At 43.9% G+C, this 144,179-nt stretch overlaps 4 protein-coding genes across 7 annotated transcripts; 2 read left to right on the top strand and 2 right to left on the bottom strand.

Annotated features, from left to right (window-relative positions):
- Positions 1-28,091: 28,091 nt before the first annotated feature.
- KMT2A (lysine methyltransferase 2A) lies at positions 28,092-78,448 on the top strand. Of its 2 annotated transcripts, none has more exons than XM_072155677.1 (36): positions 28,092-28,506; positions 46,722-46,791; positions 47,239-49,808; positions 50,860-51,037; positions 52,250-52,484; positions 53,448-53,512; positions 53,606-54,013; positions 54,650-54,723; positions 55,566-55,691; positions 55,833-55,946; positions 56,128-56,274; positions 57,077-57,172; positions 57,902-58,022; positions 58,582-58,695; positions 60,499-60,683; positions 61,283-61,456; positions 61,646-61,756; positions 62,012-62,085; positions 63,156-63,343; positions 63,529-63,629; positions 64,290-64,427; positions 64,550-64,708; positions 65,142-65,259; positions 66,482-66,560; positions 66,911-67,077; positions 67,545-67,721; positions 68,362-72,295; positions 72,884-72,961; positions 73,733-73,795; positions 73,919-74,085; positions 74,269-74,343; positions 74,557-74,731; positions 75,044-75,151; positions 75,236-75,319; positions 75,826-75,955; positions 76,777-78,448. In XM_072155677.1, exons 1-36 carry the CDS (start codon positions 28,093-28,095, stop codon positions 77,050-77,052), a joined length of 11,493 nt encoding a protein of 3,830 aa, XP_072011778.1. In that variant the 5' UTR covers position 28,092; the 3' UTR covers positions 77,053-78,448. The 2 variants fall into 2 exon arrangements, with proteins under 2 accessions (XP_072011778.1, XP_072011777.1); XM_072155676.1 differs by having other exon boundaries at positions 28,094-28,506; positions 73,733-73,803; positions 73,918-74,085.
- An 8,647-nt stretch (positions 78,449-87,095) lies between these two features.
- Positions 87,096-97,501, bottom strand: VPS11 (VPS11 core subunit of CORVET and HOPS complexes). Its single transcript, XM_072155674.1, has 16 exons — positions 97,340-97,501; positions 95,304-95,454; positions 94,926-95,061; positions 94,659-94,822; positions 93,464-93,696; positions 93,152-93,359; positions 92,679-92,830; positions 92,276-92,462; positions 92,017-92,160; positions 91,769-91,933; positions 90,836-90,997; positions 90,562-90,701; positions 90,276-90,478; positions 89,985-90,156; positions 88,065-88,287; positions 87,096-87,512 (listed from the first exon to the last, which is right to left on the bottom strand). The coding sequence occupies exons 1-16, from the start codon at positions 97,477-97,479 to the stop codon at positions 87,348-87,350; spliced, it is 2,745 nt and encodes a 914-aa protein (XP_072011775.1). The 5' UTR covers positions 97,480-97,501; the 3' UTR covers positions 87,096-87,347.
- Positions 97,502-101,916: 4,415 nt separating this feature from the next.
- Positions 101,917-107,546, bottom strand: RBM7 (RNA binding motif protein 7). The gene is made up of 5 exons (XM_072155673.1): positions 107,363-107,546; positions 106,062-106,224; positions 104,897-104,993; positions 104,119-104,218; positions 101,917-103,774 (listed from the first exon to the last, which is right to left on the bottom strand). The coding sequence occupies exons 1-5, from the start codon at positions 107,450-107,452 to the stop codon at positions 103,463-103,465; spliced, it is 762 nt and encodes a 253-aa protein (XP_072011774.1). The 5' UTR covers positions 107,453-107,546; the 3' UTR covers positions 101,917-103,462.
- Positions 107,547-118,568: 11,022 nt separating this feature from the next.
- Positions 118,569-142,465, top strand: HYOU1 (hypoxia up-regulated 1). 3 transcript variants are annotated; one of them, XM_072155671.1, is made up of 25 exons: positions 118,569-118,690; positions 119,834-119,932; positions 125,026-125,119; positions 125,349-125,427; positions 125,526-125,680; positions 126,931-127,007; positions 127,180-127,361; positions 127,955-128,070; positions 128,934-129,120; positions 129,210-129,344; positions 129,438-129,520; positions 129,802-129,934; positions 130,028-130,212; positions 130,689-130,827; positions 132,172-132,232; positions 132,751-132,830; positions 133,699-133,842; positions 134,017-134,195; positions 134,355-134,442; positions 134,824-134,946; positions 135,293-135,426; positions 136,036-136,120; positions 136,630-136,876; positions 137,046-137,123; positions 138,747-142,465. In XM_072155671.1, exons 2-25 carry the CDS (start codon positions 119,860-119,862, stop codon positions 138,794-138,796), a joined length of 2,907 nt encoding a protein of 968 aa, XP_072011772.1. In that variant the 5' UTR covers positions 118,569-118,690; positions 119,834-119,859; the 3' UTR covers positions 138,797-142,465. The 3 variants fall into 3 exon arrangements, with proteins under 3 accessions (XP_072011772.1, XP_072011771.1, XP_072011773.1); XM_072155670.1 differs by having other exon boundaries at positions 118,602-118,758; XM_072155672.1 differs by having other exon boundaries at positions 118,602-118,758; positions 137,046-137,175.
- Positions 142,466-144,179: the final 1,714 nt, after the last annotated feature.

Here is a 144,179-nt window from a genome sequence, read left to right as displayed (position 1 = left end):
GTGCCCCTTTCCGATAAAAACTTCTCCGAAACCAAGTCGTTGGTAAGGACCCTGGCCATCGGGTTTTTATATAACAGCTTGACCCAAGACATAAATCCATCCCCGAAACCAAACCTTCTCATAGCGGCCCATAGGAAGGGCCATTCCACCCTGTCAAACGCTTTGGCTGCGTCAAGAGACAGGATGGAGCGGCCCCCCACATCCGCCCCGAGCTGCATACCCAGAAACAACCTATCCAAGTTATCTCTGATGTTGCGGCCCGGTATAAATCCCACCTGATCTGGGTGAATAAGAGCTTGAACAACCCCCCGTAATCTCAATGATAGTGTTTTAGCCAGGATTTTCATGTCCGTGTTTAACAGAGAAATCGGCCGGTATGATTCTCTTTCCAAAATATTTTTTCCTTTTTTGGGAATAAGGACAATTAATGCCTCCATCATTGAGTCCGAAAGGTTTCCTTTCGCAAAGCTGGCGTTAAAGACTTCCAATAACAGAGGGAGCAAAGTTTTGCCATACCTTCTGTAAACTTCGAACGGTAATCCGTCAGACCCTGGGCTCGTGTTCCCTGAAATGGTAGTAAGGGTTGTTGTGAGTTCTTCCAGAGTCAAGGGTTGGTTTAACAACCCTCTCTGGGAGACCGATAGCTGGGGGAGAGTGACTCTAGATAAGTACTAATCCAGCTCAGGACGGTCGATTTTTAAGTCTGAGGAATATAGGGTCGAAAAAAACTCCACGAAGGCTTTGTTGATTTCCTGCGGGGACTCCACTACCTCCCGCCTCTGGTCCAATATTTGATGGATATATTGACTGTCTTTTTGGTTACGAACTACTGTGGCCAAGAGTCTTCCTGGCCTACCCGACTCACAAAAATATTTCTGACCTTGAAAAAAAGCCTTCTGTTGTACTTTTTCCCTTATGTACTCCTCGTACTCTACTTTGGACGTTTGTAGTCTCTTAAGTTGGGTTTCTAGAGGGGATCTATTGTATTCTACTTGGGCTTTTTCCAATGTATTCTTCAATGACTCCTCTTTGTGCTGATAGGCTTTTTTTTTCCTCCGAATTTGATATTGCCACCATGCTCTCATATGGACTTTCAATGAGTCCCAAACAACTCCGATGTGGGTGGAACCAATATTATCTCTCCAAAAAGTATTGATTTCCTCCTGTACTTCCTCGTCTTTAGAGAGGAGAGAAAACCAATATGGGTTGATTTTTGGTGGTTTCCCTCTCCGACTATCGCCCATTTCTACTTCCAGTGCTACCAGAGCGTGGTCCGAATGACTCGCCCTCCATATTTCATTTTTTTCGTACAGAGAAGGGCCTTTTCAGAGGCCAAAATAAGGTCAATTCGAGACATCACTCTGGAGGAACTGAAAAAACAAGAAAAAGCTTTGTGATCCCCGTATTTCATTTGCCATACATCTATTAACCCTGCTTCTAAACAAAACTTGGAGAGGGGTGAAACAATAACCTTTGGGCCACCTTCCCTGCTACTACTAATTCTATCTATAGATGGGTTCATGACACAATTGAAATCCCCGCAGATCCACAGAGGACAGTTATCTTTTTGATCCATAAAGGTCAGCAGAGACTTCAAAACCTGAGAAGAGAAGGGGGGGGGGGTATGTACACAAAGGCTAAGACACATTTCAATCCATTCATTTTCCCATACAAAAAAACAAATCTACCCCCGGAGTCCACTTTGTGGGCGATTGTTTGAAAATTTACAGCACTATGAATGAAGACACTGACGCCCCTAGCATATGTGGAAAACACAGATTGGTATTCTTTAGTAGCCCATTTTCTACCAATTCTTCTCACTGTGTCAGAGCTAAGATGGGTCTCAAGTAAGCACACAATCGCTGGGAGGTGTCTTTGAATAACATCAAAGACAATACAACGTTTGATCCTCTCCCCCAAACCTCTAACATTCCATGTGATAATGGATATCATTGCCTATATATGGGAAGGGAAGGGGAGATGGGAGAAGAAAGAAGAGGGAAAAAAAAAAACACACAAAAGCCCCAGGCAGAGGCCCAACTACCCAGCCCACCCTAATTCCAACCCAGCCCTGCCCCCCCCCCCCCCACTCTACGTGTACCCAGCATTAGCTGTGGTACTCTTCTTCCCTAGCAAAACCCCTGGAGCCTATCCATCCCCCCACTCATGACCATTTAATTCTGTCTGATGTCAAGGAAACAACCATGTCAGTCGCCTTATAAGCCCTTTAACTCAAGCCATTTAAAGTTTTTTCTTAAGTTCCTTAAATTCCTTCCTTTTCATCATAGTAGCCCTAGAATAGTCAGGGTATGCAGAAATTTTTGACCCATCGTAGAATGTTTCCCCAAGTTTACGTAGCACCCTAAATACCGTGTCTCTATCCTTAGAGCATAACATCTTGACAAATATAGGTCTTGGGGGTGCACCAGGAATTGGTCTGCGGCCCGGGACCCGGTAAGCCCTTTCCACTATGAATGTTGGGGGAATACTTTCTGAGCCCATAACACCGACCAGCCAGTCCTGGATAAACTGTCCGGTGTCTCTTTGTTCGACCCCTTCAGGAAACCCTACAAAATGGATATTACCCCTCCTGGACCTATCTTCAAGGTCAATTATTTTAGCTTGTAGCTCTTTATTCTCAACCTCCATTTTGGATATTGTTTTTTGGAGTTTTCGTGACGCCCCTTCAATTTTGAATAGTCACTCTCTGTTTTTGCGGATTTCCCTGGTGGAGATTTCAAGTATTTATCTAATTTAGTGGTTACTGACTTCTCACGAGGGGAGCTGACTCCAGTTGACTTACGGGGGCCTTTGGGGGGCATTTTGGCTACAAATAGTACAAGAAGGGTACGTGCCTTGAACTGAGAAAGGCTGAGAATTAGTTAACTGATGGTGTTACTCTTCACCTATTGACTCCTTTAAAGAAACAGTGTACATAAGACTGCCTGCATATCCTTTCCCCAAAACCCAGATAGGCCCACCCAAATGTCCCCTTTTGACTCAGCCAAAAAAGACCACACAGACACGTTTTAACCTTAAACTTTGTGGTATGACGACTAGAGAGTCGGCCACAGCTTTATTAAACTTATAACAAGTAACTCCTACTCGTAGAGTAGCATTGTAACATATAACAAATAAACCCGGGCACCCGTGAGCCCGCCTTCTAGAGGGCATGTAGGTCACATATCCGATATAAAAACCACCAGCTGTGACATTGGATATGATTACAAATAGGGGAGGGAGGGTGGGAAGATCCGCAGGAAAGAGGGTGAGCTCAGGCTTGCAGCCTGCTTCATCACTTTTGCCCACCCCTAGATACCACCCACACCTGTAGCCCACCCCCAGTTACGTAGCCCATGTACCCGGGGTATAAACAAACTTTTCTTAAAGGGGCCATGCTGCACCTGCTGAAAAACCTTGCAAATTTTTCACGCCTGAACCTGCAGGCAGTCATTAGCCCCACGGCTAAGCGCCTGCGGGCTATCAAGTAAATACATTACATTGGAGACAAAACGGCAATATGTAAATTAAAGCTGGAAACATGCAATAGATGACCCGGGTTGCACTGTACCCCAAAGGAACCCACTCTCCAATTGACGAAAGTCTAGATAGTAAAGGGAGAAAAATCAAGTTCCAGGTCTATCAGGGGCCTCTCCACCTGCAGACACTAGCGGTGTCACACAACTAAGTCGATGTAGTCCGATGATGGAGAAAGAGTCTCTGACTCGTAGCCAACCTCGGCCTCCAGACCAGGCTGGAAAAACAATAACCCGAGCGTCCACCAGCAACTTCAACGGGCCGGGTTTTAACAAGCCAGTGGCATAAAGTGATATCTAATCATCAAATGCAAGTCCAAGGGCACAGGACCGCGAAACGCTTATTTAGTAGCTGGGCTATACACTAAGGAGTGTAGACATAAGTGCAAGATGAAGGCAAAGAGATTGTTTTACGTTACCAAGCACCTCTCCGTCCGGGTCTACGGTGTTGGCTCACGTTCCTGTCCTCTCCTATGTACAAGGGAGCTGTTGTTTTCGGAAACACATTTCACTCCTTGGATCCAAGTGCCTCTCTGTTGCGATCCTCCTGCAACTTTCCTTTACCCCAACAGAGGCTGATAGTCGGTCTTGTCACCCCAGTGGTTTGGTATCGGCAGCACTGACAGCATACAGCTACGGGCGGCGACCAGTGGACGGCAGTGAAGAGTCGGCGTCTCATTCCTCCGTGCGTCGGACGGCGCCAATTGTGTCGCCCCGATGTTTCGTGGAAGCGGCCTCCAGTGACAGGCAGCAACCAGTGTGCGGCAGCGAGGAGTCAACGTCACTTTCCTCCGTGCGCCATACGGAGACGGTCCCAGGTAACCTAGAGGGAGCCTAATCGCGGCGGCTGGCAGTCATCGGCATGATGGGGGGCGGGACAGCTCCACGGAAGCGGCGTGTTACGTCATGCCGCACCTGCACCTCCACAGATCTCTGCTAGGGCTATGAAATCTTAAAAGGAATGATAAAATCAGGTATTCCACAAGGTAAAGTGGAACGGATGGTAGGACTTAAAACCTCAAACATCCTAACATTTACTCCCTGCATGTGGTCATCAGGTATTTGGCTACATATATTTTTATTTTTGGCCACTTAGCGCCCACATGAAAATTAGACTAATAGACAGTAAAAATGTTTGATTTTTGTAAAGGATTGTATATTGATATACATGGTTAAATGGTTCACTTATATGTTTGGTGTATATATGCTTTATGAGTATATTTTTGGTGTTTATATACTGCATATGTTTATTTGGTGGCTATATGCTGTATGTTCTGGATATTTGTATATATAGCATCCTGTGGCTATTTTGCTTTCCATCTTAGCAAAATGGTTTAAGGTCATTTCTACCAAAGAGTGTAGACACCTTGCCTACATTTGAGAGGATAAGACAGCTAAAGGGTAATAGAGGCAGTTTTTTTTTCTTTTTGAAGGCACACTTTGACCAGCTAATAAAAAAAATCAAAATTAGTTCAGGAATGCATTTGACTAGAAAGCAAAATAATGATATTGACTATGTGCTGACATTATAATATTACACAAGGCTGATAATATAGTATTGCATCATTTTTGTTAGTATTCTTTTTTTACAACAGAATTATTTACCTCACCTTCTTTTCAGGTGCATAGCAATAAGTCGATGTGCATTAATTCCTTGGGTAGGAAGACAACCAAGAATGCTACATTTGTCCTAACAGTTAAGATCACATCCATATTAGCCATACGTTCAGCTATACAGGGTGTTGTTAGTTACAATGTAGATAAAAAATTTTGTGCTGGTGGCATATCTAACTTCTATTTGAGATAATACTCTTTGGCACAGAGGCCTTTATCATGGGGAATATTTGAATATAATGCTGTTAAATCTGCTATGAGTAAGAGTATGTGAGTTGTGTTGTGGTCTGGTAGTTTGAGTTGTTTTATTTCTTTGATGAGTTGAATCTTTTAAGAAGAGGGGAGGGTGATGACTCGTCTTTGTAGATGAACAATAAAGATTAGGACCATATCACATAATCATAAAGCCTAATTATAAGCTACACACATGAAGACAAATTCATGAAAAATACACAAAAAGCATGTGTCAAGTAGCAGAGAAACAAATCTTTATTAATGTACAAATTAAGTACACAAATTGGACAAACAGAAATTAAAAGAAATTATAAAGGGAATACAGGTAGGTGTGTGAGCAATTGAGAAGATGTATGTATATGAATAGCATTATGTATAAAACTGGGAGAACACTGGTACTAAGCAACAATGATATTGTCACGGGTGACCCCGCAATCCATGCATCGGATCGTGGGTGCACCTGTGTTCCCCCCTGTGGCGTGGCCCTGGTCCAGTCCTTGTTACAGGGGTCCCCGCGATCCATGTTGCGGATCGCGGGTACACCAGTGCCCCGTTGCGTGCTGCCCCGTCCCCTACTTACCTCTCCAGGCTCCAGGCTGTGGTTACATCCAGGCCGCACACCTTCTCTGACTAGGCCGAGCATTCACGCTGCTAGGGCACACGCACGCGCGCCGACTCTTCAAGAATTTAAAGGGCCACTGTCCTCCTAATTGGCGCTGGCATTCCCCGCTCTGCTATATAGCCCAGCGGCTCCCAGCATCCCCTACCAGATCTTCAGGTCATTCTGCTGAAGAGAAAGCCCCCTGTGCTTCCTGAGCGTTTCCAGACGCCTCCGTGTTCCCGTGCTCCTGTGGCATTCCCGTGATCCTGTGGCATTCCCATGTTCCTGTGGCATTCCCGAATTCCTGTGTTCCTGTGGCAGTCCTGTGTTCCTGTGGCGGTCCTGTGTTCCTGTGGTGGTTCGTTGTTCCTGTGGCAATCCGGTGTTCCTGTGGCAGTCCTGAGGTCCTGCCATCCATCCGAGGTCCTGCCGTCCATCCGAGGTCCTGCCGTCCATCCGAGGTCCTGCCGTAAATCTGAGGTCCTGCCAGCCATCCGTGGTCCTGCCTGCCATCCGTGGTCCTTGTTTCCCTACCTTGGCTGCCACCGCGGGCCTAGTCACACCCGTGGAGCGACCTTGTGGCTCCCCGCCACAGCAAGACCATCCCGCTTTGCGGCAGGCTCTGGCGAAGACCAGAAGTCCACTCACACTCAGCTCCCGGGTTGAGGCTAATATCGTTATCCCTGCGGTGGTCCAGGGAGTCCACAGACTTTAGCCTCAAAGACTCTTCCCGGACCCCAGTGCGTGACAGATATCTATAGGACCTATGCACACAAGTGCCCACAAAGGAAATACTGGTAATGAAACCTAAATCGGGATGAAAATAAACCTGCCATGCAGAAATTATATTCCCTTGGATCCTGGACAGTGTAGGAAACAAGGGTTCACTGTGCCCCAGACGTATCGCTGTGAACCGCGGCTTCCTCAGGGGTGCCTGATAAGTGCAGTGCCTGCATATAAATACCTGTTTTTCTATTCATTCAGTGGATGCAGGCAAAAATAGAGAGCAGGACAAAGGAATGGCACTGACCATCTGGAGTCTTCTTAGTGTTGCATTTTTTTGTGAATACTTACAAAAACTTTATACAGGCATGGCACAAGCCATAACAGGGAGGGAGGAGAAAACAAAGGTGGAAGGCTGATTTTTAGTAAAACGTAAGAAAAAATATTCATGTATGGTATCCCCGTAATTGTATTGACCCATAGAATAAAGATAACATGATTATTGGGCTATACGGTGAACACCAAAAAAAAAAATCCAGAACCCTCAAAAAAAAAGTTCCTAAATTTTCAACAATGGGGGATACCAACCCCAAAATGGTAACACTGGAAAAAGCATCTCATCCCACAAAAAATGCCGTCACAAGGCATTTCTTACAGGCAGAGTTCTTTCAGGCAACTCTGGGGTCCAGATCAGACCCCAGACATGCCATAGCAACGATCGCGCCCCCCCCCCAATTGGCTTGGGGGGGTGGGATCGTGGGGGAAAGTGCCCACAAAGGCAAGTTAAATGCCGCGGTTGCGCTGACCGTGGCATTTAACTGCTTGAACACCCACGATCAGAGCACACTCCGACCACGGGTGTTACACTGGAGTGTCGGCTATTAGTTTTAGCCGGCACCCCGTGTTTTCCGATGCAGGTTCGGCTCAGATCTTGAGCTGAATCGGCATCAGCTCTGCATCCAATTAATCGGGTGCTGAGCACTAAGTCACTACACTCAGCATCCAATATATCGGACGCAGAGCGGGAACGGGTTAATTGTACATGTAGAAATGCTTCTTTAACAATAAAAAAAAACTGTTTTTAGTTCTAAAACTCTGTGACCATTGATTGGTGCGACCTTAGGTGCACTATTGAACAATGCTTTTTGGAGTGACCTAGGAGATATCAGGTCCCCAGGGCTGCAGAATGCATATGCTGAGTATGTAATATGCTGCAATACATTATTATTGCAGTATATTACAATGAACAAGTGATCAAATGATCACTAGTTCAAGTCCCACCATGGGACAAAATAAAACAGTAAAAAAAAGTTTAAAAAAAAGTGCAACTAAAAAAATTATTAAAAAAGAATAAAAGTCCCCTGAAGTCCCATCCCACGCAGTAATCAAATAAAACATGGAAAAAAATGAAAATCACCAAAAAAAACACAACATATTGGGTATCACAACGTCCGTAAGGTGAGCGCCATAAAGAAAACACAAAAAAAACCTTACAAAAATTATTAAATTTTAACATCTGACCGCATAAAAAGCGCATAAAAAGTGATCAAAAAGTAAAATTTATCCCAACATGATACCAAGAAAAAGTACAGCTTGTCCCACAAAAAATAAGCTCTAAACCAGCTCTGTAAACAAAAAAATATAAATGTTCTGCCCATTGTTACATGGCAATACAAAAACAAACACATTTCTCACAAAATGAGTTCTATATTCTGCAAAACAAGTTTAACATAAAAAAGCCATATAAATGGGGTATCACCGTAATCGTGATGACCCATAGAATAAAGAGAACACATTATTTTTATGGTATGGTGAACGTCCGGTGAAAAAAATGCTAAAAACCATAAACAAGAATTAATGATTTTTTTTAACCACCACCAATCTGATTATTAGCTATTGAGCCCCCCATAAATGATGTACCTGAAAAGTGGATTTCATCCACCAAAAGATAATCTCCCATATGTCCAAATTACAAAAAAATAAACATTTTATAGCCTGTAAAATGTGACATTGCAGATCTGCTCTGAATGGCGCTGCTTCCGTCCTATGCCTGGCCGTGTGCCCATACAGCAGTTTAGCACCACCTATGGGGCATCCTCATACTCAGGAGAAATTGGGTATCAAACTTTGTAGAGTTTTTTGTCATTGAATACTTTGTGACGGTTTATTTTTTGGCCAATATTAATATCTTGTGTAAAAAAATGTACAGCTTGTAAATTACACCTCCATTTTGTTTTAACCCCTGTGAAGCATCTAAAGGGTTAACACACTTCTTAAAGTAGATTTTTTTACACATTGATGGGTGTAGTTTCTAAAATGGCATGATTTATGGGGTTTTACTGCTGTTTAGGCCTCTCAAAGTCAATTAGACCTGAGCATGTGTCTCTAAATAAGGGTTTTGGCGATTTTCATAAAAATGAGAAAAATTGCACCCAAAATTCTGAAACTCCTAACAACCTGGAAAAGAGAGAGGATGCATAAAACCCTGTGCCGATATGAAGCAGACATTTGGGAAATGTTAGTTATAAAGTTACTTGGCTGATATGACCATCTGCCTGAAAAGCCGAAAATTTAGAACTTTGAAAATGAATAATTTTTAGAAATTTTTATGAAATTTCAATTTTTTTCATAACTAAAAACAAAAGATATCATCAAAATTTTTCTATTACTTTGAAGTACAATGTGTGACGGTAAAACAATCTCAAAATCCCCTGGATATGTTAAAGCGTCACTAAGTTATAACCTCCTATAATGATACAGGGCAAATTTTACAAATCAGGCCTGGTCCTAATGGTCTAAAATGGCATAGACACAAAGGGGTTAATAATAAATACATAAAACCCAATTCATCACAGAACCAAACGATGATGACTGAGGCTGTAATATGAGATCCTCCATGTCGGACAAGTCAAGGTCAAGGTGCCTTTTGTGTACTTTTGGGAGATAGTATATAACAGGTATGCGGGGATATTTAATGGAAAGGTAGTTATATTCCTTTTGATAAAAGTGACTGCAGCTCTTTCTTCAGGTCAGAGTGTAGAGTACTATTAGGCTAAACAGCGTTATACAGTTATGTTAGGGATTTATAACAGTGGCTGGTCTATGCGCTACAATCTTCCTCTATTTAGTATTTTTGAACCTGTGTGCTAATAACCATTTCCATAGGTTTAGTAAGATCTTAGAAGAAAGTGGTGGCAGGAGGAAATGGAGGGAACTTACTGTACTTACCTGTCCGAGTCACAATCTCCGAGGTGCGATCCCCGACGATCCTGCACTGTGCTGCGATCCACGTAGATCCTGCGGCCGATATTCTGCATGTGTCGCTCCCAGCTCAGGCCCGCCGGAGTTCACCTTTTTCTTCCCGGTGCATGTAAATGCCTGGCTTGCGACACAAATTTGAAGGTTAAATCCCGCGCTTAGTCCAAATCCGTCAGATCGTCCAATGGCACGCCCCCCCCTCCCAATTTCTGTCGTATGAAAGCCGGCACGGATGTGCCAAAATCCGATCACGTGCGCCAAAAAAACCCTTCTAAATGCGGCGCACATCGGAAATCGTAGGATATCCCAACGATCGTGCAATCCACGGACCCTTAGTAAATGAGCCCCACTATGTTACCTGTACACATTGGGGCACATTTACTTACCCGGTCCTGTCGCGATCCAACGGCGCGTTCTCCAACGGGGATTCGGTTCTTCCAGCGATTCATTATGGTCGTGCGCCCGATGTCCCCCAGGTGTCGCTGCTGCGCCGAAGTCCGCCCAAGTCCACCTTCCTATTCCTGGTGCATATAAGTGTGTGTCAAGCGACACTTTTTTTTTTATAAATAGCGCAATTTTTCCGAATCCGTCGAGTTTTCCGACGGGCACACCTCCGGACCCTTAGTAAATGTGCCCCATTGTCCGGCACAAGAAGCTCTCGAGCTGGAGCGGTTTTGACAGCGAGGATCATGCATTGCAGTTTTTTGATAGGAGTCTTGTGACTGGATAGAAGAGAGGGGTGGTATGTGGGTGTGTGTCGGGCTTGATCTCTGATAGGTCTTTTGAACTGGAACCTGCAATTGGTTGAGACTATGGGGCAGATTTATCAAGCTGTCTGAAAGTCAGAATATTTCCAGTTGCCCATGGCAACCAATCACAGCTCAGCTTTCATTTTACCAGTGCTCATGAATATTTTAAAGGGGAGCTGTGATTGGTTGCCAGGGGCAACTAGAAATATTCTGACTTTCAGACACTTGATAAATCTACCCCTATGAGTTAAATAGTTATTGCGGTCAGTGAAATATTCTATTTTAAATAGTTACCTATAAATCCTAAGACAAACTGATATTGAGTATTACATCAATAAAAAAAATCCTGTAAAAAACATCACATTAGCTTTCAGATTGAAAAATGTAGAGCTCTATGATATAAAGATTGTAAATACATAGGGGCACATTTACTTACCCGTCCCGTCGAGATCCTCGCTTTGCGTTGTCCAACGAGGATTCGGGTCTTCCGCGATTCACTAAGATCATGCGTCCAATTTCCTGCATCTGTCGCTTCTGAGGTCCGCCAGAGTTCAAATTCTTCTTCCCGGCGCATGTGAGTGTTGATCTTGTGACACAAATTGCTTTTTAAATTCCGCGGTTTGTCCGAATCAGTCGGGTTGTCCGACGTCCACACCCCCCGATTTGTGTTGCATGCAAGCCGGCGCTGATGCGACACAATCCGATCACGTGCGCCAAAAACCTGGGGCAATTCAGCGCAAAACGGGAAAAAAATTGCTGATTTTTTATGTTTTCTGAGGAACTTTGTATTTATGCAAATTTTGTATTTAAACACCTGGGTTTGACGTTTTATGCTTTTGATATGCGCATTTTAACCATATACTTGTGAGTATACACAATAAAAAATTCTTCCTTATCCTTGGAAATCTGCACTATCTATCCGCTAATTTCCCTACATAGGACCAGCATTCGGATCTTGTGGAGGGGAACGGAGAGAGAAGCAAAGAACCTAGGGGATCTTCCATTTTTGACCTGAGGAAAGGTGGTGAGATTACTCATTGAAGCTGAACAGTTGTTTTAAGGAGTAGAGCACTGACACTTGTTGACAGAGCTGTTGGAGAGGCTGTCAGCCATTACAGGAGAGGCACCGTAGGCAGCCATTGGTGGTTTGGCGCTGCAGTCTAGAGCCAAGAAGGTTACAGTGCTGAACCCAGGCAGCGGGACCTGGTGGCACCGCCAAAGAAAATATGATAGAGGGAGTGGCAAGGTGAATAATGATTCACCTGTATGCTACCCCCTCAAGGGATGGGATTTTCATCTCACCTCATGGCAAATGCGGCCCTGTACATACCATACCTTATTTCTTATAAAAACAGAAAATAGCATATCCTCATTAATCCCCTGAGGAGCCTGTGATGCAAGATCAAAGATGCATTTGGCTTTAAGGCGTAGCAGCGCTAGTGTGACATCGCCTCATGTATGTTAGATTTTTTTAGTCCCACGATCCTAAGACCTGAGGGATTGCCATGATGAACAATACGAAAAGGTTTTGCCACTGTTGACATTTGTTTCCCATTTGCAAAATCTTGTTCCCATTGTAAATTGTAGAAACATGCTCTTCGGACATAGACACACTGGATCATATATGACATTTTGTGTCCGACAGTTGATGTAAGAACGAAGTGGGATGTTTTTCAAACGCACTGAAAGTTTTGAAAGTTTTTTCCCCTCAAGATTATCAGTGTCACGGGTACTCCTGCGACCCACCTCCCAGATCGCAGGCGCACCCATGCCCCTTTTCGCTACCCCAGTCCCCCGCTGGATCACTTACTTTGCCGCAATCCAGTGCTGACTCGGGAGGTACGGCTTCCTGAGATTTAAAGGGATAGTGTGCTGCTAATTGCCACTGCCCGGCTGCAAATTCTGATAAATTCCCAACCCCTTCCTGTGTTCCCTGCCGAACCTTTGTGCTTCCATGCCTGAGAGAAAGCTGTGTTCCAAGTCCTCTGCGATTTTTCTAATTTACTGTTATTACCTCGATTTCATTCCTGACTTGGGTGCTCTTGTGGCTCCTGTCCTGACCTACCGCTACATCTTTGTGCTATGCTTTGGACGCGACCATGGACAAAGTTGCGCCTGCGGGAGGACCGGTACCACGTCACAGCAAGTCCAACTCGATTTGCGGCGGGCTCTGGTAAAAACCGGGTGCCACTTAGACTCCACTCCCAGGTGTCGACGTCATCGTCCGCGGTGGTCCAGTGGGTCCACTACCCGTGGTGCCTGACAAGCATACCGTACAATAAAACAGGTAAGAGCCGAGCAGTCTGTGTCCCTTTCCCAAAGTCCAAGTAGGGCGCTGGAATTGGCTTCTAGTTAAACAATCACATAAGTTCTTAGACCCTCCGGAAATCATCCTCGGCTTCGCTGAGACGTGTATTTCAAGTCTTGGGTCTTAAAATGGGACAGAATGAGAGACCTCTAGATAGTAGACTAGTTTCTTTTAGGGTGAGGACATGTTTAGATGGGTTGAATATTTTGACAGGAATGTTCTTTGTCATCGGATTGTTTGAGAGTGTAGCTGGGAATGTGTCATGGCCGCACCCGCCTCCCTGTTAGTACTGCAGGAAAGGAGAACCCAGAGGTCAATCATTACTCATTACATTTATCCACCATTCCTTCAGTACTAATCCACATTCTACCCTTGCTTTATTTCCCTTTAGAACCCAATACCCTGTTTTTTCAAGTTTTAACACACTCAACATCCTATTTCCACTATCTTCTACTATTCTTGATGCACAGGGCAAACTGCGCATCTGAGCACAGCCAGTTACTTTTCTTCTTTTTAAAATCAGCTAGATTTTTATTTGATTTTTAAACATAAATAAACAGGTGGTCATGCATTACAGCTCAGTCGACAAAGTATGTTACATGTGGAAAGTTGCACAAGTATTACACAGTATTTTAACAGCATTAATCAGTCACAATAAAACCGTACAAACAATATATGACAGTATTTGGATCTATGTTTTAAAGCAGATCGCAATGACCAAGAACATTCCCCCCCCCTCCCACCCCAGAGTCAGCTCCCGAGGACTGGGCTAATATGCCCAGAGGCACTTCATTCCAATTATCCACTTAGATGGCTAAGGACAGTTGGTATTTCAGGCTTGCTCTGAGTTGGAGCAATGATCGTGATGGGAGTCATGGTACATCCATCCATTTCCCGCATATTTTCTTGAATTTAGCTATGAGTTTCTTTTCAAATACGCTCCATATTCAAGTCTAATAGCATTGTTTTCCTATCTATATATTCCCTTATCGCCGGAGGCCTTGGCTTAATCCAATGGGCAGCAATTAGCTTTCTAACCTGATATAGAGACCCTTGAATTCCTTTAATGTTGGAGGTCAAAACATTATTTATATCTAGGATCCCTAACAAACAAGTGAGGGGCATTGCTGGTATGGTAACTGAATACACTCTACCCAGAAGTTGTAGCACAACCTTCCAGAGTTCTTCTAGTTCCCCACATTCCCACATTATGTGCAGAATACCTACCTCTTCAATCCCGCACCTGGGACAGGATAAATCCCCATGGACGCCTATTTTAAATAATAGTTGAGGCGACCTATATGCTCTATGTAACATGAGTAGATGTGACATCCTGTAAGCCTCACTTGGAGACAGTGTTGGTCCAACCTCCAATCAGTCAGACCACTGCTCATCTGGAATAGGTCCAATATCTCTTTACCACTTAGCCCGACATTTCACTGGCATATTTTCAAATGCTTTGTTTAATAATACTGTGTTATGAAAGGAAATTAACCCTTTAGCTGTAGTAGACAAAAATGCCCTATTCAGAGCGCCACGGGCCCTAACGTAATTGGCGTCAATCTAGGAATGCCTCAGTTGTAAATATTGGAAAAACCAGGAGCGTGGGAGTTGATCAGTGGCGCTAAGGTCTTCAAATGTTTTACATACACCATTGGTGCATAGGTCCTTTATGGTAAGGATCCCCTTTTCCTCCCAGGGCGAAAAGCCCTCCAGCCGAAAAATCTCTGGCAATGCCCGGTTCCTTCATAAAAGGCTATAAGGAGTGAATTTAGCAGTACCCAAAATATCTTTCACCTTATGCCATACCTTCCCCATTAGTATCAATGTTGGTTTCCTATGAAGTAGTCCTCCTCCAAACTCGGCTTCCAGAGCATGTACAGGAGTAGGAAACCCTGTCCATGCTTTAATCAGACTGCCCACTGCGTTAACCTCCTCTATCTTACCCCATCCCACAAAATACTCAACCTGGGAGGCTAGGAAGTATAACCAAGGATTAGGGATAGCTAGGCCCCCTCCGCTTTGATTATCTGAAGCATATCCAGAATGATATGTGCCTGTTGGCCTTTCCAAATCAATTTACGGAACAAACCTTGTATCCTATGAAAATAGGACTGCATTACCCATACCGGAGAGTTATGTAGGATGGGAGTTTGCACCATTTCTTAATTCTGGTTAATGAGCAGGAGAGTAAAGGTTCTAAGATATCTTTTATGTAATCCTTCGGTTGGCCAGTTACCATCACTCCCAGATATTTAATTTTGGACGGCACCTGTATGGGACCCAAGGTTTGGGGATCACCCGGAATAGGATCCAGGGGAAGTAAAACTGACTTATCCCAGTTAATATTAAATCCCGAGTACCATCCAAAAGCTCTAAGAATATTCATGACCCCAGTTAGGCATCTATCTGTATCTTGAGATATTAGGAGATCGTCAGAATAAAGAGAAATCCTTTCCTCCCTTTCTCCTCCACTAAAACCCTGCTAGTCTGGGGTAACCCTAAGTAAAGCTGTCAGCGGCTCTATTACTAATGCAAATAGGAAGGGGAAGAGAAGGCAGCCTTGCTGTGTCCCCCTTTCCAGTTGAAATGCGTTAACCTTTATTCTCGCTTTCGGATTGGTGTAGAGCAGCTTGACCCACTCTATATATTGTGGTCCAAAACCCAGTTTTTGCAGTATGGCCAATAAGGATTCGAGGGCTTTGGCAACAGCATGCAAACCCCTCTCTGAACATATCACTCACGGTAACTCACATCTGCGTGTGCCCAGCCTCAATCTCAATACAGGTGCACTTTATATCCCTGTTAAATTGCCGGTCTCTTCTTGTGTTCCCTGCCAGATCTTTGAACCTGGTGCCATTGAAAAAGATTGTCTCTTGTTTCCCTGTGCATTTATAGTAATTTCCTATTGTGACCTTGATTTTATTCCTGACTTCGCTACTCTACAGCCAGCCCTGACCTTCTGCCTGTTTCCTGACTTTAATTTTTTGCCGCACCTCCAGGCTGTCCACGCAAAGTCATGCCTGTGGAGCGACCTGATGGCATTCCGCAACAGCGAGTACAACCTGCTTGGCGGCGGGCTCTGGTGCCACTTAGACTCTGCTGCCAGGGGTCAGCTTACGTCATTGCTCATGGTGGTTCCCCCTGATCCTGATAGTAAGATCCGGCCATGGATTCCACTACCTGAACTGGCTGATCTCAGCACAATTGTGACCCAGCAATCCCAGCAGATTGCCGCGAAAGGCCAGCAACTTGGTCAGCTCACTACCATCCTGAAGCAATTGTTGGTTACCCAGCACCAGCGTACAGTGCCTTCGGCTACTACGGCTACACTGTCTACTGCTGAACCCAGGCTGCGACTTTCTATGCCAACCAATTATAATGGAGATGCCAAGCATTCCTTCCTGAATTCCGGCCCATCTTCAAGGAACCAGCTCGGGCGTCATCTGCTGAAGCCGTACTACTGAACTTGCCCCAAGAGTACTTGTCTGTTGGTGGCTACGTGGTTCAGTTCCGCACCATAACTTCTGCGCTTGCTTGGAATGAAGCGGCCTTGGTCACCACCCTTAACAAAGGACTTTCTGTACATATTAAAGACGCCCTGTCTGCACAAGACCTGCCGTCCTCCCTGAGTGGTCTCATGTCCATAGTAGAGAAAGGAAAAATATTTGTACAGCTCACCAATTCCTTGTCTTTCATGTGCTGGAGATGCCCACAAGCATTTTGTGTTTTACTGCAATTAGACGGAAGAGAAAACATGAATCTCCATATCAGCGTAGATAAAAAAAATTCTGTCTTCGTTATGAATCTTTATTTAATTTCAAAAATCCATTCAAAGTCCATAAAAATAAGCAGGCATTTTCTTATGATACACACACGAGGAACAGGAAGCCTTCACGTTTCTGGTGCGCTATACACCCTTAGTCATGGCTAACCTCCATAACCAGAGTGCAAGGATAAATACCACTCCCGTGCAATCACCCCGTGCTTTGGCCAGGTGAGGCAAGGGAGCGGAACTGACCCAAGCACTCTGTATTTCTAAAATAACAATTAAAATAAAGACAAAAAAGGATTCCATCATGTTTATGAGTATAACATACCTAATCATATAATGTTAATATTACTCTGCACGTATATACTTTCCTTAACTCAAAAAGGAGCTGGAGGCAAACTTCCCACATTGTCCAGTTCATGGTTTGAAACTTCAACTCAGCATTTCACTTATCGGGACACGATACTATACACAATACTATTAGTATAATACATTAATCATAGTAGTAAGGTAAATACCAAAAAAACCCACCTCTACAGGTTTTTCCACAATATTACTTATATTGTATATTTATAGTTCCCATTTTCTTGTACAGAAACACTTGCCTAGAGGAAATTTGTGTATTTTATTTGTGTTACAATTTCGACATATGGAAAAAGATTGTTCTTAACTAGTTCATATGTGATTTTTAATTTTATATTACTGAACTTCTATAGATTAAATTAGCGAGACCATGATACTCCAATACAAATGGGAGAGCTCGCGATGCTCCAGTACGGGGCTTGTCACTCCGGCTGGAAACATATCACATAGGTAACACATTACAAATCAATGAAGTGTTCCAGATTGGAGCTTGTCACTCCGTCTGAGAACATATCCCATACTTAGCACAATGCACTTGAGTTGGAGGAATCGCGATATTCCAGTCCGGGGTTTGTAACTCCGGCCAAAGTATCGCCACATGGGGGGCACTGCCCCCTCCCAAAACCGGAGACCCACCATGACAGCAGGAATGCATGAACAAGAATAGAGGTGAGTACTCCAGAATACAATAATGTTAACACTAACACTTTTGTGTATCATGGGGAAGGTTTAATGTACACCTATGGGACCTAGTCTGTTCAAAATATTGTAACTTTTCAAAAAATTATGTTGTATCTCAGAACTAATAATGAAACATCATTTCATGTCTATAATTTATGCCTTTGGGGTATCCAAGCGAAAAATCCAAAAGGCCTCATGATCACGTAAGACCTTGGTTCTGTCCCCACTACTTGCTAGGGGTTCTATCTGTTCTATTGCCATGGCATATAGAGAAACTATTTTCCCTAGGTGTATCTCTATGAAATGATGTACTGCTCTAAATATATTTCTTTTTTTTATCTCTGGTTTCAGTTGTATCCCTGTTGGATCACTTCACAATGTCCCTTATGGGTAAAGGGCCACTATCAGTCACCACAAAAAGGACAAAAATATGACTCAGTGGGGAAGATTTACTTACCTGGTCCTGTCGCGATCCAGCGGCGCGTTCTCCGATGAGGATTCAGGTCTTCCGGCGATTTACTAAGGTCGTGCGACCGATGTCCACTAGGTGTCGGCCACGCCCCCCGATTTCTGTCACGTGAAAGCCGGTGCGATTGCGCCAAAATCCGATCGTGTGCGCCAAAATCTCGGTGGAATTCGGCGCAAAACGGAAAAAGTCGGGAAACCCAACGAAAGTGCGGCCGCGGAGCCCTTAGTAAATGAGCTCCAGTATGTACACAGGAATTGAAAAATCGAATGTACAGGTACAAATAATTTTTATTAGTAAAAATACACACAAAAATTAATTTCCCCAAAAAGGGACATAAAAGTAAGGCAAGCAAGGAAAGACAAACAGGCTAAAACACACACACAAATATGTGTAAGTAAATACAAAAGAATAGTTATCCCAGGCACAAAAAAGTCACTAAGTTTAGGTGAAGACTGTAATGATTCCAAACACACATACATTAGACATAGCAAAATAACCCATGGTAAGGTATAAACATATAAGCAGACACCCCTATAATAAATATGGGCAACAAGTGTAACCCCACAGGTGTGGGAAAAAATGCAGGACAACCTGTCACAAATACAGATCAAAAGGTATGCACAAACCTTTTTTTTTAAATGTTTAGATGGCAACACGAAATTACAGGTTTTACACGGGTATGTGCCACATTTGAAGAAGCCCTTCTGTCGTAGCCATGTAAACATGCTTGATGATGCACAATTGCCTATGGTTTTAGTTTTTCGTCCCACTACTCTACATCAATTGTGGAATATTTTTGACAAAGTCTCGTCTTCAAATAAGATGGGTATATGCTTCTGTATTATCTGTCTAATTTGATGTACAGTTTCTTTTGGCTCTCGTCATTTCCCCTACCGGGATGGCTCTGATTGTGTGTTTAGGGTGTGAACTGTCAGCATGAAGAATGATGTTACCTTCTGTTTCTTTTCTTTGAGGTGATAATCTTATTTGTGTTTGTGCTTTGTAGTATCAAGTCAAGAAACACATTTTCTCCAATCCCATGTTCATAGTGAATTTTAAATTAAATCTGTTGTTATTAATGTAGTCCAGAAATGCTGGTACGGCAGATATATCACCTCCCCATATCATCAACACATCGTCGATGTACCTGCCGTATCAGCGTATAACAGGAACAAAAGGAGTGTCAGAAGTATAAATGAATTGTTCCTCCCAAAATGCCATGACCAAATTTGCCAATGAGGGCGAAAACTCCGCCCCCATTGACACCCCCCTGGTCTGGAGGTAAAATAGTTGGTCAAATACAAAAAAAATTGTGGGTCATGAGGTACCATGTAGTTTATTTTATGAATAATTTGCAATCCGGATCATAGTTACTGTACTTATCAAGGTAAGTGCATTCATGGCTAACGAATGAGGAATGGATGTGTACAAAGACACTACATCACAGCTAACCCACATTGAGTCCACTGTCCCTTCCATATTTCCCATACTAAGGAGCACATCAGATAAGTCTTTGAGGTAGCCAGGGATGCGTTTTACAAGATGCTGCAAATGTATGTCAAGCCATTGGCATAAACGTTCATTCAAAGACCCTATTCCTGAGACTATAGGTTTCATTTGAGGCGGGATTATGCGCTTGTGGATCTTTGGAAGGGCGTGTAGTATAGGCGTGATGGGGTTTTTAGTTTTTATAAATTCCCCCTGACTCTAGGTGAGAACGCCTAACGCAATACCATCATCTACAAGAGTATTTAAAGGGAACCTGTCACCAGGAGACCCATTTTTAGCACTCCCCCAATCCCCACAGAGCATAGTACATACACTGCCAAAGTGTTTTTGTATAAAAAATTGGTTTTACAGAAAATATTACACAATATTTACACAAATATTGTACCTTTCATTAGCATCTGCTGTGTGACTAGGCAGTTGCCAAAAGGGAGGGTTTGGAAAGGAGCAGTTCCCCCCCACCCTTGGGGAACAGCTACTACATGTGACCTTTTCAAATATATGAAAACACGGGTTTCCCGATGATTTGAGTTTTGCGCAGAATTGCCCCAGTATTTTTGAGCACGTGATCGGATTTTTGCGCATTAGCGCCGGCTTGCAGGAACTCGGGCACACAATCTTAGTGAATCGCGGCAGACCCGAATCCTCATCGGACAACGCACCGCGGGATCGTGACAGGACCGGGTAAGTAAATCTGCCCATTTGTGTCTATTGTGCCATCCTGGAGCACTTTATCGCGACTTGTCCTTAGGTGAGAATAAAGCATTAGGTGAAGAGGATCGAATGTTCATTGTATCAGTCAATTTCACCCAAAAAAAAAAAAACTATCACGAAATAACAGACAATAAGAGAGAAAGTGCGTTATTAGATAGTTCTGGAAAGAGAAGGGTTAAAAACATGAATATTAGTTGATATTATTCCTTATCAGAATGTGGTAACATATAAAGTGAATATTTCCATTATCTGTGAGGTGCAGCAGCTCCTCTGTGCAGCAAATTCTCTCTCTAGCCTGATGGCTAAGAATCTGGAGGGCTGTATCTCTGGCTCTGTGACACAAGAAGAGAGTCTCCTCTTTTATATGAATGAAGATTAATGGAGCAGAACGATCATTTGCGGCCGTCTGCTCCATTAGTCTAATGGAGCGGAGAGGGGTCCGACCCCTGAGACCCCATCGTACCCTTCGTTTTCATTATCTGTGGAGGTCTCATCACTGAGATAGGGCCTAACTTTTGTTTGTGGGAAAACCCCTTTAAGTAAAGAATGCATTTGATTAAAATGCATTTTCCCACAGCCATGTTTAATAGTCAAAATGAAGACATTGACCATCTGCTACCTTATAATACAGTATCTTGTTTTTTAATTTTTTTAAAAAAATTTCCACAGTGATGTATGCCTGACCTTTTTAAATGGATAGCAATATGTGAAAGTTCATTGATTCCTTAGGTAAGAACACAGCAAAATGGTCCCCCAAATGGTACATGGTTCAAAAGGTGAATATTACATCCATATTAGCTTGTGGACAGCTTCTACACACTTTCTAGATTTATTTTCTGTTATTCTCTAAAAATAGTAGCATTGCTGTTAACTGGACCTTAGACCAGACCACACAAAATACTTATCTTCCTCTCTCATAGGTGTTAGAGGAAGCGATGCGATGCTGCTGGCTTCTCGTTCAATGTGTCCACTGGCAGGGGCATGCTGGGGGTGTGTCGACACGCCCCCTAATGGATAACGCCGACTGCTAGCACGCCAGATACACAATCCAACCTCTTATTTGGTAAGAGTTCGGATCGTTTTAAATCAATTTATTGCACATAAATTAAAAAAAAAAAAACGGCTAGGGAGAAACAGGCTGGGGGGAGGATTATGGGGGTCACATTTGGTCTGTGGGTTTTCCGCGGTGACAGGTCCTCTTTAAATAAAGTGAGGGAGGAAACAACGAGATGTCCCCAAGAACTGATACAGAATAATAAAATTGTCAAAAATACCTCGAAAAATAGTGGCAAATACTGCAAAGTAGCTGAAGCAATAGAAAACTGTATCCGCATCAGTAACATCCAAAGTGATTGTAGCTCATCTTGAAAGATCATTCTCATTTATCTCTCTGTGATACTTACTAAATTGCACCTCTCTCAGGTCTGGTTTAGAGAAAATTTTAGTGGCTCTGAGCCTCCATGAATAAAACAACTTGCTTTTACTGTGCGTAACACTGCAATTTAGGTGGTGTTGCTAAATCTTTCACCTTTATGGTTAATATGAGAAAATTGTCTTGGATAGAGGGATCCAGTTTTTCTTCCTAAGTGCCCTTTGTTAACTTGAAGCTAGACTTTATATGTACTTATTACCCGCAAAACAATTGGCCAACTAGATCTTTAGAGATTTCCTCCGGAAACCTATCCCCAACACTAACAGAAATATCTTTTTCCATCTCTAGTAAGAGAAATTAGAAGATGACTCTAGCTCTTCCTCTTTCTTAAGAAATTTATGGCAAATAATAAGTGATTATTTATCTCATCATTGTAACACTAAGCTGATGTAGGCTCACTGAAGGGGTTGTAAAGGCCCTGCTACCTGATTCCTCTGACCTGATAGAGAGGACCCGTCAGGGTGATTCAGGACACTAAACCAGCCACAAGTCCTTATTAGCCAGTAGTTGAGTGTCCCAAATCACCTTTAAGCTAAAAGAATCCATTATTCTTATCTATGGATAGGCCCGATGAGGGTAATTAGACCCATCTCGGGTGCTTCCCACGCCTGAAACCTCAGGACTGTACTAGAAAATAACAAGAATAAATCTCCCATCTCTTCATACAGGCCTATTATATTCCATAACCTCTTCTCTTTAGTTTAGTTTCTCTTTCACTCTTTGAAACTACCACCTACTGTTTACCCCTCCCATCTATGTTATCCCTTAGTCAGGGCTGGATTAAGGCCCCTAGGCGCAAAGTCTGGTGAGGCCCCCACTGAATTTAGCCAAGACAGTGGTACACATTACTATTCTTAATTATCATGAATGTGCTAAACTTACTCCTACTTACATGTTAATCTTTGAGCGGACTGTTGGACATTGCTGGTAATGGTCCCCTTTTAAGTAAAGTGGTTCTGTAAAAATGCCTGAACCATATCATGCCCATATGGGAACTGCATATTATTATTACTTGTATGGACAAAGCACAGTACTACAGTTGTTATCCTTCACTTAAGGCCACCAGACTGTACTAATGCTCATATCCTGCATATATAGGCAATGTTAAATACTACTACTCTCACATGTGGACACTGCACAGTACTACTACTCTTATCCCGAATATTGGGACACTATGTACTTAAGAAAATTGGGGTAACAGTGTACTTAAGAAAATTGGGGACACTCAACCATATTACTACTCTTAGCCAAAATAAATATGAAATTTGCACTGTATTATTTTTAAAGGAAACCTACCACTTGAAATGGCAGGTTTAAGAAGAAAACACCGAGCACCAGCTCAGGGTGAGCTGGTGCCGGAGGTTATTTTTGTTAGTGTTTTAAACCGCTGTATCGCGGTTTAAAACACTTTTTAAACTTTATAGCCAGCGCAACCATGCGCGCGACCGTGCGCGCGGCTACATAGGAAGTGAAGGAGAGCCGCGCACATGGTAAGCACCGAGCGCGTACCTCCCTGCGCCGGCTATAAAGTTTAAAAAGTGTTTTAAACCGTGATACAACGGTTTAAAACACTAACAAAAATAAGCTCCGGCACCAGCTCACCCTGAGCTGGTGCTCGGTGTTTTCTTCTTAAACCTGCCATTTCAAGTGGTAGGTTTCCTTTAAGTAATTAATTTGTATTTTATTCCATGAAATAAGTGCAGGCGGTCCCCTACTTAAGAACAACCAACTTACAGACGACCCCTAGTTACAAAAACGAACCTCTGGATATTGGTAATTTACTGTACTTTAGCCTTAGGCTACAATAAATAGCTGTAACAGTTATCACAGGTGTCTGTAATTAAGCTTTATTGTTAATTCTGGGTCATGACAACCCAACATTTTTAAAACTGTCACAGAGACCAAAAAAAATTCTGGCTGGGGGTTACAATTATAAACTATACAGTTCCGACTTACATACAAATTCAACTTAAGAACATACCTACGGAACCTATCTTGTATGTAACCTGGGGACTGCCTGTACATGAAAACTGCATAATACAGTTGTTCATGGGGTGGTTGCACACAATCTTAAAGGAAATCTACCATCAAAACCAAGCATGATAAACAAGGGACACTTACTTACCACTTACCACATGACTGTGGTAATCTTCTTATATTTATTATCCATGGCCTCCTCCCTTTTAAAATCAAGTTTCATAATTATGTTATTGAGCCAGAAGGTCTCTTGGGATGTTACCAAAGCCTTTCAGTGCTGCAGCTTCACAGGCTCTTACACTGTTCAGGAGCACTTCCCCTCTTCTCTTTTGCTCCCTCAGCTCCTGGTTCCTTATCATAATTTTAAAGTTAATTTTAGAAGGAGGGAGACCATATATAACAAATATAAGATGATTACCACAGTCACGGTGCCTGGATCTATGACTAGTTTATCATGATTTTGATGATAGATTTCCTTTAAGGCCTGATATTCTAATCTGTAAGAGGACCCAAATAAAAGAAATTAAAAATGCCAGACTGACAGATTCATGTATATCCATCATCATGCCCTGCAATAAATAAAATAAAACTAAAATTACAAAAAAAAAAATCCTACTTTCATTTTATTTGTAAGATATTTGCTTGTACCATATACCACATATAAGCAATACGCGTCAAACCATAAAAAAATGACTGGGCCATGGCCGTTTTAAGCCACCCCTTACTTCTTAGACATCCCTTATATGTTGGTATTGCACAATACTACTACTCTTATCCTTGTTTAGTACTACTTTTGTATCCTGTATATATGGCCACTGCAATGTACAGCATTTTATGGCATTTACATGTACAAAACACTTCTATACTACAGCACTTTTACAACCTGCATATATGAACAAAGAGCCACTTTTTATCCTATATATACATTATGGGCACAAAATAGTTCTATTCCATTCTATATGAAAGAAATACCACATTTCAACAATTCAGGTCTCACCATTTACCTTTGTATTCTGCTCTTGAAAACTAAAAATATATTTGCTATAATCACTGGATATTGCTTATTGAAAGAGCTGAAAAGGTTTTGGATATTTAGTACAAAAATGCATAAGGCTTTGTTCACACACAATATTTTTTGCAGTCGATTTAAACACTTGTCTAAAATTCCAATTCTAAAATTTTGAAATGTAATTTGATTTGTGAAAAGTATGAGATAATATACTGGATTCTAGTAATGAATACTTAAAAAAATTTTGAATCCCATATCCCTGTTTGCAGTCTTTAAGTAAAAATAGGATATAATAATCTGTATTGATAGGATTTTTTTTTGGCACATGTTGTTATGACTGCTGTTTATTTTAGATTTTTTTTTTTGTCTCACAGTTTTTCATGTTTTGATTACACAAAAGTAGTAATAGTTTACATATTGAGACCCTTTGATCAACCCCCTGTAATATTCTGGCAGCATTGTTGTGGTATAGCTTTATTCTAGCTATATCCTTCTTGCTCAATAAAGTTGGCATTTTTATTTAATTTTTAAAATGTGTCATCTGTTTTTGTGTTGCATTGGGTTGCTTTTGCGGTTTTCATTTTTTAAAACTTCTTTTAACAGAAAACCTGCACTAAAAAAATGCAACAAAAAGCTGCGTGTGAAGCCGAGCTATTTCTGTGGATCATATTTGCAGCGTTTTCTAAAATGTGCGCTTTCCTTGAAAAATGAATACCTATGGAGAAACATATGAGGAAGAATGAGGAATTTTTTTAATGTTTTTTTTTTTTTTTAGGGAAATACTGGGGACCCAAAAATATCAACAAACAAATAAGCTTAGTATGTAATGTTTTGTAATTTACTACAGACCTCAAATAATATCTGACACCACAAAAAAAAAAAAAATAAAAATGATTTAAAATTTTTCAAAAATTCTACTAGCTTTGGAAAATTTTTTTTATTTTTTCAGATTTTCTTTTTGTCCTTTAGCTCAGTCCTATTCACACAGCGCTGTGTTATTGCAGTTCTCTTGCAAAAATCCTGTCGCATAGCACATACAAACAAGCTGAGGTGACCTGCTGCGCCCTGACAGCATGTAGTTTGCTGTAAACATTGGACTGAGTTCTATTTCCTGGTCCACTACCTAAAGTGCAGGGAATTTGATATTATTCTGCAACCCTGAAGCCTGAGGCAACCTCTACAAGGACCCTGCACCCAGGGGCATAATTAGAGGGGTGCACTGGTGCCAGTGAGTGGCCTTCTCCCATGTGAAGAGACCATTATATTATAGAATATATTAGTTAAAGGGCCTGGAACAGATTTCACCTCTGCCTGCAGGCATTTGTACTGTAGTAGTAACATCACATGTTGATATTAAGCAGGTGAGCTGTCTATCACAAATGGGTTCACTACAGGTAAGTTAAAGTGACAGCACAAATGAGTTTACTACAGGTAAGTTTCTGTGACACGACAAATGGGTTTACTACAGGTAAGTTCCTGGGTCACGAAAAATGGGTTTACTACAGGTAAGTTACTGAGACATCACAAATGGGTTTACTACAGGTAAGTTACTGTGACATAACAAATGGGTTTACTACAGGTAAGTTACTGAGACATCACAAATGGGTTTACTACAGGTAAGTTAATGTGACATCACAAATGGGTTTTACCACAGGTAAGTGACTGTGACATGACAAATACGTTGGTAAGGTACTGTGACATCACAAATGTATTTTTTGGTCCACTACGCAAAATGCAGGGAATTTGATATTATTCTGCAGCCCTGTAATGTAGTAATGGCATCACAGTGTCGATTTTAAGTAGGGGACATCACAAATGGGTCAAAGTTATTGTGACATGACAAATAGGTTTACTACAGGTAGGTTACTTTAACAGCTAAGTTACTGTGACTTCACAAATGGGTCTTCTACAGCTAAGTCACTGTGACGCCACAAATAAATTTACTTTAGTTGAGCTGCTATGACATAAAAAATCAAAGACAAATGGGTTTATTACAGGTAAGTTACTGTGACATCACAAATAGGTTTACTACCGGTAAGTTACTGTGACATCACAAATGGGTTTACTACAGGTAAGTTACTGTGACATGACAAATGGGTTTACTACAGGTAAGTTACTGTGACATCACAAATGGGTTTACTACCGGTAAGTTACTGTGACATCACAAATGGGTTTTACTACAGGTAAGTTACTGTGACATCACAAATGGGTTTACTACAGGTAAGTTACTGTGACATCACAAATGGGTTTACTACCGGTAAGTTACTGTGACATCACAAATGGGTTTACTACTGGTAAGTTACTGTGACATCACAAATGGGTTTACTACAGGTAAGTTACTGTGATACGACAAGTGGGTTTACCACTGTTTAGTCGCTATGACATCACAAATATGTTTACTAGGTGAGCTACTATGACATCAGGCAGGAAACTGCCTTAAATTTATGACTATGACATCACATAGGATTTTTGGTTAGACAACGTTCATACTACATATTTGGCATATGGCGGACGATAATGTCACCGGAAAACTTGCCAGGACTATTCTGGTGGCAAATTATGCATGAAAGTGGAGGGGGGGGGGGGGCTTGTGTCAAGTGGGTGGTCTTAGATGAAGAAGGGGCCCAACTTAAGATATAATGGGGGTATCTGTCAGTTTTCGACACAGTTTCCATAGTTTTGATGGAAAGAATAGCCCCGGTAGTCTGACTGCCTAAAATTTTAGCAGTGTGAACAGATACAAAGAAATATATCAGATATAAACCGGCTTTCCCAGGCTCCTGAATGTCAAATTGCTGTAGTTATGAAGTAGTTGAGCCCTGACTTAGGTGGAAATCTATGGCACCTTTATGGCTAGCTGTCAGATATATCTACACAAAGAGAAAACTGGATAGATTTGTATTGACATGTTGTTATTGGGTGTTTAGGGTGGTGGGTGCCTTCTTGGAGCATCACTCGGGTCCCCTGGTACAAGTCACAGGATGATCTCACTAATGTGCTAGTATACAAGTAACCGCATCCATGTCCCGGGCAGCCGCTCCGCCCCGGCCCCGGCCTGTGTATAGGTCAGAGCGCGGCGCTGCGGCTGGAGCGGCGGTTATGTATGAAGTCATGTTCCGGGGCTCCTCCCCTCAGGCCGCCCTGGAATGTGCGTGCGCGATGTTGCCACCCAGCGGCCGCGGGCGCCAGTGATAGGCCGTGCAGGTTCCGGGGCCGCTATCTCCTCCCCCGGCCCCGCTCAGTGCTGTTGCTCTCCAGCCCGCGGTGATAATAAGATCCCAGGACACAAAATGGCGCACAGCTGTCGGTGGCGGTTCCCGGGTCGGCCCGGGACCGGCCGAAGACTGGGAGCTAAACACAGACTGGCAGCCGTGCTGAGGGGGGATGTCAGCAGCACCGGATGCAGTACGGGCACTGCGCATGGAGCCTCTGTGGCCCCCGGGGGCCCCGGGAACTGTGGGGTGGTTGGACCTGGATTTGATGCGGCGCTGCAAGTATCTGTGGCGATTGGGAGTAACCTGAGACGGTTCAGAGACGTGTCCGGGGGCAGCAGCTCCGAGGTGAGGAGGGAACGGGGGAGGAAGAGGCTGCGGGGGGACATGTTGTGTGGGGGGCGGGGTGCGCTGGGTGTCATTGTGTCTTATGTGGGGTGCAGGGCTCCTATGTGATGCCAGGGGGTGTGTGCCCTCATGTGGGGGCAGGGCAGTGACTGAGGGGTGCAGGGGGTGTGTGACTGAGGGGTGCAGGGCTCCTATGTGATGCCAGGGGGTGTGTGCCCTCATGTAAGGGCATAGGGCTGGGCAGGGGGATGACTGAGGGGTGCAGGGAGCAGAGGGGGGGGGGGTGTGACTGAGGGGTGCAGGGAGCAGAGGGGGGGGGTGTGACTGAGGGGTGCAGGGAGCAGAGGGGGGGGTGTGACTGAGGGGTGCAGGGAGCAGAGAGGGGGGTGTGACTGAGGGGTGCAGGGAGCAGAGGGGGGGTGTGACTGAGGGGTGCAGGGAGCAGAGGGGGGGGTGTGACTGAGGGGTGCAGGGAGCAGAGGGGGGGGTGTGACTGAGGGGTGCAGGGAGCAGAGGGGGGGGGTGACTGAGGGGGGGGTGTGACTGAGGGGTGCAGGGAGCAGAGGGGGGGGTGTGACTGAGGGGTGCAGGGAGCAGAGGGGGGGGTGTGACTGAGGGGGGGGTGTGACTGAGGGGTGCAGGGAGCAGAGGGGGGGGGTGTGACTGAGGGGTGCAGGGAGCAGAGGGGGGGGGTGTGACTGAGGGGTGCAGGGAGCAGAGGGGGGGGGTGTGACTGAGGGGTGCAGGGAGCAGAGGGGGGGGTGTGACTGAGGGGTGCAGGGAGCAGAGGGGGGGGTGTGACTGAGGGGTGCAGGGAGCAGAGGGGGGGGTGTGACTGAGGGGTGCAGGGAGCAGAGGGGGGGGTGTGACTGAGGGGTGCAGGGAGCAGAGGGGGGGGTGTGACTGAGGGGTGCAGGGAGCAGAGGGGGGGGTGTGACTGAGGGGTGCAGGGAGCAGAGGGGGGGGTGTGACTGAGGGGTGCAGGGAGCAGAGGGGGGGGTGTGACTGAGGGGTGCAGGGAGCAGAGGGGGGGGTGTGACTGAGGGGTGCAGGGAGCAGAGGGGGGGGTGTGACTGAGGGGTGCAGGGAGCAGAGGGGGGGGTGTGACTGAGGGGTGCAGGGAGCAGAGGGGGGGGTGTGACTGAGGGGTGCAGGGAGCAGAGGGGGGGGTGTGACTGAGGGGTGCAGGGAGCAGAGGGGGGGGTGTGACTGAGGGGTGCAGGGAGCAGAGGGGGGGGTGTGACTGAGGGGTGCAGGGAGCAGAGGGGGGGGTGTGACTGAGGGGTGCAGGGAGCAGAGGGGGGGGTGTGACTGAGGGGTGCAGGGAGCAGAGGGGGGGGTGTGACTGAGGGGTGCAGGGAGCAGAGGGGGGGGTGTGACTGAGGGGTGCAGGGAGCAGAGGGGGGGGTGTGACTGAGGGGTGCAGGGAGCAGAGGGGGGGGTGTGACTGAGGGGTGCAGGGAGCAGAGGGGGGGGTGTGACTGAGGGGTGCAGGGAGCAGAGGGGGGGGTGTGACTGAGGGGTGCAGGGAGCAGAGGGGGGGGTGTGACTGAGGGGTGCAGGGAGCAGAGGGGGGGGTGTGACTGAGGGGTGCAGGGAGCAGAGGGGGGGGTGTGACTGAGGGGTGCAGGGAGCAGAGGGGGGGGTGTGACTGAGGGGTGCAGGGAGCAGAGGGGGGGGTGTGACTGAGGGGTGCAGGGAGCAGAGGGGGGGGTGTGACTGAGGGGTGCAGGGAGCAGAGGGGGGGGTGTGACTGAGGGGTGCAGGGAGCAGAGGGGGGGGTGTGACTGAGGGGTGCAGGGAGCAGAGGGGGGGGTGTGACTGAGGGGTGCAGGGAGCAGAGGGGGGGGTGTGACTGAGGGGTGCAGGGAGCAGAGGGGGGGGTGTGACTGAGGGGTGCAGGGAGCAGAGGGGGCGTGTCTGGGGATGCAGGAAGCGAGCAGGATGGTGGCTGTGATGTGAGTTCTTGCCTCTTGAGTATCTGACACAGGGTGCAGGGAGTGAGCATGGGGCGTGTGACTGGGAGTTGCAGGGGGGGGTGTAACTGGGGGGTGCAGGGAGCACGTAGGGGCATGAGACTGGGTGAGGAGAGCAGGGAGCTGTGTGACTGATGGCCCGCAGGGAGAGAGCAGGGGGCTGTGTGACTGATGGCCCGCAGGGAGAGAGCAGGGGGCGTGTAACTAAAGGGGCAACGGATAGAGCAGGGAGAGAGCAGAGGCTGTGTGACTGACGGGCGCAGGGAGAGAGCAGGGGTCGCGTGACTGACGGGCGCAGGGAGAGAGCAGGGGGCGTGTGACTGACGGGCCACAGGGAGAGAGCAGGGGGCGTGTGACTGACGGGCCACAGGGAGAGAGCAGGGGGCGTGTGACTGACGGGCCACAGGGAGAGAGCAGGGGGCGTGTGACTGACGGGCCACAGGGAGAGAGCAGGGGGCGTGTGACTGACGGGCCACAGGGAGAGAGCAGGGGGCGTGTGACTGACGGGCCACAGGGAGAGAGCAGGGGGCGTGTGACTGACGGGCCACAGGGAGAGAGCAGGGGGCGTGTGACTGACGGGCCACAGGGAGAGAGCAGGGGGCGTGTGACTGACGGGCCACAGGGAGAGAGCAGGGGGCGTGTGACTGACGGGCCACAGGGAGAGAGCAGGGGGCGTGTGACTGACGGGCCACAGGGAGAGAGCAGGGGGCGTGTGACTGACGGGCCACAGGGAGAGAGCAGGGGGCGTGTGACTGACGGGCCACAGGGAGAGAGCAGGGGGCGTGTGACTGACGGGCCACAGGGAGAGAGCAGGGGGCGTGTGACTGACGGGCCACAGGGAGAGAGCAGGGGCTGTGTGACTGACGGGCCACAGGGAGAGAGCAGGGGCTGTGTAACTCGGGATGCACATGAGATCTGAATACATCCATGTAGGATGAAAGCTTCTTGTAGCTCCTGTGCTTTGTGTTGACCACCTGTCTGTGCGCAGGAATGTGGGGGTGCAGTGTGGGTGGCAGTGCCACAGCTGCTATGCTGTGAGTGTATATAGTATATTTGGTGATCTAGGATGGTGGCAGTGATGTAAGTACTTGTCACTTGAGTCCTGACCTGGGGTCACATCTTATTACCTTGTGTATATTCTTGTGACATGCAGTTGTTTGGCATCAGGCGGGCACACAGTACTAGATCACTGCAAAGGGCAGGTTAACTGGGTTGCATTGATGAGCCAAATGCAGCGTGCTTGTAATGTATGCCCGGTGCCAAGTGGCACAGGTGGCTTTATATCCCTGCAGTGAAGGTACATACTGGATTTTCTGTGTGTAAGCGCTAATACAAGCTGATGTATTTCTTGCCATTATTACTATGATAAGGTGGTGGCATCCATGTGCTGGGATACCCGGGTATGTGTGGCATCATGCAGATTGATTTTGCCACTGGGTTAATTTCCCCTGTGCTAATGCCATCTAGACATGGCATTGTGCCAGCGGGGGGTGTGTATGTGCTATCTATCAGCATATGCCTGTAATGTATGTGTTATATGTCCTAGGTGGAAGCATGTGCTGCAGCAGAGCCCTGGGCGTACGGCTGTGCTGCTGCTCGGCCTCGTAAGGGGGTGTGTCGGGCTCTGTAAATACTCGCTTATGTCATATCCTATACTGCTCGCTGCTTATATAATGGCTGCACCGTGATATAATGAGCCGTGTCACCACATGTGCCCTCCAGTCACCTCCATGCCATTGGCATTAGATGCCCTCTTACCATTGAATGTGATGCACAATGATGGTGCCGGGGTGTATAATTTGTTGCACTCTAGGAGGATGTTGTTGGAAGGATTGTGTCTGGGATGCAGGGGGTTTGGTTTTGTGTTTCTTGTGTGTCGCACTTTGAGGAAGTGTACGGAGGGGGCGTCTGTCACCGTGTGCGCGAGCCTATGCGTCTTTGTTGATCTCTTGTTGCTGGGGAAGAGGGGGGGGTGGGTGTTTGGAAACCGTCTGTTTACATTGTGCTCTGCGGCTCCTGTGGGGCGAGGGGGGGTGTCTGGTATTTTCAGGGTACCGTGTCATTGTACATGGTGTAGTGCACATGTGTTTTGGCGCTGCTGTAGGGTTATTCCTTTCATGTTGCCTGTTGTAAATACAGGAGGAGTGGTGTGTGTGGGCTGGGCACCGCTTATTGTGCTTGGGACATGAGGGGGGCTTTGTTTTGGCGGCAGAAGAGCAGCTGCTGTCTGAGTCCTAGAGCTGCGAGAAGGGGGGGGTCTTCATTCTATATGGATATGGGGGGAGAGGATTGTGTCAGACTTATCACTTGTATGCTAATCTGTCCGTCTACCGCCATTATTCACCACTTATAGCCTCATGTCATCCTCAGTGTAGTAACTTCTCCGTGGTGGGAGAATATGGCTTATTTACCCCTGTGTAGCTTCATACAGATGAGCACACGTATGTGGTGGGCGACTAAGCTATATGATGAGAAGCTGCGTGACTCTCTACCCCTGCTTTATGCTTTTTTATCTTACCTTTTGTCTTAATCTATTCTCCCCTCTCCCTCTCTTTATTTCTCCTTAGTTTAGGTCTCCTCTTCTGTTTTTTGCTTATTTTAGTCTTTAATCATCTTCTTTTTTGTCTTTGACTTTTCTCTTCGTTTCTCTTCTCTTCTCTTGCTTCTCTTCATCTTACTATTACTTTCTTTCCTTTTTTTCTATTTCCTTAGCGTATTTCATCCCTCATCTCATTCTAATCCTTGTCTCTTCTTTTTTTTTTTTTTTTCTCTACTCCCATCTTCTTCAATCAGTCTTTCCTTCTGTTGAGTTTGTCTTCCACTCGCTCCAGTTTTTGTTTTTCTCCCATCTCTGCTTCTTAGTCTTATCGATCTTTTCTTAAGTTTTTTTTTCCCCTTACCACTTCTTCCTTCTCTGCTCTCCTTTTTTAGTCCTTCTTCTCTTGCTCAGTTCCGTTCTGTTCTTTTCTTCCCTTTTTTTCTTCTCCTCTTGCTCTTTTATCTTCCTCTTCTTTCCCTGTCTCCCATTTTCTTGAGTTTGTCTTCAGTTATCACCCTCTTTTCGCACTTGTCCCCTCTTTACTCTGCTCCCCCATCATCTCATCTGTTTACTCCCTTCTTGATCCTTCATCCGTTCTTTTTGTTTTGCTTTCAATCATCTGGTTGCCTTCCCCTTTCCTATGTATCATTTTCCCCACCTTTCTTGGCTTTCCTTATGCCTTTTTCCACTTCTGCATTTCTCTGCTACATCTTTATATGACTATTTTCCTTTTATTATTGTGTTACCCACTAGTACTTACTACTTTAACTGCTGTTTGCATGTTTAGTAACATTCACTCCCTCTGCTCTTTTGTGGCTTGAGAATTCAGTAGACATCAGTCTAGTGTTTTTGCGCTTTTCCATTCTCTTTAATGCCCACTTCTATTCCTCCTTCACCCCTTTTGTCCCCTCTCACTATTACCTCTGTCAGTTCCCACCCTGGTACTTTCTGCTAGTTCTATTTTCACTCTGCCTGCCGAATGCTCCCCATGATTTCCAGGAAATTAGGAGCCATACAGTAAATCGAAGTATGACTCACATCACTTGTCTGGGTTAGCAGCACAATAACTCCCTTTAATAGCTGCATTTTTATGTAAACCAACACTTTACTGGGACGATTTATGTGATTTCCTATGTCAACGTACGGTTATGGAATACCATAATTATTTCATCAGTAACTATGGCCCAGTACCTTAGGGGCACCATGTTCTTTACCTGACAAACTTCTAAGTTATCTTATGTAGCTGCAGAAAATACTGCACATGGAGAAGAGCAAATCATGAATGTCCTATTATGCCTTAAAGGAAACCTACCAGTTAGAATGGCAGGGGTAAGCAGTAAGTACCGAGCGCCAGCACAGGGTGAGCTGGTGCCGGTACTTACTTTCGTTAGTGTTATGAACCGCTGTATCGCGGTTTTAACACTTTTTAAACTTTGGAGCAGAAGAGGCTTCGACCGTGCGCGTGCAACATCTTCGGCATTTCCTATGTAGGCGCGCGCCGAAGCCTCTTCTGCTCCAAAGTTTAAAAAGTGTTAAAACCGCAATACAGCGGTTCATAACACTAACGAAAGTAAGTACCGGCACCAGCTCACCCTGTGCTGGCGCTCGGTACTTACTGCTTACCCCTGCCATTCTAAGTGGTAGGTTTCCTTTAAATAGTTAAAGGATAAAAATCAGCTTTCAAATAGTAAACTGTGTCAAAAGACATTAGTGTAGCGTGAGATCAGCCTTTGATTTATAGATTACAGGCGGTCCCCTACTTAAGGACACCCGACTTACAGACAACCCCTAGTTACAGAGGGACTCCTCTGCCCTCTGTGAACTCTGGTGAAGTCTCTGGGTGCTTTACTATAGTCCCAGGCTGCAATGATCAGCTATAAGGTGTTTGTAATGAAGCTTTATTGATAATCCTTGGTCCCATTACAGCAAAAAAGTCTAATTGTCACTGGGGCAAGAAATAATTTTGTCTGGGGTTACAATTATAAAGTATACAATTTCGACTTGCATACAAATTAACCTTAAGAACAAACCTATGGAACCTATCTTGTACGTAACCTGGGGACTGCCTGTATACAGCCTGTATAATCATCTAACCAAGGAGAAGTACAATTGTACATTGTGATTGAAGGACCCAGGATTGGTGAAAGTGGTGACTGAAGGACCTATGATAAGTCGCATGACAGCACAGAGCTCAGCAGTGGAGAGAAAGTGGTGACTGAAGGACCTTTTACGAGTCATTTGTCAGCACAGAGCCCATAAATGGAGCTCTACGGAATAGGATGGTGCTATATAAATAATTATGATTGTAAATGGAGAAAAAGTGGTTAACTCAAGGACCTGTGACTAGTCACATGACAGCACAGAAGTAAAATTTAAAGGGAACCTGTCACCACATTTTCACAAATACAGCTAGTGCAAGGTTCCTATAGAGATTAACTAACTGACCCTTTAGCTAAAAATTGTTTACTTTACATCCCCATTAATCAACATTGTTATATTGCCTTTCATCAGAGGAGGCGTGTCCTGTTCACGCCAGCCTCTCCTATCTACACCTTACCACGTTCCATGCCTCATCTCAGCATGTTATGTGACATCATAGAAGATCCTGTCACGTATGCAACGTCTACCCCATGTATTTATGTGATCATGTCACAGCAGCCTCCATTGACCTCTACTCCTCCCCATCCTACATGGAGGTTGCTGTGATTTCATGTGATCTGATAAATACATTTGGTAGACATTGCTAATGCAGCAGGACCTTAGATGAGGTCATCATGCTCACATGACTTTAAGTGCCCAATCATGTCAAAGATCGTTCTCAATGTTCCCCACGGCAGAATATGATAGCAATGAGACCTGTCACTCAGGAACAAGGAGGCGGAGCAATACCAGTAAAATATAATATGTAGGACCCCGAACAGGGCCCTCACTTCTATTGTTCCATATGACTGTTTGTACTCTCTAATGTAGTTTTTTATTTGTACATGTCCCATATGATTTTAAAGTGCTACAGAATATGATGGCGCTATAAGAATAAAGATTATTAGTGCGAATGACTTGCATTAGGTGATTTGCATGTAAGTTTACAAACTGATTTTTGTAACATTGCAGCCAAGTAAAAGAACCATTAAGGGATAAGGGCAATGCTTTATACTCATGGTTTTTAATGAAGTCTTTATATTGGGTGACAGGTTCTCTTTAAGTGGTGACCAAAGAACCTGCGTTTTGGTCACATGAAAAAAAGAGACGGACACGGATAGAGGAGATTGCTGACACTATAACATGCGTACATTAAGAGTGTGATGAACATGGTGTTATTGCTGGGAGTTGTAGTACTTTCTCATGGGAGGGAATTGTAATCTACTTCCCATGTTATATCCTCCTCTTTATTCTCCCCTAGAATCTCATAATATGAGGAATATGAGCCGCACAGAAACTAACAATTGGTCCCCCTTTTTGGAAAGTTATCCCTATTGAATATTTGTCAGATTGGTCCATTCTTTTTATACACCTTGACCTCCTCCTTGTATATAGTGTCCTCATTTACTATATACTGCCGTGTTTTCTGTGCTGTAGGTAAGCAGATGGGGGGGCAGTGACTGTGTGTTTGGGTATGACCGGGGCAGAGGGTTACGATTACCTTGAATCTGCCCTGTAATCCCTGGCACAGTCTCGGGCTGCCAGCCGTGTCCCTCACAGTGACTGCAGCGGTTTATAGCAAGTCCCATTAGTCTCGGATACCAGATATTGTGGTTAGTCATTCGGAGTTACACATCTTGGCTCGGGGTCACGGCTCGGCCCCTGACATCAGTGCGGTGGCTCTGGATGAATAGGTCTACAGTGTGGAGCATTTTGGGCATTTGTGGTATGTGAGCAATGTCCCTACAACTGGCAGACCAGAGCAGGGCTGGGCGTGCGGATATCGGTTGTGTCTCAGAGGTTGTACGCTCGGATCGATAGTCCCAGGCGTTGTACAGATTGCTGTGTCACTGTTTGGAAACACGTGAGAGGCTGAAGGAGGAGCAGCGCTTATTGCAGCACATGTTCTCTCTTGCTGCTGCTTTTCTTTCCAGCTTATATTAGAAAGCATAAGAACATGTGACACATACCGTACATACATCATAGAATTGGAAACTCGTTAACCCCAAAACGAAGTCCTGGATAGATATTTCTTTCTCGCGCTAAAGCAGAATTTCCGTAACTGGCGTGAACAGCTGGGTCTGCTTTTCAGTAATTAAACAACCCCCTTTAGAGGGTTTGTCTAGGCTTTAGTATTGATCAGTGCCCAGCCACATGCAACAATCCTCTGTTTGTAGCCCTATAAACCTATTGAAGCCGCCTCCGTGTCCCCGTTGTGGCCAGCGCCTTCCCCGAGGACCAGCTATGATTGTGTCCCTGTGTTTACAAGGCTACGAACAGCTGACTGATCAGGGGTGATGGGTATCGCGGGGAAAGGCAATCTGTAGTAAATCCTGGCTGTCCCCTTTAATTGGGTATTCTGGGATTTAAATATTGATTGTCTAGAATAGGTGATCAATATCGGGTGAGGGAAGGGGTCGGGATTCCCAGATAGTCCCAGAGCTCCTGTTAGTTCCGCCATTACTGCACAGACCAGTGATGTAGTGTCTATCGTTCACCTAGCATCTGTAGCCAAGTATAGTAAGTAGGACTGCCCATTGGACTACAAAACTACTAAAATTCAGGGAAAATTAAGGCAGTAAAGGCACATTGGCAATTTGTTAGTGGCCAACCCCTTTAACCCTCTCATCAGACATTTATCCTATATCCTGTAAGGTCTTAAGTTAGAAGAACACCCTAAATGCATGTTGGTAACAATCAGACCTCCCTTAGGACTACTGAACGTATGGGTGCTTTATAAGGCAGAAATTTGGCTGCTATGTATATCTTCCCCTTAAAGGAAATCTACCATAAAAATCTATGATAAATCATGGACATTTGTACAGCTCTACTGAAAGTGTGGGTGCTGTAAGACACACGGGAAATAAATACGGGAGCTCAGGGCTTCAGGTCCTTTGAGTTTTACTTTGTGTTATATAGATTTTTTTTTTCACACTTGCTGTAAGGGGATTACCCACTATCAGCCACAAGCCAGGATGAGCATAGACCTGATACTTTGTATGTGCTAATAGTGTAAAGAGTGTAATATTCATAGCGCTGCGTGTTTCCTGCACAGTAAGAACAGGACAGGGTGTGATCCTCGCTGACGTGCATGAGAAGTGGCTATTGTATAATATTCAGGCCGCCATCGTCACTTATACATTGTTTGTATGTTTGTTGGATACAACGATGGGAAATGTAGCCTTTTATTAAACTGTATGAATAAAAAAAGATGACTGACTGCAGGGGGCGCTATGGGTTACACAACAGCATAGGCTCAGCTACAAGTTATGTAACGATAACTGGACACCGGACCCTGGGCACACGTTGCTCTGTAGTAATGTGGGTTGCCTCCTTTGACTGAACTTTCGTCATCCCAATGTGGGTCACGCAGCGAGAGGTTGACTTCTTGTTGGACCAGGTTTTTTTTTGTTTTTTTTTGTAATTAAAATAAGTAGAAAAAAAATGTTGTTTTCTGGGTTATCTGTTAATATTTGTGGGAGGCAGCCACCCACCTGAGCTCTACTGTGACAGCATTTAGTGATGTGCTTTACTGCAGCTTTACGACAATAGTGCAATTAATGATGCGTACATTTAACTCTAATCCGCAGGTTTCATTGCTTCTCTTTCTATGACAATGAAACTGTGCAATGGTCCCCAATGATCAGTGCTGAACAGTATCAGTTCTGTTTAGCATCCACACCAGGTTATGGTTTGTATTTAGGACTTAAGGGCACGCCCTAGAATATTACAATAGTAACCCGCATCATCTTCCTGGTCGGTAGTTGTTCATCCATTCAGTTGATTTAAAGGGGTTTTTTTCCAGGATTTATAAATCATTGATATTAGCAAGGTTGCATTCCCAATTAACCCCTGAACTGAGTGGTTTTGCCGAAAAAACTATTCTAAAATTATGAGGCTCTGTCGTTGCACTTACCCTAATTATGCACTGCTTCAGAGAATCACTGTGTTGTCCGTGACAGGCAGAAGTAATCAATTGCTACACCATCTCCCAGGTGAGTTCTCCAGCTCGGGTTGATTAGTCCTGTCTGGGAAGGTCAGGAAGCTCCTTGTAATGTGTTTATGTAGGCAGCCTGCATGCAACCCAGCTTTCCCAAGGTCCTAAAACTTATAATTTTGTAAATAAGCAAAACCACTCGTTTCAGGGATTAAACAAGCTTTATGTTTCTGCATTTGTGTTGCTACAACATTCTCAAGGTATGTTTGGTTCATAATGCATCAAATCGAATGGTAGATTTCATTTAAGAGTAACCTGTCAGCAGGTTTTACCCCACTATTCTATTACTTAGAAATATAATTTCTAGAATTCCCTCTTGTGAAATCTCACCTACTTAAGTTTAACAAAAAAAACAAAGTGAGAGAAATATGAGACTTCACCTAAATTTCATATGAGATGCGTCAAGTTTAGTGGCCATATGGGGAGTGTCACTTCCAAAGCCCCCATCCATGGTTCTATTGTACCTTCTTTACGGTTCTGTGAGCTACAGAACTGGACATGTACACAGTTGATAGTCCCAGCTCCAAACCATTTTTATTTATCTGCATCTCTTGTACTGCAGTTCACAAAGCCATAAGCCTGATATGATCTGAAATTTGAGATCCTGTTCATGTTTCTGAGTACTTCTGAAATGAATCAACTTTTGCAACCACTAAACTTGACTCCTCTCATATGAAAATGGGATGAGAAGAGTCATATTTGGCTGACTTTGGGGAAGATTCTTTATAGGTAAATGGTTGAGATTTCACATTGGAGCGAATTCTAGAAAAGACCCCCACCTGAGGGGGCTGGTAGTTTAGAGATGTAAAACCTGCTGACAGGTTCTCTTTAAAGCCAATATGTGTCAGTGTAATTCCTCAGTGGTCCTGGTGAACAGTGTGAATTATTTCTCAACTTTACACCTGATAGTAATTATCTGATGACTATTACATAGTATTGGGGTCCTGTGACTTATTATACAGGGTTTTTGGCAGGTCTTGTGGTACTCTTGCATGGTCTTATGTAACCCCCCTCTGTTTTGTGTGAAAGGTTTTATTTTCTCTCTGTAGTTTGGTCATTAACAGTCATGAAAAAGTGGGTGGAATGGAGTTGCCAGATCCAAAAATAACCCTCGGAGCGACGGTCCCTGGCTGAGGATCGTGCAGGCGGAGCTGGGACTTCCTAGAAATCCTTATGTAATAGTTGGCTCGATGTAACGTTTATCTAACCTCAGGCACTTGTTACACCACTCGGGACAACACTATCGCTTTCTCTTGCACTTAAAGGGGGGGTGAAGCACGTAACTTTTCAGACGCAAAAAGTATATAAAGCAACGCCCTCTTTATGGATACAACTTTTTTGATATTGTGCCTTTTAAAAGGGATTGTCCTGGATTAGAATAACATAGCTGGTAAATCTCTCCTTGGTACCCAATACATCTGAGAAAACATACAATGCACAAGCTATTGGTAGTTGTGGGGAAAAAAAAAAGCATCCAAGGTTTTTCCTTTCCTGGACGGCCCACAGGATAGGGTCTAACTTGCTGATTAGTGATGAGACCCCCGCAGATCACTAGGATGGGGGCCTGGAAGACGTCCAAGGTATTTCAGTCAGACCCCTTGTCGCTCACAGAGATGAGCATAGCAGACGGCCGCGCATGTCCATCCTTGCATCTCTATGAAGCTGATGGAGATTTCTGGGCCCCGTCTCCTTGGAAAACCCCTTCAAAGGTCCCCATACATCTTAGAGAACCTGTCAGGCAAATTAACTCCCAATTAAATATATTTTCATAAACTGCTATTAAAAAGCATTCCCCCTTTCCCTACATTGTCCCTCTACATGCCTGTACACTTAAAGGACACCTGTCACCAGGTCTCTGTAACTTATTCAGACACCACTACCTGTTAGAGCTGCTCACAAAGCGTTTATTCCAACCTTTTTTCTAGTTCATTCACACATTAATCATTCTAAAATAATCTTTTATTTATTATGTAAATGAGGCTGGGGTCATGGAGAAAGTGATGTCACCCCTGTTACGCCTCCCCCCTGCTCAGGTCTGTGTGTAATGTATAGTAAAGCATTGCTAGTGTGTGTGCCTTATCTACTGCCTGCGAGAGACAGACATTGTCAGTCATGTTTATAGAAGCATCTCATACACACAGGCTGCAGGGGGCGCCAGCACCAGGAAGCACATAGAGGAGCCGGCACCAGGAGTGTCAAATAATTATACAGGCTATCAGTCATAGAAATATCTTGTATACATATTTACAGTATAGTATGTGCAGCCTGTGTGTAGGAGATAGCCTGTATGATTTGACACTCCTGGTACTGGCTCCTCTATGTGCTTCCTGGTGCTGGCACCTCCTGCAGCCTGTGTGTGTATGAGATACTCCTATACACATGACTGACAGCCTGTATAATGATGTAATGGCTCCTCCATGTGCTTGCTGGTGCCCCCTGCAGCCTGTGTGTGTATGAGATACTTCTATACACATGAGTGACAGCCTGTATAATGATGTGAGGTATAATGGTGTAATGGCTCCCCCATGTGCTTCCTAGTACTTGCGACCCCTGCAGCCTGTGTGTATGAGATACTCCTATACACATGACTGACAACCTGTATAACGATGTGAGGTATAATGGTGTAATGGCTTCTCCATTTGCTCCGTGGTGCTGGCGCCCCCTGCAGCCTGTGTGTATTAGATGCTCCTATCAATTCAACATATGGATAATGCTTCGATATGTGGTGAAAACGAGCAGTCAGCGTAAAAAGCGAGGTGACCGCACTACCTCAGCAGTCATTGATCCATAAATAAAAAAGATTGACCACTGACTCCATGCTTTTTAGGCAATATTTATTGCATATATTTATTTCAACTCCTTCATCCAATATAAACCACTATAAAAAATAGGGATAGAAAAGTCTCTTTGTTTTCTTAATACTTATCTCAAGCCGTCTTGGTTAGCGCTTCAATCGTTCACTACTCCAGACACACATGTGGGTGGTTCACCGAGGGTTAAGCATACTGTGATGTTTGGAGGCCATGCATACTTTCTCCTCTATGTACTCCTTGGTGCTGGCGCACCCTGCAGTCTGTGTGAGAGATACTCCTATACACATGCCTGACAGCCTGTATAATGGTGTAATGGCTCCTCCATGTGCTTCCTGGTGTTGGCGCCCCCTGCAGCCTGTGTGTATTAGATGCTCCTATCAATACAACATATGCATAATGCTTCGATATGTGGTGAAAACGAGCAGTCAGCGTAAAAAGCGAGGTGACCGCACTACCTCAGCAGTCATTGATCCATAAATAAAAAAGATTAACCACTGACTCCATGCTTTTTAGCCAATATTTATTGCATATATTCATTTCAACTCCTTCATCCCATATAAACCACAATAAAAAATAGGGATAGAAAAGTCTCTTTGTTTTCTTAATACTTATCTCAAGCCGTCTTGGTTAGGCTTCAATCGTTCACCACTCCAGACACACATGTTCACGGAGGGTTTAGCATACTGCGACGTTTCGGAGACCACGCATACTTCTTCCTCTATGTGCTTTCTGCTGCTGGCGCCCCCTGCAGCCTGTGTGTGTATGAGATACTCTTATACACATGACTGACAGCCTGTATAATGATGTGACACTCCTGGTGCCGGGTCTTCTGTGTTCCCTGGTACTGACACCACCTGCAGCCTGTGTGTATGAGATACTCCTATACACATGAGTGACAGCCTGTATAATGATGTAACACTCCTGGTGCTGGTGCTCCCTGCAGCTGTGTGTGTATGAGAGATGCATCTGCTACAGGATGCAGCCATGTGTATGGGTGGACAGAGCATGTCAGTTACTTGTCTGTGCTGATATCTATGTCTCTCACACAAGCACTAGCAATGCTTTACTATATATTACAAACATACCTCAGCAGGGGGAGGGTGGACATGGGTGACATCACTTTCGCTCTCATCTAAAAGATGATTTTACAACGTTTAATGTATGATTTGACTAGATAAAGGCTTGGATATAATCCTTGTGAGCTGCTCCAACAGGTAATGGTGACTGAATTAGTTAGAGACCTAATGACAGGTGTACTTTAAATGGGTACTTGTATTTTTGGGATGTCTTATATTTGTACATCCCCTCTCTCTCATTATCCAGCATGATAAACCAGGGACACTTACTTATAGATCCAGGCACAGTGACTGTGGGAATCTTATATTTCTTATCCATGGCCTCCTTTCTTCTAAAAATAAAGTTTTGAAAGCCGTGCTAATGATCCTGAAGAGCTCCTGGGGGTGTTACCTAAGCCCCTCCGTGCTGTAGATTCACAGGTTGTCACACTGCATCCTCCCTCCCATTGTGTGCTGAAACCTACTGTGAGAAAATATCGGGCAGAGGGAAGAGCTTAGCGATGAGGGGCAGGCAGTGTAACAGCCTGTGAAGCTGCAGCAAGGGGATACACTAAGTAACATCCCCAGTGTCCTTCAGACTCATTAGCATTATTGTAAATTATTTTAGAAGGAAGGAGGTCATGGATAACAAATATAAGAAAATTACCACAATTGGACAGCCTGGATCTATTAGTAAGTTGATTTTGATGGTAGGTGTCCTCTTAAGAGGTGCGACTGAATTTTGTGTTCTCCATATTCGGACCCTTTAAAGAAGTTGTCTACATCAACCAAGCATAATAATCTTATTGTGGATAAATGTCTAGAGAAATAATTTGGTGGTTTGCACCTTTATTTCTCTACATTGTGCCGTTTCTGAGAAATTCCCATTTTAGTCTGTATGCTTATGAGGCAGTTGAGGCACCCACAACATGTCCTCAGCACTTATAGCTCTTATTCCTGCCTGAACCACGATCCTCTCCATCAGATGAGGAGAATTGTCACGTGAGCACTGGGAGGAGAAAAGTAGTTTAGGCTGGGATAGGAGTGCTGTGGGAGCTGAGGACATACCCCAGGTGCACCAACTACCTCATTAGCCTACTGATTAAACTGGGAGTATCTTGAAAATGGCATAATGCACAGAAATGATAAATGTATGAAGTGTATGGCGGTGGGTTTAGTGATATATGGTTTGGGGCAGAGTGAGTTCTGACAGGATTTTTAGGAGACAGATTGTCTGCAAACGAAACGCTGCATTTGGATGGAATAAAGCACGCTGTATGCATTAAATGGTTCCTTTGCTGTGTTGCAGTTCTTTACTTTGTCACTTGATGTATATGGAACCCTGGACCTGATGGACTGCGAGAACCCTTGTCCTCTTGGTTACTATATGGGAATGAAGTCTACACCTCCTATACTACTATAGGACTCCCAGGAGAGTGAGAGCCCTATTTAACTACACATTAATTTACCGCTTTTGTGTACTCACAGGATGCTAAACACTGTGTGGGCAGGGCAATCAAGACTCTGTTGATCAATGTGTGTGGGCGGGGTAATCGGGATTCTCGCTCAGCAACTGTTTGTGGGTGGGGTAATTGAGACTCACTCGAACACTCTGTGAAAGCGGGGTAATCAGGATTCTCTCCTCAACCACTTTGTGAGAGCGGGGAAGGCGGGACTCTGGCTGAAGAGCACTGTGTGTTGGCGGAGTAGGCGGGACTCTGGCTGACGAGCACTGTGTGTTGGCGGAGTAGGCGGGACTCTGGCTGACGAGCACTGTGTGTTGGCGGAGTAGGAGGGACTCTTGCTGGCAAGCACGGTGTGTGCGGAGTAGGAGGGACTCTTGCTGGCAAGCACGGTGTGTGCGGAGTAGGAGGGACTCTTGCTGGCAAGCACGGTGTGTGCGGAGTAGGAGGGACTCTTGCTGGCGAGCACGGTGTGTGCGGAGTAGGAGGGACTCTGGCTGACGAGCACGGTGTGTGGGCAGAGTAGGCGGGACTCTGGCTGACGAGCACGGTGTGTGGGCAGAGTAGGCGGGACTCTGGCTGACGAGCACGGTGTGTGGGCAGAGTAGGCGGGACTCTGGCTGACGAGCACGGTGTGTGGGCAGAGTAGGCGGGACTCTGGCTGACGAGCACGGTGTGTGGGCAGAGTAGGCGGGACTCTGGCTGACGAGCACGGTGTGTGGGCAGAGTAGGCGGGACTCTGGCTGACAAGCACGGTGTGTGGGCAGAGTAGGCGGGACTCTGGCTGACAAGCAGTGTGTGTGTGGGGGCGGATGTAGGTGGGACTCTTGCTGACAAGCAGTGTGTGTGTGGGCGGATGTAGGTGGGACTCTTGCTGACAAGCAGTGTGTGTGTGGGCGGATGTAGGTGGGACTCTCTCAGGTGCCATTCAGGATTTACTCTGCTTTTAAACTAGAAATGTTGCTCCTGGGCATCTGTTAATGAGGCAATTATTATTACACAGTAATTTTGACCCTGAGACTTGAGTTCGCACTGCGCATGGTTTTTCTTATGGCTGAATGTTTTCTGTTGGAGATCTGAGTATTTACCGGACGTGTGTCTGCCTGGCTCTGGCAGTGCGTGTGTTTGCTTTAGTGTTTTATCATGCCACTTGTTAATCCATCTCCCCTCCCTCTCCGTGTGTCATTTCCCCCCCTCTCATCTGACTCAGTTTTCATGTGCCAGAATAATTAACCTAGTATGTGCCAAGGCTGTCTCCTATTACTGCACACAATGCTACATAGTTCTCGGAAATCTGGAATCGTGAAACCGCCCCAATACTGCGAATGTGGACAGTGACATGATGCAGGATTTCATGGAATGAAGACTTGTCCACAGCTGGATATATCCCAGGAGGCATGGAGCTAATATGCCAGGAAATTTGCTAATGTATTCCAACTGCTGCTGGTATCTATTACTGGCCCTCTCAGTTGTATGATGTACATTGCTGTCCTATCCGTTTTTGAATCCCATATAAACAATGTATGCTACCAACATTGTATTTCTAAAGTGGCACATTGTGTTACCAGAACCCCTCTTTGCTGTAGCTTCACAGGCTGTTACACTGTCCAGGAGCACTTCTTCCCTCCCACTTTGAGAGATTACAACAGGCAGAGGCAGGGCTGGGGGAGTGCTGCACTCTGAAGCTACAACACTCAGGGACTCTTGTAACAACCCCCAGAGCCCTTCTGGCTCATAACTTTTGCATAAATTGGCTTAACAAATATAATAAGATTACCACAGTCACAGAGCCTGGATCTATGCTCAATTTTGATTGTATAGATCCTATGGCAGGATGCTCAAAGGAAATCTAACTTGCTATGATGCTGGAATTTCGGTTCATAGGGCTGACCCTGGCATCAACTTTGGATTTCTAGCTTCTTGGAATCCAAATCTGAAAAAATCTGCTGTCTGATCATTGGCCACATGGGAGATAAATAAGGGAAGAATAAAGATCTTGAGATCTGGTCTCAAGATGAACAGTAGTGTTGTGTAATAGGACCCATCAGTGATCTGGCATCACCTTGGATGGCCGTGGGCCAAACTTTAGCATTGAGAAATTAAATTGCCTTACAAATTATTCCTAATGTAACCTTCGGTTGTGGCTAGCGTCGAAATAAGGAGTATGCAAAAATTTAGATTGCATGAAATAAGATGCAAAATTGTTATAAAGTTGTCTATGTCTTGTTTTCAGGAAGAACAGTTTCTAGGATTTGGCCCAGATGAAGAATTTAAAGCCCGCAGCCCCACAAAACATCCCTCAGGTAATTGGGGTTTTTTTTTTTTTTTGCCTTTCCCAATTGTGCTACACGTTGAATCTATCGTAGGTGTGGGTTTTAAAAAAATTTGATTGTCGATTTCCGACTTTGTGCAATGAGGAAACAAAAATTTGTATGGTTTATTTTGTAGTCATTTTTTACAGTCTAGTTATATAAAACCTATTAAATTTACGCTCAAAACATGAACACGCTTTGGGCCACATTTTTCAAATGTTTTCGACTCTCTTACGACTCCTACGTAAAAAGAGCTTGGTTTACCAGAAGTGTGCATGACACATGGTTAAATGTTTCTAATAGTTGTAAAGTTGAAGTAGACGTTTTATACTTTCTTGTGAAAGTAGCATTACTCTAGCTTTTTATTATCAAAATATAAATCTTTCACTTTTCTCATTGTAAATAGTTTCACTTTTTTTTTTTTTTTCTTATTTTCAGATCATTCAACCCCAAGAAAGCCTCGTGGTAGGCCCCGTAGCAGTCTATCCAGGAGTTCAGATGCCTCTTCAACCCCTGCAGAAAACCACAGCCCGGTGACGAATAAACAGGACCTCAGGCCAACAGATAAATTAAAGAAACCAGAGAGTAAACCAGAAGAAAAGAGAAGGGGAAGACCGCCCGCACATGGGAGTGTCAAATTCAAGTTGACACAGGAGAAACGTGATGGCTTAGAATCTTCTCGAGAAGAAAAGACTAAGCGGAGAAAGCCGTCTGCTGCGTTCCAGCATGCTGCCAAAATAAAGAAGCTCAGAACAGTCAAATTGTCTCCATTAAAACCTAAGTTTAAAGGGGACAAACTACAGATTGGACGGAAGAGCGCTGTTCAGATCGTCAAGAGGCGTGGTAGACCGCCATCCTCTGAAAGGTTTAAGACTGCCCCTCCTGGGATCATTTTGAGACAGTCACAAGGGGATAAGTCACAAAGGGGTCGGAAAGAGGACTCCCCTCAACCCGTAAAAGATGAAGTCAGAGTTTCTGTGCGACAAAGCCCACGAAGGATTAAACCTGTCAGGATAATTCCAACCACCAAAAGGACTGATACAACCATTGCCAAGCAGCTTCTGCAGAAGGCAAAAAAGGGTGCGCAGAAGAAGATGGAGCTAGAAATCGCAAAACTGCAAGGACGTAAAGGAGGCACACAGCTAAAGAACATACGACAATTTATCATGCCTGTGGTTAGCACGGTCTCTTCACGAATAATAAAGACGCCTAGGAGGTTTATAGAAGACGAGGACTACGAACCCCCCATCAAGATCGCTCGGCTCGAGAGTGCCCCAAATGGACGTTTCAGCGCAGCGTCTTGTGAATCTAGCGAGAAGTCGAGTGCTGCTTCCCAGCAGTCCTCACAGGCTACTTCAGACGAGTCGCGCTCCAGCAGCCCTAGTGTAGACACCTCCACAGAGTCTCAGGCATCTGAGGAGGTGCCTGCTGTAACAGACCCCCAGGAGTGTTTAGCAGAGATTCCCCTTGCTACTCCTCAGTCCGTTCCCGAAATCAGTGGAGGTGGAGCAAGGAGCCGTCGGCTCGCTAGTTGTAACAGGAGTTTCAATTCCAGACAAGCTAAAAAGATCATCTCCCCGTCAACTCTTCAGCAGTCCTCTGCATCTCCCCCACCACTCCTTAGTCCTCCTGCACCTCTACAGCCCCCCGAGCACTCTACTTGGGTGATTCCTCCATCTATGCCGATGGGTACACCCTTTCTTTCTGCTTCACGGATGCATGAGAAGAGGAGGTCCATTCTTAGGGAACCAACTTTCCGCTGGACCTCCAGAATGGAATCCCAGTACTTTTCCTCTGCAAAGTATGCCAAAGAGGGCCTCATCCGTAAACCCATATTTGACAATTTTAGGCCTCCACCGCTGACGGCAGAGGATGTAGGACTTGCATCTGTATCCGGGTTTAGCTCGGCTTCAGTGGTAGCTCCAGGAAGACTCTTTTCTCCGTTACATGCCGCTGGAAGGTTTGATGTCCCTAAGCGAAGCTCCATACTACGTGCACCCAGATTTACCCCTAGTGAAGCACACTCCCGTATATTCGAGTCAGTGACTCTTCCATCTGTGGGACGCTCTGGTGGGGCGTCTTCCGTCATGGGAATGGGCCCTCGTAGGCGGAGGAGGAGAGTGTTCAGTCCCATCCGTAGTTCTGTATCAAGGTCGCCTTCTCACTCCATGAGAACGCGGAGTAGGAGGGAAAACAGCAACGGCGTGGCAGCTTCCCTCATACCTCAGTCGTCCACCTCACTTGCAGGCATCTCCGTCAGTCCTCTTACCGCTAGTGCCTTAAATCCAAGTTTTTCTTTCTCTTCCACGTCGATGACTCCAGCACCTGGGGATTCTGCCGAAAAAAATCAGAAATCAAGAAAGCAAGCTAGCACTCCAGGTGAGCACTTCTCATCCTCTTCCAACAGTTCCGCTCTGTTCCCTTTGTTCCCTTCTAGTACTCAGATGGATCGAGGGAGGAGTAAAAGCAAATTATCAGATGAGGCACCAAAAGAAAGAGAAGGTGAAAGATGCCGGGAAAAAGAGCGAGAGAAAGAAAACTCTCACGATTCCCGAAAGGATAAACGTAAGAAGGGCTCAGATGCTGTGAACAAAAGCAGTAAAAAAAACGATGGTGAGGCGGTCACCCCTGCTACACCCATAAAACTCCTTGCGAGAAAGAAGCCAGTGATTGCAGAGCCCTCTCTGGCTTCAAGCCCACCTGCCTTACCCGTGGTACCAGTTTCGGCTAAGAATAAGGCATCTAAGAAAGGCCGTGGGATAACGGAAAAGCACGATACAGAAACTGGTGCCAAATCTCCACCTACAGAACCGCAACCAGCTACCCCGATCCAACCTTCAAGTCCTGTTAAATCCTCTACAAACACAATTAGCACCGTATTGGAGCAAGCTGACAAATTTCTTGCCTCCGAAAAGCATGTGGCCACCCTTCTAAGAACCGCCAAATGCCAATTGCAGAGTATAGAGAAAAGTAAACTTCGGAAGCAAGGAGAACAACCGAAAGCACAGGTGAGTGATATCAGAATGTAGAAGTATCGCATATATAATAATTTTGGAAGAACTTTTACTTTTTTAAAAATTATTATTCCTCTTTGGAATGTAAGAATGGGCTGTCAATTGGATTATCATTTACCTTGTCTCTGTGTAACGTTTGTGTGTGGGAAGTAGCTGCAGGAATGTGAAAAGTGAATTTATAATCCAGGTTTGCAGTTCCTGTAAGTGCTATGGGCGGGTCTTTCAGCCTGAAGAGCTTTTGGCTCTTTGCATTGACCTGTTCCTCAGCCCCTCCCCTCTGCTATGATTGTCCGCTGTACATATCCAACCAGAATCCTGTGGCAGCACCTACTCATAGCTATGAGAAGGGGCTGCGGAGCAGCAGAAAGCTCTTCAGTCTGAAAGTCCCACCCAGAGCCCTTGCAGGAACCGCAGACATGGTTTATAACTTTTCACTGTCCTGTCACTACTGACAACATCCACCGTTACTATTACACAGATCTCAGGTCCAATACCTTACACTGCATGCAGCTTTGTATGGTCAAAACTGCTCACCAGTTCCCTAAGTAGGTGCAGGTAGCACAGTGGACTTTTGACATAACGGCGCTGTACATAATTATGTTTTACGTACAGTAATGGTGAGCTAGTGGTTGCCCTCCTTGTTCAGTATCTGTGAAAACAGTTATGACACCACCTATATCCCTCAAACAAGTTACCCATGTTTACATACAAAACATTTTTAAGGGGACGCTTCCGGAAACCGCCGCTAGTTCCCTGTCGGTGACCTTGCTGTAAAAATGACATGAAGGTCGCTAGGATCAGCTGTCAGTCTTGCAGATATTAAATGGCTCTGCAGGCATGTCGGGGAACTGAGGGACCAGGCATATTGGATTTCAGCATGCCCCGTACCTTGTCCCTGTAACAGCTATGGATTGTTTAGCAGCAGCGCAGGGTTTGCCACATCTTACATCTGTGTTCTTAGCGTTAAGCTACAATGACTCCATAATCTCTTAGTATTATCAGCCATTGATCAATATGTGACACTATTGTACATGCTTCATTCTAGAATCAGGAAAGCGATTCATCTGAGACCTCTGTGCGAGGACCCAGGATCAAGCATGTATGCCGAAGAGCCGCTGTGGCGCTGGGTCGTAAGAGGGCAGTGTTTCCAGACGACATGCCCACGCTGAGTGCCTTACCTTGGGAAGAGAGAGAAAAGGTCCTGTCTTCCATGGGGAATGATGGTACGTCACTTTGCCTGGTATTTAAACCAAGGAGGAGAATTGCCAAAGACCCGGGGGTTTTAATTGTAAAAGTTACTGGCAACTGTATATGGAAATCACATTTTTCACTGCAACAGTAACAGTGGATATGTCAGGTTCTGTGCCGCGCAGAGACCCAATCTTGATGCAGTTATAAAGAAAATCTACCATCAAAATCAAGCATGAATAAAACGGGAGAACTTGTAGATCCTGGCGCTGTTACTGTGGTAATCTTATATTTGTTAACCATGGCCGCTTCCCTTCTAAATTCAAGTTTTAAAATTATGCTAATCAACCTGAAGGGCTACTGGGGAGGTCCCCAGACGCCCCTCCTTGCTGCAGATTGAGACTGCCTCCCCCTCTACTCATTCTCTGCTCCCTCCCCCCCACTCCCCCATCCTCCTTTCCTTCCCTGATGTAATATCACTACAGCCGGAAGTTTAAAGGAAACCTACCACTTGTAGTGGCAGGTTTCTGATGGAAATACCGGGCACCAGCTCAGGGTGAGCTGGTGTCCCGGAGCTTATTTTCGTTAGTGTTTTAAACCGCGGTATCGCGGTTTAAAACACTTTTTAAACTTTATAGCCGGCGCAGGCAGGTACGCGCTCGGCGCTTACCATGCGCGCGGCTACATAGGAAGTGAAGGAGAGCCGCGCGCATGGTAAGCGCCGAGCGAGTACCTGCCTGCGCCGGCTGTAATGTTTAAAAAGTGTTTTAAACCGCGATACCGCGGTTTAAAACACTAACAAAAATAAGTTCCGGCACCAACTCGCCCTGAGCTGGTGCCCGGTATTTCCATCAGAAACCTGCCACTACAAGTGGTAGGTTTCCTTTAAGCACATTGTTACAGCCTGTAAAGGTCTTCAGGGTCATTAGCATAATTTTACGTTTATTTTTGAAGGAAGCTATAGATAACAAATATAATATTACTACAGTCACTTAAGTGTCACTGGTTTGTCATGCTCGGTTTTGATTTCTGACTTCAGGGTATATGAAATTAGGACGTGAATAGCTGTTTAGCAGTTATGAATGGGTTAACATGCAGCTGTCCTTTTCAGAAATTTCTGACTTGATATTGTGAGATTTGAATTTATTATTATTTTTTTTTAATTTCTGCTCCAGCTGCTGTTTTTCTAAAAACGACGAATCTGAGAATTGTGACCATCTTAAGATATTTCTTCTTTCTATATGCAGACAAGTCCTCCATAGCCGGCTCAGAGGATGCCGATCCACCTGCTCCCCCCCTCAAACCTATTAAACAGGTCACTCGCAACAAAACTCCACAGGAGCCGCCTGTTAAAAAGGGCAGACGGTCTCGCCGCTGCGGCCAGTGTCCAGGCTGCCAGGTGCCCGATGACTGCGGGGTGTGTACGAACTGCCTTGACAAGCCAAAATTTGGAGGACGAAACATCAAAAAACAGTGCTGCAAGTAAGAATGTTGCTACCAACCATTAGTCTAATGTGTGGATTTGGCAACTCGTCACTTGTCTCATTGTTCAGCTGCTTCCTAATACAATGTGACTTAATGGTTTTAAGGAACACTCCAGTCAGTGCCAATTCATTGAATAATACATGGTGCAGGGCATGAAGGGAGGAGCAGGACTTATTTTGATTATATTCCTGGAACCTTTCTACAACCTACAGTCCTGAACCTACCTTCACTTTGGACAAGGTATAATTCCATGAATCCGCTTTGACTATAGTGTTCCTTTAACTGTTTGGAAAAGCAAGGAATTAAATGGTGGTTGTGCTGCAGCTCTGCCTCTACAGTGAATGAAGTTATTCATTCTGCTCTCCTGAACCCAGAATCAGCTGATGAGTTGGAGACTGAATAGTCTGATACATATAGCCTGACCTGTGGATAGGTCATCAGTATCAAAAAGTCACACCCACTTTTTTTTGATCAGTGTGTATTATTTTCTGCAGAAAGCCTGTGTCCTAGATTTTCAAAAGTAAATCTGCACAGGCGTCAGGCGACTATTCTTGGTCAACTTTTAAGGCACTGAAAACGGTTTCTCCAAACATTTGTGTATATATGCACCTCCACGAGAGCCCATGATCGGCCATGATAAAATTTTGCCTGTGTATTGGAACTTTTGTTTCTGCCTAGAAAATTTTAAAGGGGTTGTGCTAACTTAGGAAGTATCCCCATTCCACAAAAAAGCAACAGTGCTCGGCCATGGTGCTTGCATCTCTCTCAACACGTTAGTTCCACCCTTTTCTTCTCATTGCTGGGGGTTTCAGCTCACTCTCACCAATTAGGAAGTTATCCCTCCTATCCTTTGGATAGATAGATATATTGGAACCAGATCAGGTTGTGTTTTTTTTTGTAAGTTATTTTATAGCAGCGTATGCTGATAATTGTGTTTTTCTCTTTATTTGATCTATGTAGGATGAGAAAGTGCCAGAATTTGCAGTGGATGCCCTCGAAAGCTTATTTACAGAAACAAGCTAAGGGTAAGTTTCGGCTGGCATATATGTGTTTATCAAGGATTTCATCCATTGTTTAAAAAAATAAATTCTCATCCTACATAATGTTTTATTTTTAAGCGGCAAAGAGAAAAGAAAAGAAAAAATTGGCGGAAAAGAAGGAGGTCCTCCCTGCGAAACCAACTCAAGAACCTATTTCCAAGCCGGTTGTAGCACCAGTAACCATCACCCCATCTCCCGTCAGAGAGGAGCCTCCCCTTACTCCTCCACCACCACCAAAAAAATCTGATCCTCCAAAAAAGGTTGTAGAGGAGAAACCAGAGGAGGAAAGCCAACCTGCACTTACCAACGAGGTTAAGCAGCCTCCCATCGTGCGGAAAGTCAACAAGCAACTTTACCCACAGCCGCCTGTCAATCAGATCCCATGCCAAGCTAGTCCACCAGCAACACCCGCTCGCAAAGAAGCCCCCAAACTAACCCCCTCTTCTGAGCCACGGAAGAAACAGCCCATTGTTCTTCCAGAGTTGGGTGAGAGAAATTTACTTAAGCTAGGTTTTGTGGTTTCCCAACTGATGACACTAATAATGACCTATACATGGGATAGGTTATCAGTACTGATGGGTGGGGGTGCTGAATGTTGCACCACTATGGATCATTTGTGATGGAGAGGTACTGGACAGGTCAGGGATGGACTTCTCCATCTGTAGTGTGTTGGTCAGACAGAAGTGGCTGCACTTTTGCCATCCTAGTGTAGCGCTGCATTGGCACTGGCCATGTGGGGGGAGGGGTGCAGCTATATGATGTAAATTTGTACTGGATGGTAAGAAATTCTTTTTATGGCCTGGAGTTCTAAATTTTTACATCTTTCTGCTTTGCATGACAAAAACTATAACTATCTATAGAACTGTATAGTTTGGCAGTTTGGACAGTGAAGTTCCAAATTGCATAATTGCTGGTAAATTTTTGGTTAAAAACTTGGTAAAATGCATGTGATGGATGATGATAACCTTGGATATCGCCAAGTTATTTGGCTTGGAAGGAAAAGGGAAATGCATCGTAAGCCAAGGCCGGAGGGCTTTAAAGTCCCTATTGCAGATTGCTGGTGTGCAAAGCTTTTCTATTTGATTGCGTTTCCTTCATTCTTGAGACTTTGTTTTTTCCTAGGTTCTGAACAAAATAAGCAGAAAAAACTGACTGCCAAACTAGGGGTATTGCTGAGATCCAGATCCAAGGAGAAGGTAGGCTTGGCCCCTGTACTTTGTTATTTAGAGGCGGTGTGGCAAAGTTGGCTTGAAATGGTGCTGAAGTGTGTTCTAGACTGTTGGGGGGGGGGGGGGGTGTACAACATGACTAATGACTAAGAATCCCAGGGTGAAAACAGCTAGATGCTTATTGAAAAGCGGCTCTTAACTCTTTACTTCTAAGTTGCGTAGACTTGCACCATATAGGATTTTCCACCTTTAAGACCAGGCTATATCTGTCAGAGCCTGTCTACAAGCTACATTCTGACTTGCATGAAAATGCAATGTTTGGCCACATCCTGCAATACATGCAGGTTATAGAGATTGCACAGGCTCAGAAGCATCTATAGAGTATAGAGCCCTACACGCCTCTACACCTGGCAATTGTCAGGGGCAGGAACCTAGCAGTGCTGGTGTAAACCTAATCCTCTGCATAGGCGGATTCTACTAATATTAAAATTTCCTACTAATGTTAAGTACAGTATGTCATAAAAACTATCTCAACTTTAGATTGCTTTACTTGCACAAGTGGATTTTTATTACCGCATATAGGGACACATGAATGATTTGAAAAATGTTGCTTGGTCCTCAAGTTTAAAATGAGCCTGTTCCTTAGGGGGTTAAAGTTTTACTGTTCAGGATAAATGCTATAATTTTTCTAGCCTGATTTTGGTGTGGTTGTTTTGTGTACAAAATCTTTACTTTTGGTAATTAGTGGGTCTGTAATATACTCTGCCACTGGCATCCTTGTTCCTGCGCTTGACTGTCATGTGCACCTGGTGACTTTAGTTACTATACGTCACCTATGCTTCTATTGTATGTGATATTTGTCTTTGCAGGATAAACCACTAGCCCCCAGCAAGCCAGATGTGAACTTCAACCTTCTCAACACCCTGTGTAATGGCAACGGCTCCAGACAGAAGCATCTCTCTGACGGCGTGCATCGGATCCGTGTAGATTTCAAGGTTTGATATTACCTTGGATCTCCTTTCATAGTGATCGTGTCTGCAGGTAGAGGTAGTGATAATTGGCGGAGGGCCATGCAGCTCCCTGAAATAACTCCCGAGTTTCTAAGCAGGTCTTAACCTGTCATGTTTCTGTTACAGGACAATTGTGAAGTGGGAAACGTATGGGAGATGGGTGGATTAAGCATTCTTACTACCGTACCCATCACCCCACGTGTAGTGTGCTTACTATGTGCCAGCAGTGGGAATGTGGAGGTGAGTTTTCTAAAGACTTTTTTTTTTTTACAATGTGTTTCCTGCAATTTTCTCAACAACCTGAGCCAGAATTCTACTGCAAAAAAAGTTTTCCTTTCAATATTCATAATTGGTTGTGAATTTTATTGATCCTAATCTCCTTTATTTTCTTTAATTTTTTTTTTATTCTCTCCTCCGTAAGTTTGTCTTCTGCCAAGTATGTTGCGAGCCTTTTCACCGTTTCTGCTTGGAAGAAAAGGAAAGACCATCTGAGGACCAATTGGAGAATTGGTGTTGCCGGAACTGCAAGTTTTGTCACGTCTGTGGCAGGCAGCAGCAGGTCAACAAGGTAGGTGTCCGTAAAATGAGACTCTAATACGGGCAAGAAAGGGGTTTTAAGAGTGCATGAAAATTCTGTGTAATAGATTTGTCGTCTTTTCAGCCTTTGTAAAATATTCATAGTTTTATATGGTTGAAAAAAGACTCATTTCCATCAAGTTCAACCAAGGAAAGGAAGATTGAGAAATCCTTCATCAAAATGACAAATTACATAATTCACACCTGATGGACAACATACAAGCTCAAATTTAACTTTTTCTTTACTTCTTTCTTTGTATCAGTCACCTTATATGACCAGTATACCAGTAAGCATTGTTTATTTGATGAGCCACCCTTACTGAGCCATGAATCAATGAAACATTACTTAAAATAATCTATGTACATCTATTCATATTGTCCATTTTGCATAAAGTCCACTTTATAGAAAACTTTATTAGTACATATCCTATTTTACGTTATTTGGACGTTTAAGCCTCTTATAGTCTTCAAAGGAATTTGGTCATGTTTCCGTTCATAGTTCATACCTTTACACAAGCCATTAATGGGGTTTTATCATTAGACATTTATTCCCTATCCATAGTAGAACCACGTACAGTCTGCACAACTAAATTGTTGGTGTGCTTCAGACTAGGGATCCAACCCTGGGACGTCTTTTCACTATGGCGCAGGAAGGAGGGACTTGTTGTCGCCCATTTTTTTCCCCAACCGTTTTTTACCTTTTAACAAATAAATGAGTTTATTTTTTGTTTTACAGCTTCTTAGTGTTACAGCTTTGTCGTTTTAACTTTTCCTTTTGCTGTTTCTGTCTGTAGCATCTACTGGAGTGTAACAAGTGCCGCAACAGCTATCACCCAGAGTGCCTGGGACCAAATTACCCCACAAAACCCACAAAGAAGAAGAGAGTCTGGGTGAGCAATACCTTCTTTTTCCAATTCAAGCGCTACACCTGATATCTGCCCATTTACCTTGTCTCAGGTTCTTGGTTTATGGCAATAATGATCCCATCCCTTTTGTAATCCACAATCAACAATACATTTAATAATTATTGCATTTAGAACTATAATTCACATACAACTCAGCAAGGTTAAAGGGACATGACTAAAATTATTCTCAGGAAATGTCATTATGCCATAAATGCATGATTGTCGCAATAGTCCCACCTCTGGACCAGTATGTTTCTCATGAACCGAAGGCCGCTGACTCCCATCCTGGGAGTATTTGCCACACATGTGTAGTCACTACTTTCACATCTAGGGGACCTTCAATAGTAGAAGGAGTTTATACACTCATGTGCTCCTACAAACATGGAGAGTGGCTGAGCGCATGTGGAAAACTTTCTATTTGGCCGGTCTGTGGCAATGTGATCATTGGTCCCCGTTCCTCAAATGCGAGACTCAGACTCGGCATTTATGACTTATTCACATGATCTGACTTGGAAATGCCCCTTTTAATTTTATTCCTTCAAATAATCGAAAATAGAAAGTAATGAAACCTCAGGTGACTTTATCGATGGGGAGAAGAGTTATTACCTTGGGTTATTTCATTGTGTTGTTCCATCTATTAGACTTTTTTTTTTAACCATTTGTTACCGCTTCAAATGATTAACTTGCTCCGTGGGTGCAATTTTCTTCCTTCAGATTTGCACTAAATGTGTCAGATGTAAGAGTTGCGGGTCCACTACACCTGGTAAAGGCTGGGACGCACAGTGGTCGCATGATTTCTCATTGTGCCATGACTGTGCCAAACTATTTGCTAAAGGTAAGAACCCGATTCATTACCTTTCAATTTATACGTCAACCAGCTGGTAGCACAAGTATGTTTCCATCTTGTGAGGGCAGCATGCGGTGTTGTCAAGAGTAATCACATATTTATAAATACTTTGGGGTCCTTAATCATTTAGAAGAAAAAAAAAAAAAGCTAGCATCTATTTTGACATTTTTACTTTGTAAGCCCCAGTTCACACATTTGGTTTCTTTTACACTGTGCAATTTTGTCATTTTGCATACGTATTTAGAAGCCAAATTGAAATACTGATGCAAAATACTGACCGAATTACTGTTGTGTTAAGCGTGTACCCACCCATTAATGAGAACGGGACCCTTGTTCTCTGGATAGATACTGTTACCTTTCTTATGATCGGTGGGGAAGGGGGATCTCAGCAGTGACACCCTCACCAATGAGCTGTTGGATAGGAGATAACTTTCCAACATCATCCAATTCATTTTAAAGGATATGTACAGTGTTTCTTTGGTGTTTACATTCAGTAGATTTTTAGCTGCCGTGGCTTCATTCCAGTCAATATCTTGTCTATTTTTAGGGAACTTCTGCCCTCTGTGTAATAAGTGCTACGACGACGATGACTATGAGAGTAAGATGATGCAGTGCGGGAAGTGTGATCGATGGGTCCATTCCAAATGTGAAAGCCTGACTGGTACGTTCAATGGCTGGTAACAATGCTTGTGAAGACCACTGCATTGGAAACTGTATTGTATAGTGTGACATAGCAGTCATGTCTTCTGCAATGTTTGTTAGATGCAAATACGTAATAGGTTATTCATGAAATGTATCACAAATTGTATACATTGAAAGAATGTAGCGGATACCCTTACCAATTCCCACAATGAAGGGGGGGCTGTAGTGTGTAATTTTCTTGGATTTGGAGAAACATAAGCAACACCAATAACTTAAAGGGGTTATCTGAGAGTATCAATTAATTAGGGGGCGGGCTTTAAAAAAAAAAAACGAGTACTTACCTCCTTTGTCGCTGCCTAGGTCCCGTGCCGTGGTCCTTCTGATCCCTGCCCCTGTAAACGGGAACTTCCGGCCGGCCACTTTCATCTGCCCACATCTCTCAGCATTGTAGGCGCTGAAATATGGTGACTGATGAGAATGGCCGTCCGGAAGCTCCCCGAGTTTGTTTACAAACATACATTTCTTTACAAAGTACGGTCCGTCTAAGCAAAAAGGTTCAGCTCACCTCCCTTCTTCGTTCCCGGTGCAACGGAGCCAACACCTTGAGATCCCTAGGTCCACCAGATTCATCAAAAAGGTATGCAGCACACATGGGAACTGTTCAAACGAAGCTTTATTTCTTTAAAGAGAACCCGTCATGCAAAATAACCCCCCTAAACTAAATATATTTTCATAAACTGCCATTAGAGAGCATTGCCTCTATCCCTTCATTGTCCCTCTACATGCCTGTAAACCTAAGCAATGAGGTCCTAAAGCTGTATGCAAATGACCTGTGAAATGTCCAATGAAGCATTAGCATATTCAAGCTGTCCACTCTATTCGTGAGTGGGAGGCACAGCCACACCCCCAGTGCATGACTGACAGCCTGTATAATGATGTGAGGCTGTATAATGATGTGCTTCCTGGTGCTGGTGGCCACACCCCCTGCAGCCTGTGTGTGCATGTGTGTGTGTATAGGAGAGATACAGCAGCTCTATGCAGCCATGTTACAGCAGAACATGTCAGATTCATGTGTAGCTGATGTCTGTGTCTCTCACCTGTATATTAGGAGGATGCAGCATGTCAGCAGGTACAGCACTCACACTAGCCATGCTTTACTATACATTACACACAGACTTGACCAGGGGGAGGGGAGGGGAGGGGGAACAGGGGTGACATCACTGCCTCTGACCATGTGACCAGCCTCATTTATATAATAAAGAATAGATGATTTTACAATGATTAATGTATGAAATAACTAGATAAAGGCTGGGATGGGATCCTTGTGAGCTGCTCCAACAGGTAGTGGTGACAGGACAAGTGACACAGACCTGATGACTGGTGTCCTTTAAAAGCAGACAGCATACATCAGTGTGGGAAAACCAACCATTCTCGGCTACAGGTCTGAAGACCATGATTAAGCTTGTATAGCGAAACGCGTAGGTCAGTAGGCCTGTAGCCGAGAATGGTTGGTTGGTTTTCCCACACCGATGTATGCTGTCTGCTTTTAAAGAAATAAAGTTTAGTTTGAACAGTTCCCATGCGTGCTGGATACCTTTTTGATGTAACGGACAGACCGTGGTTCGGGATGTCAGCAACAACTGAGGAGGTGAGCATGTATTTATTTAAAAAACCCGTCCCAGCACGTTCCTAATTTATTGATACTCTCAGATAACCCCTTTAAGGCATGTAATATTTGATAACGGTGATACGTAATTTGCGTCTCTGGGTGTCTCCGCAGACCTAACCTTACATGTAATAACACGCACATTGTTTCTTTTAGATGAAATGTATGAGATCCTTTCGAATTTGCCGGAGAGCGTGGCCTACATGTGTATAAACTGCACTGATCACCACCCCGCAGAGTGGAGGCTGGCACTGACCAACGAGTTACAGGCTTCTCTTAAATACGTACTTACTGCACTGCTGAACTCTCGCACGTCTAGTCATCTGCTGCGTTACAGACAGGTGAGGCAAGAACTCCAGCTGTCAATCACTGTGTGTAGATGGGGTACACACTGTGGGGTCTCACAGTTAGTCACTCCATGTGGGCTGAGTAATCAGGACTCTAAACTGCCCTCACATGGTGATGGACAGGAAATCTGGATTCACTGACTGTGTGTGGGCGGAGTAATCGGGCTCTGTCAGTCACTGTGTGTCGACGGGGTCACTGGACTTGCTGTCACTGACTGTGTGGGCGGGGTAATTGGGCTCTCGCTGTCGGTCACTGATTGTATGGGTGGGGTAATTGGACTCTTGCTGTCACTGAGTGTGTGTGGGGGGTAATAGGGCTCTCTCTGTCACTCTCTGTATGTGGGCGGGGTAATCAGGACACCACTCACACAGTGATTGATAGGGAGAATGCTGATTAGTCTGCACAGTGGCGTCTCCCATCAGTCCAGATTTTTTTATACTGATTTATTTATACATAAATATTTTACTCCATTTCCTATCTGTCACGGAGCTCGGTTTCTCTCCCCTATAATATTCACCTTTTATGAGTTTTGTTTGTCTAGTTTGTTACTGTGAGGGAAATTTCAAACCAAAATTTTCCTTTTTGCTTTCAGTCAGCAAAACCTCCTGACTTAAACCCGGAGCCAGAAGAGAACATGCCTTCCCGCAGCTCTCCTGAGGGTCCGGACCCTCCTGTTCTTATTCAGGTTGGCAAGACAGACGAGCAGCCGCCTTTAGATCTTGATGGTGTGAAGAAGAAGATGGATTTAGGACGATACACTTCTGTGGTAAGTTCAGATAGGGCTGTACCTTATGGCCAAACCCCTAACCAGGGTTTCATTCATTGTGTTGTCAGTAGGTTTATGGGTTTTTGTGAAGTTTTTGTTGCCTCCTGTCATCACTCACAACTCTTTCTCTCTTAACGTTCCCTTCATTATGTATTGCAGACTGATGTGAGAGGTTTTTTTCTTTTGTAGTTGGAAATGAGTGATGACATTGTGAGGATTATCCAGGCAGCTATGAACGCAGATGGAGGGCAGCCAGAGCTGAAGAAAGCCAACAGCATGGTGAAATCCTTCTTCACAAAGGTGAGAACAGATTACACATTCAGCTAGTGAGATGTGTTGAGAATGAGCTTGCCCTTTATAGCTTACCTCCACAATTGGCTGACAACACGATTTTCCAGCTGGTGGACTCCTAAATGTATTATGAATAATCCTCATTGTTAATGAATTCTTTACTGTTGCATTGTTTTCATCTGTAGGTTAATAATTCAGTTTTTAGCTTCTCATTTTATAGCTGGTTCTTTAGCAGTTTGTTCATTCATCTTTCTTTCTCACTAGCAAATGGAGCGCGTTTTCCCATGGTTCAGTGTAAAGAAGTCCAGATTTTGGGAACCAAATAAGGCTGCTAACAAGTAAGTTATATTTGGATAATAAATTTATTCATACATACACATTTGCAGACCACCTAAGGTACTTTTACCCTAGGGCAGTGATGGCGAGCCTGAGTGCCCAAATTTTAACCAAAAGCCACTTATTTATTGCAAAGTGCCAGCACAGCAACTTATTTCTCCTTGTTCTTTGACAACTTTCAATCGTTCAGCCTCCTGAAAACACCAACGCAGTTGAAAGGAGGAGGGCAAATTTTTCTATCAAAGTTGGAAGATTCTGCAGGAAGATTCTTTGAGTTCTATCTGGTGAACTTCATGCTGGGGTGATGGCCTTGGTGCCCACAGAGAGGGCTCCGGGTGCCGCCTCTGGCACCAGTACCATAGGTTCGCCACCACTGCCCTAGGGGATGTGATTGTTCATACTATATACTACAATAAAGTAGTATATGTTAGATTTGGTGAAGATCTGTTGCAGTGTGCCACCGTGTGGGCCCATGAGCTCCCTTCAAACAACAATTATGTTAAGGGATTAAGCTCACAGTAACCTGTTGTGCAAGACGGTGTTGAGATCACAATGAAGTGGTGAGATTCGGGATAATGCGGAATAGGAATACTGATATGCTACATACTGATGAAATAGTTATTACGAGTTATTACGTGCACAGTCATATCAGCCTGATCCCTCCTAGCATTGACTAATGTCCCCAAGCACTAGCAAGTCGTCATATGCTACCTTCAGCAGTGGCCACCCACACTTGTGATAACGTACCAGGACTAAGAGACTTCCACTCAACTCTTTTTCGACCCTGTGACTCCCCAAAGTTGCTTTTCTGAATCATACTGAATATAGAAGGACATCTGTTATCCAGTTATTGTCCTGGGTAACAGTTTTGTGTCCCTAAATCTTCATGACATGTTCCTGTAAACTTCCATGCTTCCTTTAGTATTGCAGTCTATCACATAATGTGCTACCTGTAGAGGTGAGTTTATTAGAGAATATTTATCTTGTCAGCACTCTGTTTGCAGATAGGGCAGAGGTGAATAAATTTACATAGTTTCTAATACTATTTTATATTTGCTTTTTGGTTTTGCAGTAGCAGCATGTTACCAAATGCAGTGCTGCCGCCTTCCCTGGACCACAACTATGCCCAGTGGCAGGAGCGTGAGAATAGTCTGGCAGTTCAGCCTTCGTTAATGAAGAAAATTATCCCAGCTCCAAAACCCAAATCTCCAGGGGATCCCGACTCTCCTCCACCCACTCAACCAACTCCTCCGACAACAGGTCTGTCAAATTTGTTGGTTTTATTGACTGTCATAATAAAATGTAAAGGACATTAAAAGCCAAATGTTACTCAAAGGAGTAAGAATTCTGTCGATTTCATGGATAGAATCTGCTGATACGTTAAATTTCCAAATTACATAATTGTATTCATACATATTCTTAATTTAATTTTCCAATAATCTCAGATCACGGCAAGGACGAGATTGCAGATCTGCCTCCTCCGCCTGGTGTGGAGGACAATCGACAGTGCGCCCTGTGCCTGAAGTATGGGGATGACAATGCCAATGTAAGTTACCAGGAAGCTAATGTAAGATTTCCATTGTATTGTATTGTATTTAACCCTGCAATAGAGTCCAATAAATTATTTGAAATTACTTATAATGGTACATTTTTGCAATTTTTGAAGACCTAGCAGAGGGGAAGTGAGAGAAGTGATTGATGTTCTAAGTAAATACTTTGGATTCCCACTCCTGATGCCAGATAAGACAGATTTCTATTGCTGCGGACTGAAATAATCAAATACATCTCTAGAACTATTGAGGGATGGATACATTTTGCATGTGTAGAAACCTTAGCAAAGCCTTAAAGGGGTTGTACCAAGTTATTGTTATCCCCACTCACAGGTTACAGGATTACAATCTGATTGGTGAAGGGTTCAACTGCTGGGGCCCCCATAAATTTAAACAGGGGTCCTTTTTTCACTGGTGAATGGGACGGAAGGACAATGTGCTTCCTGCCACCCCATTCAATACTAATGGATGGTTGAAAATTGCTGAGCACCATGCTATGTATCTATGCTATGACAATAATTGAAAGTGTCAGAGATAGATGAGTTCTGTGGATAATATTAATACTTTTCTCCTTTTTGTTTTTCTGAAATGAAAAATCCCATTCCTCTTATAAGTCAATGGTAATTTACTAGTTCCTTCTGCTTTTGTCATGACAGGATGCTGGCCGTCTTTTGTACATTGGTCAGGATGAGTGGACTCACATCAACTGCGCTTTGTGGTCAGCTGAGGTGTTTGAGGATGACGATGGTTCCCTTAAAAATGTGCACATGGCAGTGATCAGAGGGAAGCAGCTGGTAAGGATACAAAGAGAGGAAGGAAGCTCGCTGCTCCTTCTATAAGATTTACACAACCTACAGATTACATAAAGTGCACCATGTGGCGTGATATCATATCTGTGTTTTGCATGTTTCTCCAGAGGTGTGAGCACTGCCAGAAGTTGGGAGCTACGGTTGGCTGCTGCCTGACGTCATGCACAAGCAATTACCACTTCATGTGCTCCAGGATAAAGAACTGCGTGTTTCTAGAGGATAAGAAGGTTTACTGTCAGAAACACAGAGACCTGATCAAGGGGGAGGTAAATGTGTTCATGTGTTATATTGGAAATGAGGGTTAAGCGGTAATGTTTTAGAACTTGAGGACCCTGTTAGGTGTCTCAATGAAGTCATTGATTTGCATGCGTCTTGTCAATCTTTTTTAAGTCTATGGAACTGTTTGAGAAGGCAGAGTCCCCAGGACTTAAATACTCCAGTCATTCCCATATAGGTCCATGCAAACACATTGTATACCGGGCTAAGGGGTCCCCGTCCTAGTGTTCTGTAGGGTTCCCCACCTTTGTCTGTCTTGTGAATAAGGTGTACAGTTTTTTTTTTTTGTTTTTTTTTTCATTCCCACATATATTTATTTTGTATTCTGGAAATGGAAGCTTTCCTGACACTTAACAGATGTTTAAAGACACCCTCCCCTACACTTGTCCACTATCCAGACACCACTACTGCTTTTCTCCACAGGTTGTAACTGATAATAACTTTGAGGTTCTCAGGAGAGTGGTTGTGGACTGTGAAGGGATTAACCTGCGCAGAAAATTTTTGAATGGGCTGGAACCTGAAAACATCCATGTGATGATAGGTGAGCATTTACAAGTCAAAAAAAAAAAAACACTTCTAATGACCGATCTGTATTAGGGTTGCACTGATGCCAGAATTTTGAGTGCGATACTCCATACCAATATTCTTTTTATTTTCTTGAAAGTTTATTATTAACTGAATTCAATGTTTAGCGTGCGGTCATATGGGGCATTTACATTGCGTTTAGAAGCGCACACGATCAGTAATGATAAACTTGCGTTTTGCAAGGAGAGCTTTAGTTTTTATGACAAATGTATAGCATATACTCGAGTATAAGCCGAGTTTTTAAGCACAAAAAATGTGCTGAAAAACCCTAACTGGGCTTGTACTAGAGTCAAGAAAAAAAACAAACCGCTTACTCTCCTTACGACGGGGGCTGGCAAAATACTGGGGAGGCTGTGACCAATGCACTTCCCACCCTTGGCTTATACTCTAGTCAATAGGTTTTCCCGTTTTTTTTTGTTAAAATTAGGGGTCTCTGCTTATACTTGGGTCGGCTTATACACGAGTATATATGGTATGTTAATATAAAATGTATAATTAATTTTGTATCTTATAGATTTTTATTCAATTTACCTGGACAATGTAGTGACATTAAGAGAGATCTCTGAGAAGATCCATCTCTGTGTATCAGTGCATTGAGCTTGTGTCACAGTGTAACTCTATGGAAGCTCTAGTGAAATAAAATCCTCCCAATGACATCCAGTAAGCCCATAGTCTAGTGAATAGCGGCTCTGTCCTGTATCTCTGTTGCAGGTACAGAGTGGAGGTTCAAGTCCCATCTGGGAAAAAAAAAATGTAATTGAATATCCTGAAATAATTTAGAGACCTTGTGTCTGGGGAAGCCCTGGGAAATGTAGACACATAATATATGGACACTTCATGATATTTCCCACATCTATAGTAAGGATTCCATGCCTGATGTCTCCATTGAGGATTCCCCTGCAGACCTATAGGAGTCTGTACAACAGCATAAGTCATTCAGTACCGAAATTGAACCATTCTGAAAGTAACAAGTACCATGGTTTCGATCCATCGTGCAAGCCCTAATATCTATTGTGTATTATAGTGGATGTACAAGGGGGATTGTGACTTTGTGGTGGATGCAAAAGGGGAGAGTATGACTTTGTTGGATGCATAGAGGGTGATTATGACTTTGTCTTGGATGTATGAGGGGGTATGACTTTGTCATTTTTGTCTATATTTTTACTTCTACATTGCAGGTTCCATGACTATAGATTGTCTTGGCATTCTCAGTGACTTATCAGACTGTGAGGAGAAGCTCTTTCCCATTGGTTATCAGTAGGTGTCCATTTACATCTTAAAGACTATTTTAACTTGCCATAAATGCTGGTATACAAAACTAGCAGGAGTTTCTTACACTTTGGCATACATTGATTAGAACATGTTCCATTTATCTTAATGGGGGCAGTGCATGGATTTCTGTAAGCTCCATTCAGATAATAGTACTTAAATCTACCCATATGGTCTTATTTTTAGCCAGGAATATAATAATGTATTTAAAGACCTCTTTTATTTTTCATCCTTTTAGACATGGGTCTTGTATTGGTGTATTGTATCGGTGCTCTGTAATCTGTAGTAGTAGAAATGTGGTAGTTTTATTTTTAGTTTTTTTCCCTTCTACCTCCTAGATGTTCTCGTGTATACTGGAGTACGACAGATGCCCGGAAACGTTGTGTTTACACATGTAAAATCCTGGAGTGTAGGCCCCCTCCTACGGAGATTGATATCAACAGTACCATGCATCATGAAGAAAACCGCACGATTGCTCACAGTCCTCCACGTGATGATATGCACGGTAAGACCCAGGCTGCAGCACAGATGGATCGGTCAGGGAGCAAAAGCAATAAAATGTTTTGTAAAATACTTAATTTTGATAGATTGTAAGTGATTGTCTCCCTACCAGGAACATATTTTGGATCATGTAAAAAGTTTCAGACTACTCTTCCTGTGGGCAACATCAAAACTCATCAAGCTGTCTCATGTCAGTGAATTGGGTTTAACCCTAAAATACTTCATTGTGTACTTGTGTGTGTAAATTTTGTACTTCTGTATAGGAAGAGACCTGTTGGTCCTCATGAGACAAGTGGGGTGATGTCAGAGAAAACCCAACTTGCGTGGGCCAGACAAATATTACATGTAAAAGTAAATGTCCACCTGTAACCTTCAATAGGTTACTTTACTACTTGATCGTACACTGCAGTTACGCTTCAGTGAATGCCTCAATAGAGTAAAATTTTCTACTTTTCTTTTGTTCCTATTCAGATCTCGGTGCACAGAGCGGAAAACCTGTGGATACTGTTAGCCTCCCTTCTCCAGAACCTCTTTCTTCAGCTTCCAGTGCTTGGGCTGCTTCCCGACTGCCCCCTCTGGGTCGGGCACGTACACACAGATACTCCACGAATCAGCGTTTTCCTGGACCTCGTCCACTTCCATCAGCAGGTTTGTAGTTTGGAGCTCCCGTAGAAGTTGAATAGAGAGCTTACAACCTTAATGTTCAAGATAGTTGCGGATAAAAATTATGTGGATGTACCATAGATGTCAGAGATGGGAATAACCCTTTAAATAGTTTTGGGCATGCGAGATAACCACTAGATTGTGTCTTGGTGTTCATTACATTTTTTTGTTGTCCAGTAGCCCCAGGCTTCTGCGTGGGGGGTGCATATTTGGGAGATTCCACTGTATATGCTATAGTGTGTTTAGTTGAAACATCTGAGTTATACGGGTAGAAATGTACCTTTTCAGGTCGCACAAAGTTAAGGGTAGGAGGGAGAAGTAAACTTACAAAATGATCTCTGACAATATGAAGACTGAGGCATAATCCTAAATGGTACATGGTGGTCATGGCCATGTTTTAGTTGACATTGGAAAATGAGAGGAAGGCCCTAAGCTTTTTTGCAGAGGTCCATAGATCCACATGCATTCAAGTCACGGTTTGTATGACTGCACCCTCGAGATTGGGGTGATCTGTAGGGACATAGAAATACAGATGATATAGGGCACACGCAGAAAATGCCAAAAATAAATCAATATGTATGTGGTATATCTTTGAATTTTATTTATTTTTTTCATTTATTTTCAGGTAGTCCAGTTACACATGAAATAGTGACTGTTGGAGATCCTGTCCTTTCCTCTGGACTTCGTAGCATAGGTTCACGCAGACACAGCGCTTCTTCCATATCACCGCAGCCTCCTAAACCACGTGTGATTTCACCTTCCAGTACAGAGACCACCAGACTTGCTGTATCACAGCCAGACACAACAGCCGCACTGGCGGACCACAGGTCTACCAACACAGAGTTAGGTGGCATCTCTTCGAGTAATTGCGTCCCAAGTAACGGGCACAGAATCCCAAAAGTTGACAAACCATTGGAAACCAGAAGAGCTGGCTCACTTGAAATGGTATCCAAAGTTCCCAAGACTGAAAAAATAAAATCTTTAACCCAGAAATCGTCTGAGATCTCTACTAATCCGTCTAGCGCTAAGGTCCCTACTCAAGCGCTGAGTGTCTCCGCCTTGGATTCTAGCAGAGCAGGCTCTGTAAAAGACAATCCCTCAGTAGTTCACGGCTCAAAATCTATTGCTTCTCATAAGCACCAAAAGGCAATAAAGAAAGAAAATGATCTAAATGTGGAAAGCTTTCCGAAAGGGAGAACTCCAACCTCTGAGGAGCTCAAAGAGGCTCCTCTAGCTTTCGGTAATAATGGGGTTACAGTGACCAAAGAAAGACGCCCAAAGTCTAAGAATCAGAGTCAACTACTGGAGAACTCAAAGGAAAAGCATTCCGCTAAGTCCACAGCTGACAGCGATCATGTATCGGGAGAAGGCCGAAGCCAAGTAGACACCAATGGGAATCATTTATATTCAGATACTGGAGGTTGTAAAACGCATACCCAAAGCAAAAATGTAGACAAGTCTGTGGCAAGCACTGAAAGTCCACCTATAGAAACTTCTACAGTGAGCTCATGTAAAGCAATAAAGCCAAAGATGGCAACTGATAATATGAGCGAGAGGAAGCAGGACCAACAAACTATGTCTCCTTGTGAGCTACCGGATACAACAAAATCACAAGATTGTCCTGAGGATACTGATGATAGTGTCAACAACCACAGAAGTCCAAACACAGACACTGAGCCACAAGCCGGCAATGCCTATCCTGCTCAGGACCCCAACGTGCTTCTCCAGGATGGGAGCAAAACTCAGGAAGATGGCTCCTATAAAAGGCGTTATCCAAGGAGAAGTGCCAGAGCGCGTTCTAATATGTTCTTTGGATTGACACCTCTATATGGTGTACGTTCATATGGGGAGGAAGACCTTCCCTTTTGTAGCAGCACACCTGGAAAAAAACGGGGTAAAAGATCAGCCGAGGGTCAAGTAGATGGTGCAGATGACCTGAGCTCATCTGATGAAGATGAAGTATATTATTATAACTTTTCTAGAACTGTAGTCACTGCTGCAGAGGACAGGCTGAGCGTACGCAACTTGTTCAGAGAAGATGACCGAAATCTTCACAGGATCCCCCAGCTTGATGGAGTAGATGATGGCACAGAAAGCGACGCAAGCATCACTACCACTACTGGCAAATCTGGCCACGTAGGAAAAAGAAGCAGTAAACAAAATGGAGCCGAGAAGTTGGTTACATCAGATGAACAGCTAGAAAAGTCTCATACAGGTAAAGGTGGCAAGGGATCGGAGACCAAAATAGAAGCCTGCCATCCTGTGAAACAAGACTCGCTGGAGTCTCAACTCAGCTTAGACACACCACGGCGAAGTCATAGCGGGTCTGATAAAACCCTATTGGATTCCTTTAATTCAGAGCTGCTAAAGTCTGACTCTGACAATAACAACAGCGACGACTGTGGCAACATCCTTCCAATTGATATCATGGACTTTGTACTGAAGAACACACCAGCCATGCAAGCACTAGGAGAAAGCCCTGAGTCCTCTTCATCCGAGCTGCTTACATTGGGGGATGGCTTAGGGCTGGATACTAATCGTGGTAAAGATATGGGATTGTTTGAGGTCTTCTCGCAGCAGCTTCCGTCCTCTGAACAGGTAGACGGTACAGTTTCATCTTCTATGTCTGCAGAAGAGCAGTTTGAGCTTCCTCTCGAGCTTCCCTCCGATCTTTCCGTACTGACAACTCGCAGCCCATCTCTTCCAAACAGTAGGCTTGGTGTGATCTCCGATTCCCAATTGTCTACGCCCAGCGACCGGTCCCTTTTGTCTTTACCGACTCCAGACACAGGTGAAAAAAGGGTAACGGTCACAGAAAAACCTGTGACCTCTGGAGAGGGGGATTCAGACCTGTTGACTCAAAGCGTGGACCGCACGGCAGATGGGCACATGACACCGGATAGATTTATCGCAGGGCATTTGGACTCTGACCACATTTCTAGCCCTCCCTGCGGACAGGTAGATCATGCATCGGGTCAAGAACTGACACGAAATAGTAGTACACCAAATCTGCAAGTGCCAGTTTCTCCCTCTGTGCCAATTCAGAACCAAAAATATATTCCAAGCACCTCAGAGAGTCCTGGCCCATCACAGATGCAGAACGCCGCCATACAGAGCACACCTCCTCACCTCAAATCTACCACCGAAAAGGTAGTCGTGGTCAATCAGAACATGCAACCTCTTTATGTTCTGCAAACATTACCCAATGGCGTTACACAAAAAATACAGCTGACCCCGTCTGTACCTCCTGGCTCTAGCCGTATGGATGGAGATGTGCCAGTACTCAGTTCAATGGGAGCAGGACTTACGTTAGCCACCACACTTAACCCTACTCTAACTGGACCATTCCAGTCTGCTAGCAAGGGGCTTTTACCTATGTCCCACCACCCACATCTTCAACCCTTTTCAACAGCCCCTCAGGCTACTTTCTTGCCTGGTCTTTCTAACCAGCCGTCGGGTCTTCTTATTGGTGTACAACCAACAGCTGAACCTCAACTTCTGGTCTCAGAACCTGGACAAAGGTCAGATCTAAGTAGCGCATCCAATCCTCAAACTTCTGGCACTGGCAAAAAAAGGATCTCGCGCTTACACACCAAGAAAAACAAAAAACTGGCACCTTCTGTGGCACCTGCTTTACGGCACACTCCTGAAGTTGTATCCAATATGACACTAATAAACTTCACCGGGGCGCAGCTTGCTGGAAGTTTGCCCAACCACCCGGGTCTAATCGATTTGGGCAGCCTTGGAAATGCCACCCCCCACCGCAGTATTCCAAATATCATTAAACGTTCTAGGACCGGGGTCATGTACTTTGACCAGACACCCTTGCTTCCACAAAATTTAGGGCCATCCAACTCTGTAGGAACCGCAACCGGCGTTATCGGCTTGGATCACAGTCATCTCACAAGCCAAGTGCCAACGATCGCTACAGGTTCTTCCGTCCTCAATGTTGTGTCGATGCAGACGACGGCTACGCCCACTTCTGGTCACGTCACACTTACCAGTCCAGGCATTTTAGGTCCGTCAGAACTCGGATCTATTAGTAACTTTCTCATAAAAACAAGTCCACAGGCACTGGGCATTCAGGATAACCATGTGACGCTACCGTCAGGACCTGGGATTCCTACCACAGCTACGTTGGCAACCACTTCTAGCATATGCGTTGTTCCCACTGCTCAGTCTGTTGGCATGACACTTGCCCAGACAGTGAATGAGCAGGACTGTCCTTTTCCACTTCCTCCTCACATGAACAGACTGATCAGTAACAGAGCTCCAATCTTACCGGACACCGGTAGTACAGCTCATAGATCGCCAAATCACCAGCTACCATCTGAGACCGAGTGCAAAACCATGAATTCAGCAGTTCCATCCTCCACTTCTGCTCCACAAAGAGGAGGCTCTTCTGCAACCCAAAAGACAAAAAGCAAAGGAAAGCGGCAGACGAGCTCCAACGAGAAGGCCAGCAGGAAAAAACACAAGTCATCGCACTCCGGCCAGGGCTCCGCTACGGCTCGAGAGCAAGACAAAGACCAGAAGCCTCCCAGTGCCGCTTTAGCAGGGTATGTTTATGCATCTCTTGTCCATCAGTAGTTCTGTAAACGTCTTGTCTTTTATTTTGTAATTATATGTGATATATTTGGCGGCCTATAAATCTCTAAATTAACCATTCACTTAGAGAGCAACTGCAATTTCACAGTGATTTTTAAACTAAATTATCTGAGATTCCCCCTTTCAAAACCAACATAACTATGACCATACTGTGCTGCTCGCTCCTTGTGGTCTAAGCTTACTTGTCGGGAATCTAATTCTTAAACTTGGCGGTGGCTAACCTCTTCCTGTCTTTGCCCTGAAGCTAGAGTCAGTTATAAGCTTCCCTCACTTCCTGTGGGCACTGCATAGTCTGTACTTACAGGATCAATGTAGTCACTAGCCTGGCAGTTTTCATCACATGTAGCGCTTGAAAAAAAGTAGTAGAAAACATCTTTGGTATAATTACATGAATTGTAGTTGCGAGCTGTGACGGTTAACAGCTTCCCTGCTTTGAAGATAGTGTCCAGAGAACGAACTTCTGCAAGCCAGACAACATTTTTGTCTTCTCTCATCAAACCTCTGACAATCCTAACAATGTTCTGGTTTTATGTTAACAGAAACATCAAACCCAAAACTGATGATTTGAAAACCTTGACCCCATTTAATGTGATCGAAGCAGAGAAGAAGCCTGTCGGGTAAGTTGTTTGACAAATTAAAGGAAGTCTACCATAAAAAATTAATCATAAACCAGTGGCACTTGCTCATAGATCCAGGTGCCGTGGCTGTAGTGATCTTATATTTTTTGTCCTTCTAAAATCAACTGTTATGATGATGCAAATGAGCCAGAAAGGCTAGCGGTGAGGGGGAGTTGGGGGTTCCCAGAGCTGTTCCCTGCTGCAGCTTTACAGACTGTTGCATTGTCTCCCACTCCCTCACTACCTCCCTCCGCCTGATGTAATCTCACTGCAGCATGGGAAGTTCCAGCACACAGTAGGAGAAGGGGGTGCTCCTTCACAGTCTAACAGCCTGTGAATCTGTAACACGGAGGGGCTATGGGAACCGCCTCTGTAGCCTTGCAGGCTCTTTAGTATAATTTTAAAAGTTGGTTTTAGAAGGAATGAGGCAATGGATAACAAATATAAGATTACCACAGTCCCTGTACCTGGATCTATGAGTAAGTGTTCCTGGTTAATCCTCGATTTTGATGGTAAAGCTTGTCCCAAAGTCAAAGGGTTGAAAAATTGGGTGAATCAGTGTGTTCACAGCTCATTCCCATTTAAGTGAATAGGGTTGAGTTGTGATAACAAGCACGGCCACTCGACTATGTGCAGCTCTGTTTTCGGTGAGCAGTGAATGCAAAATTTGTCCAAATGCTGAAGTTTCTTCAATGCCAGATGAAAACTAATATCAGGAATTCTCCATTGATTTGTTTTATTGAGATGACATGGCTGATTTCATGTCCACAGGCTGTCCCCTTCCATTGTGGATATGGATCTGTCAGTGAAGGAGCAATGTCAACCTGAGTCCAAACAGGACGGTAAGTTACTGTTGCATCTAGTACCCCATAGGGCTGATAAGTTCTTGTTACGCTGCTGGTCAGGCAAGTGGTCTCATAATAACACAGATGTTTTATCATATTTCACATCTGCAGATTGTAAACAGCCAGAAGACGAAGTCGGGTTTAGTTCTCCTCTGATGCGGCTGCTGCAGCATGAACAGAGGCGACAAGATTCACTCCTGGGGCAGAAATCCAGGACCGGTCTCCTGTTTGAGATTTCCAGCGATGATGGTTTCCAGATTTCTGCTCACAGCATTGAAGGTAACACAATTTGGGGAGTAGTTGGTGATGCATGATGTGATTGATAGAGGAAAATCGTAATGTGTTGCGTGATACCTGCCAGAGATCTGTTCTCTCTTTACAACCACATTTGTGTTTGGAATATCGGATACGATTCAGTGGATAAATTCTGCTGCACTATTTATATGATTTTTAATTTTGCAGAAGCCTGGAAATCTCTGACAGACAAAGTACAGGAAGCGAGATCCAATGCGAGGCTGAAGCAGCTGTCATTTGCAGGTAGTGTCTTGTCATGTGGTCATGAAGTCCTCCATAGCCTGTACGTGATAGGATAGATCTCCATTGATTTGTGATTAACGTTGCAGCTTCACTTCATTGCAGTGAATATAGCTAAGCTGCAGTACCACACACAACCTGTGGACAGGCATGGTGCTGTTTCTGGACGGGCCTAAGTGAACTTGCTCTCTACAACCTCTCTGATTTGTATGACAGGTGTAAATGCTCTCCGGATGCTGGGAATAATACATGACGCAGTGGTTTTTCTGGTGGAGCAGCTATATGGTGCAAACAAGTGTCGCAGTTATAAGTTCCGCTTCCACCGCCCAGCGGGAGAAGAGGAGCCTCCTATCAATCCTCATGGCTCAGCACGTGCCGAGATGCACCAAAGGTGAGCAAGAAACAGGTCTGGTACCCCCTGCAACAAAATGGGGGAAGCATCAGGGCCGCAATCACCTGCTATAAAGCAGGTCCTGATGCCTAAAAAAAAGTGTCTCTTTATACCCGATGCCAGCATGGGTGTGAGACTCTGCATGGAGAACTGATTTACTAAAATAAAAAAAACCTGATGGAGAACTTCTGAATGGGGCATAGTGGGCGCCTTTCTATAGCGCGCCTCAGGCAGCGGAGAGTTTAGATGAATTTTTGGATGTTTCCCCTTAATATATGATTATTACTCATGCAGCCTCCTCCTTCTTTGCAGAAAATCTGCCTTTGACATGTTTAATTTCTTGGCCTCCAAACATCGACAGCCTCCAGAATACAAACCAAATGATGAGGAGGAGGAAGAGGTGCAGCTCAAATCTGTTCGGTAAATGGTCATCTTGTATGGAAATGCTTGGAATTGCATGTGTTCATCTGTTATTGTCCTAATACATGACTTGTGTTGGTACAGGAGGGCCACTAGCATGGATCTACCGATGCCCATGAGATTTCGGCATCTCAAGAAGACGTCTAAAGAGGCTGTAGGGGTTTACAGGTGCGTACACAGCTTTCTGCGTGACTGAGGCCGGCTCTGGATGAGCGTACAGGCGGTCCTCTACCTCTGCCCACTGTGACCTCTGGTGAAGCTCTCTGGATGCTTTACTATATTCCCAGGCTGCAATAATCAGCTGTAAGGTGTCTGTTATAAAGTTTTATTGATAATCCTTGGTCCCATTACAGCAAAAAATTTTAAAACTCCAATTGTCACAGGGACAAAAATTTTTTTTGTCTGGGACTACAATTATAAAATATACAGTTTCGACTTACATACAAATTCAACTTAAGAACAAACCTATGGAACCTATCTTGTACGTATCCCGGGGACGTACCTGTAATCAGTCCATGAAATCCAGATCTTAAGTCGGCCATGTCTCATGGAACCAGGACTTGCTCTGATTCCAAGGGATGGCACAGACTAAAATCGATGTAACCATAAATACCTAATTCTAAGGCCCGTGAGCACGCTGCAACTTTGTAGTAACCAGGGTGATATTTTCTTAGATCTCCAATTCATGGCCGAGGTCTATTCTGCAAGAGGAATATTGACGCTGGAGAGATGGTGATCGAGTATTCTGGAAATGTCATCCGTTCTACACTGACTGACAAAAGAGAGAAATATTATGATGGAAAGGTGAGTCATGAGCGCTCATTAGGTGGAGGAAACAAATCTGTCTATCGTTTCATCATTTCTTCCTTTTATCAGCGAGCGGAATAAGAGGCTCATATCTTTCTGCAGCAGACACGTCACATGTTATGTAGTATGTATCGATAAAGTGGATTACCTACACAGAACATGTGTTATCGGTGCACTCTCAGTATTATTGGAGTAAATGGAGCTCTGTTTACCCGTGTGCAGCACCTGTTTTTTCTGGGACCATTCTCCTGCTTGGTTTAGACCCTCAGTGATCATAGATGCATCTAATTTTCTTTGGCAATGTTCTTTATGGGTAAAACTGGTGGGCCACAAGCAAGTTTGGTCCACGAAATTTGTTCTGTGTGTTAGTATTTCCCACACTGAACATGGGACCCTTGGACTGAGCTCAGCAGTTCAAGTTACGGTCCAGGAAATTCTACCAGCGCACAGAGCGAATTTAGACATTTTTTTTTTTTTAAAGATTAAACTCCCTAACCTGTTCTGTCTTCTAATGCATCATGGGCAACATAGGAGAGCAACACATGGGTTGCTAGAGACTGTACCATCTCTGCCTACATCCATTATACCATCAGGAATTGACAACACTTTTCACATGCTGAAATCCATGCAATTCTAAAGAATTTGCCATATGCTCATGACCTAAGTGACAGAAGGAATCCAAAAATTACTGTAGTCTTTTGTGGAGACGTAATTTATGACCCTAGTCCAAGAGTAGAGGCAAGACTATCTACTACACGTCTTTGTTTTTATAAACTTACCATTCACTCTCCGTCAATTTCATGCTCCATCTCTTGTAGGGTATTGGCTGCTATATGTTCCGTATTGATGACTCCGAGGTGGTGGACGCCACTATGCACGGCAACGCTGCTCGCTTCATCAACCACTCGTGTGAGCCCAACTGTTACTCCCGCGTCATCCCGATCGACGGACAGAAACACATCGTCATATTCGCCATGCGCAAGATTTACCGCGGGGAGGAGCTCACCTACGACTACAAGTTCCCCATCGAGGACGCCAGCAACAAGCTTGCGTGCAACTGCGGGACCAAAAAATGTCGCAAGTTTCTCAACTGATGGAGGTTTTCTAGACCTTATCCACATTATGCATAGGACAGGCTGGAGTCGGGATGACTCCTTATCTGCAGGAAGCATGTCGCCCCCGGTCACTTACATCATAGCGGTCTTCTGTTCGTGGCTCCACTTCACTTTCTACGTGGCCAAGAATGCATTGCACGAGCGCATCACATATGTATATCTATAGGGAACGTGCTGTATATCTAAGGACCACGTACAGCATCTATCAGCATGTGTATATCCGTATACTGCTTCTCTGTCACCCGGCAGTGATTTAGTATCTTCTATTTTAATTTATTTTTGTATATGTAACCCAACATTGCATGGCACTGTTGGTAATCGGAGTTGCGACCTTATTTTTGCTCTGCAAGGGCCGGTGATGCTTCTTATCTACCCTAATACTAGGGTACAGGAGACCTCCTTGCTGTAGGTTGGAGAAGAGAGGATGATGAATGTGGGAACCTCTGGGTCTCGTAAGTCCTGAATCGCATTTTGACCAATATTATAGACATTCGTTTTTTGTTTTTTTTTACTTTCTGATTGGAAAGTCAGGATCCTGCATACCTCTCATCCCTAACTGAGGTACGTTCCTCCTGATCGCAACAGGAAGGGGCTATTACAGCACTGACTAAAAGGAGGCAAACTGCACGCGGGAGTAGGACCCTCTGTAACCTCGTGTTTGCCACGTTATGGTCAGGGGGTGGTCAGAGAGATAGTAGTTTGTGTAATGACACTCAGGAGCTGCAATATCTACGGGGCATTAGATAGCACTGACTTCTGGGAATATCCGCTCCAGGATCCTAACCTAATGGAAACGGAAGCAAAGACCAATTATGATGATCTGTAAGGGATGATGGTGACAGGGGGTCGGCGAGTGGCTGTGCCTCCTAATAAGCTTTACTTTCAGATGGAATCGAATCGAGGAAGATTACGTTAAAAATTTGGAACGGTTTTGGGATTTGCCCCTAATTGCAGGAAATCTATTTATTTTATATTTAAAAGAATTGTGAAAAAAAAAATAATGCAATACAATGTAGTCTGCTCTTTCTAAAGGAGTGAGGAACAGCTTATGTTTACTAAGAGGGGGGGGGTGGGAGGATGGGGCTCTGGACACTACGCAGGACTACAGAGCTCCTCCGCTGGACCCCCCTCCAACACCACATTTCAAAGCACCCCCCTAAAAATAACCACAGCAGAAAGCAAGAACGAGGCAAAATTGTTCTCTCTCCGCTTTCCTCCCAGGCAATGTAATTGTTCACCTCCCACCTTCCGTTTACATCCTCAGTTTTATTTTATTTTTTCGTAGTATTTAAAAAAAAAGAAAAGGAAAAAAAAAAAGTTTTTTTACAAAATGTAAATACTCTATATTTTTCTATTGGAAGCACTTAATCGATAAGGAAGCACTTAAAAGGGGATGGGGTTGGGCGGTCTTTACCGAATTTGATGTATTCAGATTTATTTTTTTGGAAAAATATTTTTTTGGGGGGAGGAGGGGAGGGCGGGGTCTATGAAATGGTTTATTTTCTCATAGGCTGCTGACGAGGTGATGTTTTTGATGATATTTAGACGTTAATCATTGTTCTTGGCCTTGTTATCATCACGTTCATTCCCTTATCCTAGAAAGGGGCTCATCTTATCCATTGCGCTGCGGAGGCTGTGAGGTTTCTGTACATCCTGTAGGAATTATTTATTGTTCGGAAGTGAATATTTACCACCCCTTTTCCTTGGTGGTTTACATGTAAGGTGCCCGTGAAGCTAGCCATACATAGAAAATTCATTCCCACTTTGAATGGTCCTCCTGACTTCGGCAGCCCTGAGGATTGGATAGTCAGATTTTGACATGCTCAATCCTTCAGGTCAGCAGCCAAGGGGAGAGTCTTATGGTAGCTATTTAGGACATAGAATTGGTGGCCTGAAATTGTAGCTGCTGCCCTGGGCTGCATATACTTACCTTAGTTTGCTACTCCTGGCACCTATATGATGGGTTTGTACACCCCAGTGTTGGTGCATGGTGAAGTGGAGTAGTTGTCCTCTGGCATCTATGAACCACCACTGGGAGGCAGTTTGATGGTGCTCACTGCACTTATCTCTAGGTAAGGCCTCAAGCACAAAAACGTATGGGGGGGCATGATCCGGACGGATCACATCCTTCTTTAGAGGTCTTTAGCACCCAGTCACGGTGTGATGAGCACACCCCCGCACCATGACCGAGCCAGGCAGCTGCTGGGTTCAATGGAGAGGCGTAAAGAACGTTCACCCTACTGCACCCGGGCCATAGCATACGTCTGTTTGGATGAGGCCTAAACCAACTATGATTAGTTCTCGTAAAGGGCCCTTTTTCACAACCCGATGAGCTGGAAAGTTCCCAATAATTGAAGACCCTTTCCGCAGTCTGACATGTATGGCTAGCTTCACGCTCCGCCCGGTGTGTTCTCATAATACAGCTCTACGTCAGGCTGTTGTCTCCCGAATAGTCATTGACATCTCTTGTCCACCTTAAACGTGGCTGCCACGTTATCTAAGCAGATGGCTAACAGCCGGATAAATAATAATAATACATGGCATTATTTTAAAAGCAACTCTTACCCATTGAAGGATGGCCCTAGTCATGGTCACAGCAGACCTCCTGGGACATGGGTTTTCTGACTTTGAAGTGTATTTTAACATTTTTAGGTAAAAATTACTATCTATTAAGTTCTTAATAATTATAGTGGTCAGGATTTTATTTTTCCGATACAAAGATCCAAATTCTTCGAGCAGAGATGGGGTCTTGTAGTCATGAAAATGACTTCTCAATTTCTTAATATGTCCTTTTTAATGGCAAATTTTAGTTTAACTTTTTGGATATTAGCTGTTAATACGTCACTTATTTTTAATTGGTGGGAGTCAGGAATCGTGTATTTCCCATGACCTGGACTCGGCATCCACTATAATGACGGGTGTAGCTGGGGGATTTCTGTCCTTTCCTGGAATAATGATGGCAGGGTTGTACAGTTGGAAGGCAATGACTTAACTTTGTTATCATGGCACATAGATCGAATATATAACGTTATATTACTGAGAAATTGATGGCATGCTCTGTCAAGCCCTAAGAGCATCCCAAAGTATAGTGCATAGAGTTTGGAGTACGAGTGAACTCCGTCTCGACCACCCAGGTTTAAGGTCGGCAAGAGATTGGTTGTTATAAAATAGGAACATCACAGCTCCGCCTCCATATCCGCTAGATATCACATGACAGGAAGTGTATCCATCACGATACTCCAGATATGAAGCTTCCAGCATCTTAGCACAAACATGAACTCTTACACGTTTTAGGCGGCCATCATGAAATCCGCCACCATTGTAACTTCGTCTACAGTGTTTGTATTCACCAGTACAGAACCGGTTTCCGTTTTACACTGAATTTTTCCGAATCTCCTGGGCTTCCCACGGCGAGTAAGCGGGGAAGGTTTAGTCAGGTGCCACAAGGCCCTATAAACCTTGGAGATTTTGTATCTTAATCATGACTTGTACAATAAGTTTTTTTTATTTTCCTGCTAGATTTTAGGTTTTTAGAGCTTGCGGGGCATCAGCCCCTCTACATATACGTAAGAAAAACAAACTGGTGTTCTTGTGATCTTTTAGATATCCGTGGCTTTAATACCGACCTGTATAGCAGGTGTCAATATAAGGTAATATATCCGCTGACTTGTATCTACGACTGCCATCCTGTGTATCCCTCCCCATCCCGTTTCCTGCTGCTCTTCCAGAATCTTTTTTTTTTTTTTTTTTCTTTGTTTGTTTTAAAATGAAAGAAAAAAAGGAAACTGTCGTAGTTTTATCAGTGTTATTTAAAAAAAATATATAAAAGGATAAAAAAAAAATGTCCATGTGTGGACAGAACTGAAGGAAGATAATGTACAAGTTACGCTATGGAAACCCGAAACTGTCAGGTCTGAATGTAAAGTGTATATAGGTGTAAAAAAACAAAAAAGAGAGGAGTTTTAAATGTTTTGCTTTTTTTCTATGCACTTTTTTTTTTAATTTAAGTGATTAGTTTACTTAATAAAAATGTCCAGTTTCTTGATGTACAAATGTGTCTGTTTTTTTTTTTTATTTATTTTACTGTCGCTATGTCAGAAGGGTGGAAAATATATATATATATATATATATATATATATATATATATATATATAATGTTTTTTTTTTAATTAAAACAGAATGGGGAAAAATTCCCTGCTGGTACATGCAGGCAAGTCTGAACTAAAAGGACGCACTATAGGTGCCACCATGTCTAACAAATGTAGAATCAAATTTTCTCAGGTGGTGCCAAATAATAACTACAGCTCATCTGAGATAAAAAGCAAGCCCCACCAAATCTGTGTCCATAAAAAAAAATGTATGGAAATGTAAGAAATCAAAAACTATATAAATCTAGTACACTATTCACCAATTGTTAGGGATATATATGGTGTTTGGGGGAAGTTTAAAGAAAGTGTAAATGGTTCATGCCTCAGTGATATATATAGTAAGGCATTTAAGTGGAAACAAGCAATGGTGATTTCTCATTCTCCACAACAGCGCCAACCGAGAGAAGGTCTGCCCCTGGGACAGGAAACCTTGGAATAAAATAAATGCTCCTCCCCAATGGCCTCAGTGGTTGCCTGTCCCACAGGGGATCTGAGCGTAGGAGGTGATCACCTAGAGTGACCATCAGGTGCTGGGGGATTTCAGGGGGGAGGGGCTCGACACTGGAGAGGTCCGGGATCTCGGACTGGTTGTGTCAAGGTCACGGGCTGGGCCTGCATCGGCCAGGGCAGTACTAGCTGAAACGCGTTCCCCCTGTCACTTCCAGTTCTCCAGGTGGCAGGTGTCTGCTGTAATTTTCAGTTCAGGGGCATGTACTTTGGTGTGGCTATTACACCAAGGGTATTTACAAAAATCATGTCAGGTTGCGGCCCCCCTTAGGCAGGGACAAGGGTTGTTTGTTCCATACTTGGATGACTTTCTGCTTGTTGGGGACTCCATATAGGTGGTACAGTCTCAGACCCAGAGGATATGCTGAATTCTGTCACAGTTTGGTGGCTCATAAACCTAGAGAAATAATCTCTGGTTCGTTCCCAACAGGAGATATTTTTGGGCATCCTGTTAGGACCTTTTGCATCGGGAATCTTTCTTCCGCCCAAGAAGGTAGAGAAGATTTTAAAGGCCATCCCTCAGGGTACATCCCCAGTGGGCCTTATGGTAGCAGCCATCCCGGGAGTCGCATGGACTCAATTTCACTCGAGACCCCTACAGTCCTGTAGCCTGTCATTTGCACGGGTCCCCCTGCTCTAGATCAGCACCTGTCAGACTCCAGGGAGGCCCCTCTTTCACTGAGTTGGTGGGAACATCATCAGGGACTAGCAGTCGGACTCCTATGGTTCCAGGAAAGCATATCCATTATGTCCACCGATGCCAGCCCCAAGGGTTGGTGGGCTCACCTTGGAGAGTATTGGAGTATTTCAGCGCACCTGGGATCCAGTCTCCAGGGACAGATCATTCAACTTCAGGGAATTATTGGGCCTTACTGAGGGCCTTACACTCTTCAATCGCAATAATAAAAGGAGCGGACTTGAAGGTCCTCTCGGACAACATGGCAGCAGTTGCATGTCAGATCCTCTCCCTCGCAGAGACCTCTCCTCCTTAGTGGCAGTTCATAACAGAGAGTGGACTTCCTGAGCCACCAGTCACTTAAGTAGGGAGAGTGGGCTTTAGATCCAATAGTGTTTCAGGATGTAGTCAGATTGTGTGGCACTCCAGAGATCAACCTGTTCGCTACTCGGAAGAACAGGAAAGTTCAAAAATTCTACACTTCACATCAGAGACAGACCTTTGGCAGTAGACACATTCTCCCAGAAGTGATATTGGAAGCTGGCGTACACCTTCCCATCTTTGCTTCTAATACCGAAAATGCTAAGGAAGGTCAATAAAGACATGGCCAGGGACCTCTTGATTAGCCCCTATTTGGCCTCGGAGAGCCTGGTTCTCCGCATTAAGGGAACTCTGTGTCGGATCCTTGGGTACTCCCCGAGGTGGGATCAGGGCCCGATAAGACACCCCAGTGTAAAGCATTTGCATCTGTTGTCCTGGCTCCTGAAAGGCTAATTCTTAAACATAAAGGTGTACTGGATGCTGTTATCCCTATGTTACAGAGGAACAGGATTCCTATTATGTATGGGATTTATGCTAGAATATGGAAGACCTTCCCTGAGTTTGCGGAGGGTGCCCTGATAGATTCGGATCAACCAAATCTGCCATTAGTCCTATTGTTTCTGCAGGGTAGGGCTTGGGAAAGGCCTCAGACCAGCCACCTCCTGGACCATAGTTGGCAGAACACCCCTGGGTTAAAAGATTTTTTTAAAGCCGTGACCAGGGGTTGTCCTCCAGGAATCTATCATTGGTCCTTAAGGCTCTGTCGGGTCCCCCTTTGAGCCTCTAGAGATTTCAACTAAGTTCCTGACTATAAAAGTAGTTCTCTGGGTAGTGGTGACCTCTGCCAGATGAGAAGTGGATTTTGCGACTCTGTCCTCTAAGGCCCCGTACCTACAGGTGCTTCCAGACAGACTTATCCTAAGGATTGTCCCAGCATTCCTTCAATCTATCCAAAGAGGTGATTATCCGTCTTAGGATTGTTGTGAAAAGAAACGAAAAAGAGAGGCTTTGCCACAAGCTGGACGGTAGATGTGTGGTAGGGTATCTAGACAGGACTGTTGCCTTCAGTAAGTCTAACAACCTATTTGTCTTGTTTGCTGTAGCCAATAAAGGCACTAAGGCTTCATCATCTACAGTGGCTGCCTGGATAAGGACTGCCATAACGGAGGCCTACAAAGCTCTAGAATAACCTGCATCGGGATATCTGAAAGCCTACTCCACCAGGGCCCTAGCAACATCAAGGGCCAAATAAAAAAAAAATCTCCATCAACCGGATATGCAGGGCCGCTATCTTCTCCACACGTTTTCTAGACATTATAGGGTAGATGTGGTGGATGCTGGTGATTTGGATTTTGGTAAAAAGGTCCTCTTTTCCCTCCCTGAGTGTGTTCTCTGCTATTCTCTCGGTTGGTGATGTCGTGGCGAATGAAAAAACAGTAGTTACTTACCGGTAACGTTTCATGGAGCCACAACAACACCATGTATTTCCACCCGGTTATTCTGTAATGATTGGTGAAGGCTGTAAAAAGGATTAATTAGAGAATTTTATCGTACTAACCAAACATTCCCTTTAAGTCTCTGTAACCACTGAGACCGGTGGGGAGGAGCATTCATTTTATGCTCAGGTTTCCTGTCTCCGGGGCAGACCCTTTCTCGGTTGCTGATGTCAGGGCTCCATAAAACAACCCTACTGGTAAGTAACTACTGTTTTCCTCATCTCAAAGAATTTATTGAAATTGAAGTCGTCAACCCCTCAAAAAATAATACCTCCCAACTTTTGGGCTAGAGAAAAGGGGACAAAAAGTCCCTCCCATTTATCCAAGACCAGGCCCACCCCCAAACATAGTATAAAATTGTCCTTAATGGCCCCCACATAGTATAATCCCCCTTCTTGCGGCCAACCCCCCCCTATAGACCCATTTAATACCCCATAATGCAACTCGGCAAAAACTTTATTGCTTACATTTCCTCGTTCCCCTGCAGTCCTGCTTCTCTTCTGATGCTGAAGCTCCGAGATGACTGAGGGGGCGGGGCCAGGTAGGGGAGGAGTTACCTCCACACATCTCTGCTGTAGAGCAGAGTCAGATGTGCAAAAGCAGCAGTAACGGATCCCGCCCCCTGGTCTCAGATCTGCACTCAAATGTCCCAACTGGACAGCAGCTAAAAATTGGGACTGTCCCGGCGAATCCACAAGTGTTGGGAGCTAAGCAAAAATGTCAGTGTCTCAACTCAATAAATTGTTATGTGACCTTCAGCAGCATTTACATCTTGACAAAGTTTCATGCTGTTCACAAATTAACTAATAGTTTGCTGAGGCATAGAATCCCAATCTTCGCAAAGGGTTACCCTCAGTTCCTGGGGTACAGTTCATATAGATCCCGAGACTCTGTCACCCTGTCCAGACTATGGCTGACGCCTCAACCCCTGCACCCCCTCCCTCACTCACTGTCCAGACTATAGCGGACACTGGCCCCCCAAGATCAGACTATGACTTTTTACTGTATTGTAAAAACTTGCAGCTTGTGTTGTAAAAAACAAAAATTACAATAAAAATGTTTTGATCAAAAAACTTGCAGCTTCAAATTTGAGATTTTTTATTTAATCCCTTTGTGACTGAGGGTCACTGGGGCCCGAAGGTCCAGGTCCATTTTTGACGTTCTGCTATGAGCTTCTTTAAATGATGATATCTTTGGAGAATATGGATTGTGTATGGATGATTAGCAGAACCGGAGATATCCACTCTTAAATTTACAATCAGAAATAGAAAGCTGTACATAAAAATACTTTAAAGGGGTTGGTTACTTAACCTCATGTTTTTGTACTGTGTTAGTGTGTGGAGCAGGATATTAGGTAATTCACCAATATACATCTATTAATAGATCTGCTCCGTGAAGCCTATCTTTTTTTGCGGTGACTGCAGGGTACAGTGAGCACATGTTGTGCTCACAACACCACAGCCGGGCGCCATAGGTGTTTATGTGGTCTTCTGCGGTTTATTAACAGTCTTCTGAATGTGACGTTAATAAAATGAAACCTCTCGTCTTTTATCTCATCAGCCAGACATTCCTGTCCATAAAATGGCCGCAGATGGAGGGACACATGATCTCTAGCTCACTGACATGTGCTCGCACAGCGGAGCAGTCATTCGAGTGAATGCAACCTTACGGGGAGAATCTCCTGTTTTATATGACAAGAAGATTGTGTTTCTAGGTGCCAGGCATCAGGAGATAAAGCCATTTAAAGTAGACCACTGTCATGATGTCTATAAAAGTCCTTAATCACGGGGAATGTGCAAATCTGTCATATGGCAGTCATGAAGGGGTTAAAGTGTTTTATTTGGGTATAAATGGTGATAACTATTTAAGGCTCATTTCGCACTACCGTTCCGTTCGTTTCCTCTATCGAAAAAGTAAAGAATAAAAGGAGCTTGAACCTATCACTTAAAATCCCATTGACATGAATGTAAATTTTAGGTCATCCGTTATGTTCTGTTTATGCAGGGTTTCCGTTATCCATGGGTTTTTTGGACAGAAAAAATGTCGGAGGCTGCAGAACTTTTCCTCCGTTAAAATTTACACTGATGTCAAAGGGATTTTTAACTGATTTGTTAAAGCTTAGTTAAATCTTTATTAAAAAATTTTTTCGACGGAAGGAAGGAACAATAGACGGAATTTAGCCGAACTGGGGCTCCACTTAGCAGGAAATACAATGGGGCTTATTTACTAAGGGTCCCGCGGCCGCATTTTCCTACTTTTTTGGGATCCTGCCGGGGATTGTGTCACACGTGATCAGATTTTGGCGCCAGCTTTCATGCGGCAGAAATGGGGGGGGGGGGGGGGGCGTCGGATTCGGACAAACCCCGGGATTTAACTTTGAATTTGTGTCGCAAGATCAAGCACTTACATGGACCTGATCAGGGAAGTAATAGAAGCAAGTTATCAGGCGCGTGCACGTAGTGAAACGCGGCAGCTGTGCATTGGAGTCGGGGAACACGCAGGGATGGGTAAGTAAATCTGCCCCATTATATATGTGTCCACTGCTGTTATATACACCTATGTTATATCACATATAGCAGTGATCTTATGGTCCCGTGTATCACTGACCTGTGGACACGTGATTGACGGCACATCGCCCAATGCAGGGCTTTCTTCTAATGACCCCATTCTCTACAGCAGCTCCTCCAGGAGAAACAGCTCGGCTGCAGGCCCAGGGGCAGATACAGAAGCAGAGCAAATTCATGTCTTTGGCTCGTGGTTTTTATGTGCAAAATATTTGTTGTTAACCCATTCTATCTTGTTATAACTAAGAGCAGCTATTTACTACCGCAGGCAACGGCGGGTACTACAGCTAGTGAAAAATTAAACACAAGCCACAATGTACAATGACTTTTATTGTTTGTGGGCGAGTTATTACCTTTCTATACATTAGCTGCGTCACCATATTTACAGAGCAGGAGTAACGCCGACCTCACACACAGAGTATTGTAGAACATCACAACTTTCATGATTTTGGCTTGTATTCTTTTAATATAGTCTACAGGTGACTGTTCTGACCAGTACACGAGGGCAGTCACCTCAGACTGTAAGTGTCCTCCTTCATTCCATAGAGTAGGAGTCCATGAATTACACATTCCTCCTGGTGTTGATGAGAAGGTCGCGCTGCAGCCCGGCTTCTTTCGCTCCGGCCGCCCTTCCTGTGGGGGCATCTGTGATCAATGTCAATTTGTTGAATACTCCACGTCCGAAGTAATCGGCCACCACGCTGAACCCGTCATTGGCAAACTTTAACTGCAGAATATAAAAAAAATACTTACTCGTTGAGGGAGTCTTTATCGCACACTCGTCTTCTAGAACATTTTTAATAGGGGGCTGGGCCCTAGATCCGATATATTAGAAGAGGACGGCAATGGTCGAGTCTGTGAACCATTTGTCAGCCACTGTTGTTGTAAGTGCCTGACCCTACATACAAATTCATCCTCAGGCCTTATGTGCACAAACATATATGGCAGCCAAGTGCTAACGGGTCTCTCCATGCCACAAAAGATAGAGCAGGTACAAATTCCTACCCATATTGCGGTGCAGCCATACCCCACCCTTGTGCAGCCGGATGCTACAGAAATTGGAGGGGTGAGGAGGGCTCAAAAGGCTGAAACCGGGCCGGACACTTCCCCCTGTTTGCAGCCGGTTTCTGCACAGGAGGCCTTACAGTGTTGGGCCTTTTGCAAGCCTCAGGGGACGATGCACAAACAGTATTCTCACTTTGGAGAAGAGGTTCCTTGTTCTGCCTCTGTATGGTGGGAGATTCTGGAAAGGTTATAGGAGAGAGGGTAAAGTACTGACCTGGTGTTGGAAGTGGTCATACAGGTCCTTCTTCTCCTCCTGAGCCCTGATCATATCCAGGACCTGGCGGTTCTCTGGCAGGCAGGTGGGGCAGTCAGAGTCGCTCTCCGCGTAGCTCTCAAAGCAGTGTTGGTGGAAGGAGTGACCACACAAGAAGTGGACAGACGGCAGCTCCAGGGCGCTGCTGCAGATGCTACACTTAGTCTTCTGGAAGATTTTTGGGCTTATGTGCGGAAAAACAGACACGTATACAAAAGTCAGCTATGGAAAAAGCTGGCATTCTGAAAGAAATTTTCCAAATATTTAGTAATATTGTTAATATTGTAAGAAGAAAAAAAAGTTGTAAATACTCTTAGTGGTAATAATGTTTCTTCGAGCCACAGCAGCACCACCCGAAATACCCGGAGCTATTGTGGTGAAGGAGAAATGTTAAATTATGCTGCAGATCCTTACAGTTCAGTACAGCCAGGGACAGCAGAGAAAGCCGTCGTATGGCGAATCCACGTGACTCAATGAAATTATTGCTGAATGTAAAAAGCCCTAAAAAAAACTAATTAATACCAAGTATACAGACAGCTGTGGATAAGCCATTATTTTAGTCATAAAAACAAATTTGATGTATGCGTTAAAAACACTTAGACAATATGTGTACACATATCCAGGACGTGCAACAATAAACATCTATACTCTCCTCTTCTAGGCCTAAATGTCGGGCCAACAAACAGGGTGCAATGAGATCATAATCCAGTAGGGAAGCCAACATCGTGTGGCAAGACAAGTGGGGACAGTAGCCGCCCCTCCTCCAGCACCGGACCTTGCTGATATTACCCAAATTTTTTTATCCATGGGGGAGGGTGTTATTTACCGAATTTAGATTCGTATCACATTGCATCCTGTTCACACGTGCGTCTCTGATGGGCCGATATTTTGGTTCTAGAAGAGTGGAGTATTGATATTTGCTTATTGTAGCATGTCCTGGATATGTGCACACTTATTGTGAAGTTTTATGAGTTTTTAATGCATACTTAATAAAATTTGTGAGTTTTATGACTAAAACAGCGCCTTATCTACACCTATCCTTGCATAGTTGGTATCAATGAATTAAAGTGACTGCCACCCCCTCGCCGTTACCATATGTGCAGATACAAGATACATTGCCTGAATCGGTTTGTGTCCAGGGCACGTACATCAGATGTGGGAGAATCAGGTGAACGAGGTACAAGTTTTTTGGCTCTGAACCATATACCCACAAAAGAAGGAAAACCAGCACCTACAGGCTGCATTCACATGTGATGCCAAAACGGGTGCGCCAAAAAGCGTGCATAAGAATGCATGCGTTTTTAAATATTACAATGCATTTGGCTACTCTGGAAGTGTTTTTCTTCATTGCTGTAAGGGTAAACAGCTGTGATGCATGTGTTTTGATCTATAACGACACGTGTAAATACACCCACAGGGTGTCTGGGGTCGGCTGAGACAAAGCTCCTGTCGCATGATTGGTTCAGACTATGGTTCTCTCCCCCTGTAGTTCTGTTTCTGAAAATTGGCTGCTGTTACATGGCTAAAAAAACACTTGTCAATCAAGTTCAATGAAGGGAAGGCATTGGATGAGAAAGGGATTTAGGGGAAACTATTCTATATAACATAACCATCAATGTTATTTAGGTGAAAAAAGGCATCTAGACCCTTCTTGAAGCGCTCTGCTGTCCCTGCTGTGACCAGCGCCTGAGCACAGCTATTCCACAGATCGACAGTTCTGTGAAAATCTTGCCAGAAAGTCGCCAAGGATTATCAATTAAAGAATACTAAACCACCCATGATTACAGGATGGACATCAGGTCAATTCTGCACATCTACTAAAGGGATGTGCTGTGAGTCTCAGTACAGACCTACATACCAGTGATTGGATCAGCCTCTCACCTGTTCCGCAGTTCATGGATCTCCTGTCGGATGCGAGCAGTGTCTTCCCTGTACTGGTTCACGGTCCTTTCATCTTTCTCGGACTGCTGGTTCAGCTTCTGCATTTTGTTGATCAGGTAGTCTCTGATGACGGACAAGGTGGCGGTGGAGTTGTGCGCCAAGGTCTGCACCACTGTAGAAGAAGAAAGTGACAATTTATTTAAACTCATTTATTCAAGATGAGGATGAGCCCCTAAAAGATGTCAGAAGTGTTGATGGTCCACAAAGCGATATCTTGAATTGGACACTTGCCTAACAGCGGGGGCATGAGATTTTTGCTCTCAATGTGTCTCAATACTGTGGCGATGTGTTCCTTGCAGTCCTCCTCCTTGCGTGCAAAGTAGCTAAGTGCTTGCTCCCACAAGCAGCTCTCCTGCTCCCCATACTGCTTACAGGCCTCGATCACCTCCTGGTACTGATCATTCTGCATGTGGTAATGCATGATCTGCTGGAAGCTGCCAGGGAAGGGGGACAGTCAGGGACCGCAGACGTGTATTACATAGATACGTGCACGTGTTATCCGGCTCCATACACTCACAGTTTGCCTTGCTCATACAGATACAACACTCCTTTCTGAAAGTTATGCATCTGGCACAGGACGAGAGCTTTATCAAACACGTTCTTGAAGCGTCCGCTCTTCAGGAGAGTCATGGCGTCGTTCTGGAGCTGCTGCTTTGCCTGTTAAGAGAATAATGCACCGTGTATCATACATGCACCTCCATGTCCATCTTCCCTCATTAGCTCCATAACAATGCATTATACTGGTTTCAGCATATACCATATATACCATACACAGGGCGGCCATGGCTTACCTGGGGGTCATTCTCATGTGCCCAGTTCTGCAGACATAACTCCAGTAACGTGTCGTACACTCCTTGAGGGGAATCGCTCTGGACTCTTGTCATATGCTCCAGGAAGGTTTTCAGCTCAGCAGGATTGTTCGCAAATATTGGAATGAACTCTTCAGGATTTGCCTACAAGAAGAGCAGCATTAAGAGATTTCTCTTAATAACTCGAAGGACATGTACCACCAGGATAAAGGATTGTAAACCAAGCACACTGACATACTGGTGAGTGCCCCCTCTGGCAGGATCTGCTCTTTTTTAAGCTTCTTATGCCCTGGTTTTTAAGGAAAAGGGCTTTAAACATCATGCAAATGAGCCTGAGGGGCTCCAGGCGTTAATGGAGCCTGGAGCCCCTCAGGCTCATTTGCATAATGTTTAATTCCATTTTTTTTTAATAACCAGGGCATAAGAAGATAAAAGAGCTCAGAAGCTCAGATAGCAGAAGGGTCCTGCTAATACGAACATTAAAGCAGGTCTTGGCTACTTTACAAGAGAGTAACTTAACCCTCAATTACAAAAACTTGATGATCGAGGAGCCACATTCTCAGGAACACCGTTGACCCACTCGTCAGCCAAAAAACTATTGTTATGTCGCTAGTCAGATCATATTTCCGTGAACCAGCTGTGGCTCCTTTATGCCTCATGTACACGTCCGGGTGGAGGAGGGATGTGCTTCCCTCACTCCTCCCATCTCCATGGAAAGCCAGGCCCACCCCACCGTGACCGGGTGCCATTGAGCTCTATGGGTGCCGTAATACGGCCTCAAATTGCGCAGCTATAGCATGGCTCCCAATATGGTTGTGTGCATGGGGCCTTATTCTAAGGTTTGGTGGAAATCCACCAACTAATCATAGTCATGAAATTTTGCCAAAATCTGCATCACTCTAATGGAGGACTCACCCTGTCCCCTCCGCCAGGCTGGGGGAAGTCCGTGCACAGGTCATTCAGTAGCTGGGTGGTCTCGTTGGGCACATGAGACATGAGTATCTTCCCATAACACTTCATGTTGCTCTCCGCTTGAGGGAAGGGCAGGCGTCCAATGTATTGCAAAGCTTCCTGGAAATTCTATAATTGGGGATGGATGATACAATGTGTAAGGCCATTGATGTAGACCGCAAAGCGCTATTCATGCAGGACTATGACCTAACCTTAATATCTTCCAGCTGGATCTTCAGGTACCACTCGTGATGGGCGTGTTTTTCTGCCAAGTAGAGGGCATGCGAATGGTAACCAGCTTGCCGAAGAACTTTAATTGCTATTTCCACATCAAAATGGACTTCTCCCTCACTGGCCTGTGGGATAAAATTTTAAAATATTCCATGAATATATCTGTAGACTCATCTGTCTCACAATGCCAATGGTATGCAAAAGTATTAGAAAAAATATTGACGCCCATGCTAAACTTGCCTTTATAAACTCTTCTAGGCGGGCGCTGTCCTTCAGCTTGGTATAGCAGTTCAGCAGAAGAGTTGTGTGATCTGCATTGGCTAGAGACTGCAGGTGCAATGCCTGTAGGTACGCTGTTAGGTTGTGAATGCGCTGGGCATCCAGAAATTTACGGATCACATAGGAAGGCTCCAGCTTTCCAATAGTCCTACAGGAGATAACGATTAATTATGGTGGATACCTTCCAAACACCTCACCTGTCCATGGATTGTATCTGGCATTTTAGCTCCGATCTACAAAAGTGAGCAAGACCAAGCTCTGATGCATTATACAAACCTGTGGGCAAGCGGGGCGCGGTTTCTGTTAAAATTCATGCAACGCAAGAGTCTAATGAAAATGATCTGTTGGTGAAATTGTACGATACCGGATGTATTGCTGGATGGCTCCGTCGTGGTCTCCCTTGCTGTACAGATGGTCTCCGTACTGGCGGAAGATCTCAGACAGTCCATCGCTGTCCAGGTGCTGACCCTTGGCCAAAGAGATCGCCATGACATAGAGATTCTTTTTGAAAAGCATCTGAAATGTGCAAGAAAATATTAGAGTGAATTTTCTAAATGCAAAATCAAATTGATGCAAATTCAATAGACTTTGTAACACTGTGTCAGTGATACCAAGATGTAGTAGTGCTGAGGTCAGTGCATGTTGTAGAAAAAGGCAACCAAGCGCTGATGTGATGAGGGGAGATGCTGGTGCAAACGGGTTGGACACTGGTTCTGGTGACAGCAGGTCCAGACAGAAATTTTTAACCTCCCCATTTTACCAAAATTTTCCAATCTGTACCGGCAAGGAAGCTAAATCTTAAGTGGATTATGCATCTACAGACAGACATCTGCGTACCTCTAGCTTGGTCTGTGTGTCCTTCTCATGGAGGGCATGCACCAGTCCGTCCCGTGTCAGGACGTAGAGAGAGCCCCACTCTGCCAGGACGTCCACCACATCATTCATTATGCAGCTGTACGCTATAAGCTTGTTCCCCAGGTCATATATAGTCAGGGTCTGTCTCTCCGGTGCATGGCTATCCACACTGCGTCCAGCAAAATCTGATCTGAAAGCACAAGAAATAGCAAAAGATTAAAATTTTAAAAATCAACAACAAAAAAAAAAAACACAATAGAACAGCGCATGGAGTTTTGAGGTTTACCCTCATACCTTTCTCTTGATACAATGACTAGATATCCGCGATACCAATGGACTATTAGCTTTTGGCCTTCAAATGCAAAGCAGGGGCCCCTCTCGTCTGACTGGTACAGATACACACATTCATTACCGGCCACTACAAACTGCATGTCCTGAGATGGGTCGGTCAAAGCTGAGCAACGCAGACCACAGCCGTGACAATCCAGCTCCATGTAGGGGTAATCCTTCTGACTCAGCTCATAGGCCTAAAAGTAAAGCAAAACCTAAACAATCAGAACCAAGAATAGAAATTTGCCAGTTTGTTTGTTTCAGTGACGATTTATCCCACAACCTATGTCTTCCCATGTAAGGGCAGCATCGCATTAGGACCAATTCAATCACCTATTTGCCAAAAGATCCAGAGACCGTGACCCTCCCCGTCAATGATCCAGAGACCGTGACCCTCCCCGTCAATGATCCAGAGACCGTGACCCTCCCCGTCAATGATCCAGAGACCGTGACCCTCCCCGTCAATGATCCAGAGACCGTGACCCTCCCCGTCAATGATCCAGAGACCGTGACCCTCCCCGTCAATGATCCAGAGACCGTGACCCTCCCCGTCAATGATCCAGAGACCGTGACCCTCCCCGTCAATGATCCAGAGACCGTGACCCTCCCCGTCAATGATCCAGAGACCGTGACCCTCCCCGTCAATGATCCAGAGACCGTGACCCTCCCCGTCAATGATCCAGAGACCGTGACCCTCCCCGTCAATGATCCAGAGACCGTGACCCTCCCCGTCAATGATCCAGAGACCGTGACCCTCCCCGTCAATGATCCAGAGAACGCGACCCTACCCCCCCAGTGATCCAGAGAACGCGACCCTACCCCCCCAGTGATCCAGAGAACGCGACCCTACCCCCCCAGTGATCCAGAGAACGCGACCCTACCCCCCCAGTGATCCAGAGAACGGAACCCCCCCCCCCCCCCCATCAGTGAACCAGGGAATAAGGGTCCTTCTACATCACCCATTAATGAGAATGGGACCCCATTCTCTGTATTACTGGGGGTCCTCGTCATTTTGAGGGTCATAGCCTTCACAACCCGCTGATCACCTTGTTATCCCCCATCATTTGCAAAAAAAAGATAACTACCTAATTTGGAAAAGCCCCTTTAAATGAAGGAAAGAAAACTACATGACACTATCTGACATAAACCAACCACCTACCCGGACACTTTCAGTGGTGACCACAAAGAGATGGGTGGTCTTGCCAGTTTGTCTGAAAGCCATTCCTGTAATTGGATAACTCCCCTCTTGCAGGATCTGCGTCTTACTATGTCGGTCGCGGGTTATATCGCCCTTGGTTAACACGACACTTCCATCCGTGAAACCTTGGTGTAAGAAAACGCAAAGAATTTGATGAAACTCGGAGACGTGAGGACTACAGAAAGGTGAATATATACAGTACAGAGTATAAATAATCCATATACCTACCGATAGCCATAAAGTTGAGGTTTTCGTGAACTGTAATGCAGGATACGACTGTCGGCTTATTACCAGGGATTGCGGGAAAGATCCTTGTGCAGAGCGGGTTTCCTCCATCGCGCTTTTCCAGGTTCCAAACTTTGACCTAAGGAAAAGTGAAGACCTGTTAAAACAAATATGTGGTGAAGGGGGAGTCTGATATGTCCCTGTACATATAGGTGTTGTGATTAATACCAGCGTGTAATACCAGGTACGGCCACTACAGAAAGTTTGGAGCTGCGTCTGATAAACAACGAAATGGACGGGAAGCCTATCAAAACGCCCCTTCCAAGTTTGCAATGGGGGGTCCTTAAAGTGAAGGCCCCACCAGCTCAGTCCCAAACTTACCACGGGATTAACCCCTTCCTCGTCCTCGCCGACAGATACCAGGATATTGTGCTGCTTGAGCTGATGAAGGTGGGTGACGCGCAGTTTATAAGCCTGGAAAGAGGTGAGCTGCAGGGAGCGAGGCAGGAACCAAATCTGCCCGGTCATATCTGATTCTCAGTTAAGGACACAGACAAGAGACTATACTGTCTGCACAGATGGAGCCCCAAGATCTCCTCGTCAGGGCGTGAAGACGACCAGTCCATATACAGGACCAAAACACCTTCAGTGTCCATTACATGCAAGCAACGACTGAAACCTGGAGGGGTTGTGGTTAGGGTGCGACCCCTGGCATCCTAACCCATCACTAGAAAGGAGGTCCTGACCCCCCTTGTCCTCACCATGGGTGTGCAGTCAGGAGAAGGAGGGATGGAGACACTTCCAGAGACACTGGAGACAACTCGCCCAATTCCACTGGTGCAGGGGTAAAGATGAGCATGTCCTGTGCCCTGACATCTAAACCAGCTCAGGAACTGGTAGAGGTTCAAGTTATCATTTACCCCAATATCTGATTGCAATATATCTGATGTTATACAGAGAACAGAACCCCTGCCATTAAAGAGGACCAGATTTTATGCCATTACATTACCAGCCCCCCTCGGGTAAGGTATGAAATGTCCTTTCTAGAATCCCATCTTTTATGTAAAATCTATAAAACCAATTTTTTTTTTAAACTCCTTCAAATTCATTTAAAAACAAGTAGAGAAGAGTCATATTTTACCTGAGATTAGTCAAATTTATAGGCTGCAGGAGTAGTGTCACTTCAGATGCCCCAACTTTCGGTTCTATAGCACCTAGAAACATGCTGCTGTTATTTTCCCCCCTTTTTCCCCTTCAACTGTATTTTTATTGTATTGGTTTTTCCAAAAGGAAAAAACCATAACTGGGGGTGCAGGAAGATCAAGAAGACCTGCGGAAGAGTCTATGGATAGCAGTTACATAAGAATCTCATATATTCACCTATGGATACCTCAAAGATTTTTATAAATCAGAAATACATAATAAAAGCTTCAACAACATGCATTCACAAATGACATCAAACTAGACACGGGGCGAAACACAAGGGGGTTGCAATTTCCGGGAGTATGGGGCAAACATCTGTACCTCATCAATTCTAAGTCAAAGCAGTGGTGGACACATATGAGTCCCACCTTTAAATGACAGCAGCAAAGGTAGAAATACAGGGAGTTACAGGAATAGACAGGAACTAGATGTTAAAATACTCAATCCAAACTGTGTGTTTAACAGCCTGGATCTCAAATTATGTAGCTCACAGAATGAAAAGACCTGAAAGATGAGATTCTTATCTTTATTATGACACCAGCTGCATGTTTCTAGGTGCTACAGACCAAAAAATAGAGATGTCTAAAATGACACTAACCCTGCAGCCTCAAAACTTGACTCATCTCAAGTGAAAAATGACTCTTCTCTTCTGATTTTCACACGACTCTTGAGGTGATTTTGTTTTATCGATAAACGGCGGAAATTTCTCATGAGGGAATTCTAGAAAGAACATTTCATACCCCATCGGAGGGGGCTGGTAGTTTAAGGGGGTAAAGTATAACTCAAATCAGCTCACAGCTGAGGCCAGCGAGTGACGCGCAGCGTCTGTGTAGTGGTCAATGCTGAGGCCAGTGATTGAAGCAGAATAATTGAGTATGTACCACTGCTGCTATTGGTACTCCACCAATTTGTGATCATCCTCTGCTCCTCTGCTCATTATATCAGCCTCCTTATATAATAGTTAAGCCCCCCAAACCTGTCAAGAATTGGAAACGTTTCTGCAATAAATCTGCCCTATGTGAACTGTGTCTTACAGATCCGCCTTGCAATACTAGTAGTCCACCCCAGGGGGCAGCACATGCATCTGATGGAAATAGAGAATTATGTAAATGAATGCATTTACCAAGGGAGTTAGGAAACATAACCCCAGCAGGCAGAGTCGCCAGCGCATGCTGGGAGTTGTAGTTCGACATCTTATTCATAAAAGGATATCTCCAAAGAGCAGGCTGCCCCGGCCGGAGTCGCACACAGTCAGCCCCTGCGGCAGTGTCAGAGGTTTCCCGCTCTCCCCGGGAAGCCGGACTGGCTCTTTCTCAAAGAAAACGAATCTCCTCCACTGTAGATACGCCGCCATTTTCCTGTCTTCTCTACTTGCCCTGTCACATGACATCATAGAAAGCAGAACATGTGACGCGGGGGAGCTGGCAGACTTCCCTCAGCCGGTCGCCACTTCCGCCCTTACTGCTACGCCGCGGCCATCTTTACTATGGGCAAAATGCCCTAATGTACGTAATAACACGGAAATACCCCTTAGAATGAGTATTTTAACAATATAATTTCTTAATATGACATGTTAATAATGTATTATTGCCATGAAATATCTTACTCACTTGATCTTACTCTGACCTTTAGGCTAAGTTCACATCTCTATTGCAGATTTCAATGGAATTAGTAGCAGTTAAGCTGGAGATAAACGTATACCAAACCCATGACAAGAGATAAAATGTTGTCATAGTCCAGAGATGGTTTTGCTTAGGGAGGTGTATAGAGCAGTATTGTTGAATTTTCATTTGGTTTTAAAGGGAACCTGTCATCAGAAATTGGTCTAATAAACCAGTACCAGTTTGTTGCAAGGCAGCTTCACATCTTTGAGATCATGTTTTTTTCATGGTCCAGCCAGTGTGTGGTGGTATTATCCAGAATAATCATTTTTGAACTAAGATGTAAAATGGTTGAATAAAGTCATGGAGGCGGAGAGTTTAGTCCTGAACTCTAGTTCTTTCTACCTCAGAATGCATGACAGTGAAGGGAGCATTCTGAGGCAGGGAGAGCTTGACTTCAGAGTTAAACTCTCCGCCTCCTTGACTTAACCATTTCACATCTCACTTTAAAATTGATTTTCTGGATAATGCCACCACACCAGGTCATGAAAGAAACATTCTTCAAAGGTGTTCAAGCTGCTTCACTACCTACTGACGGGTTCGCTTTAAAAGGCATTACAACATGTAGAGAGTCAAAATGCAGGTGTGAATGCTTACATTAACATCACATTCACATTGCGTTTTGCAAACTTAAAATGCTGTATTGCGTTTCAAAACGCAACAGTGAATGTTCCCTGGGGCATAACTACCCTAAACCAATTTTACAAAAGGGTCTGTAAGAAATAGAGTAATAGAATACGGACCTTAATAAACATCTATTTTCCGATACCTCATTATCCTGGCTTTTAGGGTTTTGGCACATGTGCTGTTCGGGCTGCGTTTGCAAACGCAGACCAAGCCACACCCACCGGGGGCGGCCCGCGGGCCGATCGAATCAGCGTTTCTGTGGAAACGCCTGCGATCGGGAACGAGCCACCGGTGTTTTGCATTAAATTAACAGAACGTGTGCCACCACCCTTAGGGCGCGTTCACACGTTGCGCTTTCGTCGTGTTCATAACGCGACGCTAGCGCACAGGGGGCGGAGTTTGGGGCGATCGCATATGCGTTTCCAGAGAAACGCATGCGATTGGGTTATCAATCGCATGCGTTTCCCAGGAAACGCATATGCGATCGGCCCGAGCCCCGCCCACTGTGCGCTAGCGTCGCGTTATGAACGCAACGAAAGCGCAACGTGTGAACGCGCCCTCAAGCCTGCCCCTGGGATCAACACTTTCATGACTGGGTTTCCAGGCTTATTCAACTAAAATAAGGCCTGTTGCATGTATGGATATTTCTGAGGAAATATCAGAGGTGTATCATAAAGCGTGACCACATGCCATGTATTTCCCATCAATTTTGCTAGCAGCCCATAAAATACAAGATAGGCCGAGCTTAACCACCTGCACCTGGGTTTTCCGTTGCATTATGTTAACCCCTTAACGCCGAAGCCACTTTTCACCTTCCTGACACGGCCCATTTTTTCAAATCTGCCCTGTGTCACTAGAAGTGGTTATAACTTCGGAACGCTTTAACATATCCAAGTGATTTTAAAATTGTTTTCTCGTGACACTTTGCACTTCATGTTAGTTGAAAAATTTTGGTGGTATGTTTTGCATTTATGTATGAGAAAATCAGATATTTGGTGAAAATTTGGAAAAATTCTTGATTTTCGAACTTCAAAATGTTCTACTTTTTCCATACATAGTCATAACCGCAAAAAAACGTAATAACTAACATTCACTAAATGTCTACTTTGTGTGGACATGGTTTTTTATGCATACTCTTATATTTGTAGGATGTTATGGGGCTTTCAACGTTAGGTGCGATTTTTCACATTTTCATAAAAATGCAAAATCCTGCTATTGAGGGACCTGCTCAGGTTTGAAGTCACTTTGAGAGGCCTAAATAAAAGTAAAACCCCATAAATTACCCCATTATAGAAACTACACCCCTGAAGTTTGTTAACCCTGTAAATTGTTTTACAGGGGTTAAAACAAAATCTGATGCAATTTTGAAATTACATTTTCTTTGGCTAAATGAATGTGTTTTTCAAAAAAATGTACAAATTCTCAGTGGATAAAATACCAAAACGCTCCACAAAATTTGATACCCAATCCCTCCCGCGTATAACAATCCCCCATATGTGGTGGTAACCTGCTGTATGGGCACACGCCAGGGCATGGAGGGGAGCTGCGGCATTCAGAGCAGATTATGCATTGTCACTTTTTATTGGCTATACAGTCTTTATTTTTTTGGCAATTTGGACATATAAGGGCTTATTTTTTTGCGACATGAGATGAACTTTACAAAATACTTCATTTTAGTGGATCATTAGCTTATTGATGAGATTTTATTAACTCTTGAATGTATGGGTGAAAAAAAATTGTCAATTTTGGTTTACTTTCTTTTTGTATTTCTTGGGGGTCGTACACCACACACTAAAAATACTATATTATCTTTATTCTATAGGTCACTACGATTACGGTGATACCTCATTTAGTTATTGTACGTATTGTTACGGACGCGGCGATGCCAAATATGTGGGATTTTTTGGCGATTTTGTGGTTTTTTCACTTTATTGCATGTGTATAAGGAATATTTGTGTTTAGGGGACTTTAACTTTATTTAAAATCATTTTTTAATAAAAAGAATTTAATGTTTTTAATAAAAAAAGTTAACTTTTACAGGTTAGCTTGAACAAGCGGTCCACTGATCACTTGTTCAAGCTCTTCTTCACATTACACAGTGTAATACAGATGTATTACACTGTGTAATGTAACACACTGAGCATGCGCACCAGAAGGCAGGGACCCGGCACACAGAAGAGGATTGCGGAGCCACCTGGTAAGCGCCACGGCGGAGATTCTTCTCAAATGCCCCTTGTACGCCACGGTCAGTGCGACCACAGCGTGTCAGGGGTTAACACCCACGATCAGAGAAATCTCCAATTGCAGGTGTTAAAGGCAGGTGTCTGCTATAATATGTGCCAGAAGCATGATGTAATAGTACTGCATTTTGCGGGAACGCACCTCCCGCAATGCAGTACTATTACGTCAAATGTCGGGAAGGGGTTAAAGTTGGGCAAGGTTTTCTTTTTAATTTTAGACACCTGTACCCTGGGTTTATGTAGTGACAGCCACCGTGGATTATTTTTGAAAAGTTAGAGTAGGTTGGTTCTTCAGGCTCACCTGCCTCTACTACAGCCACCACCGATTGACAGCTTTCTCCCTATACATAGAAATAAGGAGATAGCTGTCAACCATGACACTTGCATTGCAGAGGGGGGAGGTCCATACAATTTATATGGATTTTTTACCTGTGGCTTTGATGATTAAATCCCATGATATATAAAAATCTCTCCATCTCAACTACCATCGTGTAGGCTCTAGCTATACTATTATCTAACCACCCATTTTGAATTGGTGAGAGCCCCATACACTGAGAACAGAAAAAAAAGTCTGGTTTGTGATGTACCTTTCATAGCAACTGTGGTAAACTTCTTATCCACGGCATCCTATTTAAAATCTACTTTTAGAATTATGCTAATGAGCCTGAGAGCTCAGGGAGGGGATGCTTAGCAAATCCCACCATGCTCTGGCTTCAAGTCTGTTACACTTCTCTCTCCCTCTGCAAGATGTAATCTCACTGCAGCTGAGGAACAATGTGGAAGGAAGAAGTGCTCTTGCAAGATGTAACAGCCTGTGAAGCTACAGCACGGAGGTGCTCTGGTAACACACCTAGGAGGCCAAGGATATCAATTATGAGAAGATTATGACAGTCACGGTGCCCGGAGATGGTAGATTTTCTTTATGGGCAAGTGCATGCCATCTGTGCTGACATTGAAAATTAAAATTTTTAAATATGCAGAAAGAGCTGTAAGTGGTGATAGTCTGCAGTTTTTTGTTTTTTTTTTAAAGTAACTGTAGACTATCAGCTGAGGCTTTCTTGCAATTACAACCCCTTTAAGATTCTATTTCATACCATACATTAAAAATCTACTTTATGGGGGGCCTTAAAGTCTGAAGTCTTGGAGGTCCATGACTACAAGTACTGTAAGCAAGTATAATCCCAACAAAGACACAGGAGAGAAAGACCCAGAAAATCCCACCCAACTAAAAAAAACACACAATTGATGAGACAGAAGCCAAGATACAAATCAATAAAAATGGATTTATTCCACTCTGTACACACTAGAAACAAGGTTTGTAATTCTATTTTTAAGTCAGGTAAAACAATGACTCGTGAAACGCCTCCTATCAATACTTAGGAGCTGTAGATGCTGGACAATTTCGAGACAATAATGGTACATAATATAACAGTGTTAGGACACATTTCACTAGGTCATGCGACAGTAGCCCAACACGTACTACATGAGCGCCATTGCCATTTGTGTCATATACTGTAACCTAGAAATACTGAGAACCTTGGAGGTGATTTGAACAGAGCGAATAGATATATTACATGAAAAATGTAGAAAAAACACTGCATCTTGCATGCCTCGCAGAACACATTTTTCTTTTTTTTTTTTTTTACCACATCTCAATTTTAAAAAACCCTGAGAGAGAAGTCTTAAAATAAAATAAGTCAAAGATTAAAAAATGAAAACACAAAATCAATCAATCACCCCTCTAGTGAAGGTATGGCATGTGGATAACAAATAGGGAAACAGTAATACTTACATGATACCACCATGGAGCCCTCCTCCTATATTGTACTTTTATATTTTGCCACAACGTCATTTGGACAAGTCATGAATATTAGATGGGAAGATCTGCCCAATGAAATGAATGGGGGCGAGCTATACCAAACAATGTATGGCACTGCACTTTCTAAGTAGCTGAGTTACCGCAGTGCTCAGATACCCGCAGAGCCAATACCGAGAATCTATTCTGGGGATAGGCCTTTAATATTTTAGTGCCCTACAACCACTTTAATAAAGCCCTATCAGACTGGGTTAGTTATTTAGGCTTTGGAACATTGCAGGAGCCATGGCGGATGATGGCCGGGTTTTTGGTTTAGCTCAGTTTTATGAATAGTTCTATTCTGTGGCAATATTAATGAAGTACATATTTTTGGGGATATTTCAATAAGGGAAGGATTGGTGGTTCATTGGAACTTATTTAAAAGTATGTAAGAATTGTCTGATCACTAGAAGAATAGCCCGAGTTGCTCACATTAGCATTATGGAGCGGTAATCAAGCACAAAATCTCACTCCAATCTCTATGGGACTGATCCTCCTGTCAGTCATCTCCATAGACTATGAATTGGAAGGAATGGTGCACCTTCATCACCACTGATCTATTAAACCTGGACCCCATTTCTAGTGATAAGAGTCAACCCCCACTATCAGACATGTATCTCTTATGGTTTAAGTAGGGAATAAATCCCCATTAGTAAAACACTGGTGCCTCTCTAAAAACTACTTTTTCTCACACACAATTCTTATAGCAAGGGAATTCAACAACTTCTGCATATACTTATTGGGTTTTTTCAGGTTCTCTTTTTAACACAATTTCTTTCTGTAACAAATAAAATTATTTAAAACCCCATTTTCTTTTAAAAAACCTTTTTTTTTTTTTTTTAAAAGCTCACATGACGTCATAGACTGGAGTCTAGGGAAGTTTTTTTTTTTTTTAACACACAATCATAAGACTCCTTCACAATGATCTCTTCTTACAGATATGACTCTGGCAACTTAGTAGCGGGAATGGTGCCACCTGGGATCTTTCCTCTGATGAGAGCTATGACCGTCATGGTAGCGTTCCTCTCGATTTCCCCTGTAGTAAGCGTCTCTACCGCTTTGGTAACCTTCGTTTTGATACGGATGAGACGCCTGGCTTCTAATTTTTCGGTGGCTGTGGGAGGAATCGTGCCGCATCGGTGCAGAATGGGAGGAGCTTTGATTGTACGGACTGTAATAGGGTGTGTAACTTGAGGAGGCGGAATTAGCGTGGGACATATCCGTGCTTGAACCATGAGAAGATCCTTGTCTGTAAAAGTTATTAATCTAGAAAAAAATAAATACAATTATATATATGTTTAAGCTGAGATTAGGAGAAGAAGGTCTTGAATGATTTCCATAAAATGAAAAGGGAGAGCATCAACTGCGCCAAATAAAATCAAACTAGAATTTGGAAGAGTCTCTTATAGGCCAACAGAATGAGGTCATGCATTGGTAGCCCAGTTTTCATTCTGTATTAGAACAGCTGCTTACTGAAGGTAATTTCTCTTTTCGTGAACATCAGAAAACCCTTCTAAATTAGTGCATCAATAATTGTAGGTTTGCAATTATTATAAGCATTGTATGAGTTCTTGTATGTAAACAAAATACAGTTAAATTTCTTCACTAACCATTGCTTGTCGCTGTAGACTATCTGGGGAGGAGTACGTTTTTTGATAGCTTGGAACAGGTGGTGAGTGGTCATGTCTCGTGTCAGCATTTTGGTCATATCTGTAATTAAAAAAAATTAAAAGTAATTTTAATTAAAGTTTTTTCTTCATATTGAGCTAATTTCCTATTAGCCAGAGTGTCCATACAACCCATATGGCACAGCTACAATGTAGTGTATGCGGCACGCTGCTTCAGGCCACGTTCACACATGGCCTTGGTTTCGGAACGCAAACAAAATGCCACACATGAACGTGGCCTCAAATTCCATGAACTCTGCAGCTCTAGTGGCTATGGCTTTTGACTTCTCATCACCATTAATGAGCTGGAGAGTCAGATTCCTGCACACATATAACATTGATGAGTTACATATTGAAAAGTTACATACTTTTCAATAAGCTTTCGGTGTCAAACTGTTTTCTGAATCTCCGCTTGCTGTCCCTCCATGTTTCTATGTTTACTTCCAGTGGATGGAAACCTGCCCCTGGTCGTGAAAAGTGCACGGCTGGTAATCAGAACGGTGTGAAATCACACAACCAGGGACAGGTTTCCATCCACTGGATTTAAACATAGAAACATGGAGGGACAGTAAACAGAGATCTAGAAAACAGTGAGGAATTGATACAGAAAGTCTATTGGGAAATTGTATAACTTTGCCTTACACAAACCATATCAATTATTTGCAGAAAGTGGACGACCCCCTTGTTATGCTTGACCTTTCCATCATGTTTATGTTTTTACCTGTTCCCATTCGGCGACTGATTATTTCTAGAATAGCCACCGTTCCCGTGTGGAGAGGATGCTGCACTACTTGCATCTTGAGAGGCATGACTGCTTCCTAGAAACAGAAGCATCAGATAATGAAAAACCTAAGTACAAGCTCTACTTCTACATACAGAACTGTAATACAAAAAACAATAGTCATGATGATGATGGCCATCAATGCCCTAAAACTGAGGAAGTGCTATTTTATTAGGCTATAGATTACATATATATCTGGCCAAGTAGTGACTATCCAACAGTACATGTATATGGATGTCCACCCTCTTAATACATTTTATAATAATGAAACCTAGGGTAACATTAGGGACCAATAACCTGTCACCACATTTGCACATATACAGCCAGTGACCCGTTCCTATGGAGCTCTATTCACTGACTGACCCCCTTCTTTTAGCTGAAAATAGTTTAGCTTACATCTCACATAAATCGCCTTTTATCTTATAGTTCCTGGTATCAGAGGGGGGCGTGTTCTGCTCAGCCGGCCCCTCCCATCTTCTCCCCATGCCTTATGCCTCCTTACTGGTCACAGTTCATGTCATGTGACCAAAGCGACATCTCAGGTCCTTTAGCTTCTTAATCATAGAAAATTGTACCCCATGCATGTATCTGACCACATGAAGTCACAGCAGCTCCCATGGACTTCTACTCCTCTCCATCCTCCATGGAGGCTGATTTCATGTAATCACATACATGGTGTAAAGCTTGCTATTCTTAGAAGGCCAAAAGGACCCGCAACGAGGTCACATGTCACGAATGTAACACAAAGCACCGTGTAAAAAAGATTGACACAATATTTCCCATCTGTACATAGAGCTTTATAGGTCTGTAGCTGAATATTAGCAGACAGTCCAAGTACAAGGAGGCAGAGCAAGGATTTGAAGAGACACAGAGATGTCCGTATGGGGTGTGGGTCACTGCCAGCCTGAGAGAGGAGAAAAATCTGAAAAGCTAATTTGCATATCAGAAAACCATCTAATTAAGGTACAGTGTCTCACTGGCAGCTAGTTTTAGGTGATATGGGAGGACTTGTAACCCATTATCAGCAGGAACTGTTAATCAGGGACAGCAATCTGGTGACAGGTCTGCTTTGTGAAAACCCAATCCAAAGGAGCTTCCCCTTTACCTGATCTGTACTGGATTTTCAAAGGTCTTCCAAATAGTTTGATCCCATTTAACAGGTTCATCCCATAGGGAACAGACTCTTCGTGCTTGAAGTTTACAAAAGCAAATAATTTCGGATTGCCGTCTTTGTCCTTAGGGATTTTAACATTCAATGCAGGACCAGCCTGGAAGATAAAAGTGACCAACACATATGACAACATGGGATCAACACAGATCTGGCCACAGCAATGGGCAAGTTATGTGACTTCATACCAGTCATAGGCTATAGATATAGTGCAGGAGCTTTGCCTGGCATAATAATTAAACCCCATTTACATGAATTAAGACAAATTACTGTGAAACGCCACAATCAGATGATCAGCAGAAGTACATAGACCCCCACAAACCTGATACCAATTACTTTTTCTAAAAGAGAGACTAATATCATAACCTACCCCCCAAAGAAGTTTCTATGGACTATGGTAGCTGAGGGAACTAACACAATTTCCCCAAGTCTTCTAAGCCCCTTTTTAGCATTATATTACCAATAACAGACCACCCTCAGACACATACATCAAGGAGTATATTGACTATAGCCGGTCTGGAAGTGGCTGCAGTTTTTAGGATACAATGGTGTGTGTGTGTGTGTGTATATATATACAAGTGTAACAAGCATTTTTATAGGCCACTGTGCACACACAGACCCATGGGCAGCACGGTGGCTGAGTGAGTAGCACTTCTGCCTTGCAGCACTGGGGTCCTGGGTTTTAATTCCACCCAGGTCAACATCTGCAAAGAGTTTGTATGTTCTCTCCATGTTTGCATGGGTTTCCTCCGGGTCCTCTGGTTTACTCCCACACTCCAAAAACATACAGGTAGGATGATTAGATTGTGAGCCCCATTGGGGACAGGGACTTATCTGGCAAGATGTGTGCAACGCTGTGTAATCTGTGTGCACTATATAAAGAGTTATTATATTAAGTGTATGAGGTACACCCATAGGTGACCACACACCCATCCCTGCCCCTCTCCCCTGCGGAGGCACCTAGCACCCACCCCCTGCCCCTATATATTCCCTTCTCCATACTGCCATCTAGTGTCCAAAAGCAATACCGCCCTTAATGGGTCATGCTGGTCAGTACAGTATTATATTGCCCTGACGAGCATGAGCAGTATTCCAATATACACATTATACCTAATAAACACAGCACATGGAAAAATGACTTCAAACCAATACACAAAATAAACCCTCGGAAATAACAGGGATGCTACCAAACAACGCCACTAGCGGGTGACTATTCAGCGCGGTAAGAGGCTCCCGACCTGCAGAAACAGCTCGAACAGCAGCTCCTCTGTAGCTCTCGGGTCCAAATTCCCCACGAACAAGGTCCTGTCAGCCTCCGCAGCCCCCATTTTCCTCCGCCAAAACCGCTGACGACACAACCGCGCGACTGCCGGGGCTGACGTCACTCTACCGGCCACCACGCCTTATCGAGGAAAGGGGCGGGGAGTTCTGTTGTAGGAGGGGCTTGAGGGAGGAAGCGTCAATCGTCGCATGGTGTCAGTGACTGGGATACGAGCTGGTGCCATCTGCTGGCCAGCGGTGTTCATTACACCGAAGTACATCTATCTACAAAACCGGGAGCCAGAAATTTTACTAAAGACCAATGAGGTTTCTGCTCATATTTTATAAATCACCTCAAAAAAATAGCTGGAATCTAATTGGCTGCTGTGTGCTACCCCTCTTTTTTGACACTCTAAAGAAAATCTACTTTCAATCATGATAAACCAGGGGAACTTATACATTCAGGCACAGTGATTTCGGCATCTTTTTATATTTGTTAACAATGGCATCATTCCTTCTAAAATCAACGTACAAAATTATTCTAATGAGCCAGAAGAGCTATACCAGAGCCCCTCTGTGTTGCAGCTTCATAGGCTGTTACACTGTGCAGAAGCACTGTCCCCTTCCACTGTGTGCTGTAACTACCTCTGATGCAGTGAGATTGCCTCAGGCATAGGGAGGGAGAAGTGCTGAGAGAGCAGTGGGAGAGGAAGAGACAGTGTTACAGCCTGTGAGGCTACAGCACAGAGGAGCTATGGTAAAACCTCCAGAGCCCTTCTGGCTCATTAGAATAATTATAAAAGTTGATAAAAGGAAGGAGGCCATGAATTACAAATATAAGAAGATTCCCACAGTCACAATGCCTGGATCTATGAGTAAGTGTCCCTGGTTTATCATGATGGATTTTGATGATAGATTTCTTTGAATTAAACTTTTATTTGTTTGTTTTCCTAGAATACAAATCTGTGGGGAAAAAATCACTCTCCCATAGAAATCAACCAAAAGCTGCTAGCAGGAAAGTAAACAGAATGCCCTATGCAGGGGTGAACCAAGTCTTTCTGCTGCCCGAGGCGAGCTATAGAGAGACGCCCCTCCCCCCATATATGTAATATATCAGATACAGCGTAGAAAATAGATGCGTGCCGCCATGTAGTAAAAGATAGATACAGCGTGCCGCCATGTAGTATAAAATGCACACAGCATGCCACCATGTAGTATAACATAGATACAGCATGCCGTGATGTAGTGTAAAATGCTTACAGCGTACCACCATGTAGTGTAAAATAGATACAGTGTATCACCATGTAGTGTAAAATGCACACAGCATGCCACCATGTAGTATAACATAGATACAGCATGCCGTGATGTAGTGTAAAATGCTTACAGCGTACCGCCATGTAGTGTAAAATAGATACAGTGTATCGCCATGTAGTGTAAAATGCATACAGCGTACCGCCATGTAGTATAAAATAGATACAGTGTACCGCCATGTAGTGTAAAATGCATACAGCATGCCACCATGAAGTGTAAAATGCATACAGCATGCCGCCAGGTAGTGTAAAATGCATACAGCTTGTCACCATGTAGTATAACATAGATACAGCATGCCGTGATGTAGTGTTAAATGCTTACAGCGTACCACCATGTAGTGTAAAATAGATACAGTGTATCGCCATGTAGTGTAAAATGCATACAGCGTGCCAAGATGTAGTGTAAAATGCTTACAGCGTACCGCCATGTAGTATAAAGTAGATACAGTGTACCGCCATGTAGTATAAAATGCATACAGCATGCCACCATGAAGTGTAAAATGCATACAGCGTGCCGTCATGTAGTGTAAAATGCATACAGCGTGCCGCCATGTAGTATAAAACTAAAATTGATATGGCCCTGAAGCCCTGATAAACCAATACAATTCACCAATACTGCATATACATACAGCATATATACACACACATACAGTATATACAACAACTACACACATTCTAGTATACATACAGCAAATGATTGACGGAGAAAGAGTGGGGGTGAGCCAGAGCGGAGAGTGGAGGGGAGTATGGGTGGGGGGGGGGACTCGGAGCAGACTTTGGGCTGATGCCTGGTGGATGTGCCGACCGGTGGGAGGGCATATGTGCCGTCCGGCGAGTGAATGTGGCGGGCAGGGGGATGTGCAGGTACCTGTGCCGGCCTGCGGTAGGGTGGAGTTACCCGTGGTCAGGTACATGTGTGCCAGCAGGGGGAATGTACCGGCCGGCGGGCAGGTACATGTGGGACAGGGTTCGCCCTATGTTCTGGGTGGAATCCAGGCAGAATATTGGGCACATTGGTTGTAAAACAAATAGGAAACACTGGATTTTGATACAGTTTTGTACCCTTATCCATTAAATAGAAGTCAAACTATTGGCTTCTGTTACCATGATGTGTAACTGCCATCACCAAAAACACTGGCCATACTGCATGCCCTGCAAACAACTACAGCCAAACTTAGTGCTGATCACATGACCTGCCCAGGCAGGTGCAGGACATGTGATGTGGACATGTGACCAGCGGTCATCTTCTGTCCTGTGTCTGCTCTGAAACGGACTGCGCGGAGGAAATTAACGGACTGATTAAAGGGCCAGTAGCATTTTAATTCTTCATTACAGTCTATGTCATCAGCATTATTCTGTTAACGAAAGCAAAATTTTAAATAACAGCTAATTACACATTAGCTTATGAATTATGCTGATTCCTGGAATACCTCTTTAAACATTTAACAAAGGATCATTGTACAACAGCCGAACTACGTACTTCTGATCAACGTGAAATCGAAATAAGCGTGTCAGGCAGCGCAGGCCCACTTTATCCACGTAAATAGGTCGAGCATCACTTATAAGGAAAAATAACAATAAGAGGCATATTCATGCAGCCATACAGTTACTGAACTGGTTGAGGTCTTAACCATTTAAATGTCACTAGCAAAGGTGTCGGGGACATCTTGTCACAGGTGACCCCGCGATCCATTTCTCGGATCGTGGGTGCACCCGTGCGCTGCCGGGCCCTGGTCCGGAGTCATGGCACGGGTGCCCACACGATCCGCAACATGCGACCAGTGCTCCGCTGTCTGCTACCGCTGCCCCTCGGACACTCGGAGGCGTCTGGAAAGGCTCAGGAGGCTTTCTCTTCAGCAGAATGACCTGGGGATGCTGGGAGTCGCCAGGCTATATAGCAGAGCCGGGAAGGCCAGGGCCAATAATGAGGACACTGGCCCTTTAAATTCTTGGAGAGTAGGCGCGCGCCCTAGCAGCGGATGCGTGTGGCCTAGTCAGGAGACAGACCTGCGGCCTGGACGGGACCGCGATGGAGCCATCAGGAGCCGGGAGAGGTAAGTACTGACCAGATGTCCTCCCAGTTCCCAACCAAACGTTCTAAGGTGGCGTTCATCTACTGTTTGCTCTCTGGAGAGGCCCTGGCCTGGACTAGTTCTCTATGGGATACTGGTGACTTGGACATGGTTACCCATACCAAGTTCCTGGCAAAAATGCCGCGTGCTCCCGCTGCTAGGGCGCCTGCGTCTACTCTCCAAGAATTTAAAGAGTCACCATCCTCCTTATTGGCGCTGGCATTCCCGGCTCTGCTATATAGCCTGGCGACTCCCAGCATCCCCTGCCGGATCTTCAGGTCATTCTGCTGAAGAGAAAGCCTCCTGAGCGTTTCCAGACGCCTCCGTGATTCCTGAGCGTTTCCAGACGCCTCCGAGTGTCCTGAGCATTTCCAGACGCCTCCGTGTTCCCGTGGTTTTCCCGTGTTCCAGTGGTGTTCCCATGTTCCTGTGGCGTTCCCGTGTTCCTGTGGTGGTCCCATAATCCTGTGGCGGTCCCGTATTCCTGTGGTGGTCCCGTGATCCTTTGGCATTCCCGTAATCCTGTGGCGGTCCTGTAATCCTGTGGCGGTCCTGTAATCCTTTGACGGTCCGGTTATCCTGTGGCGGTCCGGTATCCCAGTGGTCTTCCTGAGGTCCTGCCATCCGTCCTTCCGAGGTCCTGCCAGCCGTCCTTCCGAGGTTCTGCCGTCCCGTGGTCCTGCCTATCACCAGCCATTCTTTAGGACTATTTAAATATCATTAAAAATAAATAAAAAAGTAAAATCATAAACATGTTAGGTATCGCCGTGTCCCAAAATGCCTGATCAAAATATAAAATGAACTACAAACTTATGACAGCTATTCTAACTTCCCGCCTTCAGTTCATCCTACCCAGTTGGGCTTTACAAAGGGGTTAAAACATCGGAAGAGTAGTCACAGCTTCAGTAGCGGGTCTAGAAAACGAGGGTCCCGCCTTCATGCTGTTGGGGCTCGATGCAGAGAAGGACTTTGACACCGACTTTTGGCCCTTTTTGCAAACCACATTCGGACGTAGGAGCTTTGGCCTTTCCAAACTTTGGTTGACGTGTTATACAAGGGCTCCCACACTATGATCATGGTTAATGAATGCAACATCCCACACATAGATATTTTTAGGGCAACTAGACATGGCTGCCCTTTTTTTGTAGACCAACACTAAGCAGCATGGACGGGCCTGACTAACCTGTCACACGCTACATATGACCACCTAACCGCACAGATGAGAACAAACCCCTTTCTATTACGGTACATCTTGGCGTATACGGTCATGAGTGTGACAACACTTCAACCTCGGTCCCTCATATTCCACGCATTCATTTGCAATCCCGACTTTCAGAACGGCTACCCCCATCATGACTTCTATATGTGGTATAAGGCAGGAATCCGCACAGTAGCACACCAAATACACAACACTGAAACACAGAACTACAGGGGAGATTCCTCGTTCTCCAGATCACATTCTTTCCTTACATGTAGGTCTCTCATTAAGTGCTGGCAGGTTTGGGTGATTATGATTGGAACCCAAAAATCAGCAACATAAACTTAAAAAACAGCTCCTATCTCTGTGTAGTGGCCTAGATGTGTTACTGCAGCTCAGCTCTCATTCACTTGAATAGGAGATGAGCTGCAGTCACATGGCACTGCCATGACACAGAGATATGAGCTGCTCTTCCAGTTCCGATCTGTGTTGAGTCTACTGATCAGAGTCAGACCCCATCCTTAGAACAGGTCTCTAATCCCTAATAAACTCTAATCGCAATAAAATATTGATTTTAAAAAAATATTGATTTAAAGGACATCTACTACCAGCAGGGTCGGCTCCAGGTATCAGTAGGCCCCTGGGTGACAGAGCCTCTGTGGGCCCCTTTGCAGTGAACTCACATGGTGGCATTAAAAATTCAGAAACAAAAACAACCTCCTGTTTCGTAAAATATTCCCTAGTTTATCATTCCAAACAGCCCCTTCATTGGTATTTTATATACAGCACCCCTTAGGGTTATTTTATATAAAGCCACCCTTACCCCCTATGTATTGCAATATATGTATTGCGATGTTTGCAATATAAAGTTACATAACATATTCCATAAATAAATGTGATGTCTATCTTATGACGTGGAAACACAAGTGATAATCTCACCCACTGATCTGGCAAACAAGGGCATGACTATAGTCATGTGGTATACTGACTACCAGCTGTGCTTCTAGAATATATTTCCCACAGGTTTCAAACACCTGAATCTCTGCAGTGTGACTGCCCACCCTATAGCTGCAGGAAATAGGTGCATGTACATAGGTCGCACTTATGTATTACACATCCAAGTAAGTCCTGTATATTGAATGTCACTTGTCACTATTTATTGCTCCGGGACAGAACCCAATTACTTGAGCTTTATACTTTCACCTGTATTAGGCCACCATTGTGACAGATTGCTATGTAGTTAAAGGAAATCTACCACTAAAATCAAACATCATAAACCAGGGACACTGTGACATGGCCTCCTTCCTTCTAAAATCAACTTAATCTAACATCACAAGAACTTTTTTGATCTTAGTAATTGGCTGCAATGAAACAAAGAGTGAAAAATTGGAGAAGCCACTAAGGGGGGAACTATGTGGGGTGAGGAAGGGGCAGAAACTGGAACATTATACACTCACCGGCCACTTTATTAGGTACACCTGTCCAACTGCTCGTTAACACTTAATTTCTAATCAGCCAATCACACGGCGGCAACTCAGTGCATTTAGGCATGTAGACATGGTAAAGACAATCTCCTGCAGTTCAAACCGAGCATCAGTATGTGGAAGAAAGGTGATTTGAGTGCCTTTGAACGTGGCATGGTTGTTGGTGCCAGAAGGGCTGGTCTGAGTATTTCAGAAACTGCTGATCTACTGGGATTTTCATGCACAACCATCTCTAGGGTTTACAGAGAATGGTCCGAAAAAGAAAAAACATCCAGTGAGCGGCAGTTCTGTGGGCGGAAATGCCTTGTTGATGCCAGAGGTCAGAGGAGAATGGGCAGACTGGTTCAAGCTGATAGAAAGGCAACAGTGACTCAAATCACCACCCGTTACAACCAAGGTAGGCAGAAGAGCATCTCTGAACGCACAGTACGTCGAACTTTGAGGCAGATGGGTTACAGTAGCAGAAGACCACACTGGGTGCCACTCCTTTCAGCTAAGAACAGGAAACTGAGGCTACAATTTGCACAAGCTCATCGAAATTGGACAGTAGAAGATTGGAAAAACGTTGCCTGGTCTGATGAGTCTCGATTTCTGCTGCGACATTCGGATGGTAGGGTCAGAATTTGGCGTCAACAACATGAAAGCATGGATCCATCCTGCCTTGTATCAACGGTTCAGGCTGGTGGTGGTGGTGTCATGGTGTGGGGAATATTTTCTTGGCACTCTTTGGGCCCCTTGGTACCAATTGAGCATCGTTGCAACGCCACAGCCTACCTGAGTATTGTTGCTGACCATGTCCATCCCTTTATGACCACAATGTACCCTGTAACATCTGATGGCTACTTTCAGCAGGATAATGCGCCATGTCATAAAGCTGGAATCATCTCAGACTGGTTTCTTGAACATGACAATGAGTTCCCTGTACTCAAATGGCCTCCACAGTCACCAGATCTCAATCCAATAGAGCATCTTTGGGATGTGGTGAAACGGGAGATTCGCATCATGGATGTACAGCCGACAAATCTGCGGCAACTGTGTGATGCCATCATGTCAATATGGACCAAAATCTCTGAGGAATGCTTCCAGCACCTTGTTGAATCTATGCCACGAAGAATTGCAGTTCTGAAGGCAAAAGGGGGTCCAACCCGTTACTAGCATGGTGTACCTAATAAAGTAGGCGGTGAGTGTATAGTGTCTGGCAGTAAGGTTGACATTATATAGTTTGAAGGGGCAGTATGGGCGGAGTAGTAAGGGTGATATTATATAGTTTGGTTGGCATTAACAGTGACAATGTGTAATGTGGGGGCAGCTGTGGTAAGACTTTACTGGGCTCTGGAGCGAACTTTGGATCGAGGTCCCTATATAGCTAAACTCTCACTACCAACCCTGTCCTGCACATTACACTTGATAATACACATACATGCTACACAGAATTGTACTCATAGAACCTCCTTATACACAATATATGTTGTGTCCAGCAGCCTCCCTTATTTCAGCAGGTCTTATTAAAGAAATGCTCACTGCAGCCCCCTTAATGAGATGTCATTAGAGACCCCTTAATGAGATGTCAGCAGAGACACTTTTAATGAAATGGTAGCAGTTGCCCCCTTGATGAAATGTCCGCAGAGACCCCCTTAATGAAATGTCAGCAGATGACCCCTTAATGAAATGTCAGCAGGTGCGCCCTTAATAAAATGTCAGCAGAGATCCCCTTTCTGAGATGTCAGCAGAAGCCCCCTTAATGAAATGTCAGCAGATGCACCTTTAGTGAGACATCCACAGAGCCCCCTTAATGAAATGTCAGCAGAACCCCCCTTAATGAAATGTCAGCAGAAACCCCCTTAATGAAATGACAGCAGAGACCCCCTAATGAGATGCCAGCAGAACTCCCCTTAATGAAATGTCATCAGATGGCACTTTAATTAAATGTCAGCAGACACCCTCTAAACAAAATGGCAGCGGAGTCCCCTTAGGCCGCGGTCACACGTACCGCTAGGCGTCCGTTCATAACGCGACGCTAGCGCACAGGGGGAGGTCCTCGGCCCGAACGCACATGCATTTGCAGAGAAACGCATGCGATTGGCTTAACAATCGCATGCGTTTCCCTGGAAACGCATGTGGGTTCGGGCCGAGGACCTAGCGGTACGTGTAACCGCGGCCTTAATGAAACAAAAACAAGAAACTCTGTACTCACCTCTCCCAGCGATCCCACGGCTTCCTCTTGTCTCTGGCAGCAGTACAGACAGATGCACACACTGTATGATGCGGGGTAGTGCCGCTGAGGATGTCACGAGTGTGTGCAGGCACGGCGGATAAACGTGCATCTGCCTGCGCCGCTACTGTAATCAATTGTATGCGTGTTTGACACACATACAATTGATTCTCCTCAAATCTGACCACATCCGCCGACTGGCGGACTGCGGGCCCCGGACCATCGCCGGCCCAGTCGCACCTGCTGCAAAAGCAATCATTATGCCACTGGGGGGCTGTAAGGATTAGATTAGTTTAACTTTATTCATCCCAAAGGGAAATTGTTGCTCAGTAGTTTACAAAACACATAAGAACACACATAAAATACAAAACAACAACACATATCTATAGATCATTACGATAATATAAACTAATTTACTAAAAAACATCAATAAAACACCCCACCTACCCAATAAGCCCATAAAATCTAAAAATGCTTTGTCGCCTGGATTTTATATTAGACAATTCTTGATTGTAGAGAGTTATGGCAGATGGAAGAAAACATTCCCTACGCAGCTTCACATGGACACATCTATCACTGAACACCATCTTCTGATTTAACGGATGATTTTGATCCCCTTAGGGCGCGTTCACACATTGCGTTTTGACCTGCATTTTCATTGCGTTTGAAACGTATATACAACAGCTGAGGAGGGGTGATTTGCCTAATTACATCACTGTTAACATTTCCGTTTACAAAACGCATTGTAAACGCGATGTTAACGCATGTTTTAACTACGAGCTAACGCATGCATTAACATTGCGTTTACAAACGTAAAGGGTAATGTAATTAGGCAAATCACCTCTCATCAGTTGTTCTATATGCGTTTCAAACGCAATCAAAACGCAACGTGTGAACGCGCCCTAAAATGCACTTGAATTAGGCTAGGATTCTTTTCTCAGGACATGTCTCAGGAGTGTGGGGGGCAGTATGCTTTGGTATTATATGTTGTTGACACACTAGGGGGTGGTGCGAGGGTGGGGTTTTCGTTAACCAAAATGATTTTCATCCAAACTGTCACATTTGCCCTCTTTTACCATACAAAAAGTTGGGAGTATAAGGAGTAAGGATTTCTTACACACGGTTTCCATGAGCAGATGATGGGATACGCTAAGCCCTGCAGTGTGATAGCTTCTTGTTATTAAACCTCAGTGTAAGAATCTGTGTAGGAAGTTGGTTCCTTAAGCCAGTATAACCAGCACAGACATGACCGGGACTGTGGAGTTTGCAGCATGTTACATCAGACAGTGCCTGCCCAAAAAATGTCAGCAACACCATCCCACACGTCCCAGCACCCAGAACATGGATTGCAGGACATCACGGATTTTGTAGACCAATTGTTGCGTGGAAATTTGTTCCCAAGCATTCACAAGGCAATGGAGGGGATTCAACAATGTGTCTCAGGTTCCACCAGTTTCTAGCTGGAAAACACTAGTCTTTTGCTGCGCCAGATTTATCACGGTCTTGATGAATTCTTGATGAATTGGGTGAATGGACGATTTCCCATAAGCCACACCCCTTTTTCACGTGGCCACACCATTTTCCAGAAGGTCACTCCCCTTATTCGAACAAGTTTGAAAGCTGCCAAAAAAATGGTCTAAAAGCCTTGATAAATGTGGTGCAAGGCATTTTAGACATTGTTTGAGGTGCAAAACTACCAGAATTGTGGCAAAGTGCATTAATACATCTCCCCCAATGTCTTTCAAGCTCTGACCACTGTATGGGTTTATGCAACTGAATACAGAAAACTTCCTGGAGGAGAGAAGAATGGGGGGAGGGGCTAAAATTCCTTTTAAGATTTTTAAGAGTTTCCATTGATGCCTCTCCCTCTTCAATGCCCCATGGTAGCCACTTTAACAAACTGCAACATCTATGGGGATCAAAGATGGCAGAAGGAGGAGGTAATGCCGGCATCTTGCATACTTCCTTCCCAGCCATCCCAGACTGTGAGAGACCTTCCCCGAATTCCTCTTGATCAGTAAAGTGATGAGGAATATGAGGGCGCTTTATTAATAAAGGTTATTATTTTGGTCTTGAACAGCCATCCTGAGCGATGATGAATATGTTCCAAGTTTCAACACTTTGAAGAGTTGAACGCAGCAGTGAAGTAGGAAGCCATCGGCTACCAGATCTCGCATTGTACCACAGTGGTTGAGAAGACAGAAAAAAATGCTGTTGGGGAACAGGGAAAGGCGAGTATCTGGGTTTTTTTTGGGGGGGGGGGGGTCAAGAAAAAAGAAAGAAAATTAGGTTTAACAAAAAAGAAAGAAATATAAAGATTGGGGGTGTTACAGGAAGGAGGGGCATTATAAGTGAGACCGGTATATATACAATAGTGGAGGGCTAATAAGGGGGCATTACATAGTGTTGGGGCAATAAGGGGGACATTGTATAGTGTGGGGGGAATAAGGGGGACATTGTATAGTGTGGGGGCAATAAGCGGGACATTGTATAGTGTGGGGGCAATAAGGGGGACATTGTATACTGTGTGGGGCATCCAGCCGCGGACACTCTACGGGGTTGGTGTTTTTGTTAACCAATATCACATCTGTCTCTCACAAGGGATGACTTCGTGCACATAAGGATTTCGTTTTTAGGTAAAGCCCTGCATTACACCTCCGTATTAGGACATCCCTGGTAAGTGGCCGGTACAGAGACATGACTGGGACTGCGGAGTTTGCAGCGCGTTACATCAGGCAATACCTGCCCCAATGTCAGCGGCAGCAGCATCCTGTAAACACCCGCCCACTCGTCCCAGCACCCAGAACACACGTTATCCGGGGCTGCGTGACGTCACAGGGTTCGTGGACCAATCGCCGCCCGATAAGCACGTGGACCAATGGCAAGGGGAGACCGGAAAGTTCCGCGAGCGTTGATTGGCCGGAGCTGCGCGCTGGGGGGACGGCGCTGTAAAGCTGCCGGTAAATCGTCCAATCGCCGTGCGCCGCGTTCAGGCCTGTGCGAGAGACTGCGGGGCTGCGAGCAAAAAAGGTGAGTGACCGGCGAGAGCAGCAGCACCAGCACCAGCACCGAGAGCACGCGCTGCATCCGGGACACAGGTGAGACGTGCGGGAGGGAAGGGTAGTGACCGCTCCTGTGTCCAGTGTGCACTGCACCCCTACAGTGACTGCTCACCCCTACAGCTGTGACACTGCAGACGTCACCTCGCCACTAGCCTGACGTCATGCATCCTATTTCTGACATCCCGGGCCCTCTTGCTGACGTCATGCATCGTCCAAAAATGATTTTGTTCCTATTTTTCTCATTGGATTGGGAGCAGAGTGTTACTCAGGAGCAGCTCTCCCTTACATGTGCTCCACTTCCTCATTCATTTATAGGATATTATGGAGTCTGATAGATTTTTCTGAGGCCGTGTTCACACTATGATTTTTTTTCTTTTTTTATAATGCATCAAAAAAGCAACGTGTGAACGAGGCCTAAATCTAATGTCCCCCCTCAGTTGTTGGATTCTTTGGCTTCATGGTCGCACAGCGTCTGCTGGGGTATATCTAGTCTGGGGAATCTGTTTAAAGGGGAAGTTCTCCTTTCTGTAATGTAGCAGGTGCTGCACTGGATGGCAGACATGTGGGAGTGTACACGAGGTGACATCCCTGACATCACTGTGACCCCTGACCCTCTGCTTTGTCACCTTTTGTCTGAATCTCCTGTATAATGTAACCAGAGCTGCTTCATTAGTCTTCATTCTAATCGATTAGTGTTTAATTACATTTTAAACTGATTTGATTTTCTTCAAAGGGCATCTACCACCAGGATGATGGGCTGTACGCAAATGAGCCTTAGGGGCTCAGGGATCAATTGACATCTATGGAGCCCAGAGCCTCTCAGGCTACTTTGCATAATTTATATAAAAAAAAAAAAGTTTTAACGACAAGATCCTAAGATGCTAAAAAAAGACCAGATCCCACCAGAGGAGACACACACCAGTATATCACTGTGCTTGGTTCACAATCCTTCATCCTGGTGGTAGATGTTAAGATCATGGTGGCCATGGCTTGTGCTTGAGACAATCAGCTGTAGATCTCCTCTCTTTACAGTAGCAGTAGTTTAATGGATCCATCAAGAATTACAGTTGAATGTGTTTTATGCTTATATATTTTCTTTCTTTCCACACAGGTGTTATCTAGAATTTCCCCTTAAAAATGGGGCTTCGGACGTGGGCGCTATGTGGACTGCTCGCAGTCTTTCTGGTGATCCTGCTGCCCAATCAGACAGGTAAGATGATGCATGCTGTCTGTTACCACCACTAGGGAGTTGTGTACGGAGTTAATTTTTCCACTAATATTCTACCATATTGATTTCATAAGTCCTCTGTATTTGACAAAAACTTATTGTAAAAGTACTCATCGTTTGACATCTTGACTTATTCGATCTGTTAGCCCCCAATAGGATATACTTGCAGGAGGATAAACATTTCGGTTAGTTTCGTCATCTGAGCTGTTTACCATAAACACCCTGACACAGACAAGATTATGTACATGCTCCAAATAGTTCATAGGATAGGATTTTAGCTTTAAAAAATGCATCCCTGGTCTCTGGGACCCCTCGGAGCTTTTCAGAAGTAATATACCATAGGCCCACATTTACAGAGTGCGCCAGATTGATCAAAACTGGTGCACAGTCTTCATTAATCTGACACCCCCACACTCCTTGGGTAGTGTGCACTTTATTCATGCTACAGAATTGTGGTGCACGCCCCAACTAAGCGGTAACATGCTGCTTTAGGTGCACATTTTTCTGTCTTGTCGGGTACAGTGCAGCTGCGACACAGAACCAGCGCAGACACTTCATAGATACATGTTCAACTAGTTTCCATGTTTTCAGTGCAAAGTCAGACAGAAAACAGGAGCAAAAACTTAAGTTTTGCCAATTGTGTCCACTTTCAGCAATTGATATGGTTTGTGTAAGGAAAAGTTATACAATTTTCCAATATACTTTCTGTATCAATTCCTCACAGTTTTCTAGATCTCTGCTTGCTGTCATAGAAATCTTCTATGTTTACTAGCAGTGCCTGTGTGACCTCACATGACCATGGACAGGTTTCTATCCACTGCAAGTAAACATAGAGGGGCATTTACTAAGGGCTTTGCAATAGTTTTCTGGCGGACTTTGCACATTCTTTTAGGTGTAAACTACTTGCTTGGGTATTTAAGAAGTGTCTGCACCACATATGTGTCGTACGCGGCCCTTTTGTGGCACAGCCGCACTATACTTCATGCGAAACAAATTACGGGGCATTCCGGTGCTTAGTCAGACCGTGCTTCTGATTTATCATGCAAAGTCCAACAGAAGTGTGTTGCAAACCCTATGTTAAAGCTGCATCAAAAAAAACTTGGTGCACTCTGTTGTGGCAGTGCAGGGGGTGCCAGATTCATGAAGAACCGGAACCAGAAATCGAGAATCTGGTGCCCCCAGCATTATACACAGGCAAACTGAATTTGGTGAATGTTTCCATAGAATGACATCTAGCAGAGATCTACAAAACTGTGAGGAATCTAAACAGAAAGTTTATTGGAAAATTGAGCTAATAATTGTAAAACTTTTCCTTACATAAACCATATCAAAGTGGATGAACCCTTTAATAAATGTGGGCCATAGAGATGATTGGAAAGTTCTCGGTCTGTGCGATCACTACTCCGGCCATAAAATCCACACGACTGGGATTCGGAAGACCATCATTGTCAGTATAGCTCTGAGTACCTTATGTATTGGGCATTTATGGGTTGTCCAATGGATATGCAGAAGGGAATGCCCTTTAAAGGGAACCTGTCACCACACAATTCACTAATACAGCTAGTGACAGGTTTCCATAGAGGACTTTTAACTAACTGACACCTTTCTTTCAGCTAAAAATTGTTTCTCGCATACCCATAAAATCAACTTTGTTCTCTTACCTGGCATACATCCAGATTCCAGAAGCGAATCGGAGGGGGCGTGTCCTGCTTGGTGGAATCCAGCGGCTCCCCCATCTTTACTCACTTCTACTCCTCCCCGTGCCTCCTTATCACCCTGCAGCACTTCATGTTGACCAGGGTGATGTCATCTAAGGTCCTTTACCCACTAACATTTGCAAAATCTACCCCATGAATGCATCTGGTTACATAAAATCACAGCAGCCACCATGGACTTCTACTCCTCCCCATCGTCCCTGGAGGCACGCTGTGATTTCATGTGAACAGATGCATTCATGGGGTAGATTTTGCAAATGTTAGTCAGTAAAGGACCTTAGATGACATCACCCTGGTCACGTAATATGAAGTGCTGAATGGTGAGAAAGAGACACTCGGAATAGCCAATGGACTTGGCCGCACAGAACATGCCTCCTCCAACTCCTGGTAGATCTGACTGTATACCAGGTAAGATAAAAAAGTTGTTTTTATGAAAATGTGAGGGCTCTGAGAACCTGTCACTAGCTGTATTTGTGAAAGGTAATGGTGACCGGATCCCTTTAATGGACATTTATATGTAGTTCTGTAGTTCTGTGTTCTGTTTGTTGTTTCCAAGGCTCCAAGAAAATAAAAAGGTGCCAAAATCTAAGTGCAGCGAGAGAACAATAAAACAAAAGAAAAGCAGCTATATGAGCAATCTGCTTCATTTATTTGTTTACATTTTTGTGCTGATTATAGAGATCTTTCATTTTGAAGGAGAAGTAATATTACTACTTTGGTTATTTCTCCCCATCACTTCTAAGGCCGCCTTGGCATACTTTGGATTTAAGAAGTAGTACCTGCCCTTTAATGTGTTCATACTTTGTTGTTATGTTGTTTCGTTGTAACTTTTTCTTTGTCTTTTGCTTCTGATACCGCTGTGTGATTAAAGGAAACCTACCACTTGTAGTGGCAGGTTTCCGATAGCAATACCGGGCACCAGCTCAGGGTGAGCTGGTGCCGGAGCTTATTTTAGTTAGTGTTTTAAACCGCGGTATCGCGGTTTAAAACACTTTTTAAACGTTATAGCCGGCGCAGGCAGGTACGCGCTCGGCGCTTACCATGCGCGCGGCTCTCATTCACTTCCTATGTAGCCGCGTGCACGGTAAGCGCCGAGCGCGTTACCTCCCTGCGCCGGCTATAACGTTTAAAAAGTGTTTTAAACCGCGGTATCGCGGTTTAAAACACTAACTAAAATAAGCTCCGGCACCAGCTCACCCTGAGCTGGTGCCCGGTATTGCTATCGGAAACCTGCCACTACAAGTGGTAGGTTTCCTTTAAGGGCTAAAGCGGTCATCGAGGCACTTGGAGTTTCCGTAGTTATTTTTGGGTGTAAATTTAGCTTCTGTTTTTTGAACAAGGGCCTGAAGTGGGTTAATGGGAAATGAGAAAGGACTTTTACTACTTCCTTCTTCTAAATCTACTTGACTTGGTCTGAAAAACTGTAGCATAGTATTCGCCAAAGAAAAAAAAAAGCTCTAGGTGGAAATATCTAATTTCAGCAGGTGATTACAGTACATTAGATTCATTTCTGGATCACATTTCATACAGCTTTGACCTTCACTTCCTGGGATTTGTTCCAGTTAAATATATATATTTATTTTTTATACAATTATTTTAACTGCTTCGGTTTGTTCTTTAGACTAGTTTAACTGGTTTTAGTTTTTTGTTTGTGTTGCAGCAGTGTTGATAGAAAACGCAGGACATTTCTTTATTTTTTTTTTTAATTCAACATATAAAGCATAGATAAGTATAAAACTGTAAATAAATTGCATTGATCTGCACTCAATGGTGCCCGATACTATACATAGACCTCCTGTCTGCATCAGTATGGTTAGGGTATCTGCACACAATCAATACAAAAACCAAAATGGCATGCTGTACTCTGGACTAATCCACCCTGTGCAGGCGTCCTGTTCTCCGCCCTCACTGATCAGGATGTCCGTGTTGTCAGGTCAATGTTTTAACAGCATTAAGTCTTTGCACGGTTAATGGGAACGATGCAGTTACAATGCAGTGTGGTCTCTTTAAGACTCGAGTCCTGACAGATGTGACTTTCTCTGGTCCCTGTGCTGGGACTCTGCACATGTTCTTTACCCTTATGGCACATAGAAGTTTAGAGACCCGAGCCAAGACTACTCTGCAACTTTTTGTGGCGCTACTATGTGATATTAACTATTGAGTGACAGCCTTTAAGACTAGACGGCCCTAAAGGGGTTATCTAGTTTACTGATTTTGATTACCTTTCCATAAGGTACATGAGCAGGTGTCTGATGCTGAAAGATAAATTTACCCTGTATAAGACTCTGTAGTCTAACCTTGCACCTTCTATGTGTTGCTTTAGTTTATACAATTTTAACCAATGTTTTACTCTTTTGCATTATTTGCTGCAGCGCCCACTTTCACATAAACCCCACACCCCTCTCCACGTGGCACCATTTGTCATTAAATTGTCCTTTTGGTTACTGCGTGGTTGTAGAACTATCACTACAGTCCATACCAGATTCTCTGTACTTGGCCACGTGGCAGGGTTGGTCTGTATATCTAGGAACTTTTATTTCTAGTCTATTTGCACCATTGTGTAAACTAGATAAATGATCACGGATGAACCTTTCATACTTAATTGTGTGGCGGTGTCATTTAGAAGGCCTCATACTACTGCATTTACAAGAGGCAAGAAGCCTATATATGGCAGCAGTGAAAGTGTATTGTACACTGTACTATCTACTCGGCTCCTCCTGCTCTATAACATGCTGCCTGTATATAATACACTATGTAAAATCTACTTGACTGCTCTATAACATGCTGCCTATCTGCAGGCAGCAGGTTATAGAGCAGCCGAGGACACTGTGTACAATATGCATGCAGCATGTTATAGAGCAGGAGGAGCTGAGCAGATTGTACATGGTGTTTCGGGTGATTTATAACATGCTGCCTGCAGATAGGCAGCATGTTTTAGAGCAGTCAAGAAGATTTAACATAGTGTATTATCTACAGGCAGCATGTTATAGAGCAGGAGGAGCTAAGTAAATAGTACACTGTGCAATTCACTTTCACTGCTGCCATATATAGGCTTCTTGCCTCTGCTGCCTGCAGATAGGATACTATGTAAAAGCTATTCTGCTCTGACATGTTGCCTCCAGATTGTACATAGTGTCCTCGGCTGCTCTATAACATGCTGCCTGCAGATAGAGCAGAATAGATTTTACATAGTATCCTATCTGCAGGCAGCATGTTATAGAGCAGCCGAGGACACTATGTACAATCTGCTCAGCTACTCCTGCTCTATAACATACTGCCTGCAGATAGGACACTACCAACAATCGTTGTGTTTTTGTTTGTTGTTTTGTTTTTTTGTCTTAATTATTCTTCTCTTCACAGAGTCTGTGGCGGTTATGTCTGTGGATTTGGGCTCTGAATGGATCAAAATTGCAATTGTGAAACCCGGAGTTCCCATGGAAATTGTTCTGAACAAGTGAGTGTTGTGTGAAGCTGCTTATTGCTATATGTATTCCGCACTGTGTAATAGCACTTGTACGGTAGAAAATGCACAGCGTTACTGTATGTGCATTAACAATTTTGCTGGCTTTAAAGCTGCATTCCCCCAGCATTCCTTGCAGGCTCTATGCATCCCCAAAGCAATCTTTGCGTAGATACTATGGGAAATGTAGTCTTATGGTTTTTACACATTTTCTATTTTTCAGGGAGTCGAGGAGAAAAACGCCCTGTTCTGTAGCTTTAAAAGATAATGAGCGTCTCTTTGGGGACAGCGCTATAGGGATGGTACGTTACTACTAGTTGTTATGCATTATCCCCCTTTAGATTAATATACATTTTTTGTTCTTGGTAAAATGACTGTGAAAATGTAATTCTTCCCACAGGCAGCGAAGAATCCCAAGGTGACGTTTCGGTACTTCCAAGACTTGTTAGGAAAGCGAGAGGAGAACCCACAGGTGGAGTCTTTTAGGAAACGTTTCCCTGAGTACAGCGTTGTGAAAGACGAAGAGCGGGGCACCGTCCTTTTTAAGCTATCCGAGTAAGTTTGAGTAATCTCTGTCTTCACATAAAATTCCGGATCAATTTTACACTTAAATATGGAATTAACGCTAATGCGTCCGTGTTTTGGGCCTGTGCCCAGTAGAAGTTTCAGGGGGTAGCGAAGGCCAAAAATAATCTGTGCGGCTTAGACCAACTAAAAAGAGGTCTAAAGTAGGAACCATTACCTTATACTGCACTAGAACTTATCACCAGAGGGTGCACTAAATTTGTTTTCGAGAAAAGCAATGATACTCCTCTGACCATTTTTAAGGAGTACTTTTCGCCAATGAGGTATTTTAGAAATAAAGATGGTGTCGATAATGATAATCTGCAATTCAATCAAGACTATCATTAATGTGCATAAATGATTGTTTAACTCCTATTGCATGTGCAGGCACTGAGGGCATTAGAGATTAAAGGGGTTGTCCGAGTTCTTAAAAACAAAAAGCTCAGGGAGACCGGGAGGGCGCTGCTTAAAAAAATAAAGTCCTACTTACCTTCCGGTGCCCTCCGGTATCCAGCTTCTGGCCGGCCGTGGCCGTGCACGCCTATCCATCCCTATTCACATCATTGTGAATGCGGGCCGGAAGGTTGTCGGGTCCGGACAGAAGCTGAGGGCACCGGAAGGTAAGTAGGACTTTATTTTTTTAAGCAGTGTCCTCCCTGAGTTTTTTTTTTTTTTTTTTTTTTTAAGAACGCGGACAACCCCTTTAAGCAACTTTAGTGGTGGCTTGTACTGCGTAGGGAAAAAAGACTGGAATTAGACTGTTTGTTAGTATGACGTTATACAGTCAGGGGTTTGGGGGTGGATGTTATACTGTGGGGGGAGGGGGGGGAGCGTTACTGTCCTGGGTGTGGGGGGGGGGGTGGATGTTATACAGTGCAGGGGGCAGATTTATACGAATCTGGCTATTTTCAAGGGTTAAAACTAGCTCTAAACAGAGAAGCTTGTAGAGGTGATAATGCGGTATCTGATTGTCGCAGTGATCAAATCTGACGCTGCTAATTTTTTTTTTGTCTTGCTAACTACCTACAAGGGGTTTTCCATGACTCCTTTTAAACTGTTCATGTAGAAATTTTTAATATGGTTATGGTTAATCTGGTTCCGTTTGGATATGTTCCAGGTCCTCCAGCTATTTGGCAACTGCTACTACCTGCCTGATGTGATGGCTACAGACTGTTTGTTTGCTTTTCTGCATATTGTTAATTTTTGAGTTTTGACTTTACTTTAATTTTTACTTCTTCCAGGGAGCAGACTTATACACCTGAAGAATTGCTTGCCATGATGCTAAATTACTCCAGATCTCTAGCTGAGGAATTTGCAGGTATATTACAAGGACTTTAATTTATTTTATGTATCTGTATAATTGATATTTTTTATCTATGGCAGTTGGGGTTTATATATTTTTGGATGGCTGTATAAAACCTCGTAAAGCCTGACAAATTGTACCATTTTTTTTTTTCACTTCGGCATTTCTTCCCGTCTTCACTTTTTAGAACAAGCCATTAAGGATATAGTGATTACCGTCCCTGCCTTCTTCAATCAGGCGGAGCGCAGGGCCGTTCTCCAGGCTGCTAAACTGGCTGGTCTGAAGGTGCTGCAGCTTATAAATGATAACACAGCGGTGGCTCTAAACTATGGCGTCTTCCGAAGGAAAGATATCAACGCAACTGCACAGGTTTGTCAGTAATTTCTATTTCCCCTTTGCCGCTCCTCAGACAAATGGAGCAGGCGGCCACAGATGATCATTCTGCTCCCTTAATCTCTGTGGAGTTGACGGCGATAGCCAATTTCCGCCAGCTCCATAGAGATTAATGGACCAGAATGGTCATCCGTGGCTATCTCCTCCATTAATCTGAGGAGCGATTAGGAGTCCGACGGACACCTCATTCGCGATCGGTGGGGGTCTCGGCACTCCACGGATCAGCAAGTTATGCCCCATCCCGTGGATAGGATTTAACTTTGGTTCATGGGAAAACCCTTTTAAGATATTGATCAGAGGATAGCTTCATCCATTTACTCTTTAGAAGATTTCATCTCTTTCTGCAAAGAATAAAGCCTTAAAGGGAGCCCATTGATAAATGTATATGGTGGATCAGAATTCGATATTTATAACACACGTTGTTGCATATTAGGTTAGAAAGCATTATAGGGTTAGGGAAGGATAGTTTAGGATGTCATTGGGACCCTACCATCAGATCTAGGTTTCGTTCAAATAGAAAAGACTTGGAAATATATGAAGATAATATAATTACCCATTTTGTTTTGCAGAACATTATGTTTTACGATATGGGATCAAAGAGTACAACGTGCACTATTGTGACTTATCAGACTACGAAGACTAAAGAATCGGGGATTCAGCCTCAGCTTCAAATTCGAGGCGTTGGGTAAGAGATGAGTTGTCCTTTTAAGAAATGTGATTGGACTCCGCTAGCAAAATGTTCTAGAATTGGTTTGCAGATTTCCGCTAAGTACATGAAATAGGCCTAATGGTGCTAAAGACAGTTCTGTACAAAGTGATATTGCTAGGAAGAGATGTCAATGGGCTAAAATTAGACAGGTTGGTTTACTTATTTTGTATTAATGTAAATGTATTGTATGGATAAAAGAGGTGCAACCCCCCTCTCAACCCCTTCTTCACTGTGGTCAGTCCTTGGCTGAATTAGTTCCAATATTTAAATAGTTGCCAAGAACCCCCCCCCCCCCCTGCTCATGCTCAACATGGTAGAAAGTCACCTTTTGTTATTTGTAAGCGTTAAAGGAAATCTACCATCAAAATCAATCATTGTAAACCACGGACACTTGCTCTTATATCCAGGCACCGTGACTGTGGTAATCTTCTTATTTTTGTTATACATTGCGGCCTTCCTTATAAAATAAACTTTTATAATTATGCTAATGAACTAAGAGGCCTCTGGGGTATTACCAGAGCCCCTCCGTGCAGTAGCTTCACTGTGAAGGAGCTCACCCCGCAGTGTGCTGAAACTACCTTTGCTGCAGTGAGGTTACAACAGGCAAAAGGATGGGGAGACAGTGTAACAGCCTGCAAAGCTGTAGTATGTAGGGTATCTGGAATCGCCCACACTAGCCCATCAGACTCATTGGCATCATTTTAAAACTATGGCAGTCCCATAGAGAACAGCTAGACAAGGAAAATGAATCCTCTGTTCAGGCAAAAGCAAATGGACAATTTGGACAGTTATCATTAGCTGTGTTTACGTTTTCTATACTCCCTTTGTTTACAAATCAGATTTGACCGATCTCTTGGTGGATTGGAGTTCGATTTGAGGCTACGCGACCATTTGGCTAAGCTTTTCAATGAACAGAAGAAATCGAAGAAGGACGTACGAGAGAATCCCAGGGCAATGGCTAAGCTCCTTAAGGAGGCGAATCGTGTGAAGACCATCTTGAGCGCCAACAATGATCACGTGGCTCAGGTGCAACATTATTATATTTGGTCACCATAATACAGTGATGACGTCTTAAAACTTGGCAAATACTCATCTGATGCTTTCTTTGTGTTCAGATTGAGGGACTTATGGACGACATTGACTTCAAATCCAAAATCACTCGCCAAGAACTGGAGGAGCTGTGTGCAGACCTTTTCGAAAGGGTTTCATCTCCTGTGCAGAAAGCTTTGAGTAGTGCCGAGATGAATATGGTGAGAACAACACACAGGACACATGCAATAAAGTTTTCTCAGTTTGAGTTTTATGCTTTTAATTTTTAATTTTTTATTTATTTTTTTTTATAGGATGAAATTGAACAGGTCATCATAGTTGGAGGTAGCACTCGTGTACCCAAAGTTCAAGAGCTGCTCCTAAAAGCTGTGGGCAAGTGAGTATGGTGCAACACCATTGCTAATTCATTGACATTGATCTACCTTTGACTATAGATAATGAAAGTGAATAGGGTCTGATCTGACTTGCAGGTTATTAGTCCCGCAGTATTTCTTCCCGACAGAAGTGCTGCACCATCACATTCTCATGCCTGTGTTATGACGCACAATCTTTAGATACACCATGATTGTCAAATCCAAAATCCTTGTGTAGTCCTTTTTAAGCAATGAAAGGATCATATTAATTGAACCATCTTGATGATTTCTAATTTTATCGCAGGGAGGAGCTGGGAAAGAACATAAATGCAGATGAAGCTGCTGCCATGGGAGCCGTGTATCAGGCAGCTGCTCTGAGTAAAGCCTTTAAAGTGAAGCCATTTGTAGTCCGAGATGCTGCAGTATTCCCAATACAGGTAAAACCTATAACTGGGTATGGCACAAATTGTCAGACATTAGCCGAATTTCCTATTCTTTTTGAAAACTTCATGACCTGCTGCTTCCTTCAGGTGGAGTTTACCCGAGAAGTAGAGGAAGAAAATGTGAAAAGCTTAAAGCACAATAAGAGAATCCTCTTCCAGAGATTGGCACCGTACCCTCAGCGTAAAGTTATCACCTTTAACCGATACACAGATGACTTTGAATTCAACATCAATTATGGAGATCTGAGCTTCCTGGATGCCGAGGACCTGAAGTAAGGAACATCACTGAATTCTTACTCCGAAAGCTGTCATATAGCAGTAGTGTCTTGTTTGATCAGTTTGCGGGAAAACCCCTTTAACAAAGTTGGGCTCTATCCCGTGGATAGGGCGTAACTTGCTGATCAGTGGGGGTCTCAGTGCTGAGACCCCCACAGACCATGAAAACATGGGTCCGTCTGACCTCTCGTCGCTCCGCCAGACTAATGGAACAGATGGCCCTGCATGACCGTTCTGCTCCATTAATCTCTATGGAGCTGATGGAAATGACAAGCGCTGCGCTCACCAATCTCCATCAGCTCCATAGAGGTTAATGGAGCTGCTCCATTAGTCTGACGTTAGTCTGACGTTTTCCCGATCTGTGGGGGTCTCAGCATTGAGTCAGCAAGTTAAGCCCTATCCCATGGATAGGGCCCAACTAAAGTTTGTTGGAAAATTCCTTTAACTTGTAACTTCTTATCATGATTTTCAGAATTTTTGGGTCTCATAACCTCACCACTGTGAAACTCGGTGGAGTTGGGGAGAGTTTTCAAAAGAACGCTGAATATGAGTCAAAGGGTATCAAGGCACACTTTAACATGGATGAAAGCGGAATACTCAGTCTTGACAGGGTAAGACGAAATGCTGGTGCACTCTTAACCTTGAGCTTAGTGACTGCCACTCCATTCACTGTTTGTAGAGATAGACAGAGTACATTGCGCATGCTCCACCTGTGGCTTTGTTCATTAAAAGGGGTGTACCAATTTTTCAAGTTATTCCCTATCCACAGGTAAGTGGATAACGCGCTGATCGATGAGGGTCTGACTGCTGTGGCCTCTAGTGTTTTGGATTGCACAGTAAACCATGTGTGATTGTATTGATCTCTGCTCCAAATCGGATATTAATTTATAAATGTGTATGCAAAGAATCACACAGACGCAGCCAAGGTCTTGAAGATTCTCTCGAAGATTGAACTACATAGTATTTATCTAGCATAAGAGGGAGGAGCCCTCTCGGATACTAGGATACTATGCTTGGTTGTGATTGGCTTATCATAATTTGGTCAAAATTATGTGAGATATATATATATATATATATATATATATAGGTCAAACCACACAAACTTCAACCAGAAAATATGGTTGAAGGACCCGGAGGAAACCCACGCAAACACGGAGAGAACATACAGTTGAACCCAGTGCTGCAAGGCAGAAGTGCTACTCACTCGGCCTCTGTGCCACCCATATTCTATATAAAGCTTCTATGCTTGCTTCCAGTGGATAGAAATCTGTCCATAGTCACACAGGTGCACAGCTCGTTATATCACACAGCACTGATTATTCCCTATGAAACTAATGAGCCATGCACCTGTGTGACCATGATCAGATTTCTGTCCAATAGAAGTAAACACAGAAGCTTTCTATAGCAGGACAGCAAGCAGAAATGTAGAAAACTACGATGAATTGATACAGAAAGTATATTACAAAATTGTATAACTTTTCAGAATTTAAACATTTATTTGCTGTGATGGAAATACCCCTTTTAAGAACAAACCTATAGAAAAGATCTCGTATCTGTAAACCTGGGGACTGCCTGTACTTATCTTTTCAGAGTGTGTGTGGTGCTAGCAGCAAATCAGATATACAGGTTGTCCCCTACTTAAGCTGAAGCTCTCTGGATGTTACTATAGTCCCAGGCTGCAATGATCAGCTGTAAGGGGTCTGTAATGAAGCTTTATTGATAATCCTTGGTCACATTGCAGTTAAAATTTTGAAAATCCAGTTGTTTTTTTGTCTGGATCTACAATTATAAAATATACAGTTTAAACTTAAATACAAATTCAGCTAAAGAACAAACTGATGGAACCTATCCTGTACGTAACCCGGGGACTGCCTGTACTGTTCCAATACACCTATTTACTAATTGTGGAGGCAGATGACAATAGTCTTTATTCTTTTGTATCTTTTTTGTTTTAGGTGGAAGCCGTTTTTGAGACCCTAGTAGAGGAGAAGCCGGAACCAGAATCCACATTAACCAGTAAGTGTAGTTCTCCCTGCATATCCCAGACTATATGCATGTGCCAGGGAGTGAAGTGTACACCTACCCATGTTCACAATAACTAATGGATTATATTTTGGGAAAATTCACTTTGATTCACATCAGGGCAGATTGCAGATGCCTTCTTGAGAGGCTGCTTTGTGGTGTGTTCATGGTGGCATCCCCTGCCACACTGCTCCCAGCAGTGTCTTCTTCAGCTCTTGATGTCTTCTTCAGCTCTTTGCAGGAGATGACGTGGATAAACTTCTAAGACAGATTTTCCTACCTTTTCATTTGGATCAATTGTTTTCAATAATGTCTGTCAGTTTAATAGCCTGAAGTGGTTGCAAAGTGCCCTTTAGTGGATGCTTAGTGATATTTACATTTACCTAGTGCATGTTTTTTGTGAATCCTAGTGCACTTTTTGGGTAATACGTTGCACCAATTCTGTGCATTATCTGCTATGGTATGTATTATATTACAATTTGTATTACACTGAATTACTTTGACCCCTACAGAGCTGGGAAATACTATATCGAGCTTATTTGGAGGAGGAACTTCCACAACAGATAAGGAGAATGCCACAGACACTGTGCAGGTAATACGACTGTCCCCAGACATGATATTTACAATGTTTTTGTTAGGCAAATTTAATAAGGAAGTATTTTTGCTTAATAAATCGGACGCAGGTTTTCTGGGCCTAAACTAACATAGTAGCCATTTTGCATTCAACTCTATGGGAGCGCAGAGCATATAGTCTCAGCCATTGTCATTGCTCCCCTACAGTTCAATGGCACAAACTATGTTAAGCCTGGCTGCGGGAAGGAGAACAGAGGTTCTCTGGTTCTGAGACAGATGTGGGCCCCAGAGGTGGAACCTGCATCTATCATCTATTTATGACATGTATGATATGTTAAAAATGGTCTTCATGGGAAAACCCCTCTTTAATAATGTATGAATATGAGTAATGATGAGTTTTTGCAAAAGATTACAGTCTGAGGATGAGGGGGTGACACAAGAGCTTAGAGTCTATGAGGATGAGGGGCTCCTGCTTCAAGCGGTCATTAGCAGCCATCTTGTATACAGAGTCCAAGGGACTGATGGGAAGCCTGGAGCTTAGTATCTGGTCTTTGCCAGATAAAATGGTAGGAGGACACAGGGTGGGTTAGTAAAGAAAGACTTCACGTTACATTCATTTAGTTGGTGTGATAAGCTGCCTAAAGAAATGGATTTGAAGAGCATGTTTGAAGCTTTGGAGGTTGGGTATTAGTCTGATCGTCTGGGGAAGGGCATTCCAGCGAATTGGTGCAGCTTGGGAGAAGTCCTGGAGATGTGAGTGGGTGGTTCAAATTGGAGGGCGTACTCTAAGATCACTGGCAAGCTGAAGAGCATGGGTTTTGGGTAATGGATTGAGATGAGAGGAGATGATGGCATGGTTGAGTGTTTAACCTTGTATTTTTTTACAGGAAGAAGAGGAGGTGCCGACTGAGGCCACAAAAGAGGATGATCAAGAGTCAACTACTCAAACTAGTGAGCAAAAGGATTCGGACACTAAAGCAGAGGAGACAAAAACGGAAGAGAATAAGGAGGGGGAAAAAGTTGATGACAAGGTAACCCATTCTTCACAGAGGTGCTGGGGCCTCCATTGGGATGTTTATCCATCAGATATTTATAGCATATTCTGTAGTTGGGGATGCGCTTTTTACAATTTTCTTAAAACCGTACCATAAACTATCCTCAGTGGGATATTTATTGAAATATCTCTGTTCTTATCATTCTGGCAGGAAACTAAAGAAAAGGATGAAGCTGCAAAAGAAGCAGAGTCTTCCAAACCAACGGAAGAGGAGCCCAAAATGCCTCCTGCTCCCAAAAAGCAGAAACTTGTGGATGAAATAGGAGCGGCTCAGACCGTCAATGATATACCAGATCTTGCAGAAGAAGCAGTGAAGAAATCAATGAAAAAGTGAGTCCAAAATGTGAATTTCTTTTTATTTATTTATTTTATTTTAAAAGAAAAATTTGAAAATTTCCTGTTTTTTCCTACAAGTCTCCATGGTAACAGACTACCTGTGTAGTCTTATCCTGTCAATACTGTTTTTATGTTCCTGTATTTTTCCTTTAGGCTTCAGGAGCTGACTGAACGCGACCTGGAGAAACACGAGAGAGAAAAAGCTGCAAATAGCTTGGAAGCTTTTATATTTGAGACCCAGGTATGAATAACTTTATTTGCATAACACAAACCTATAAGGAGGATTTTCTAGACTATGGTTATAAAAACTAAACTAGACAGCCGCGTTTGGCTAAAACCCTGACTTGGGGACCAGATTTCAAAGACCACAGTGCAGAGGACGAGTCTCCATGGATCGTAGTGATTAGATGATGCAAGGAGTTTCTTCTCCCCCCCCCCCCACAAAACGATAATCATGATTACAGGAGGGGACTCCTTGCATCATGTATGATCATGATGCATGGAGTCCCTTTCACTGCACCGTGGTTGGGTTGTGAAGTCCGGCCACTACACACAGACCTGCCAAGGTCATTTGAAAGAACCTTTGAAATTTCTGTAATATTCTGTCCTCTTATTTCCCTAGGATAAACTAGAACAATCGGAGTTCAGGAAAGTGTCTACAGGAGAGCAGAGAGAGGAGATCTCCAGCAAACTCAGCCAAGCCTCCACCTGGTTAGAGGATGAAGGATATTCAGCAACCACCAAGGTACTTTATTAAAGTGTAGAGAACCGCAGAACAAGTTGAATCCAAGATGGCGGAGCCCAGGAAAAAGCACTGTTGGGTGTCTTGTCAAGCTTGACCATGGCACCTAACAGGTTAAATGCTGTAATTGGTGCTAGCCCTGATCACAGTAGCAAACAGCAGGTGTCTGCTGGATAATAGAGCAAACACTTGCCATGTATAGAGAAGGCCCAGCCTGAGAGCCCTCTCCATACTGCCCTTACTGCTGTACAACCTATATTGACGTACAACACTAAGGAAGTGGCTAGAATACTACACAATGTAGAATTTGTCAATGAAAATTATTCCAAATTCATCTTATTTATCGCAGGAGCTGAAAGACAAACTGAGCGAACTGAAGAAGGCGTGCAAGTCTTTATTCTTCAAAGTCGAAGAGAGGAGAAAGTGGCCGGACAAACTGGCAGCCCTGGATAGTCTGCTCAATCACTCTTCTATTTTTCTGAAGTAAGTCAATTGCATGAAAGTCTATTTTGTGGAGAAAAAACTTTTTATTCTACTTTAGCTAGTGTCTTTTTATTGACCCTAGTTCTTATAGGGAACTGGTTATCAGCAATTGGCCTAATAAAACACTACCAGTATAATGTTAAATAGCCTAAGAATTGTGTCACACTTGGCGTTTTGAACCCGCTTTTAAGTCCGTTTAAAAAATGCATGCGTTTTTGAAAACTCGTGCGTTTTTTGAAACGCATACTTTTTTTTGTCTTTTTTTTTAAAATTAAGATAATTGGGAAAACCGGGCAAAAACGGATGTCCCTTTTTTTTTTATGGCCAGAAAACGCATGACTAAAAACGGGTTCAAAACTCCATGTGTGACACCACCCTTATAGGTTTTGTTTCTTTCACGGTGCAGTGTGGTGGCATCATCTAGAAAATCAACTTTGGTTGCTCAGCTGTTTGCCAACACACTGGTAGTGGTTTATCAGGTAAATTACTGCTGACAGGTTACATGTTTTAACACTGTGCCAGCAAGTGGGCGAACACATTATGATTGTGAGGGTCCTGGCATTTATAAATTTATCAGATTTTCTCATTTCTATTTTTCCCTGTTTTTAGGAGTGCTAGGATGATCCCAGAAGATGATCCCATATTCACAGAAGTTGAGTTAAATACTCTGGAAAAACTCATAAATGACACCTGGGTAAGATATGAGCAGAATTCAGGGTTTTTTTGTTTTTTTTTTAACCTTTGTTTATGGAACAATGATGGTGATTATTGCCTTGTGTTGGTGTTATTTGTTGCGCTGCTTAAGCCAGGGTCTCAAGGCATAGATGTGTTGCTAAATTTTCTCCAGTGATGTTCATGCGCTGTTGCTGTATGTGCTTCTCCATCCATCAATGGAGTGTAGATTCCCAATGTGAATGAGGCCTTACACCACACAGCTTTTGTGCATCATCGTGATCACCAAGGATATATTTGGATATGGTAGTACTGTGCTGGATGTAGATGGAACTAAAGATTAGCAGACCCAATGGTTGGGTTCAGGTTTCAGTTGCCTGACCTGGACATGTCGTGGAATTGGTGGGCAAACAGCCAATTTGGCAAACTAGCCATGGCTATGATTGGCAAACAGGCGCCACTTATTGAATGGTGAGGACATTCATTCCTATTGTATCACTGAGCTTATCTTTCTGCTATTTCTTATTGTAGGTCTGGAAAAATGAAACTCTGGCCGAGCAAGAAAAGTTACCCTCCACCGAAAAACCTGTCCTACTATCTAAAGATATTGACCAAAAGCTGGCGGCCTTGGACAGGGAGATTCAGTACCTGCTAAACAAGGCAAAGTTCTCCAAACCCAAACCTAAGCCCAAGCCAAAGAGTAACACCACAAAATCAGAAAACGGTGAGAAAAATACAACCGAGACTGGTGAGAAAACAACGAAAGAAAGTACAGAAGGTAAGTAGCTGTTATAACCTCATATAGTTGGACCATTGTTGTGCACAAAGTGTATGTGTATATTGTAAATTGTGTAGAATAATGCAAGTACAGCACCATGGGTGAACAGAGACTAACCCTGACTCGTTAACATCTAGATTGATATTTTGTGTATTTTGTTTTTATACAGAACCACCTAGTGAGCCTGAGCCTGTAAAGGAGCCCCCAGAGGAAGAAAAGGTCTTGGAGTTAGCGGGCTCTGAAGCAGGTAATCCGGGGCATACTGAGGAATTTTAATGCTCTGGTCAAATTGTACGATTGTGAGTATGTATGTTCTATATGTATGAATTATCCAGGACACCTAAAAGGGCTGCCACACAATAACAACTTGGTGTCTGATCCCAGCAGTAGGACCCCCAGCGATTACAAGTGTGCTAGTCTGGGGAAAATGAAGATGGCCAAATAAACTTTAAATGGATTCTGCCCTACGGGGCAGTTGTCTTTGTGATCACTAGTTGATATTGTGAAACTTCCCTTATAAATGTCTCCTGTCTGTTCCAAAGGAAACAATTGTTGATTCCGGGCTTGCACAAACTGGTTTTATCATACATGGTGCAACCGAAGACCTAAATGGGACTAAATATGCCTGTTGGAAATAAACCTGTCACCTTGAAAATGCATTGTTATCTGCAGGCGGCGTGTTTTAAGAGCAGGAGGCGCTGAGCAGATCAGACACTATATACAATCCGCTCAGCTCCTCCTGCTCTATATCAAGCTGCCTGAAGATAGGACACTATGTATAATTTGCATGTTATAGAGCAGAAGGAACTGAGCAGATTGTTGGAAAATATTCAGCATGACTTGTATTTTTTTTCATTTGAATCTCTGCTCTTTGTATGCATGGTAATCCGTGATAAGCAGCCATCTCTGTAATGTATACCAACACATAGAGGACAGTCAATCTTTGATGGCTCTGCTTTCATTAAGTTAAAATAGAAAAGAAAAGGCTTCTAGAGGGAATTGCTTTTAAAACTATAATTTTATTAGATCATCATACATAAAAACAATGGGCTAATGCTATAAACAAGGATGAGTTAGAAACTTTAGTGTCAGTAAAACTTCAGTATCCGACGTTGAGTGGACCCCAGTTAGTGTAACTTGACAAAAGCTGGGTCAGTGTTTGTGTTTTTTTTTTTTTGTTTTTTTTTTCATTAATTATATATACATTACATGTACTGTATATACTAGTGTATAAGCCCAGTTTTCAGCACAATCTTTGCACTGAAAAAGCTCCACTCTCATTACACTCGAGTATATAAAAATAATAAAGGTATATACTTATCCTCCTGCGCTCCCCGCAGCTCCTCTTCCCAGCAGTGTGAACAGAGCCACCTCTAATTTTTTTTTTTTTTTTTTTGAAGAGCCACATCTATGTCCTTTGTGCATGTGCACACCTTATGACGCAGCAGCTTCTCCACCAGCCATCTATAACATCCAGCATGCGGATGGGACATAATTAACTAAATGCTTGTCTTCCTGTTGTACGCTATGCAGCCCTCAGATTGTACATAGTGTGCCATCTGCTTCATTACATTGCAGATATGACGATAACACGTCGCCTGCAGATTGTACACGTGTACTATCTATTCAGCTCCTCCTGCTCTATAACATGCTGCCCACAAGTTGAACTTTTTGTGATGAAAGGTGAAAATTGGTTCATTTTGCTTGGTCTCTGCACCAGTAAATTCGCAGTTTTTGGCATAGACTGACACCAGTCTTGTAGTTTTGATAATGCCTCCTGCTGATGCCGGTCATAAAATATCGCATGTTTTCAGTCCACTAATCTCTTTATTCTCTCTCCATTTTCCTTTTTGTTTCTGCCATGCCCCAGATTCTACGACACAGAAACCTCCAGAGGAAAACGAGAAGACCGAGTTATAACCCTGTGACATCCGCTCTCTACTTTGGCACTCATATTTATTGACATTACTTTTTTTGTAATGGACCCTAATGGTTTCAGACAAACTGAACTTTATTTTTGGTTAATTTTTTTTTTTTTTTTTTCTCAAAAAAAAGGAAAACTGTTCTTCGGATGTATATTTCTGTCCTGTCAGAGCAATGTTAGAATTTTTTGTTACCTTTTGTGTGTTTGTCGTGTTTTATTTAACTCTGGGTGTAACACGGGACGATACAGAATTTTCACTGGGGCAAAAAAAAATAGTCACTATATTTTGTGCTGCAAAGGTCGTTCAACTAACATTCTGCATAAAAAGCAAAGGGCGCTATAGTGTTGTGAAGTTAGGATAACGGGCCGTAATGTTAGATTGTAAAAAATAGTGATTCCATATAAAAAAAAAATTACACCCAAAAAAAAAAAAAAAAAATTTTAGGTTTTGATATTAAGTGTGTCCATGTTTTACGTAAATTTTCACTTCAGATGCTTAACTGTGACATGAATTAATTTTCCCCTTTAAGAAAAACACAATGCCTCCTTTTTGTAGGGATCACTTAAGGCACTGGTAGCTCCGTTAAGGTGAAGGTTCTGTTTAGGGAATTACTTTTTGATGGACAGGTTCTGGTTCACAGCTGGGGCATCCATAAACTGTGAAGTTCTTTACATTATGACCTGTTATGGGAGTTTCCATTACATTACGTAACACACTGATTAGGAGATTTTAAAGATGACTTGTCACGTTGAAAATGCAGATTACAGGTGGCATGTTATAGAGCAGGAGGAGCTGAGAAGAAATGATTTTACAGTCCCCCCCCCCCCCCCCCCCACTTAAAAAGAAAAAATATATATATGTATGTATGACTAATTTATACCTGTTTCTGGGTTTAGGAGGCCCAGCTGGTGGTCCAACTGTTTTATCAGCATCTATTTTGGAACATGGTAGTTGGTTATAACCCCACACTGATGGGGTTATACAGAAAGTTATCTTTAAAATAACAATAAGCTCAATTCGGTCAGATAATTCTACTATTTATAGTGCTACCTGCAGATAGGACACTATGGTTTTTACTGCTCTATAACATGCTGCCTCCAGAAAAGACAGAATATTTCATTTGTTTAGCGCCTCCTGTTGCTTGCAGATAGGACACAATGCACTGTTAAGCTCTATAGCAAACTGCCTGCATACAAGACAATTTGTATGACACTCTTCATGCTCTATAACTTGCTGCCTATAAATAGGACAACTGTACAGTTTGCTCAATAACATACTGTCTGCACCCTGCACTATATTTTTAATGTGATCGGTCCGCTTTAACACATTTTGATATAAATCTGCCCAGTGGCTAATGAATTGGTCTTTGTTGGTCATAGTGCAACCTTTTTATTTTATGGACTGCAATAGTCCGTTGGGCGGTCATAAAGTTCATCCTCCTGCTTTTTCCAGTCCTAGGAGTCCGTTGGGCGGTCATACAAAGCTGTTACTTACTGATGAGGACCGCCCACTGGACTCTTTACAGGTTAGGAGAATGGGTTTCAGTTAGTCCATAAGTCATAATGATGTCTTCTCTGTTCTTTCTGCTCTGTGCCTGGTTCATCAACATGAACATGAGTTTCCTTCTGTATATGTATAGCATATAAGAGGGGAGGTAACAGCACTGTAGATCTTTTGTATGGATGAGAAACGATTGACTTATTGCAGCGGCTACTAATCTAGTAATGCCCCAATGTGTATGTGAAGGGTGAAATTAAAACTATATGCTAATTCCTGGCACTTATTTTTTGGAAATGTTAGTGCTTTGCAGTGACTGATGTCCCTCCCATTGTCGTTCTGGGCTACATACGGCTTTCTTGCATTGACTTGTGTCTGAATGTATGCCTGGATACTATGTACCTACAGCCTTGCTCATGAATTCAGTCACTTCAGTCTCCTGTCTGTTATGTATTTAGCATTGCTGTGATTTTTGTTTTGTTTGTTTTTTTTTTAGTTTTTTTGCGTGTTGTTTTTCCATTTCCATCAACAAAGCTCAATGAAAATTAGCTGTTTGTCAGAAAAGGGGATGTTGGGAATGTCAATGTATGTAAAAAGTGGCATAGTAAGAACATATGGATCAATTTTAAAGAGCATCTACCATCAAGATGGAGGACTGTATGCAAATGAGCCTGAGGGGCTCCAGGCTCTATAGGTGTTTATGGAGCTTGGAGCCCCTCTCGCTCATTTGCATACAGTCTTTCATCCTGGTGGTGATGTACTTTAAGAATAACTATGAATTTGCATTCATATCTGCTCAGCTAAGAGTCCAATGGGCGGTTCTTCTCAGTGCACTATATCTAGATATTGTTGTCATTCGCTGATCAGATTCTCCTTACTGGGTTCCTAATCCTAAGAATTAATAAAAGTTATATATAATCTTTTTTGTGAATCTGCTCAGCTCCTCCTGCTTTACAACATGTTGCCTGCAGATGGGACTCCATATACAATCTGTTTCTCTCTTCCTACTGCGTAACATGGTGACTGCAGGTAAGAAACTATGTACAATCTGCCCTCCTCCTGCTCTATAACAACCTACCTGCAATCTGCTCAATTCCTTCTTCTCTGTAATATGCCGCTTCTATATCTGACTAGATACTCTGTGACAGGTTCTTCTTAAATCCAATATAAATCTCAAAGCCGTGCTGTCTAAACACAATACTGCTCCATGTTTTTGGTGTGTGGGTTTTTTTTTTTTTTAATGGATAGGATTAGATGTATTTGCTTAAAGTAAATATATGGCACCCATATAAAGCCTCATTAGGGTGACCAGAAAGCATCTTCACTAAAATGTGCTGATGTCTGCCCAAGTTATTATAGACTGTAGCTCCATCTTTTTATCTCTCTGGGGGGTTTTTTTTTATCCAATATTTCTAGTGAAAGCCAAAAAATTTTTTAAAACATGGCATTCTAGTAAATTTTCCCAGTGCAGAAGCTATTGAGAGTTCTAAAAAAAGTCCATAAACTTGTCTATTTGACCACTGATTTCTTATTTTTATTTTTTTGGGTTTTCATGTCATGCCTTGAAAAACTCTGCTGCTTCTTTTTCAGTTTAACCAGTTCTTGTTTATAGTACTGTGTTATGCCCCCTGATATTCATATGTTTTAGCGCTACTTTCAGGTGTTGTTTATGTTCAGTTTCACCTGCTGCAGTCATTTACTGTTGCAGTCGGATGTTGGATTTGTTGAAAAAGAGTTGTACAAAAAAAAAAATTCTTTTACACACCGTATCAGGATTTAAAGGGTAGTACTACAGTGTACTTGGATTATGTAAACTACTGCAGATAATGTACGGGGCATACAGGTGCCAAAAATGACATCTATTTACAAGAAGTTCTTGCCGTGGCTTTGCATTGTAGAACACAAAGCTGCATTATACAACCGGTCTCCCGTATGGTGGGATCATCATTCTGTTCACTTATCCAAATGCATTGTAATGAAAGATATATAGGACATACAATGAAAACCATGTACGGCCTTCATAAAGTGACGTGGAACCATGGAGAATACCAACCAGGCTGGAGTTGTTCTATTAAATTGCGTCCACTTTGGTTTTTTTTTTCATAACTGCTGTTTTACTATTTGCAAAATCTAGGAAAAAGATAATAAAGTTCTTTATATTTCTGAACGTGAGATTGAGTTATTTGAATTCTCTAGTGGTTCTTTTCTGCATGATGGTTTATAGCCTTTTTTAGGAATCCTGTAAAAAAAAAAAAAAAAAAATGGTTGGTTTTCTAGCATTCCATCTGGGGTGTTCCATTCGGCACGGGGAGCCCTGAAGCAGTACGAAACATTGAAATGGAAGGGGTAAGGGCTACTTAGGGGGGGCAGTGTTACCATAGTGGAACAGTGGAGGGGCAAGGGCTACTAGGGGAAGGATGGGTGCTCTGGATGCTGGGGGGGGGGGGGCACTGTCCCTACTGGGGAGCAGTGTGGGGGCTCTGTGGCTGCTGGGGGCCAGTGGGAGGCAGGCTCTGGCTGCTAGAGGAGCACTGTGGCTGCTGGTAGGGTTAAGCTTTGTGGTTGCCCTGAAATGGCTGATTTTAATGGTAACACTGTATAATTTTTATATATATTTTTTACTTACTATGGGTTGTCCTTTCAGACAGCGCAGCTAACTTATCTCTGCTCGTAAAGCTACCACTGATTGCATAGAATTGTTTATCTATAACTAAAATGCTAATACAAAAGCCAATAAATAAGTGTATGCTTCCTGTACCAAGAAGAATGTTAAAAGCCAAAGCTAAAACCTGCATTGGCAAACCCTTATTTAAGAAAGAGTCTTAAATCCACAGAAATTTGATGGGACAGACCCAGAGGCGTTGCTTAAAGCTGCCTGGGCCCAATGAAAAATGTGTATCAGGCCCTTCATTTTCAGACAGTTCTGCCAAATGAATACATCTTTTGACACCAGAAAGTGGGTGATGCTTACAAGATGCCAACCCGAGGGGTGGTGTGTAGAAGGCAGACCTAGGAGCAGCACAGGAGTAGGGTTTAGATCTCTATATTGTATTTAAAGCGCTTCCTGATGCACATCATACTATAGCCTCAGGAAGCAGGTATGGGGGGACGGGCTGAGCCCTCTTCCGTACAGGGTGGCTGTTTGCTGCATTTTACAGCAAACACCCACCGGTAACACCTGTGAACTTTGCTGGCACCAATTGCAGGTGTTAACCATTTAAATGTGTCTGGCAAAGCTGAATGCGTACCAACCGCCATCTTGGATTTCTCATGAGGGGCCAGGATAGGTTGCTATGATAGATGGGATTTTGGGCTAGACTCCCAGGCCTGTCAGAGTCAAGCGGAGATCACTAGCAAAACTGGCGGTATATGCAGTATATGTTAGAAGTAATCAGACCCACAATCGTTAAAGTACACTATGGGGGTCTTTTAAACTTTTTTTTTTTTAGTCCTGCAAGATAACGGTTCTGGTTACTGATCGAATGCGCTTCCATGGAACCCCATACGGGCCTATACCCTAGCGCTGCATATGTAAATGCCATTGCTAGCGCTACGTGTGACCGCATCCTTAAGGAAGTAAGGAAAGGAGATTTGAATGGTAGATTGAAATAAGCCTTAATGAAAGGACATCTCCCACCAGAATGAAAGACAATATGCAAATGAGTTTGAGGGGCTCCAGGCTCCATTAACACCTAAGGTTCTGGAGCCCCTCAGGCTCATTTGCATACAGTTCTTCATCCTGGTGGGAGACCCCCTTTAAGCAAGTCTCACTTCAGCTGTTGCATTGCATTTTGAAATGCATGCCTTAACCCATGAATGACCAGGCCCTTTTCCATTTTTGCATTTGCCTTTTTCACTCCCACCACCAAAAATCTAACTTT

This window comes from Engystomops pustulosus, chromosome 6, assembly GCF_040894005.1.
Source record: "Engystomops pustulosus chromosome 6, aEngPut4.maternal, whole genome shotgun sequence".
NCBI lineage: Eukaryota > Metazoa > Chordata > Amphibia > Anura > Leptodactylidae > Engystomops > Engystomops pustulosus.
Note: the sequence above shows the minus strand (reverse complement) of the source record. Positions and strands in the feature narration are given on the sequence as shown.

Excerpts from the sequence above, each read along its gene's own strand:
- RBM7 (XM_072155673.1), bottom strand. The coding sequence starts at position 107,452 with ATGGGGGCTGCGGAGGCTGACAGGACCTTGTTCGTGGGGAATTTGGAC. Across the intron at positions 106,225-107,362 it reads TGTTCGAGCTGTTTCTGCAG|GCTGGTCCTGCATTGAATGT; the intron begins GTCGGGAGCCTC and ends TTTATCTTCCAG. Across the intron at positions 104,219-104,896 it reads CAGTCGCCGAATGGGAACAG|ATATGACCAAAATGCTGACA; the intron begins GTAAAAACATAA and ends TTTTAATTACAG.
- HYOU1 (XM_072155671.1), top strand. The coding sequence starts at position 119,860 with ATGGGGCTTCGGACGTGGGCGCTATGTGGACTGCTCGCAGTCTTTCTG. Across the intron at positions 119,933-125,025 it reads CCTGCTGCCCAATCAGACAG|AGTCTGTGGCGGTTATGTCT; the intron begins GTAAGATGATGC and ends TTCTCTTCACAG. Across the intron at positions 129,345-129,437 it reads GTAGTGCCGAGATGAATATG|GATGAAATTGAACAGGTCAT; the intron begins GTGAGAACAACA and ends TTTTTTTTATAG.
- VPS11 (XM_072155674.1), bottom strand. The coding sequence starts at position 97,479 with ATGGCGGCGTATCTACAGTGGAGGAGATTCGTTTTCTTTGAGAAAGAG. Across the intron at positions 90,157-90,275 it reads TCTCATGCCCCCGCTGTTAG|TGGTGCAGACCTTGGCGCAC; the intron begins GCAAGTGTCCAA and ends CTTCTTCTACAG. Across the intron at positions 87,513-88,064 it reads ATGACCACTTCCAACACCAG|TTAAAGTTTGCCAATGACGG; the intron begins GTCAGTACTTTA and ends TATATTCTGCAG.
- KMT2A (XM_072155677.1), top strand. The coding sequence starts at position 28,093 with ATGTGCGTGCGCGATGTTGCCACCCAGCGGCCGCGGGCGCCAGTGATA. Across the intron at positions 55,692-55,832 it reads GGATCCGTGTAGATTTCAAG|GACAATTGTGAAGTGGGAAA; the intron begins GTTTGATATTAC and ends TTTCTGTTACAG. Across the intron at positions 75,320-75,825 it reads GAGGCTGTAGGGGTTTACAG|ATCTCCAATTCATGGCCGAG; the intron begins GTGCGTACACAG and ends ATATTTTCTTAG.